Genomic DNA, 112,200 nt, shown 5'->3' with positions numbered 1-112,200 from the left:
GTTAATTATTGTTTATTAATGTCATTACAGTACTTTAAAATTTGGGTTGTGATTTTTCACCTTGTCCAGTAATATCTGTCCAGTAATATCTGTCTACCATTTTGGACATCAATAATGATAATAATTAACCCTAATGATCGAACCAAGTTCTGTTCTAGGTGGCGTCTACTCACTTACCCCTTTTACCCCCTACACCCAGCCCTATGAGGTGTGTGATATTACTAGCCTTGTTTGATGGGTGGGACAAGAAAAGGACAGAGGTTGAATTGCCTTAGGTCCCACACAGCTGCCTGTTGGCGGGATGGGGTTTTGAACCCAGACAAGCCCCTGCCTGCCTGGTTTTTTTAGCTAGCCACTGTCCTGTATTATCTCCCCTGCAGTTGGGAATTTTAATCTTTACTACGGTTCTCATTCAGGAGCCATTACAAATACTAGCACCTTTAATGAAGACAGAATTAATGATTTCCTCCTGATCACAGACAGTTTGTAAGGTGGGAAGAGGTAGGAAGTTGGAGAGCTGTTTGTTGTACTGGGAACTTGGGGGAAGTGACATCAGAGTAGACTTGAAGAGATCAGCGCATGCTCACCGGGATGTTGTTTCCGGTGTATCTGGAGGCAGGTATGGCTGGCTGAATAATGAGCACCTCCCCCCGCCCCACCCCAGAGATAGTCATGACTTTTAGTCCCTGAAACCTGTGAGTGTTCCTTTTCTATTTGCTAAAAAAGCACTTTCGGTGAAGGCTTTTAAAATGGGGGAATTATCCTGGATTACCAGGCCCGGCTCTATATGCACGCTAGGTGTCCTTGTAAGAGGGAGGCAGAGGGAGAGATTTGACTGCAGAAAAAGGAGAAGGTGATGGGACTCTCAGGCAGAGACTGGTGATGTAGCCCCAAGTCAAAGAATGTTGGCAGCCATTGGAAACTGGAGGAGGGAAGGAACTGGTCTCCACTCAAGCTTCCAGAGGGAGAGTGCTACTGCGAACACAGTCACTTGAGCCCAGTGCAACTCATTTCTGACTTTGGGCCTCCCGGCACTGAGAGAATACATTTTTGTTCTAAGCCATCTGGTCTGGTAATTTGTCTTGGCAGCCCTAGGAAATGACCACAGCAGGTATGCTTCTGAGGGGGGGACCACATTGAAAGGTGTGGTTTAACAGTTTATATATGAAGTGTTTTAGGAGAACCATCAAATTCATCTAAATCTCTTTGTTGTAGTATGGTTTTATTTTGGACTCCTTGTGATTGGGGGTGGGGTGGATAGAAGATACATACAGTTCAGTCCTCTGGAATAGCAAGTAGAACTTGAATTCATCTTGTTCTGCTGCATCATTTTCGTAGTTGCTAGAAAGCAGAGCAAAGGTGGAGGTAATTTCTGGGTGTGCTTTTTTTTCTTTCTTTCTTTTTTTTTTTTTTTTAAAGATTTTATTTATTTATTTGACAGAGAGAGAGAGATCACAAGTAGGCAGAGAGGCAGGCAGAGAGGGTTGGGGGAGGGTGGAGGAAGCAGGCTCCCTGCTGAGCAGAGAGCCCAATGTGGGCTTGATCCCAGGACCCTGAGATCATGACCTGAGCCGAAGGCATCCCTGGGTGCTCTTTTTGAGTTTATTTCTTCACTGAGTCCTCAGCTAACGTGATGCTTTCAATGGTCCTAGAGTTAAATTGGCAAGAATTGGAGACAGTGTTGTTATTTGAAGGCTTTAGGCACGTGAATGGCATTCATGTCAAAATCCACCTGACCCATCTGACACCGAAGCCTTCAGAGGTAAGATCATTTATTTTATTCAGGTCAGTCTTCTAAGTGAATTGCCTGAATTGCTCAGACTTTTCTTCCCCCACCATTTACCCTTCTGAACAAGAGAAAAGAAGTTTTTTGTTATTGTTGTTTGTTTGTTAATATATGACTTATCAAAAGAAACAAAATATTTCAAGTGGCTTTTGGGAGTATGTTTAGTTGCTGAAAATAGATGATATATGGCTTTTACTTCTGGATCGCTCTGTATCTTTTGCGCGCGTGTGTGTGTCATGGGGGGTAAAAAGGGGTGGGAGTAGGGATAATTGTCTCAGATTTAGAGTAAGGCTTAATTGCTTTTTTCAAAGACTCATGTCTTTAATTATGAAGCAAGCAAACTGACATACATTTATTACACAATGAAACCTTGCATCTCATCTAGTCTGTCTTGTAGCAATTGCTTCTGAACAGATGTTACCTGAAACACCTTTGTGCAGTTGGTAGAATGCTAAAATTTGTCATGCTTTTATTATTGTTGTCGTGAATTAACTCTACTTTATGGCATAACTTTATTGCTGTGTCCTAGAATCTTTATATATTTTATTGCCTTATAAAATTGGATTTAAAAATTGGCTTTTTATATAGAATGTAAATTAACATGTGTATAACTTGTTTATGCTTGCAGAATAATCCAAGAAAAAACTGCTACGTATTATACTAATGTAATTGTCTTTAACTCAGCACATAGTATCCTCCAAACAGGAATGAAATGACTGCTACAGAATATGCTTACTGTCACACTCTGCTTGTTTCTCCCAGAAACTGATTTGACTTTTAGATCTATAAAATATAGATTAAGCATAACCTTTTACTTCATGGGATATTAAGGATCAAAGCACGAGCTTTCTTTGAACAGGATCTACAAAGGTAACTTTTCTCTCCAGAGCAGCAGGGTGGCATTGAAGTGCCTCATCGCTGGGAGTAATCTTCTCAAATATCAAATCAAATAATCATTATTAACTTAGGGGAGGATTTAAGAGTTTCAATAAGTTAAGTTTTGGTGTTGGAATGTTTCAGTTACTGGCTAATTAATGAGAACTCTTTGGAAATGCTTGCCATAGATGGTATTCTTTAAAAAGACCCACTGCCATCTCTTCTTACAGTTTTTTTTTTTTTATTTGTAGAATTGGGAATAGCATTTATGAGCGGTGACGTGGGCCACTGTTATGGCTTGAATCCTATAGCTATGTTATGCATTCGTTGGGGCTAGTTTCTTCTCTCTGGGCCTCTGTTTCCTCACGTGTAAGATGCGATTGTTGGGAAGTTGAGAAGCTACTGTGTGATAGGCCTGGAATGGTACCTGGCTCATTGTAATCCCGATGTCAGTCTTTGCCATTTATAGGATTGCTGTTGCTGTCATCAGTAGCAATAGTAGTAGTAGTAGCAGTAGTAGTAGTAGTAGTAGTAGTAGTGCACTGTTTTCTAGGTTTTAGGGCCTTGGGGATATTACACTGTGTATTTGAATTACTTTCCTGTACTGGAAACTTTTCACAGGGTCAGCATTTTCCCCCACGTTGTGTGTGGCAGGAGCAGAGTCCTGCCATTCTCAGTTCTTTTCCTGGGGTGCTGGGTAACATTCAGGTTGATGCAGGTTTCTGGTTGTGATGGCTGCATAGTCAGAGCAAGGTTCTTGAACTTTCTAGGCATTATGTTTTTATACGTAAAATGGGGATCATGAAACTATGACACTTGCATGCAGATAAAACTTAGAAAAGAAACCCACGAAGGCAACAACCTCAAACTTAGGAAAGAAATCCTTGTGATGCTCCAATGTGGACTTGAATGATAATAAAAATAATGTTACTTATATATGTATAGATATAAGTTAAAAATATGACTCCTTATGTTTATGGCTCTTTTACAACTATGAAACTCCAACAGATTTTCACATAAAACCCGAAACAAAACTATAAAACCAATAAAATTCAAATGAATAACAACATTAATTTAATGTGATTGATGATGATGTTTTGCTGAAATTAAGTCATCATTGTTGAACTTAATAGTGGGAAGATATGTGTATGGTTTGCTGTTTTCCTTTTTGTCAGCTTGACTTTTGGATGGAAGTGGAATACCAGAGGCTGAGGAAGCAGAGGACAGTGATAAAGCGAAAGACTCAGTCCTACACTATTGGTAGAGATCGGTCATCTACCATTATTGTCTTTTTCACAAGATTTTAACTTGAGGCTTCGGGTGAAATAGTGATTATGATACAGTCACTGGTTATGATTAAAAAAAATGTAGCCATATGTAGATATTTTCTACTCAACTGTATGAAATTGATGAAAAGGAGCAGAAAGAATCGGAGCTGAGACCACCAGCATCTATATTCATTTTTCTCTTGAAATTAACCTTACCATAGCTCTGAGTATTTGGTTCCTTGAATAGGGACATTTTGGAATTATGGACGACATTTTGGAATGGAATTCTTCCTAAGTAGAGGAGATCATGAAAACCTAGGTAGTGTGATTGCTGTTGTTTGTCCTTCTTCTAGTGCCCTGTTGTGGTGTACACAGGCACACACACACACACACACACACACACACCTACATGCCCACACGCACGCACGCAAGTGTGGCCACCAGAAGCCACACTTCTGATGGAAGGACCATGGTGTAGAGTGGTCATTCAGATTGTCCAGATGATGCTTATTTTCCTTCAAATGTTTAAGATAATCTTGGAAAAATGCAATATTTAAAAAATCGTCTGGACCTGGAGAGCCCGAGAAGGGATCAGCAGACTCAGTTTGAGGACTCCAAGAGGTGACTTAAGAAGTTAGTTGAGTACTGGAAACTGGCAAAGGTTTTGTACCTTTAGTTCTTCATCTAGCAATGAGCTCAAAGTGATTAGTAAGTGTTCAGTTGTGAAGGATGTATACAGTGTGCTTCAAAACAGTTTACTTCTTCTTGGGGCGCCTGGGTGGCTCAGTGGGTTAAAGCCTCTGCCTTCAGCTCAAGTTATGATCTCAGGATCCTGGGATCTGTTCAGCAGGAAGCCTGCTTCTCTTCCTCTCTCTCTGCCTACTTGTGATCTGTGTCTGTCAAATGAATAAATAAAATACAAAACAAACAAACAAACCCAGTTTACTTCTTAATAGTTTATTGAGGGAAGACATTTCCCTTGCAATTAAAAAATATATATATATTCCTTTGGTCATACAAAAGAAATGTAGAACACCATGTACTCACAGTGAGTGTCAGAAACGAAATTTTATAAACGCTATTGAAATGTCTGTTTTCTCTATCAGTTTCCTTTTAATCTCTGCTCTTCACTTCTTTGAGGTAGGGGCTATTTACAGGACTTTTTATTTATTTCATGAGGGACCTTCATGGGTTAAATATGGCTGACTACCTGTTCAGCTCTCCAAGGAAATTATCATTAATTCTAGGTTATTCTAGAAGTTAAAAAAGAAAACTACATGCTTCTTTTGGAGTTATGATGTAGAATTTCTTGAAACTCTTAGTGAGATACATGGGTTAGTCTAATTATTAGATCTATAATAGTGCATTTATTTGGCTTATTTTATTATAAAGTATCTTCCCAGGATGTGGGGAGTTTATCCTGTAATTGTTGTATTTTCCTGAGATGGGTTGTTTATTTGGGCATCAGGAAATGTAACTTTGTAACATTCAGCTTTTAAGTAGGATTTACAAATTGGTGACATTAATTACAGACTGTACTATACTATTAAACTGTTGTGTTGATCAAATCCTTGGGTAGAATGCAATTTGTAAGGACAATTACGATTCATTTCTAATGTAAAATCTGACAATCTGAGAAATGAACATGAGAACCAGAATGCACATAGTCTGCAATCAGAAATTCAATGTGACAGTTTGATTTCCTTATAAAAGGTGATGGTCTCCAATTAAAACCATGCTCAAACCCTTATTCAGCCTCTCTTCTGGAGGTGTTATTTTGCTGTTACTGATATGTTATCTTGAACCTGTTTTCAGTTACGTTATGCACATGTCTGTGAGCTTTTGGAAGTCACTTTCTCTCTCTGCAAAGCTTGGCATAGGCTTGAGCTTACTACAGTAGGTCTGTGAACGCTTGGCTAATTGAAAATCTATGCAAAATTACTCCTGTAACCTTACACCACCTGGTTCATTAATCTATTCATGATTAATTTAGATTTAAAACGTTATTGATATACCCTAAATGTCTATTTCTTTTTATAAAAGATTTCAGTGGTGGTGGGGAAGAACATGTAAAGGCTACCAGAAACATATCTGGGTCACTGGAGAACTGAGCCTGCCCATTCAGGCTCTTCTAGGGGCCAGCTATGTGGCTTTCAAGCCCTACTGTGGTAAAGAGGGTGTAGGATGGATTCAAATACGGCAGTGTATCCTTGGGCAAATCAATGAACTTCTGTGCCTCAGTTTTCCTATCTGTAAAATGGAATAGATAACCACAGCACGGCCATTGTAGCTTGTTGGGAGGATAAATGGAGGTAATGGATGCTTCAGTAGCTTGGGTACAGTGCTTAGCAGTTAATACGTGACAGCTATTGTGAGTTTTACTCTTTTAATTCTTTCTCAGATACAAGAGTAGGGGGGAGTCTCACCTGAAATGTTGAATTCTCTAGGGCTGATCATTTGGAAGGAGATGTGATGGGATCTCAGTTACTGGCAGCATTTTGACCATTCTTTTTAGCTTCCCACCTCCCTTTCTCCCTGTGTTCCTGTTAGACCCCTGCATTGTGTCCCTGAACCCGACCTTAACTGGAGTGGGGAACACACCAAGAGGTTTGGCTCCTGGGCGTACACCCCTCCTTTCTGTTTCATCTAGCCTTCCGGCCCCTTGACCTCTCTTTCCCTTTCGGTTTCCTGCTGACTTCTGCTCCACACAATACCCATTCTCCACAAAAGTAACCCTAGCACTTTTGAACTAGGATGGCTTCGCATTCCTCACCTCCTCAAGCCTGCCATAGGGTAGACGGTAAATAACTAGTACAATCTCTGGTTTCCTTGTCCACTTGCGCTGATGGCCAAGACTGCAGCAACTTGACAGGCTCCCTGGGTCTTGAAGTGGGCTGCTGTCTGGAGGTGGAAAACCTCCCAGCTCTGTGAGCTGATTTCCTTACATTCTTTATCTGTGGGTCGGCTGATTGGCTGGGTCCTCAAAGCTGGAGATAATCATCATCATCACAATAGCTACATTTATTCAGCTCTCCCAGTGGGCTGTGCGCTATCTTAATCACTTAATCCTAATTCACTGCTTTCAAGGAAGCACTCTCATCACCCTGGTTTTGGATGGGATGGAACTGAGGTGAGGAGAGAGTTTGGGGCCTTTTCTGAGCCGCCACAGCTGGGGATGGGGGTGATGGGTACCAGCAGTCAGGTCTAACTCCAGAGCCCTGGCTTTGAACCACCTCTCTGGTTACCTTTCTATTTCTATTAACATTTATGCTAAACCATTAGCATTACTCTCTTTACCTTTGCTATGGGCCTGATTGCTTTTTGTTGTGAGTAGTTTTTTAAATTGAAAAAGTAATGTATGTGTAAGGGCCTACTTAGCCGGAGCGAGCCATTTTGTTGTTGATGCAGCAAACTTAGATTGACCCGACACCCCCCCCCCGCCCCCCACCCCGAGAAGCTTACTTGGGAACAAGTCTGGGAAACCAGAAAAATATGACTGACCAGCCCCTGATAACGAAGCCCAGATACAAGGACGTGTCCGGCCAGGTGGAAACGTCCAATCAGTAAAAGCGCACGTATTACCTCCCTACCTGCCAAGGATGAGCGAAGCCAGGTGGAGACATCCAATCAGGAAAGTACCTCTCTAACCACCCAAGAATGTGGGCCCTACCCTTTGGGTGCCAATTCTGACCAGAGTAATAGGCTAGTTCAAATAACTACTCTAGGATGAATTGTAATTCAATTGGCCACCTGTGTGTGGCCAGGCTCAACCACATGGCCTTTACTCTAGAAAAGTTAGTCTGTGAGACTGGGAGGGGTCGCCTCTTTGCAAGAGACGGCCCTGGCTGGTCAGTTTGATTCTCAATTCTTGGCGCGAAATAAAGCTTTGCTTGACCTTCGCTTTGTATCAGTCTCGTCCTTTTGTCTATGGACCCTTTCAGTATGCACCTCTTAAAAAGGCCAGCAGTGGAAGAGTACAGTCTCGCTCGGAGACTTCCTTACGTCCCAGACCACCGAATCAGCTTGTTCCCAAATGGTGGCCGCGGTGACTTCTATTAATTTCTTTTGTTTCCTTTAATGATATTCTGTGTGTATGTGTAAAATACCCACTTGTATATACATGGGAACATTCCACCGCTTTCCTTTAAAAGATCTTAGAGATGGTTACCCCTGACTCTTAGCACTCCCTTGACACCTTCTTCGGATAGAAAATAAAGGCTGTTTTGCGTGAACTTGCTCAATTTCCTGCTGTCTGCACCTGTAATCTTCCCTATCTGCAGCTCTTCCTCCTTTCCCCCTCCAGTATCCACAGAAGAAATGTCTGTTTTTCTGTTCAAGGTTAAGCCCTTCACCCCTGTTCTTGATCCAGTCCCATTCCATTAGGTGTGTTTCACTCTTTATAGGTTGCAATCTCTAAGAATGCTCCGGTGCTTCCCATTATAAAAGAAAAAGCAGAAGCAAAACCAAACAACCTCCCTCTCTGACTTTCTCTTGATCCTTCTCCCTCTCTGAATACTATGCTCTGCTTCCTTCCCTTCTAGTCAGTTAGTTCTTTTTATTTATTCAGTAAATACGTGAATTTATTCAGTAAATATGTAGAGCACAGGTAGATACAATTTGGTCCTTGTCTTCAAGAGGCTCCCATTCAGTCTGGTATGAAGAGAGGTGTGAACCAACAAGTGGTAAGTGTTACCAATGAGTCCATTTTAAGTCATCTTGAAGGACTCAGGTTCTGAAATAACCTGGATTTAAATCCTGGTTCTGTATTTGACAGCTGTGTGACTTTGGAAAATTACTGTGTTTCTTTGTTTGTTTCTTCATCTCCAAGTTGGGAACCTATATGGTACATTGGATATGATGATTCAGCGTGTTAGAATGAGGGTTGACACATAAGTTTTAAATAGGTCTTAGCCTGTTGTTGCTAGTATGAGGGCACTGGTGAAGGGTAGAGTGTTCTTGTTGACGAGGGATTCAGCCAACTCCCATTGGTTCCTCAACCTTCCTTTGCTTCTGTTCATTCCACTGAAATTGCTTGGGCAGAACCATTATTACCAACATGGTGGCTGATTTTCAAACTTCATCTTACTTGACTTACTTCACAGGATTAGCACCAACCTCTAGCTTCTTGAAAGCTTTGCCATGATGTGTACTTTTCTTCTGATCTTTGCTCATCTTTCTTGGCACCATTTTATTTATTTATTTGACAGAGAGAGACCACAAGTAGGCAGAGAGGCAGGCAGAGAGAGAGGAGGAAGCAGGCTCCCCGCAGAGCAGAGAGCCCGATGTGGGGCTCGATCCCAGGACCCCGGGACCATGACATGAGCTGAAGGCAGAGGCTTTAACCCACTGAGCCACCCAGGCGCCCCTCTTTGCATCATTTTAAATTAGTGTTCCCAAGTACTGTCTCCAGTCATATTCTTCCAGTTTATACCTCCTTTCAGCCTGAGCTTATCTATTTCCTTAGCTTTTACTACTGCCTAGATTAGTGTTTTTCAGGAGGACTTTCTGTGATGAGATATTCTGTTCTGCTTGCCCCTTAGCATCTTCTCCGCTAAGTCAGCTTCCCTGATGGTGATGTGATGATTGACCCCTTTTGGAGAACAGGCACATCTTATTCTGGCCAAAATGGTGCACTTTCATAGCCCCTGATGCCACCATCAGCGATAGGTTTATGAGCCAAACAGCATCAGCAATGATAGAACCAGGTGTGGGATCACAGCCGTTAGAAGGGCTGTCATCAAGGCAAGAGAGAACACATGATGATGAGGATGTAAGGGGAACCCTTTGTACTGTTAGTGGCACTGTAAATTGGTTCAGCCACCATGGAAACCTGTGTGGAGGTTCCTCAAAAAATCGTAAATAAAACGACCATATCATTCAGCAGTCCCACAGGATACATATCCAAAGGAAATTAAAACAGGATCTTGAAGAGACATGGCACTCCCATGTCTATTGCAGCATTATTCACAATAACCTAGATATAGAAACAATCTAAATGTCTTTCCACAGACGAATGAACAAAAAAGATGCACTATGTATACACACACAATAGAATATTTTTCAGTCATGAGAAAAGGAAATCCTGTCCTTTGCAACAACACGGATGGACCTGGACATTATGCTTAATGAGATAAGCCAGAGAAAGATAGATATTGTATGATATCACTTATAATGTGGAATCTAAAAAAGCCAAACTTGTACAGACAAGAGAGTAGAATGATGGGTACCAAGGCCCAGGGTGGTGGGAAGGATGGGGGAACTGGAGAGATGTTAAAGGCTACAAACTTCCAACTAAAACCTAAGTTCAAGATCTCCAGTGCATAGCATAGTGATTAAACGATACTGTATCATCTACTCCAAAATTGCTAAGAGACCAGAACTCAAATGTTCTCACTACAAAAAATAAGTGATAATTATGTGATATGATAAAGGTATCAGCTAACGCGATGGTGGTAATCACTGTAATATATAAATGTATGAAATCAACACTTTGGGCACTGTTAGCTTACACAATGTTAAGTGTCATTGATATCTCAAAAAGAAAAGAAATAGGGGAGGATTATCTTCACATCCTTGTGAGATCTGCAGTCCTGAATAATTTGCCCTAGTTTATTAGGATCATTGGGTGCCTTCTCATGGCTGTGGCTGTCAGCTGAGCACTTCCCCATAATCTTTGTTGACCTGTTTTGTTGGTGTCCTTGAATAGTGCAATTATCAACATGGAACCATGGACTTTTAGAAGTACTTTGCAAATATACTTGGGCTAATGTTGTTAGAAAGAGCCGGATTTTGGCATCGCTGGAAGATTGCCAAGGGCAATTAGGCTGAAGTTGCTTGAGCTCGCAGCTTGACTGCAGAAATTGGTGTGTTCAAAACCTAATGTTTTGAACATAGAATGCCATATGTTGGAAATTCACTGTGCCATGATATGTCACGGTGCAGATTTGGTGCAGTATTGGGCTGCTCTGTGTCTGATCCCATTCAAGGATTTATCTTTCTGGATACCTCAGGATGACAAGTGCAAAGAAAAGCATTAAGATGAGGAAACTTTGTATTTCAGTGTGGGTAGCCCTTGCAGGACTGTTACTTTGTGATACTAGTTTTGGAATCACCAGAAAGAGAAAATAAGTGATCCAGGCTCTTTATTTTTTTCTCTAGATCCTTTTGGGTTGTCAACTCCTTCAGGGCAGCTGACATGTATCGTAGGTCTTTTTGGGCCAGGCCTACTGTGGTGTTGGCTTAGCTTAGATGCTAACTGTATAACCAGCTTGGGTAATGTTTCTAGAAGAAATGTAAAATGAACTACATTTTATGCATAATACTAGGACTGGATGTAAGGGTTGGGATTGTGCTCTTTTTTCTGTTTTTCAGATGTTAACCTTGTAATATGCACTCATCATTTGGGCTCATTTGCAGTGAGGAACCATTGTAGACACTAGTAACAAAAAGTAATCAAATTATGCAAGAAAAGTTTTCAGCAATTTAGTTATTGTAGAGTTCAAACTTCATCAAGAATTAAAAATACTGAATTTTCTTTTATTGATGTTGCCCTGTAATTTTTGATTTGGATGTGTGTTTGTGTGTGTGTGTGTGTGTTTTCTTGAATGTGGATATTTTTGTGACTTACATTTTAGTCTGAATCGGGAGGGCATGGTTTTCTAAGGCTTGTGGTATATACTGCAGTTTAAATTCTACAAGTTAGAAATAGAACTACTTACTCCATCTCTATTAAACCCTTAAGAGAGCAACTTTAAGACACAAATGGGGAAAACTCCCTAACAAAACATATTCTTGGGGCACCTGGGTGGCTCAGTGGTTTAAGTATTTGACTTCAGCTCAGGTCATGACCCTGGGAGTTCCTGGGATCGAGCCCCTACTTGGGCTCCCTGCTCAGGAGTGAGTCTGCTTCTCCTTCTTCCTCTTCCCACACTCACACTCTTTCTTCCTCTTCCCCTTCCCGTACGCATGCGCTCTCTCTCCCAAATAAATAAATAAAATCTTAAAAACAAACAAAAAACCAAACATATTCCTATTCGTTTATAGAAATCACAGTCTGCCCCTTCCTCCCCCCCGGCTTGTTATACTCACTCACCAGAACTTTTAAGGTGTAACTTTGTGGTCAGTGTTTTAACACTTAATAATCACCCAGTTGGAATTGTGCTTGTTTTTCTTGTTAACATTTCATTTTCAAATTTCTTTGCCTCAGAAACTGCTTTATTTCCACTGTGAGTCCTCCCTAGATTTGGTAACAGCAGCTGTCCCATTGTAGCAGTGGGGACGGAGGGAAGGGGAATGAGGGTTTTGGAGTCACAGGGACCAAGGGTCCATTTCCAGCCTGATCACTGGCAAATCACTTCTGACACTTCATTTTCTGATGTCTAAGATGGGGATAATGGTTAATTAATAGGATTGTTGGGTGTTGGTAATTATGAAGAGTGCTCAGGAAGTGGTGGTGATTATGATGAGGTGGACTACAGTCTCTGGGTACTGAGGGTCTTCAGTTTTGTCTCAGTCAGAGCCTTTTTTGACTTAAAGAAACAGACCCCTATACAATATCTAGTTTGAAATTGGAAAGGGCAGTTGTAAAGACACAGGGGGGTATATTCTTGGATCAAGCATAGTAAATGTAGCTGATCTTCCCAAGGGTTTGGAACCAAGAACTGATAGCTGGCAACTTCTGTCATTCTCTCTTTTCAGGGGTCACACAGCCTCGTTTTGCTTCTCACTAGGCATTTGTTCCATTGTTGTGTCTCCACAGAGCACAGCTTCTGTGTCTGTGATCTTTACACAGCCAAGCTCAGAGCCTTGCAGTTCCAGACCTACATTCTCTCCACCCATGCGAGAACAGATTGTCATTTTCATCTCCAAATCCCAAATCCAGATTTTTGGTAGAGTGAGGATCTGATTGGTTCTGGTTGGGTGTGGGGGTTGAGCTCTGCTCACATCTGTGGTCAGGCCTGGCTCACAGAGAACAACGAAGCCTGCTGGGTCCACCCCGCTGACATAGAGAAGGGGTTCTGTGCATGAGGCAGAGAAGCCAACGAGTATCTACCATATTGACATGTGGGTCTTTGGAGATTCCTTGATGATAGTCTTGGCACTGGAAGATTGAGCTCAGAAGACTTTGTCCAAGCTAGTTTTTTTTTTTTTTTAAATTAACATATAATGCATTATTTGTTTCATGGGTATAGGTCTGCTGTTCATTAGTCCTACACAGTTCATAACACTCACCATAACACATATCCTCTCCAATGTCCATTCAGACACCCCATCCCTCCCACACCCTCCCCTCCAGCAACACTGTTTGTTTCCCGAGATTAAGAGTCTCTTACCGTCTGTTTCCCTCTCTGGTTTCATCTTGTTTCATTTTCCCCTCTCTTCCCCTGTGATCCTCTGTCTTGTTTCTGGAGTTCCTCATATCAGAGAGATCATATGATAATTGTCTTTCTCTGATTGACTTATTTCACTTAGCTTAATACCTTCTAGTTCCATTCATGTTGTCGCAAATGGCAAGATTTCATTTTCTTGATGGCTGTATAGTATTCCATTGTGTGTGTTATCTATCTATATAAAAGATCGTTATACATTTACCCCTAGTTTCCCATTAGAGTCACAAGTAGTTGTGACAGGCTTTATAAGTACTTGTGACAGGCTCTACCTTCAGATATTCTGATTCAGTTGGTTTGGAATGTTAAGAAAAGAAAACAAAAACTCTTCAGCTGATTCTCAGGTATGGTCAGGTTGAAAACCACTGACCTACAGTGTTCCCTGTACTAGGTCTAGGCATTCAAAGATGAGGAAGAACCAAAGTCCCTGGCATATTAAAAACAAAACAAAAAGAAAGCCAAAGACAAACACAAACTGCAAACAATGATCAGTGACCCAAGGGAATTGTAAAGGAAGAGCTTTGGATGAAGTGTGGTGGACTTATCATTTTTTGCTGATAATGAAGGGTGACACCGCCCACCCCCACCACAGGTTTATTCATGCAGTAGCTACTCAGGTCTGCTTACCTCCATCTCATTCACCCAGCTAGCTGTCCCTGTCCTGAGGCCCAGGCTCTGGGCATGGCCTTGGGAAACTGCCACTGCTTGAGTTCTCAGCCCCAAAGAAAAATGACAACATTGCGAGGCCTCAGCAGCTGTCAAGAGAATGGTCCAATATAACTGACACCCAGCAAATAGAGATGCTGGCAAAATGACCATGACAAAAATCCTGCTCTCGGAGCCTATGCCCACTCTGGGGAGGGGACCTGCACACATTTACAGCAGTAACAGATGGATTTAACTGGATTAGAGGATGATTTCAGCCCCCCAGTGAGGGGAGACTGTTGGATGTGGTTTTAAGGAGAATGATGGTGATCTGAACCAAGGTGATACTGATGGAGTTCTAGAATCTAGGTGAGGTTTGGTGGGGCGAGGTCCAGAGCCGATGACCAAGAAAGAATTCTTGAGACATCTTTGCTGCAAAATGATGGTTTATTAAAGCACGGGGACAGGACCCGTGGGCAGAAAGAGCTGCTGCCCTGGGTTGTGAGGGATGGCAGGTTATGTACCCCGCCGTTGGGGGAAAGTGAGGGAGAGGGAGGTTTCAATGGAGCTTCCATATGCTAAAGAGGGCCTACTAGGTGCCGGGATACTGGAGGTTTTGTGGCTTGATCAATGTTGTCTTTTCCCTTTTCGCAAGCCATTAACATCAAGATAGTTGGGAGATTCCTAAAGAATGTCACATTTGTCCCACCCTGGAGTAATGGAGTGGGGGTAAGGAGGAGATTGCGAGGTGTCAACCTTTTGCTGGGGTGAGGGGGAGATTGCGAGGTATCAGCCTTTTTGCTTTGTCCTCAGCCAGCCTTCTGCTCCCTCATCAATGCTGGTGGGGATGTTAGTGTGGGAAGGAAGGGGACTTGTGGTGATTTTTTTCAACTAAGGCTTCAGACAAGCCTGTGAGGACAGACGCTTCCTACTCAACTGGTACCAGGAGAAACTGATGTTCAGGGAGTTTCAGTGCCTGGGGTCTCACAGCTGATCCCTATCGGAGCTGGATTCCAATCTAGGTGAGTTGGATTCTAGGACCCAGGGTGTTAGCCTTCTGCTGGGGAACGCAGGGCATAAATAAGAGTCACGGAAGAGGTGTGCTTATGGGTGAGTTAGAACCTTCAGGAAGCAGGCGATGTTTGAAAGGGGAGTATGTGAAGGAATAGAGCCCAGACAAGAAATAAAAACGTTGGTGGAACAATTTAACAGGGGAATTGCTTATGAAAGTGTTGGAGGGGAAAGGGCAAAGAGGGGATGCTGCCTGAGAGGGACCGACCCTGTGGCGGGACTCAGTTATCTGTGGGCACCTGGCTCTTTGTTGACCCCTTGGGGGAGGACCCCCTAGGGCTGGGGCTCAACTCCTGTGGGGTCTCAGGAGTTACGTTGTAATTAAACTATTGTAACTAAACATTTTTTCTAACTTTCCTTTCTCCAAACATGCTGGGCTATTCCTTTGACAGCTTCCGCACCTGCCTCCCCATCCTCTAGTCCTGTATTTGAAAAGTTTTGTTAATGCAATAGACCTAGCTGAGTTGGTCCAAAGACTGCCTTGGTGGGCTTTACAGTGTTTTGAGAGTATTTCTAATACTTCTTAGTAAATAACGCCTGGCAACGAGCCCCGTTAAGGAGCCCTGAAGGAAATGGTTGAGAACAGCCACTGTTCCTTCCATTCCCTCTGGGGCTTTCCCTCCGGGGAGTCTTGTATCTCTTGTATTCAACTGTTGTTTATTGGTTAAGTTGATTATTCATAGCATGTTTTTGTACTTTTTGTATTTGTGACTGTTCCGTAAGAGGAAGAGGAATAAAAGAGTCCCTGGCCTTAAAGTGCACTGGTGTCCACCTGCTACGGCTCCCTCCCTTTCTTTTGTCTCGTTTGCTGTAGCTGTGCTGGTCCCTGTTCCTTGAGCGCCCCAGACTTTCTGGGGGCTGCTTTCCCTCTGAGCTGCTTTCCTCCATGTCCACACAGCAACCCCCTTAGTCCGCTTTCAGCTCTGCTCCAGTTCCACACTCCCTGTCAGACCTCTGCTGGCCCAGTTCCCCGCATTCAAAATTGCAAACAGCAAATGCTCCCGCTTGGCTTCCTAGCCTCCCTTGCCTTGCTTGGCTTTTCGTTTTAGCATAACAAGCGTCACCTTCTAACATCCTCTGTAACTTATTTATGGTGTTTATGGTCTCTTTCCCAAGAGAAGGAAAGTTCTTTTAGGACAGGAGTCCTTGTTTTATTTACCAGTGTACTCCTTGTCAAGAATATAGTAATGTTTAATAAACATTTGCTGAGTGCCTGCCTTCAGATTCTGTTATGCTGTTAGAAGAGGAAATTTTCTGTTACAGGTTTTTCCCGAATCATGGCTGAGGATGAATGTGACTTCAGTCTTCCATCATGGTTATGTTTGCCTGATAATAGCATGTATTTAACCAGATATAGTTAGCAAGGAGGGATTGCTTTTCCTTCTGGTCGCCATTGAACAGCTCTGATGTGCGCTGCCCTCACTGTCTCTCACCGAGGTTATTGTCTTGCTGCTCTTTTGGCTTTAAGCTTCTCTGGGCAGGGACTGAGTCCTCTTCATTTTTGACATACTGTCTTGCCCCATGTTAGCAACCTAATCATGCAGTAGGAAGATTAGGAGTAGGAGATTAGGTTTTTGCTTAAAATCCTAAATCCTGTTTTATTTTGGTACCATGTCCTCCTTTTCATGAAAAAGTTACCAGGTGAGTGGTATTTACCTTAACATTCTCAACATAGCATGAGATCGTTTACATTTACAATAAAGAAAAATGATAGATTTCTTTTATCTCTGCCATTCATAAGTGTCATAAAATAGGAAAATAAAGCTAAGTCAATATGTTATTGCCACAGAAATTGAATTTGTGTCAAAAGGATTTGTGCTTGTGATGTAGTGATTCGTATATTTTTCTTGGAATTAAGTCTCCAGCAGGTTGACAACATCAATAATTCACAAAACCAAGGAGCTTTTTGAAATTGGTTAATTTATATATGTGAATTACAAAACCAGTGAATAATGTGCTTAATGTATTCTGACATATTTGCAAATATGCATTTAAAAAACCCTAGTCTGTGTTTACAATATTAGATTTTTTAGATTTTTTTTTTTTAACTTCATACATTATTATTTGAAAAGAAACTTATCTATATTTTCTGCTTGGTATGGAAAGTATTATCCATAGTAATGTAAAAAAGCTTTTCTCATTATAAAAATAAATAAGCTTATTCTAGACAACTGGGAATATAGAGGAAAATGTGGGGGAAAAAATTGCTCCAAATCCCACAATCCGGATATATAAAATTAAAAATAGTTCCTGTCTTTTTTCTCCATAGGAGTGTTTATTAATGGAGTTGGAATTATATTGCATATGCAATTTTAAATGCATCTTTTTTTCATGTAACAATAGTATGCATTTTCCTCTGTAATTATAGGAGGCAGGACTGTAGTTATATAATCATTCCCATATTCTGGGAAGTTTTAGGTTGATGACAATTCTAGGTATTTAAGATAAAATATAGTAACAAATACCTGTGTACACACTTCTGTTTATTTTCTAATTCTAGAAGTAGAATTACTAGGTTAAAGAATGTGAACATAGGATTTATTTCACCAAATCCTTCTCTAAAAAGGTTCAACAAAACTTAATTTCCTTATGGTGATCCTAGAATGTAAAAAAAACAAAATCCTTCTTGAACCAATAAGAAATGATGCATGGTGGTGCTGTGTTAGCTTTGGGAATATTCCGGCTGCATCGGTGTCTGAGTAAGACCTCTAGGAGACGCTCAGAAACAACTTATCTAAACTTAGTTTAGATAAGCTTCAAGGTACTCTAGGACCATTTCTGGCAGTGAATACTTTAAATACTTTTCAGCATTCTCCAGATGACTATAAAGGTCATGGATTCTGGTGACCTAGAACCAAATCGACTTGTAGAGCTGCTCAGAGGTTTGAATTGCCTTTTCTTGGACCCATTGCACAGGAGTTTTTGATGTGATAGTAGACGTGAAAAGAACCGGAATGGCTGAGGAGAGCATCTTAAAATAGGTATTAAAATAAGTTCAAGCTGTTACTAGAATTAGCCAGTCTGTTTTTCCTTTCATTTTTCCTCACCATTGAAGTTTATTGAAGGAAAAAGAACACTGGAGTTGAGTTAGAATTTAAAAAAAAAAAAAAAAAAAAAAAAGAGAGACTTGTTAGGTGCCCAGCTCCTGTGTTGTGTCATCTAGGAGAGAAGTTCAAGTAACAATTTGATAATTGGTTTTTCTAGAGAGATAGTGGTTTTCTAGCAGTTCTGTTGCTGCCTTTTGATCCTTCTGAAAATGTTGAGTTTTCTTAGAAATTAATTTTTTCCCTTCTATGAATGCTTAACTGATGTCTCTTCCTGAAAGCTAGTGTATCTCGAGGACTCTCCTTTCCCAAAGGAGGAATTATGGAGAAGAGAGGTTAGGTTCTCTGGCGGGTGAGAGTAGCGAAGACTAGGGTAATGGCCAGGTGTTTATTTTTCTGAGGTAGGCACGGTTTGGTTTTGAATAAATGAACAGATCAAAAGAAGCTGGAGAGATTTTACTCATTCTCACCTGTCCCTAACATGTCTCACTTTCTCTACCGGGGACTAAAAATATGACCGCATGAAAAGCCAGTCAAAAGCTATTCTTTATGTTATCAAAGAGCCAGCTCTACTCTTATCCTCAGTGCTATGAAAGCTTCAGTATTATTTTTGGACGTTTCTGAGCTGTTAAATATGGAGTCCTTGAATACTTTCACCTAGGTATGGTCTGTCGTTGCCTGGGAAATGAACCTTAGGCTCTGTAGGTGTGGTTAGTGTCTTGATTAGTCCTATACCTTTATAGTCCTGCGGTCTTCACAATTGGCATTGACATTAAACAGGTGTGTGGGCCAGAAATGTTAGGATAAAGCACGAGTTAGCATTTGGTGGAAAGGAATAATCTGGAATTGGAAACAAGTGTGAGCAGTGCATTAACATAGCATCACCCACACCTTTTAAAAGAAGTTTGATCCATTTTTCCTTTTGGATGTAAATTTGTTGTGTCAGTAACCCATTAGGCACTTACTTTGACAGGCAAATAGTGTTATGTCCTGGTTTGATCTAATGAGCAAGCCTTGATCCTTTAGTACTAAACACATGCTTACAGGGTAGAATTATTGTACCTTTAGGGATGAACTAAGCATTTGAATAAATGACGCAATAATTCACCCTACCCCCTAGAGAGTGTTGAATTCTCTTAAAACAGTACTAATTGGTGCCTCTCACTACATGGCAGTAAGACCTGTTCCAATTGTACCAGCTCAGTGTTTCTCACTTTGAAAAACGTCTTCTACTTTCTACCTGTACCCTTCATTTAGCTTGTTTTGGGGACATTGGTTCTTAAGAGAGCCACTTGACGAGAGTTTCGAATGTGTGCTCAAGGGATATTTTGTGGCTGGTGGCGGTGGAGTGCAGAGTGGTGTTTCTCACTGGGTCCTGGGCTGGTGGCTGCATTGCCACCTGGAGCCTGTGGATGCCTAAACCCCACTTTAGACCTACTGATTCAGAATGTTGAGTAGCCGAGACCTTGTTCTCTTCTTTCACAGAGAAATCTTGGTGTGTTCTAGTGCACACTAGCAAGGTGTAAACCAGGTGGCCGAGAGGGTCTCATTGATGAAATTGGGTTTGAGTCAGGCGCCTTCAGAGGTTTTAATCTTACAAGTTTTCCTCGTTAGTAATTCGTCATAATGACTTAGTTAAAGGATATAAATTGATGAAATTAAATTGCAACAGCTAAAAATTATTTTAAAAATAGTACCATGTATTTGACTTTGTCAGTGATCAGAGCTTATTAGCTTGACATTTGGTAGTGGGTGCCATGTAACTAATGACATGAGTGGACAAATCCTTTGCTTCCTGCTGGTTGCAGTGTGCTATCCAATGAAAGAAAATAGAAAATTTGCTAAAAGTCTTGGCTACAGCTTGGATTCTTCTTCTTCTTTGTCGTCGTCTTCTTTTTTTTCAGTGTATGTGGACCTTGGGTTTTTATGTTGCTTAGTATTCTGTAGTTTAACTGGTCTTGTTTATTTCCTTGTAAACTAAGTTGGCTGGGGAGGGACCCCTTGCTATTTACAGCATTTCATACAGTGCTCTGCAAGCTCTAGATCTATTTTTTGACAGCATATATGGTCTTCAGTAAAGGTTTTGATGCCTTGCTTAAATGTGAATGTAGAGACCTATGTTCTGTATTTCTACCTTTTTTATTTCTTCAAAAGAACATAGGATCCAAAAAAAAAAAACAAAAAAAAAAAAACCCCAAAACAAAACAAAAAGCCTATAAAGACTTTTTCTCCTTTAGTTCCAGAGTGATCCTCTTGACCATTCATCCTAGGAATTGTCATTACAGAAGACATTCCTCCCTATCTATATGAGGTGTTCCTTACTTTTTCAGGAGAAAGTAGAATTTAGTAAACTGAGCAACGTAGGAACACAGGAAGAAAGGTGAACTTTTTGGTTTGGGAAAGGATCCCTGACATACTTTAATACGACACCTGAACCATTTACCAACGGTTCTGCATACAGAACTGTTTTTGAAATTATTGCCCATTTGATTTATCCCATTGCCATAAAGCATAAATAACACCTATACAATCATAGACCAGGTAATGTAACTCAAGATCACAAAATCACATTTAGGTATGAATGTTTTAGTAGGTCTAAAACCGTATGCTTTCGATTTCTGTGTATGTGTGTGGAGGAACAAATAGAAAAGTTGCTATTAGGTTATTTTTAAAGTGGTCACATCTGCTTCCATTGAATGTTTCCATTCCCTTCTTGGTATGGGTATCAGCAAATGCTACTTGTGAGCTGGATTGATGGGTGCAGTTGCTACTTCCCCCAAGCAGAAGCCAGAGTAAAAAGCATTGCTGGTAGCTATCAAACAAACAACTGCATTTTTTTAAGTGTCTTGGCTAACCAGACTTAAACAGTACCTTCTAGTAGCAGTAAAAAGTCAGTAACTTTTTATAATAAAGTTCTTGCTTTTTAAAATTAAGAATGTCACCCCTGTAGTTTTAGATCTACTACAAAAAGGCCGAAACCCCACAGAATTACCTGAGGGTTTTATGTCTATCCTTTCCTTTCTCCTGCCCGTTGGACTTTTTAAGAGTCTGTGATCTAAACATCGACATAATGTCCACTTCATAGAAAACTTGAATTAACTTTGCAAATATCTTACAAAAGAGTACCGCTTGATAAAACTGTACATTTTAAAAATAAGCCATGTCTATTTTTCCTTTGGGTCGTGTTTGAAGTCGACTGGGATTGGACATTTCAGTTTTTAGGGAAAATTACTCATGCGTAGATCTATTTAAATTTTTGAATGCTGATGGGTTTTGTAGTAGTCTCTTTCAGATTGCATGCATATAAACAAATAGCTATGCAATTTCTCTTTTTTTGAAAGCTAAATTTTGAAATGACACTTATTCTGGTTTTCTTGTTTTGGAATAGGAACCAAAGTTTTTGTATTGGTTTTCCAAATCTTTACTCTGTTAGTCACTACCTGCGGTCTTGTTGAGTGTCCTTGAGTTTGCCATCATTTCCTGCCCTGCTGGCTTCTCTGGGTCTTGGTATGGATGGTGGAGAGAATTGATAGGCAGGTGCTTTCCAGAGAAGGAATAAGGAACTTGACCTTGGCTTCTTGTTTTTTCTCTCAGACTGTTGTTAGACTTCCTGAACTTGGATCCCTTTGAGTTTTCTTACCCCCGCAATATAATTCTGTCACAATTCATCACATGTTCTTTTTTGTAGAAGACTGTTTGTAATATAGCTAGTAACTGGGCATGCCTATGTGCTTGCATAGTTTTTAAAAAACTAAAGCATTGAACAAATGGAGTCCTTTTAAAAGCTAGATTCTTTAAGTTTTTATTTGAGAGAGAGAGAGCGTGAGCACATGAGCAGGGAGTCCAATGGGGCTCCGTCCAGGACCCTGGGATCATGACCTCAGCTGAAGGCATTCGCTTAACCAACTGAGCCACCCAGGTGCCACTAAAGCTAGATTCTCAGTGAGATGGTTTCACCATCTAAAGAAGTTTTGACCAAAAAATTGATCTTACGCATCTTTCTTCTACATAAGGGTGACTGTTCTATTCTGAGTTGTGAGTTTAACTCTAACTGAAAGGGCTATGTAGCTTTAGACCTTCGGAGTTATAAAAAAATGTTGTTTCTGGGTATTTACATGTTCTGTGTTTTGCATCCTGTAACCTCCACTACCCACTTTTCCTGTGTGGTATTGTACTTTCTGCATCTTTTCTGCAGTCTTTAGATCGTGAATCTTCCTTGGGCTCTACTCTAGTTTTTAAAAATTGTTTCTTTCCATTCCCTCGATGTTGCTTTTATGACATTTTCCTCAGGCAACTCAAACAGGTATTTGGGACTATTTCGCTGAGGAAGGTGTTTTCTTTTTACCATGGTGTACTTCTCTAAACAGGATTCCAGCGGGATCCTTTTTCTGTGGCCTGACTTTTTAAGCATTAAGTCACCTAGAATGCCATTGTCTTGGTAATTGGCTGTAGTCCTCTCCTCTTGTGAGAGGAATGCAGAACGACCCCTTTCAGGTGCCTTGCCCCCTTGGGATTGGGGTGGTATCTCTGGTGGAAGAATAGAGATGTGTTAACCACGGGCAGTGGGCTGGAAATCTCTGTTGGCAGGAAACTGGTGCATACAGCAGGCAGTTGGAGGGAGGGACTCCCCACACAGTCTTTCTACTGCTCCTTTTCCTGTGAACTTGAGAGCCATGTAGACTGGTGTCTAATTGTAATAATGGCCTCTGGGAGGAGACTGTGACCCTAAGTACCTCAGAAATCTTAATAGTTCTTCCTAGGGGTATACCCACTCTTAAGGACTTCTGTGCTTGTTATTTTCAAGGACTGAAGGTAATATTGAAGACAACTTCTAGCCCAGAATTAGAAACCAGTTAATTCAGTACTCTCCTTTCTTCCCAATTGAACAGAGCGTTTAGGTTAGAACCTAGTGGTGGGGCTATTAAGTGTGGTGGGTTAGTTACTCAGCTTTGGTTCTACACAAAGCTTATTCTGTGCCCTTCCAGTTACTGTATTCCTTGCCCTAGAGGAAGGAATGTCTTGGTCAAAGAGCAAGAGAATCTGGGATAGTGATTTGTTCTGTACAATTTTTTAATCTGTATCATCCCTCAGGTAGATTGATGAGAATAAAGATGTATTCTGGTGTACAAATATGAATAACAAATTTCATCCCATCCATGTTGAATTCAGTGCCACGCAGGCTGTTAGATGATGAATGCTAACACATGTTCTTTTATACTTCTAAAATCAGATCTATTTAGGAATGCACTTGACCCTTTCTCTGCCCTTTTAAATGGTCTAATGCTACTGAATAAGACAAGGAAGCATTGGAAATTGATTCTGGCTCCTTGAATACAAAATCTTGCCTGACTCCGGAATTTATAAAACTTAGATTTCTGGTTGTCTTTTTTTCCCCCTAAATACTTTTTCTTTTGAACACCACTTTGTAAGAAACTAATTTATTCACTTTGTAAAGTGGCCTTATGTTTGTCTAGCAGGGAAATCAGCAAAAGGGTTCTCAAAGAAGCTAGCAATGAAATTGAAAAGTGTCTACTGTCACCACTGGTGATAAATCAAACTGATGTTAAAGATGCAAATAGTCATTCCAGTACTCTCTTCGTTACTAGAATTGTTTAAGTTAATTAAGCCAGCAAAGTACTTCATTATCTTCTATGCTGCATGCTAATGGTAGATTTAAAGTTTCACTGTCTTGTAGTTCAGATTTTTTTTCATGTTTTAAATCTCCCTATCCATTGTGTTCAAAGTCCATTTACTTAATGGTAACAAATATTGTTAATCAGGACTATCTATTTGTTGTAGCACAGGTTTCTAGTTTATCAGGTTTGCAAGTCCAAGAAATCTTGAGAAACGTTTGAAATTACACTATTCAGGGTTCCTTTTGTCCATCTTCTTGAGAAGGTGATTAAAGCAATATATAATTCATTTTTATTAGACTGTCAGGAATTTAATTACATTCAACTTAGTATTGTAGAATTTTTAAATGTATTCTATTAGCTAAAATAAAAAAAAGCTGTTATAAATTACTGATATGATTGGTTTCTTTTATTTGCAGCATTTAAATATTAAGACACTGACGGATGATATGGTAAGGTTATGCTCAACATTTCTTCCGTTGTGAATCTTAACTAACCATGTAATGTGGATGCCGTGCTATGCTAACACCTTTGAAACTGCTTGTTTTGGAAATATGCTGTTTTTTATAATGCCAAAGTAAGAGGCAGAACAGATTAAAAAAAAATACATGACATTTTTTGCTTTTAAATAGTAAAAGGCACTAGTTGATATGTTAATTTAAAAAATTTGTTTAATTACAAATTGTTAGTCAACTTTGAATCATTCAAATAAGCTCTCATTCTTTGGGGATGAATTGCGCACTTCAGAAAGAGGTAAAAAAAATAGCTAAAGATATTTAGCGTTTTGAAATATGTAGTTGCTAATTAAAGTAAACCAGACTAAAATCTCATGCACGTATTTAAAAAAAATATTGTTCAAAAATGAGAGAACCTTCCTATTTGTTCTGCCTATTGCTGCTTATCAGTAATGAACACTTTATAGCACTGTTATGGATTTCTTGTATATTCAAGTACATGTTTTTGAGAAATAGATTTTTGAATGTAACTCGTGGCTAATGATAAGGGATAATAAGAACAGCAACAAGGTCCACCCAAATAATAATATTTTAAAAAGTCAGTATGGTGGGACAAAGCACAGTGCCTTGTTGACCTGGTTTTGAATTTGAATTCACCTTTAATATGAAACAGGGAGCCTAGAACATAGTAAGCCCTCAAAAAAGTGTTTGGCACCCTTGTTATCCAAAGGACTCTGTTGGGTACTTGGATAAAGTGGATATGTGGAGTTGAATGAGATCTAGATCTTGACATGCAAGATGGAAGACATTCAATTAGAATATTCTGTTTTATTTCTCTGAGTAAGATCTAAGCAAAGAAGGTTGATGCAAGCTTTTCTGGATAATGTTTTTCATATAACAGCATTTAGAAAGTTGTAGTGATATAGAATGCTTACAGAGAGTATATGTAATTTCTTACCTCGCAAGGTAGATGTTGTCCTCATCTTGGCCCTCAGTTACACGGAGGGTTAAGTAAGCAGTTTGCCCAAGTATGCGCAGCTGGCCAGGGGTGCAGCTATGGCTTGAATCTTGTTCCACAAAGCTCCGAAACCATATGCTTGGGCAAACTGTAATGAACACTTTATAGCACTGTTATGGATTTCTTGTATATTCGAGTACATGTTTTTGAGAAAAACATGCTGACTTAGCCTTCATATGGCTGCTTATGACTGATAATAAAAGCACCTGCAATTTTTGGTATGATAGAATATATAATATACAATGATAGAATTGTAAGAGCCTTCTTAAAATAGTTCATCTAGCATGAACCCATGTAAAGTGTACAACTGAATGGTTTTTGGTTGTATTCAGAGTTGTACAGGCATTGCCACAGTCAAATTTTAGAGCATTTCCACCACCCAAAGAGAAGCTTCCTACTTATAAGCAGTCACTCATCCCCAACTCCGCCAGCCCGAGGGAATGTCCAGGCTACATAAGCTAGAGACTGCCACTTCTGGACATTTCCCATGAATGGAGTCATGATACATGAAAGCATTCAGTCACAAAAGACCGCTTTGCATAATGTTTTCAAGGGTTATCCATGTTGTAGCTTGTATTGCTACTTTGTTCCTTTCTCTTGCCGAATGCAATTCTAGGACTTGTGAGATTTGATCATATTTTATGGGCACTAAGCATTTTTTCCCTCTCTTCATTTAGCTTCTGCTCTTACCCTTTTTAGGACTGACTTTGCACATTGCCAACCCGCAGCCTCTACTCTAAGTTCTAGAAACAATCCTGTTTCTTTTCTACAGTGGCCTCAGCAGGTCATTCTGGAACCCGCCATGCTCTGATCATACGTTAATAAATGGGCTCCTCCTCAGTGAAGACTGTAGTTTTCTCTCTCCCTTTTGCCTCCATCCCTGCTTTCCCCTCATCCTTGTAAAGGGCTTGGGAAGGTCAGAACTTTTGGGAAGTTACCATAGTGTCTTGTGTGGTATTTCTATCAAAGCAGTATATCGCTCTATGATCTTCTCATCAGTTTAAACATCTTCAAGGAAGAAGCAGTATTTTAATTGTAGGTATGCTCTCTGGTACATGGTAAGCATTTTCATTAGTTTTTCATTGAACGAATAAAAGAATGAATCCCTGTTTTTGATTACTTGCCTGGTATTGTGGTTTCCTTGGACATGGGGATAACTTGGTCCTGGTTGGGCTTTCCAGAAATGGACCCTTGCCTTTGCACAGGAAAAAAAAGCTTTAAAAACAAAACAAAAACAAAAAATAGCTTTGGTAAGAGCTTGCTGTCAGAATTTTGACCACCTGCCTGGATCCCTAATGGTTGCCTTTTCCCTGCTTTTATCTTCAGTGTGCCCACAAATGTTTCTTCTAGATTCCTCCTTAACCTTTTCCCCCTTGACCGGCTGACTGGTCTCCCCAGCTCCCACTACTCACTTCTGCTCTTGTACTTTAGCCTGGCTCTTGAATATGCTGGGGCTCAAGTCCAGGGAAGGATCAAGCAGGCAGCTGGATGCTTTGCTGTAGAGCATAGAGAAGAAGCCTGGCTCTGCTGAATAAGAAGCTCTGAAAAGCAAACCTTACTCATTGATTGATGCACTGTGGAAAGGGCATTGGATGAGGAATCCGGAAACTCTTGTGGAAAGAACAAACTTCACCTCTTAGCTCTTTGACCTTGGCAAATCAATTAACTTGAATGTTCACTTATTTGTAAAGCAGGACTAATTATACCTTCTCTACTTTCCTCATAGAGTTCCGAGTTTTGCTTAAGCTGAAATGTGTTGCATGGCTGCATTCATTTCTGTCCCTTTTACACCCCTTTAAAAAATATTTTCCAATGTATAGACAGTGGGATGATGTGATACATCTGTAGTTGAGCCTCAAACACTGTGTCACAGACCAGTGCTCAACTCGGAGGAAAGGAGGTAAGGGTAGCTGGATATCTAAGAGCCTCCGTAAAGTGTTTCTGGGGAGTTAGAGCTTAGGGAAGCATTTGCCGTGGAAGCTTTAGTGTGTGCTGCCAGTGTTTTCTAATTAAAGTGGCCACCCCACATACATGTTGCATGTGTATTCTTAATTTAGAACTTTTTAAGAAAGATTTTATTTGACAGAGAGAGAGAGGGCATAAACAGGGGGAGAGGCAAGCAGAGGGAGAAGGAGAAGCAGATTCCTCGCTGAGCGAGGAGCCTGATGCAGTACTGGATCCCAGGACCCTGAGATCATGACCTGAGCTGAAGGCAGATGCTTAACTGAGCCACCTAGGTGCCCCAATTTAGAACTCTTTAATGTGAGAATAGCGTGTTTTGGGCAGAACATGAGAGAAGGTGCATAAGAATGGTGTCACCTATAGTCACATGTTTGAATGAGTATTTTAGAAACATTAAGTTGAAACATTCTGGGAAGCATTAATGTTAAAAATTCATCTCCTTTTAATTTGTTGTGATGAAGGCCTACAAAAATATTTCACGTTTCAAGTTATTTCTTGAGTTACAGTCAGGATTTCATAGAACACTGTCCGTTTGCGCAAAGTCCTGCTCTGGTGTGGAGATCCCTGGGCAGAGTTTATATACTTGAAACCGTGTTGTTTCTACAAATACTTGAGCAATCACGATGTATAAAGAGCAATGCAAGGTGTAAAGGTTGTTTAGTTTACAACCATCGATTGTCTACATCTGGGTTGAAAAGAGCTCTTTCCATGGAGAGACAAAAGGATTGAGACAAGGGCAGTGAAGGGAGCCCAGTTAGGAAAGGTAAACAAAAAGAAACTGAACGTGGATGACACGATGCTGAATTCTCCATCAGTGTGTCCGCGGAGTGTTTTTGTGGTCTAGAAGTTGTTTTAACTTGCTTACTGTCCCTCACAACCATTTGTTTAAAGTGTGGGGCCCCTGCTGATTGTCTTGTCTTTTATCCCTCCCGCAGCCCGTATTACTATCATAATCTCTGGTGTGGCCTGCAGTAATGATTTACAAACTCTCTTGGCCGGGACCTGCAGTAAGAAGTACCGCCCCGCACACATACACATAAATTCTCATCTCAACTGAAACAATTTTATAAACAATTATTTAATGTTTCTGAGCATTGCAAACTCTGATCTTTTCCACTCCTTTCTATTGTATTTTTACTCCTCTCCATTCCATTAAAAAAAAAAAAATAAGGTTTGGGTGCAGATCAGATCCACTGCATTGATCTCTTGTCCCACACATGGCTCACAACCATAGCTTGACAATGGACATTGGCTTAGACAGCAACCAGAAGAGGTCCTCCAGTCTCTCCAAGTGTCTGCTCTTCACTTCATGACTTGTGGTTGAAAGTGGAAGTCTGGGTTCAGGTGCTAGTTCTGCCGCTTGCTAGCAGTGTGAATGCGGAGGACTCATTAAGCTGTGGAGCCTTGGTATCCCTGGTGATAGAGCTTTTCAAGGGAGAAACACTGCCAACACACTTGGTGAACTATGTATTCACTATACTAGTGGTATAAGTAGGAATATGCTTTTTCTTTTTTTTTTTAAAGAAAGAGGAAGGATTTCTTTATAACACAATGAACCAATTTTCTGGCTGTAACCTGATGAATTTTGACAAATATATGCAATCATGTATACACGATGATTATGATAGAAAAGTTTTCCATCACCCTCAAAAGATTCCCTTTGTGCTCTTTATGGTCAATCCTTCCTGCCCTCCCCCAAACCCCCTGCCCATTTTGGTTCTTGGGAATCATGAATCAGCTTACTGCACTACACAATTCAGTTTCTAGGATTTCATATAAATGGAGTGTCTGGCTTCTTTTACTTAGTGTAACTCTTTTGAGACCCCTCTTGTGCTTTGGTGTATCAGAAATTTGTTCTTTTTACGGGCAGCAACCTCTTCGACCTCTGCCGCAGCAACATCTTCCTAGGAACAACGCAAAAGGCAAGGGAAGCAAGGGAAAAAATGAACTACTGGGATTTCATCAAGATCAAAAGCTTTTGCACAGCAAAGGAAACAGTTAACAAAATCAAAAGACAACTGACAGAATGGGAGAAGATATTTGCAAACGACATATCAGATAAAGGACTAGTGTCCAGAATCTATAAAGAACTTAGCAAACTCAACACCCAAAGAACAAATAATCCAATCAAGAAATGGGCAGAGGACATGAACAGACATTTCTGCAAAGAAGACATCCAGATGGCCAACAGACACATGAAAAAGTGCTCCATATCACTCGGCATCAGGGAAATACAAATCAAAACCACAATGAGATATCACCTCACACCAGTCAGAATGGCTAAAAATCAACAAGTCAGGAAATGACAGATGCTGGCGAGGATGCGGAGAAAGGGGAACCCTCCTACACTGTTGGTGGGAATGCAAGCTGTGCAGCCACTCTGGAAAACAGCATGGAGGTTCCTCAAAATGTTGAAAATAGAACTGCCCTATGACCCAGCAATTGCACTATTGGGTATTTACCCTAAAGATACAAATGTAGTGATCCAAAGGGGCACATGCACCCGAATGTTTATAGCAGCAATGTCCACAATAGCCAAACTATGGAAAGAACCTAGATGTCCATCAACAGATGAATGGATCAAGAAGATGTGGTATATATACACAATGGAATACTATGCAGCCATCAAAAGAAATGAAATCTTGCCATTTGCGACAACATGGATGGAACTAGAGCGTATCATGCTTAGCGAAATAAGTCAAGCAGAGAAAGACAACTATCATATGATCTCCCTGATATGAGGAAGTGGTGATGCAACATGGAGGCTTAATGGGTAGAAGAAGAATAAATGAAACAAGATGGGATTGGGAGGGAGACAAACCATAAGTGACTCTTAATCTCACAAAACAAACGGAGGGTTGCCGGGGGGAGGGGGTTTGGGAGAAGGGGGTGGGATTATGGACATTGGGGAGGGCATGTGATTTGGTGAGTGCTGTGAAGTGTGTAAACCTGGTGATTCACAGACCTGTACCCCTGGGGATAAAAATATATGTTTATAAAAAATAAAAAAATTAAAAAAAAATAAAAAAAAAAAAAAAAAAAGAAATTTGTTCTTTTTATTACTGAATAGTATTCCATTGTTTGGTAATACTACAGTTTCTATATTCAGTAGTTTGGGTCTCTAGTTTTTGGGGACTGAGTAAAGCTGTGAACATTTGGATATAGTTCTTGTGGGCCGGTTTTCATTTTGGAAGGGGAATCAGGTGGTAACTATTACTAACTTTATAAGAAACTGACAAATTGTTTCCCCTAATGAGTAATGAGGTTGAGCATCTTTTACTGTGCTTATTTGCTATTCCTATCTTGTAATGTCTATCACAAGATATAGGGCCATTCAAATCATTCTTGAGTGGGCTTTGGGTTTTCAAGGAATTTTTTCATATCTGTATTTTGAATTAGGTTTTTGTGATATTTCCTTATCCTTTTATATATAGGATCTTTATTCTTATATATAGGATCTTTCCCCCCCTTTCTAATCCTGATTAGTAACTTGTCTTCTGTCCCCCGGCCCTGCTTTCCCCTCGCCCTGCTGTTTAACAGTCTGGGTAGAGATTTGTCAATTTTATTGATCTCAGAAAAACAGTTTTAGGTTTCATTAATTTCTGGATGATAATTTTGCTTTTATCTTTCCTTTTGCCTTTATCTTTTTATGGTTTCTTAAAGTAGTAACTTACATAATTGATTTGAGGCTTTTGCTTCCTAATATAAAAAAATTACACTATAAATTTTCCTCTGAGAGCTACTTTAGCTGTATCATTTTCTGAATATTCAAAATATCTTCTGATTTCCTGTTGATTTCTTTTTTAACCCATTGGTTATTTAGATCTGTGTTTAACTTTTAAATATTTGGCTTTTCCTGATCATTCTATTACTGACTTAAAACTTAATTCTCTTGTGGCCAGGGATCATAGTTTGTGTGACTTCAATCATTTTCATTTTTGAGTCCTCTCTTTCCAGAATGTGGCCTGTCTTTGTGAATGTTATGTGTGCATTCTACTTGTTTTAGAATTAGTCTATAAGTCCTATTGGTTGACAGTGTTGTTCATATATTCTGGATTTTTCTGTTCACTTGTTCTAATAATTGAGAGAGAAGAGGGAAGTTTCCAACTATGATTTTGGATTTTTATTTCTCTTTTCAGTTCTATAAGTTTTGCTCCATATATTTTAAAGCTCTGCAATTAAGTGCATATACACTTAGGATTGCAGTAAATCTTTCATCATTATAAAATGACTACTTATATCCCCAGTAATATTCATTAAATTATAGTCTTTGGAAATTTACTGGATTTATTGGCTATACTTGATATAGTTATTCCCTTCCTCTTTGGACAAATATTTCTTGTTTTTAGGGACAGAAAACCTTATTGATTTTTGTATCCCTATGACCTTTTTTCTATTTTGTGTGGTTTTCCCCTGCCTGTCTTAAAAACTATTATTTATCAGGTTTCTTTCTTTCAGCCACTGCTCCCCTCTGTGTATAGTACTGGACTGGGGTGGATCCCCTTAGTCCATGTCTTTGTCTATGACCTTTAAGTTGAGACCTATTACTGCACTGGCCTACCGAATACCTTTGTATGGATGTCTCATCTGTACTTGAAACTCTACATGCCCCACATGAAACCTTTGACTTTCTTTCCTCTTAAGCTTGTTTCTGTTGCTATATTCTCATAGAAGGTAGCTTCTTGATGATGATTTCTTGAATCTATTTCCTTTTCTCTATTCCTTCTATCAGAACACAAGGCTCCCTATCTCTTGTCAGGATTTTTAAGAAACTCTGTTGCTCCCTAAAAAGTCAGCTTCCTGCACACCAGGCTGACCCATCTAAATTATATATCTGACCATATTTTACCTCATTTGAAACTGCTTAGGTGCTCCTGTTATCTATAAGTCAAGCCTGAACTCTTTAATATGACCTATAAGACCTTTATGGTAGGATCCTGCCTCTCTAACTTGATAGGCATTTCTTAGTCAACATAAAGACCCTCTAATTGTTAGCTTTATGCTAAGTAGTGTTCCAAATATTAGCTTTATAAATACTTAATGCCCCCTTAGAAGCTTGTGAAAATTACTATTCCCATTTTGAAAAATGGCAAACCTGAGCAAGAGAGATTTAATAACTTGTTCAATGTCATGGGGGTGGTGAGAAAAGACTATGACAGACTGATTCTAGAGAACATGGTCTTTACCAAAAGAGTTATATTGCTTTTTAAATACTATTCCTTTCTCCACTGGGAGTGCCAGTATAAAATCTCAAAGTATATTTTCTTGTTTTCTGGTTTTCCCCCTTGAAGCCATTTGTATGAGACTTCTGACCTTTAAATTGATAAGGAAATATTGTATCCTAGTCATTGATCTTAATTCTGAGAATTACAATTGTAAAAATATTCTAAGAAGTTTTCTATAATTAGAAATGAATTATTTTTAGTATTTCCAATAAACAAAACTGAGAGACCTTTATGTGTGCGAATGAGAGATGTCAACGAGTAAAGGATATGAATCTTTTTTTTTCTTTTTTTTTAATTGTAAAAGACATGGGAAAACTCTCTATGGGAAACCAATTCATGGATCTAGTAATGGCCTTCGAGCCATTGGTCTTCGAAGCCATTGAAGGTAACACCTGGTTGTGGGTTCTGATGAGTGTTTTGAGAGGCTTTAATTGTTCTCTGTGGGCCTTGTGACTAACTCAATATAACAGCTACCAGATGACTCCAGCATGTTCCTAAGTGTGTTATGTGAGAGTGATCTGCTCAAAGAAGAGTTGCCCAGATGAATATGTTTAACAGGACTGTGTTTGGCCTTTCTGCAGGCTATTCTTGGATCTACCTAGATGTGACCTCCTTTGTGGGATAAATGCTAAATTAATTGGACGTTGTACTTATGAAAGAAAATAATCATTTTTATCTGATTATGTACCTCACTTGCAACTCACTTAACAGAACATAAATCATCAACTTTAAAAAAAAGAGCTTAACTTAAAAGAATTAATTAAATTTTCTTTATTGGCCTAATGGGACATAAAGCTTTCTGTACTATAATTTAAGTTCATTTTGAATTTTTATGAACTTCTATTTTCCTTGGTAGGTTTAAAAACCATGAATAATAATGCAGAGATTATGGTATTTTCCAGTTTTTCTTTGAAATGATATATTCAAAAGAAACTTTTCTTTGTAAAGTAAATAAACCAGCATGGCCTGGGACAATTGAATGTATGTGGTAAAATACATCAAATAAATTCTATAAGCTTAAATTATTCACTAAGTCAGGTGAGCTGTTCTGAGCCCATTAATATGAGTTAATTAGAGCTTCCTGTACTTAGGTTTTCAGTAGTAACACTTAAGTACTATCTTAGAATCTTTAAATATTTATGGAATAGTTTAGAGAGCTCCTACTCAAATCAGTAGAAACTTAGGAATAAGATCAAGAGCTCTCAGAGTTGAATATACTAAGATGTAGTGGGTGTGCAGACTCGTTTATTCATCCTTTTCTCCCTTCATTCATTAAGCATTTGAGTGGTTAGTACTGTTATAGGAATACAAAGATAAATATGACTGTCTCTGCCTCTGGGAACAGTGGGAAAGGAGATGTGTATACAGTTTACAGTTGTATAGGTGTACAATAATACTGTTCCAGGCCCATTGTACTGTATTTAGTGTTCATTGGAAGTATAAGGTTAGCTTTGATGTTGGGAGAAGACTTGGTAGAGAAGGTGACTTTTCCACTATTTCTGAAGCATAAGTTGGAATCTAAGCTGGCAGAAGTTGTAGTATTTTTTTACTCTGATAATTTTACTTCCTGGATACTAACTGAGTGGATTCCTAATGGAAATGTTGGGTTGGCAAATAGCAATTGTTGATGTTTTCGGGAAATTTTGTTTATCACTATTACTCATCTATGTCTTCTAAAAAGTGTAATATTTATCTACAGAGCTAATTTATATTTCCTTTTATGTATATAGTTTTTGCATGTAGGAAATTAGAATTGTACTTAAAGATGTGAGTAGGTATAACTTAGGGATTGTTTGAATATTCTTTTTAAGTGACTGTTTTTTCCTTTGAGTGGATATTTTTCTTCTCACGTGGTGTTGCATTACAGAAGTCAAGGTTGTGTTCAGTCTAGGGAACTAATACTCAAAGGATCAGTGTCAGGAAGAAGTCTAGGTTATTTTCAATATATAAAACCATAACACTTGGAGTTCTTTCTGATCTTGTTGGGAAAGAATTGGCAAAGCAAGAAGCTATGGCTTGTATCCCAGACATGGAAGATAGAAAGCTATTTATTATTCACTTAACAAAAACGAATAGAACACCCACTATATGCTTGGACGATGTGGAATTCTAGGAGTAGGTCCAGTAGTGAATAAAATAATAATTCTGTTCTTATACCGTGGTAGAGTAAACATATGATAGAGGTAGTTTCAGAATAGTGTTGTTACTAGGTAATGGCAGGCACCAGACTTGTGGGCATCTTGCTCAGTCTTGAGTCGGGAAGGCTCCTACCTAAGATGTAGTTAACTGAGAGCTGAAGATGGAGTTGAAATGAGCCAGATTAAGGGGATGGGATAGGAGTTGTGGTTGTAGATAGGATTTAGGCACAGGGAACAACATGCACTTTTAAGAGACTCTGGCTTTTTCATTACATCTGGGTCCTACAACGTAAGAGGGCTGGAGTGGTGAAGAGATTGTCTGAAGTAAAAGTGCAGTTTAGATCAAGCTGGACCTTCTTGAGCCGTGGTAAAATTGGAATGCCCTTCTCTGAATAATGGGGATGCAAAAGTTGAAAGGTTTTAAGCATAAGAGTGAGGGGCAGGTTTGGATTTGCATTTCAGTAAGATCAAAATGATGTCAATATAGAGAGTAGCTCGGAGTGTTTGGGTGTAGAGGGACAGAGCAGACTTAGAGGTAAGTGAGGAGGCTATGGCTGTTGTCCAGGTGCCCAGAAGCAGGACAGTAGCAGTAGGGACAGAGAGAAGATGATTTAAGAAGAGTCGATCTATATGGTTTCATGATTTGTTTCCTTATTGGTTTTCATTATTACTACAATTCAGATGATTTTCTGTTGATCTAAGTCAAAATCAGAAGTCCTAGCCCGTCCATATCAGCACCCAGATGCCTCTCTGACCATCCAGGTCCATTTATTCTTTTTCTCTGATATCCTCTCCCAACTCCTCTGTTCTTCTCAAGCCCTCCTACTTTACCCGTTGGCAGTCAAAGCCTGTCTTTGAATGTTTGTTTTTCCTTCTTGCTCTAATTGAAACCTAGATGTTCTTTGAAGACTTTTCATTCCTGTTAGCTTCTTCCTTCAAAAGCTTCTAGCTCTTTTTGAGCATTTCTGGTGCAGTTCTCCTGGTTGGTCTCAACTTGAGGTCTTGTAGTTTCTGCCACCAATGCATGAAAGGCATTAGAACTTGAGTTGTTTACTTTTCCACCTTGATTTCTGTTATTCTGTACCTACCAGGGGTTCTTCAGCCGTAGGCCATGGACACCAGGGGTCTGTAGTAAAATGCATGGTGTCCTTGAACTGGAAGAGAAAAAAAAATTAATTTCTTTATCTTCATTAATCTTTAAGTAAAACTTAGGTTTTTTTTTTTTTTTTTAAGTTATGAATGTAGGTGAAAACAAATTCCAAACACATACAGAAGGATTTGACCTGTGAATTTATTATACCACAGAAAACAGATACGTTCAAAGCACATTAGTGATTAAAGATACTTCAAAAGGTGGTTTGTGTTCAACACTATGTTGAAATTAGATTTCCTGTTACCCATGTTCTATGATGAGTTCATGAAGACCTATTTCTATAAAATTTTAAAATATTTTAATAATACTGTTTTTGTTATTATACCTATTTTAGTCATTTAAAAGTATCCTCTGAGGAGCTCTGTATTAGTCTTCTGTTGTTATATAATTATCCTAAAGCTGAGTGGGTTAAAACAAAAATAAATATATAGCATTTCAGTTTCTTGGGTCTAAAATTTGGAAGGAGCTTAGTGGGATAGTGGTGGTTTGAGGTCTTCCATGAGATTATAAGCACAGCACTGGCTCAGGCTGCAGTCATGCTAAGTCTTGCTGGGGCTGGAGAATCCATTTATGGGGTGTTCACTTCTGACTGGGAAGTTGGTGCTGGTAGTTGTTGGGGGCCTCCGTTTTCTCCTGTGTGGGCATCTTCACTGGCAGCTCTGCAACAGTTGGCTGTAGAAGGCATATTGTAATTTATTTTATTTTAAAAGATTTTATTTATTTATTTGACAGAGACACAGTGGGAGAGGGAACACAAGCAAGGAGAGTGGGAGAGGGAGAAGCAGGCTTCCACTGAGCAGGGAGCCTGATATAGGACTTGATCCCAGGACTCTGGGATCATGCCTGAGCCAAAGGCAGATGCTTAATGACTGAGCCACCCAGGTGTCCCTGCAATTCATTTTCAAGGAATTTTAATAACCTAGTGAGTATGCTTCTTATTGAATAAGATAACCTCTGAAATTTAAATGTAAATTACTGTAAGTAGGTACATTTCGGGGGGGGGGTGGGGGGTGATGGTAAACTTTCTTGTCAAAGCCTCTGGCTAAGGAACGTCTTAGAATTTCACTAAAACCTAAATTTAAGGGCAGGGAGGGCCATTTCTCACACTAAGGGCTATTAAAGTTAGAGTGTTATAGTGGGTGGCTTGGTGGGAATTGTTCCTGAGTGCTCGGATGTGGCCTCAGACTGGAATGGTTAGTTCTTCACACCTGCAAGGATGAATGGCCAATTTCCCCTTAAAAGAGTTCTATCTTAGTCCAGGTCTTAGTTCTGGATCTATCTTAGTTCTATCTTAGTGCTGATGGCACCAGCCCTTCAGTTAAGACCATGGAACAGGCAAGCATGTCTTTGGACTGTCAACGCATGTCTTTGGACTGTCAACGTGTACCATCTTCCATAATTCTCCCATCAGCCTCACAGGGTTCCCTGATGTATCCTCTTTTCAAGCCTATTTTGAGGTTCCCTCACACCAGAATTAATCACTTATTCCTTTCCATTGCTAGTTTATTTGGCTTATGATTTTTTTTCTTGGGGTCATCTATATATTTTATCTTTATTTATAGTAGCTTCTCCTGTTTTTTTCTTCAGTTGGTAAGCCTCTTCATGGATGGTACTGTATCTTATATATTTTATCCAGTAATTGCTCATTCACTTACACCATGTGCTAATTGATTGCTAGCTATCTGCTAGGTTCTGCTAGATTCTATCTGCTAGTCACATACAGCAGTGACTATAATAGTTTCCTGTTGCTGTGTTAACAGTTACCCCCAAATTTTAGTGACTTAAAACAGCAATCGTTTAGTTTCTTGCACTTTTTCTGGGGGCAGGAATTTGGTAGTTGCCTTAGTATGTGGTTTTGGCTTTGAGTCCCATGAGACTGTAATGAAGATGTTGGTTCGAGCTATATAACTCTTACTCTCTGAGGACCTAGTAGTCCTCTGTTGCTATATAATAAGTCATCTGAAGGCTCAGCTGGGCTTCTAAGATGGCACACTCGCATGGCTGTTGGCAAGAGGCTTCTCGGCCTCTTTAGTTTCTTTAGCTCATTTCTTTGCCATGTGGACCTCTACCAGGTCTTGAGTGCCTTCCTGGTGTGGTCTTTTATGATCTGGTCTTAGAAACCACACTCCATAATTTCCACAGTATCCTACTGTTTATACAAGTCAGAATTATTTGGGACTATCTTAGAGACTGGCTACCATAGTGACTATGACAGTTGATGGTTTGTCTAGCATGCCCCTTATATTTTAGTGGGGAAGAGACCCATCAACTTTCTCAAAATAAATCAAGGAATTGCATGTTTTCACAAGTCTTGTGAAAGGACACGAAAAGGGAATAAACTGTGTGCGGTGATGATGCGGAGTATGGAATCCATTTGATAAAGTGGTCTCCGAAGGCATTTCAGGCCTTAACCCAAAGCAGAAAGGTGAGAAGGAACTTCATTTCCTATTAACAACTCGCAGGGGATAGGTATTATCATGAAAGATTTAAATAGCTTCCTTAGCTTTGACACAACAAGCAGGTGGCTGGGCAGGATCCAGAATTCAGACTCAGGAGCCCATTTTTTAATCAGCAAGTTGCTTGTATAGTAATAAAGTTAATTAAAAAGCCAAGCGATTTTAGCTGTTAGGTTTTTTTTTTTCCTTCTCCTTCCTCAACTTTCTTTTTTTTTTTTAAGATTTATTTATTTTAGAGAGAGAGCACAAGCCAGGGGGGGCGGGGACAGAGGGAAGGAGGGAGGAGGGGAAGGGGGGGAGGGAGAGAGAGAGAGAGAGAGAGAGAGAGAGAGAAGCAGACTCCTCCGTGAGCACAGAGCCCAGACCTGGATGCGGAAGTCCATCCCACCAACCCCCCTCCCCAGAGATCATGACGTGAGTTGGACACTCAATTGATCTACCCAGGTGTCCCCATCTTCTTAAATATAGTTAGGACAAGATTGCGTGAAAATTGGTAGATAATTTTAAGTAATTTTTTTCTAGATTTCAGGTATGCATTCACATGGAATTAACTTATAATTACAATGAACTTTTATTTGCTTCATTCTCTTGGATTGCATGAAAATAGGTACTTCCTTTAGAGGTTCTAAGGAAGTAGATTTAGGATACTTTTTCAGGCTTTTCAAATTTAAAATGGCTAATAATTACAGTATCTTCCTTTTGTTTTAAATTAAAAAAAATCAATGCTGATAGTATTTAAAACACTGTAAAAGAACTTTGTCACTATTGTAGTGTTATACTATAGCTTAAAATCCAGATAGTTTTTTAAAGCCTGTTTTTGGTTTAATTAATTTTATTTAAACTGTAATTACTGATTATCAGTGTGAGATAATACTCAGTAGGGTGCTCATTTAACTTCCCATGAAGATAAGTGATATTAATTTATAAAACTCTGTACACCCCAGACACAGCTGAAGCCATATTAATTAAGAGTGGTGTACCACCTCCAAACAGTACTAAAATAGAATTCTCTCGGTCTTCTGTGTGTTTAACCAGTTCTTCAGCAAAGGCAAGTCGTTGATATAGTTTACCTCCTTGGATTGGGTTTCTAGCTCAACTTTAAGAGAATTCATGTAAAATGAAAAGTAGCTATGCAAGTGCACAGATTGCGAAACCTCCCAGTGAAATTGCTGAATACAAAATAACCAACTTCTAGTCAGCATAACAGGGATTCCTATTGTGTATTTATGGACAAAGTCATTTAAAACTTTTGCTTTGGGGGTTCCATTGTGCCTTTAAGCAAATTGAGTAATTCTGTGAGAGAAAAATTAGGAATGTTTCTCTCACACCCACCCTCATTTCTGTGCGGAGTCACAGCATCCTTCCTTGAAACAAAAACAAAACCTCCCCCCCCCCCCCACAACTTTAGAACGTTTAAAATGATTTGATAGGTAAAGTTCATTTTGTACCTAGCTTTGTCAGTAGTGCCCAGATGATGGGAATATACCCACAGGGTTCCGTAAGAGCATCACATACCTGGGGATGCTTTTACTCTAAGCCCAAGGTACTCAACAAATTCAATTTACTGTTCCAGCATAGAAGGATTGTATGTATTTTTCTCCTACTCCTATGGCTTTTTGTGCTAATTTTTCCTACCTTGCCTTTAGCTATCCTAGTGGTAATGTGTGAAATTGTTTTCCACTTGAATAAAATCCAACCTTCCCCCAGAGTTTAGGTGCTAAGCCTATGGGGGCGGTGTGCTCATTCGATTTTATTGTTGTTGTTGTACAACTTATGATGCTGTTTATTGAAACAAATGCAGCTCTACTTCTAAAAACATAATGGAATTTTTTTTTCATTTATGGGGTTGTATAAGTTAAATACTATGAAATTGTTATGTATAAAAGTGTTTTGGAGCTTATACTTTATTATTTAGCCAGGCAGTTTCCTTATTTTAAAAATTAAATGCAGGGCGCCTGGGTGGCTGAATTGGTTGAGCGTCTGCCTTCAGCTCAGGTCGTGATCCCAGGTACCCAGGATCGAGTCTCGTATTGGCCTCCTTGCCCAGTGAGGAGCTTGCTTCTCCCTCTGCCTGCCGCTCCTCCTGCTTGTGTTCTCTCTCTAAAATCTTAAAAAAAAAAAAAATTAGCAAATGCATTCATCCTGATGCTGCCTTTCAAGCTCTTAACACAGTGTATAAAATACAGAAGGGACTCAGTGACTGAGAGAATCTTATAAAGTTTTGGTTCGTGGTGAAATTAGAATTTTTTTGGTAACTATCACTGATGGAGCCATTGGGTTATATATTTACAAATTAACTTGTGAATTGCTTACGCTTACTATTCCCATTCATTGACGTGTTTACATTTATAATATTGATGCTACATTAATGCTGTTTTGCTTAATTTCACTTCATTATGAGTTTAACATATTCAGCTACTTTGTGTGTGGTGTGTGGAGTCGGCATGTATTTAACACTCAAGAATTGATCTCTGTGGAGAAGTTACAGCAATGAAGTAGTGATTCAGAGGACAGGGGGAGGAACCAATCCCAATTCTTAAATTTTTGGTCTAATTTTTTAAAACCAGTATCAAGAATTGGGGTACCGAGGCACATTGAGTCACTCACTTTGGGACCTCTAATCACATGGAGACAATTGTGTATTTCTCGGTTATTTCCAAAGTAAAGGAGTATTTATGTGGACGAGTTGGGTGCCCTTTTCTCTGTTGCTGTAACTCATTGTCCATACCTCTTGCTAAATTTTTTTAATATTCATATAGAATTGCTTCTTTATATGCTTGTCGCTGCCACTGGATTGTTACTCAGCTTGAGTTGAATATAGCTTTTCGTTTTTTTTTTTTTTTTTTTAAATTATAGACATCCGATGGAGTAACATTTCTGTTCTTTGTTTTATATATCTGGGATTCTATCTGGTGTCATTTCTTTTTTCATCCTGAAAAACTTCTTTTGACCTGTTTTGGAGTATAGGTCTGATGGAGACCGATTCTCTCAAGTTTTAGCTGTCTGAAAGTGTTACATTCTGCTTCTATTTTCGAAAGGTATTTTTACTGGTTATAGAATCCCATGATGACTGTCGTTTTCTTCCCAGGACTTTTAAAGATGCCCTTCCATTGTCTTTTGTTGTAGTTTCTGGTGAGAAATGAGTTATTTGTGTCATTTTTATCTTGTATATAATGTGTCTTCATATGTCTGGCTGTGCTTTTATGGTTTGCCCTTTACTTGGGATTTTCAGCAGCTTCACTGGGGGTGGCTAGGTGTGGGCTTGTTTGTCTGGGTATTCTTCCTCCGTGGCTGTGCTTCTGGTAGTCATGAACCGATTTTTAGAAAATCAATTATTTCAGTCATTATCTCCTGAAATAGATCTCCAATATCCTTTTCTTTTTCTCGTCCTCAGTTACGCTTATATTACAGTGCTTCACACCGTACCACAGCCCTGGGGTTCTCTGTTCTTTCATTTTTCTTTCCCTTCTGTGGTGTTTGAGTTTGCATGCTTTATGTTGGTCTGGGTTTAGGTTCACTGGTTCATTTCTCAGCAGTGTTCTGGTTATCCTGAAGTTCATTTAATGAATTTTTTGTTGATACATCTTTAATTTCTAACATGTTCTTAAGATTTTATTTATTTATTTGTCAGAGAGAGAGAGAGAGAGCGCGCGCGAACGTGCGCGCATGCACCAGCAGGCAGAGGTGGAGAGAGAAGCAGGCTCCCTGTCGAGCAAGGAGCCCAATGTGAGACTTGATCCCAAGACGCTGGGATCATGACCTGAGCCAAAGGCATCGGCTTAACCAATTGAGCCACCTGGTGTCCCTTTAACATGCTCTTAAAAATGATTTCCATGACTTTATAAATTGCCCATCTCCTACACTGTGTCCGCTTTTCATTATGTCCTTCAGAATTTTTAAAAGATTCATTTATTTATTTGACAGAACCAGAGAGAGAGAGTGAGAGAGGGAGACAGCAGGAGCAGGAATACAAGTAGGGGGAGTGGAAGAGGGAGCAGCAGTCTTTCCCCCGAGCATGGAGCCCCATACTGCCTTTGATCCCAGGACTCTAGGATCATGACCTGAGCCCAAGGCAGACACTTAATGACTGAGCCTCCCAGGTGCCCCCTGTAGCATTTTTACAAATATCTTTTGAGATAGTATGACCCGTGAGTCCATCATCCTGGCCATCTCTAGATCTGCTTCTCTTTGACTCCAGGTGACGCTTTCTTGGTCCTTAACGAATACATCAGTAGTTGATTATATGGTAGACATACATTTTATTTGAATACTGTGGACATAATCCTTCTAAGAAAGGGAGTGCCTTTCTTTAGGCTGCTAAAATGGGGGACTGAGTCCATGGAGTGTCTCGTTGAGCTGGGCTTGGCAAAGCTGCCTTAATTTGAGTGGTCTCCTCTGGGCCTTCAAGGTTGTTCAGAACGAATGAGGCTGTGGCACTCTGCTTTTAGCTTGATGACTGAACTATTCGTTTTCAAGACTGGGATAACTCTTTCTGCTTTACAGTTCAGATGCCCTTTTCAGGGTTAATGTAAAGTTCTTCTTGTTTTCAGCTTCTTCAGGAGATACCTTGCCAACTTGGTGTCTGTTCCTGGCCTTCAGGTGGTAGCTGTCATTTACTCGCTGAACATCCAGAATATGTTATGAGGGCTTCTCTCCCATCTTTTGCTTAGTTCAGAGTGTTTGGGAGGACAGTCTCTTTACCTAGGGAGAGGCCTCCTAGGACACTTCATGTCTGGGGATATCTTGCCCTCCCTCCAGCTTTTGGCAGACTAACTCCTGCAGTTGGTGAAGGCCTGAGGGAAAGCCTTGGTAGGTGGGTGTAGACTTGCTCCAGGACTGGGGCCCCATGGAATTCCAGTTTCTCATGCCAGAACCCATGCTGTCAATAGTTCATTAAAAATTTGGCTTTTTTTTTTTTTTTTTTTTAAATCCTTGTTTAATTCTTAGTCTGTTTGTCAGGGATCAAAGCAGCTTGTCACTTCCTAGTAGTCCTTCCAGGTTTCCTTATGTCCTCAGCCGCCTGATGGGTTGAAAGCAACACTAACTGTAACTTGGGAGGTTTTCTGGCTTGTTTTTGTTATGAGGATGAGAACAGTGGTGGCATTTTGTGACTACTTTCTAAATCCTGCTGGAAGCTGTCATATTCTTCAGACTTTCATGATTAGGTCCTGTTAGATGGACCATGTGTGAATGTAGTACATGGCATTTTTTTCTAGGCTTTGTATTCACAGTGAATTTGAAGATCTGTTTTGAAAGCTAAATATCTTTGCATCTTACTTAAAGAAATCCTATTTCTTTTGTGAACTAATACTGCGACTTTTTGTCCTTTTAAATTCAGTATTTTGTATCACATTTCTCTACTCGGCTATACTAACGCTATCCAATAGAATTTTCTGTTGGAAATGCTCTTTATGTGCTTTGACCAGTATGAGGGCCACCAGCCTCATGTGGCTCTTGAGGGCTTGACATGTGGCTGGTGCAACAAAGAAACTGAACTTATAATTTACATTTAAACAACCATACATGGCTAGTGGCTACCATGAAGAGCGCAAGTCAATAGCTTATATGCATTATGGCAAAAACAGTGTAAGATATAGTTACACTGAACAATTCACGGAACCATTGTGGTTTCTGAACACACTTCTGTTAACTACTTTAAGACCTTCTTTGCCTTTTTGATACCGCTTGAAACTTTGAGTCTGGGTTTTATGTGAGGAACAGAATTTGTGAAATCAAGCAATTTCCAAAGAATAAATAATTAGCTCTATAAAGTAATATCTATATACTTGCAAATATCAGTGAACTATTTGATTTAATATAAGAAATCTCATTGCAGCAAAATCCCCAGCTTTATTTCCTGAGGCTTTAGCCATCCTACTCTATAGCTGCTCGTGAAGTTCAAACACAGGCCAGCCTGAATGAAGAGAAATGTGTTATTTATCAGACCAACAAGCTCTAGAGATATAAGCAGAATTCAACTCTTAGTGCATACTAGCAAATGTGATCGAGGAATTCTGTGAAAAGGGCCCTGGGCAAGGGAGCTGGGAGCTAGGACACTGAATATTGGTTTGATTGCCCACCCCCAAATTAGCCCAGTTACCTTTGTAAAACTGCTTAGTTTGCTAATCTGTAAAGCAAATGTCACCTGCCGTTAGAATCTTAATTCTGTAATTTAAGATTAGAAGGAATCTTTGGAGGTTACCTGATCTCTTTTCTGTTTTTAGACAAGATGGTTATGGAACACTTTTGTGTTTTAAAAATCTTAAAGATTCTAGTGCTGAATGCCTTCTGATGAAATCATAGTGATATGAAATCATGGGATCAACCCTTTGGTGGGGGGTTATTTTGGCAACCAGATACACGTTGTTGGAGGAAATATTAACGCATGTGCTCCTTTGCCTTTGTAGCTGGACAAATTTGCCAGCATAAGAATTCCAGGGAGCAAGAAGGAGAGACCTCCACTTTCCAACCTGAAGACTGCATTTTCAAGCAATGATTGCTCTTCTGAGGTGATGGAAAATATTCCAAAGCCACTGTCACAGAATGAAGTCTTAGAACTTTTTGAAAAGATGATGGTAAGAATTTATTTTTTCCATAAAATGATTGATGAAAAAACCTTACCTTGTTAATGGACCAATGAACATTTAAGGCTTGTGTTCCATATATGATTTCTAATGTCCTTGAAGATAGCAATTTAGGCATACAGAGCTTTAGGATTAACCCCCCCCCCCCCCAAAAGAAAAGAGAGGAAGATTGGCACACTAGGGTGTGTGTGGGTGTGTGTGTGTGTAATATATAGAATACATAAAAACCCTCTCAAGTATCATAATGGTACATTTTGAATCTTAAAGATTATCTAAGGGGTCTATTAGGGGTTGTTTGCATTTTAGAATGATCATCACAGTGCTGTGTATGTGTATGCTGATTTTGTTCATCTTTTTTTCTTGTTTGATTCCTTTCTTAGTTCTCAGGATAACCAGGTTCATAGAGTCCCAGAACATTTCTATCTGAGGAGACTAGAACTTACTTATTTTGGGGTGTGTCTTTTCTGGTGGAGACAGTGCTGTTAGAAGCCGCCTTCGGTTGGTTCCAATAAATGGTGGTCCTGACTCTGCTCATGGGTAAACTAATTTGACCAACAACCCACTGTGTTAAGTACGTTCAAAATCATTTATCACAAAATGAATGCTGATTGCATCTAAATAGTTTTACATATAGCTCTTACCCTCAAGTTGCTTATCTTGGAGGAATCAAAATAAACATTTTGAAGAATTAAATGAGTAAGAAATGCCAGAGGGTTCTAATTAATGGTTAAGTTCCTTGTAAATTCAGAGTAGGAAGAAACTAATTTTTGAGATACCTCATTAGCTTCAGGGGAAGCCAAAATTGAAAGGTTATTATAGTAGCTTAGGGAAATTTCCTGGAGCAGATGGACTTAGAGGCAGGTGTGGCCTTATAGGGTTGGAATAAGCCGAGTGAAAGGACATTCCTTTAAGATGGGGAAATGACAGTGAACCAAGACAGAGCGAGGTACAAATAGCTTAGGGGGGGGATTGTGTGAGAGGTTTGAAAAAATTGGACTGGAGTGATAATTTAGGGCCAATTATGAGAGGATTTTTTTATACCATTTGAAGAGTTATATAATATTTCAACTCAGGATTTATTTTCTCTATTCCTCTATTATTTTTGACAGCCTTATTAGTTTTTAGGGAAATTGACTTATTTAGTGTGTAAAATGTGTTTGAAATTTGAGAAAGTTAATAGCTGGTCTCCTCATTATTTAACGGGAATCAACAAAATATTTACCCTTATACTGCCTTATTTTTCTATTCATCAAATATTTGTGTTCAGGGTTATACATGGAGCTTTAGAAGGCCCCAGAAAGAGAGAATGCCTAGATTGTGTCTCCATAGGATTAATTAGTGTTAGTGGTTCCTAACTTTTCATCACTGAGCATATGTTAGTATTGTTTTGCATGAACCTTAGACTTGGGACATTCTTACCTATTATGTCAGCTCTTGATGAAGGACTAATTTTGTTTTTAATTAATCACACACATTTATAACTCCTTATTAACTCTGTCATCTCCATGAGTTGGTATCATTTTAGCCTTGAGCAAAAAAAAATCTTTTCTTTCCCCCCAATTTTTAGCGTATGTGCCACCGAAGTGAGGACTTCTGTTTGTTTTTGTTTTATATTTTGCTGGCCTTTGCCTCTGTTAATGAGGCTTATATTATGGTAGTTCTCTTCAATACCACATTGGAGGACTCCAGATAATAAAGTGCCCTTAGCTCCCTTCTCATTCCATGTACTATATGTGGAATCACTGACCTAAATTACCTAGGAGATTCTAGAATGGTACTACTTTCATTTCCTGGTGACTACTTTGTTAAGACGTTTTTCTTTTTGATCATGATTGCTAGTGGCATCTGAGTATAAGTGAGTAAGCTATTAATATAAGGTGTTTATGAGGCCACATCTTAACACCACAAGCCATTACAAGTATAGCTACAGGGAGTACTGGATATAGTTCGCGGTATTCTGTACTGACCGTGATTACTTGAGGTATTTTTCAGTTACTGTGAAGAGGGTCAGTTACCCAGAGAAGGGTAAGACTTTAAGTGTTTGTAGTTATGAATAGGGCAGAAGGATATTGACATTTCTGAAGTGTTTACACAATACATATTTAATAGCTGGGCCCGATCGCTTGTTAAATCTAAACAGGTATCCCTGTTGGCAGAAAATCATTTGCAATCAAACTCATTTTACTCAGCAGCAGTAAAATGAAATTTTTGATGGGTCAGGGATGCCCAGTTCGCTAAGTGAGTTTGTGAGAACTAAGGTCTTATTTTTATTTTATTTTTTTTTTAAAAGGTTCTTCTTCCCTTTCTGATTGCTTGACTGACAATACATTATAAGGGAAAATCCACTGATGTTTCTGGAGCTGAGGAAGTTCTCTTCCCTTCCCTAAATGTAGATGAGTGATATCTGTCAGGCTGTACAGGGTACTGCATTTTTGACAAATTTAAAGCTGGTCTATGTCTGTAGAGAATGCTAGATGAAGTGTTGAGTTTAAATTTTTTTATTTTTACTTACATATCTAGTACTTCTTAAACATTTTTAACTTTTATTTGTTTAGTGAGTGGAAGAGGGAGAGAACAGGGGCGGGGTGGACGATTTGGGGAGAGAGAGAGTCTTGAGCAGACTCCCTGCTGAGTGTGGAGTCCCACAATGTGTGACCCTGAGATCAGGACCTCATCGGAAATCCAGAGTTACCACTTAACCAACTGCGCCATCTAGGCACCCCTGTCCGTCGTACCTCTGTCCTTTAGAAGAAGCCGCATCAAGTCTGCAACCTTAACTAAGTCTTGGCGTTTGCCGCTACAGGGATTTTCTGTCATTTAAAATTTACATCTAAATGCCTAGTTTTGACATTGTGCAATTTTTAAAAACTTATTTAACTTTATCAAAAGTATTGAAGTAATTTTTACATAAAATATAAAAACTGTTCTTACAGAAACTGTTTTTTTAATAGTCTTCAGTGTGCTGACTTGATAATGAGAGGTAAGGGTATAATGCTTGAATATTTGTAATCCTTTCTTGTTTATTTTGGAGATGGATTTACTTGGTCTCTGGGCAATAGTTTATAGGGCTTTTCGGTCGAGGTTGGGTTGAGCCTTATTTTTTTAAGCAATGATGAATGTTGAAACTACTTAAGGGCTCTTTTTCCCATTTGTCTTTTGGTTAAAGTGGAATTGTTATCCAAAAGCCCCTATTGGTTTCTGTGTGGATCTAGCTTTGTGAAATAGCTATGTGAACATCTTGTATATACAACTTTGATTTCTGGAAGTCAAGTTTCAGTGCTTACTATTGGACTCACTGTAGGTCTATGTTAACTGGTTTTTGAATGATTTGAGCATGATAGATACAAGCTGAAAGTGACTTGATCATTGTAGCTGTTGCCTCTTTATAGCAGCTCCCTTGGCTTATTCTTGTGCTCCTAGGTGAAATCCCAGGCGGGTCTCAGTCTTTCTCTTGGCTTTGAGATTGAACAGAAAAAAATTATAAAAATAATTTTGATCTAAAAAATAGCTGTCTTTTTCTCCCTTACAGGCTGGCTTTACTTTAGGTCTCCATTCGGGGCAGTGGTTAGGGAATGAGCTTGGCCTCTTTTGTTTCTCTACCTTACTTGGCTATCCTCTCCAGACTGCCAACTATTTCCTCTAGGACTACATGGGAGGTGAGGAGAGGAGGAATAAGAGTTTGCTTCTGGTCTAGGGTGTTTATAATCTGTCCTTGGTGCTCTGGGGTGATGTTGGTTTTTATTGCTGCTGTAACAAATTACCATGGTTTTTGATGGCTTAAATGCCAACATACTGTCTCCTAGTTCTGCAAGTCAAAGTCCAGGTTGACTCACCTGGTTTCTCAGGTTTCACAAGGCTGAAATCTGTGTCCAAATGGCTGGGATCTTACCGGATGCTTTGGGAAGAACCTCTTCCAAGTTCATGGTGGCAGAATCCAGTTCCTCACTGTTGTAGGACTGAGGTCCTGCTTGTCCTCTGGGGGCTGCCTTAGCTCCCAAAGGCCTCTTTCCTATCCTTTGTGTGGGCCCCTACCTCTCTGTTACATGAAATCCATCTCCTGTTTAAAATTTCTATGCCTTCTCCTCCTGTGGCATCTCTTGTCTCCCTCTACAGAAAGTTCTCTGCTTTGAAGGACTCCTGTATTACTGTAATACTGCAACATAGTATTGCAGAGTCCCCTTTTAACAGGTAATGTAACTCATTTATAGGACCAGAGATGAGGGTATGGACGTGGGGGACTGTTCTGCCTTTTACAGGTGTAGGAAATTATAGATGCTGATTCTTTTCTCCTGTGCTTTTTTTGTGCTCCCTGGTGCCCAGTCTCACCCACAGTTCCCTTGTCACTGTCACTGGTGATGTATCCTTTGGTCTTCTGCCCTGGTCTTCCGTGAGCCTATTCCTCTGCAGGAGTCGCCTTCTGGATGCAGGACCTCTCAGAGGCCCAGGACTGCTGCTTCCCTGGGATGTACATCCTGCCCACGGGAAGCTGATGTATCCTTTGGCCCTTGCTCTTATCCTTTATCTCATTCCCTTCAGAAGTTGCCCTCTAGGGAGTATAAACTACTTGATTCTTTCTTGCTATTCTAGATTTACCATCCTAACTATAAGTGGCTTTCTAATCATTAGATCTTATATGTAATACATTCCACTCGCTCTTGTCTGCAGCTCTCTTTCCTTAGTTACCATGACATTCCTTTCCTTCTGATTGTCCTGTTCTCTGGACAGTTTTTACCAAGTTCCATTCTAGGTTTCCTGATTCTGATTTTCATTTCCTCAGGGCGTTACCTCTGGTCCTCTTACCTTTTCTTTGTCCACTTTGGTTCCTTTCACATTTCTCATGGGGGATGGGAGCCCTTTCATGTTAGAGTATCCCCAGCTCTGCTGTCTTCGGAAGAGCAGCTATAATCAAACTCTGTAAAAGATGCTAAACCTCAACAGGCCAGAAACTGATCTCATTCTTTTCTTTTGGTATTTTTCCAACTTTACTGAGATACAATTGACCTATATGACATTGTGTAAGCTTACGGTATACAGTGTGACTTGATTGATGCATATATGTGTGTGTGTGTGTGTGTGTGTGTGTGTGTGTATAAATGCTTTATAATGGCCCAATATTTATTTTATTGAAGTACTGTTGACACACAATGTTAGTTTCAAGTGTACTACATGGTGATTGGAGCATATATATTTCTAAATGATTACCACGATAAGGATAGTTAACATGTCTGTCACCTCATTTAGTTACCATACCTTACCTTCAGTCCCACAGTCAGAACTTAAGAATTAGGGGAGCCTGAATGGCTCAGTCGGTTGAGTGTCCGACTCTTGATTTTGGCTCAGGTCATGATGTCAGGGTCCTGGGATCCAGCCCTGTCTCTTCCTGGGCTCTGCACTCAGCGGGGAATCAGCTTGAGGGTTTCTCGCCCTCTGCCCTTCTCCACCCCTTCAGATAAATAAATTAAAAAAAAAGAACTTTCAAGATTGACTTTGAGCAATTTTCAGGTATACAATACAGCATTAGATTGGCCAAGTTGTACATTAGATCCTCAGAATTTGTTAGTCTTAGAACTGTAAATTGTATTCCTTGACCGCCTTCATCCACTCCCTCCAGCTTCCTTCATCCACTTCATTCACCAGCTCCCAGCAACCACTAATCTGTTTCTGGGAGTTTGTTACTTCTAGATTGCACATGTAAGTAATACCATGTAGTATTTCTCTGACTTATTTCACCTAGTGTAATGCCCTTGGGGTTCATCCATACTGTTGCAAATGGCAGCATTTCCTTTCTTACGGCTGAGTAATATTCTATTATGTATATGTATACACTAGTTTCTTTATTCATTTATCTGAACGGATACTTATTTTTTTTTTTTTTTTGCCATTTTAGTTTCATAAATAGTACTGTAAACATGGAGGTACAGGTATCTCTTCCAGAGAGTGATTTTCATTTCCTCTGGATATGTACCCAGAAGTGGGACTGCTGATATCAGACAGAAGTTCTGGTTTTAAATTTTTTTTTTTTTTTTTTAGATTTTTTTTTTTTTAATTTATTTCTTTGTCAGAGAGAGAGCGAGAGAGAGCGAGCGAGAGCGAGCACAGGCAGACAAAGTGGAAGGCAGAGTCAGAGGGAGAAGCAGGCTCCCCACGGAGCAAGGAGCCTGATGTGGAACTCGATCCCAGGACGCTGGGATCATGACCTGAGCCGAAGGCAACTGCTTAACCAACTGAGCCACCCAGGTGTCCCTAATTTTTTTTTTTTTTATCTGTACTATTTTTCACAGTGCCTGTAACAATGTACATTCTCACAACAGTGCGCCTGGGTTCCCACTTCTTCATTCTCACTAACACTTGATATCCTTTTGATAACTGCCATTTTAACAGGTCTGAAGTAATACCTCTTCTGGTTTGTTTGTTTTTAAAAGATTTATTTATTTATTTATTTGACAGACAGAGATCACAGGTAGGCAGAGAGGCAGGCAGAGAGAGAGGAGGAAACAGGCTCCCTGCTGAGCAGAGAGCCCAACTCGGGGCTCAATCCCAGGACCCTGGGATCATGACCTGAGCTGAAGGCAGAGGCTTTAACCCACTGAGCCGCCCAGGCCTCCCTCTTGTGGATTTTTTTTTTTTTTTTAAGATTTTATTTATTTATTTGACAGACAGAGATCATAAGTAGATGGAGAGGCAGGCAGAGAGAGAGAAAGAGAGAGAGAGAAAGAAGGAAGCAGGCTCCCCGCTGAGCAGAGAGCCCGATGCGGGACTCAATCCCAGGACCCTGGGATCATGACCTGAGCTGAAGGCAGCGGCTTAACCCACTGAGCCACCCAGGTGCCCCCTCTTAAGGTTTTTTATTTGGATTTTTTTGCTGATTAGTGATGAAGAATTTAGCTCTTTATCCTCTTTGGAATAGAGGTTTATTCTGTTCTCACTTTTTTTTTTTTTTTTAAAGATTTTATTTATTTATTTGACAGAGATCACAAGTAGGTAGAGAGGCAGGCAGAGAGAGAGAGAGAGAGAGAGGAGGAAGCAGGCTCCCTGCTGAGCAAAGAGCCTGATATGGGGCTTCATCCCAGGACCCCGGGATCATGACCTGAGTTGAAGGCAGAAGCTTTAACCCAATGAGCCACCCAGGCACTCCTGTTCTCACTTTTTAATAAGATTTTTTTTGTTTGAGTTGTAGGAGTTCCTTATATATTTTGTATATTAACCTTTTGTCAGATGTGTGGCTCGTAAATATATTCTCTTATTCTGAGGCTGCCTTTTCATTTTGTTGATGGCTTTTTTGCTGTGCAAATTTGATGAAAGCCTACTTGCTTATTTTTGTTTTTATTGCTTGTGCTTTTTTTGTCCTATCCAAAAAGCATTGCCCAAAACAATGTCCATAAACTTTCCCCCTGTATTTTCTTCTTGGAGTTCTATAGTTTTAAGTCTTAAATTTATGTATTTGATCCATTTTGAATTAATTTTTGAGTGGTGTAATGTAGGGGTCTAGTTGTATGTTTCTTTTTTGCCTGTGGTTAACCAGTATTCCCAACTGTATTTATTGAAGAGACCATCTTTCCCATTAGGTATTCTTGGCTTTCTTGTCAAATATTAGTTGACCATATATGTATGGTTTCTTTCTGGGCTCTTGATTCATTTGCATTGATCTATGTATCAGTTTTTATGCCAGTATTGTATTTTGGTTACTGTAGTTTTGTAATATAGTTTGAAGTCAGTAAGCATGATCCCTCCAGCTTTATTTTTCAAGACTGCTTTGGTTAATCATGGTATTCTGTGGTTCCATAAAAAACAGTGTAAGACTGTTTTTCTATTTATATAAAAATGTGGTTGGAATCTTGATAGGGATTGCATTTACTTTATAGATAGCTTTAAGTAGGATAGATATCTTAACAATACTAATTGTTACCTAAGAGCATAAAATGTTTTCCCATTTATTTATGTACTCATATTTTTCACCATTGCTTTACATGTACAGATCTTTTACCTGCCTAAATTTATTCTTGTTTTATTGACTTTCATCCTATTGTAAATGAGATTGTTTAATTTTTTTTTTTCAGATAGTTCACTGTTATTGTATAGAAATGCATCTGATTTTTGTGTGTTGATTTTATATCCTGCCACTTTACTGAATTCATCTGTTCTCAGTTTTTGGGTGGAGCCCTCAGGGTTTTCTATACATAATATCCTCTGTAAATAGGTGACAGCATTACTTCTTCCTTTTCAGTTTGGTTGCCTTTTATTTCTTGCCTCTGCTCTGGCTATGACTTAGAGTACTAGGTTGCTTTAGGTGAGAGTAGGCATCCTTGTCTGTTTCATGATCTTGGAGGAAAAGCTTTAATCTCTAACCAGTTGAGTACAGGTGGACTATGGGCCTTTCATACAGCCTTTAATATGTTAAGGTCTGCTTCTATTCCCAGTTCACTGAGTTTCTATCACGAATGGATGTTGAATTTTTTCAGATGAATCCCACTTTTTTAGTGGTGTACAGTCCTTTTCATGTACTGTTTAATTTAGCTTGCTAGTATTTTGTGAGAGTTTCTGCTTCTAGAATGGATAAAGATGTGATATATATATATATATATACACACATACACACAATGGAATATTATGCAGCCATCAGAAGAAATGAAATCTTGCCATTTGCAACAACATGGGTATTAGAAACTTGCCATTTGCAACTAGAGGGTATTATGCTTAGTGAAATAAGTCAATCAGAGAAAGACAATTATCATATGATCTCCCTGATATGAGGAGGTTGAGAGGCAACGTGGGGGGGGTTTGTGGGGTAGGAAGGGAATAAATGAAACAAGATGGGATTGGGAGGGAGAAAACCATAATAGACTCTTAATCTCACAAAACACAACTGAAGGTTGCTGGGGGGAGAGGGCGAGGGAGAGGGGGGTGGGGGTATGGACACTGGGGAAGGTATGTGCTATGGTGAGTGCTGTGAAGTATGTAAACCTGGCGATTCACAGACCTGTACCCCTGGGGCTAATAATACATTATATGTTAATAAAAAAATAAATTAAAAAAAAAGAGTTTCTGCATCCAAACTCACTGGTGATAATGGCTTAGAGTATTCTTGTAGTGTCCTTGTCTGGCTTGGCATTAGGGTAATGATGGCTTGGTAAAGAGTTAGGGAGTATTCCCTCTTTCCCTCTTCTTCAGTCTTTTGGAAGAGTTTGAGGAAAATGGATGTTAATTCTTTAAATGTTTGGTTACCCAGTGAAACCATCCAGTCTTGACTTTGGGCAGTTTTGGTTATTGATTAAATTTCAGTGTTCTATTGGTGTGTTCAGATTTTTTGTTTCTTCATGATTCGATCTTGGTAAGTTGTGTGTTTGTAGGAATTTATCCATTTCTAGGTTTTCCAATTCGTTGGTATGTATATATAGTTTAGAGTAGTCTCTTATGACCCTCTGTGTATTGGTGATAGGATTTGTAATGTGTTCTCTCTGATTTCTGATCTGAGTGTTCTCTCTTTTTTTTTATTTTTTATTTTTTTTAATATGGACCACACCCAATGTTCCATGCAATACGTGCCCTCCTTAATACCTCCTTAATTTCTTAAGGAATCACCAGGTTCACCCAACGCCCCACCCACCTCCCCTCCAAAACCCTCAGTTTGTTTCTCAGTGTTCAGTCTCTCATGGTTTGTCTTCCCCTCTGATTTCCCCCAACTCACTTCTCCTCTCCATCTCCCAATGTCCTCCGTATTATTCCTTATGCTCCACAAGTAAGTGAAACCAGAGAGTAAGTGACTCTCTCTGCTTGACTTATTTCACTCAGCATAATTTCCTCCAGTCCCATCCATGTTGAAACAAAAGTCGGGTATTCATCCTTTCTGCTGGAAGCACAATACTCCATTGTATACATGGACCATTTTATCTACTTGTCTGTTGAAGGACATCTCTGCTCTTTCCATAGTTTGGGGACTGTGATCATTGCTGCCACCCAGCAATGAACACTGGGGTACAGATGGCTCTTTTTCACTACATCTGTATCATTGGTATAAATACCCAGTAGTGCGATTGTAGGGTCATAGGGTAGCTCTATTTTTAATTTCTTAAGGAATCTTCACACCATTTTCCAAGTGGCTGCACCAACTTGCATTCCCACCAACAGTCTAAGATGGTTCCCCTTTCTCCACATCCTCTCCGATACTTGTTGTTTCCCGTCTTGTTGGTTTTGGCCATTCTAGCTGGTATAAGGTGGTATCTCAATGTGGTTTTGGTTTGAATCTCCCTGATGGCTAATGATGATGAACATTTTTTCATGTGTCTTTTAGTCATTTGTATGTCTTCTTTGGAGAAGTGTCTGTTCATGTCTTCTGGCCATTTTTTGACATGATTATCTGTTTTGTGTGTGTTGAATTTGAGGCATTCTTTATAGATCTTGGATATCAGCCCTTTGTCTGTAGTATCATTTGTGAATATCTTCTTCCATTCATTCTATGGGTTACCTCTTTGTTTTGTTGACTTTTCTTTGCTGTGCAGAAGCTTTTGATCTTGATGAAGTATGAAAGTTCGTTTTTGCTTTTGTTTCCTTTGTCTTTGGAGACATGTCTTGAAAGAAGTTGCCATGGCCATTCTTGAAGAGGTTACTATCTATGTTCTCCTCTAGGATTCTGAAGGATGCCTCTCTCATGTTGAGGTCTTTTATCCATTTCGAGTTTATCTTTGTGTATGGTATAAGAGAATGGTTGAATTTCATTCTTCTACATATAGCTGTCCGATTTTCCCAGCACCATTTATTGAAGAGACTGTCTTTTTTCCACTGTATATTTTTTCATGCTTTGTCGAAGATTATTTGACCATAGAGTTGCAGGTCCATATCTGGGCTCTCAACTCTGTTCCACTGGTGTATGTATTTATTTTTGTGCCAGTGCCATGCTGTCTTAGTGATCCCAGCTTTGTAGTAAAGCTTGAAATCAAGCAACGTGATGCCCCAGTTTTGTTTTTCAACATTTCCTTAGTAATTTGAGGTCTTTTTTGGTTCCATACCAATTTTAGGATTGTTTGTTCCAGCACTTCGAAAAATGTCAGTGGAATTTTGATCAGGATGGCATCGAAAGTATAGATTGCTCTGAGCAGTATAGACATTTTAACAATGTTTATTCTTCCGACCCATGAGCATGGAATGCTTTTCCATCTTTTTGTGTCTTATTCTATTTTTTTCATGAGTGTTCTGTAGTTCCTTGAGTACAGATCCTTTGCCTCTTTCATTAGGTTTATTCCAAGGTATCTTATTGTTCTTGGTGCTATAGTAAAGGGAATCGATTTTCTCATTTCCCTTTCTATATTTTCATTGTTAGTGTATAAGAAAGCAACAGATTTCTATGCACTGATTTTGTATCCTGCAACATTACTGAATTGCTGTATGAGTTCTAGTAGTTTGGGGGTGGAGTCTTTTGGGTTTTCCATAGAATGTATCATGTCATCCACAAAGAGAGAGAATTTGATTTTTTCTTTGCCAATTTGAATAAATTTTACTTCTTTTTGTTGTCTGATTGCTGTTGATAGGACTTCTAGTACTATGTTGAACAGCAGTGGCAAGAGTGGGTGTCCTTGTCGTGTATGTGATCTGAAAGGGAAGGCTGTCCACTTTTCCCCACTGAGGATGATATTCGCTGTGGCTATTTCATAGATAGGTTTTATGAAGTTGAGGAATGTTCCCCATATCCCTATACTTTGAATTGTTTTAATCAGGACCGGATGCTGTATTTTGTCAAATGCTTTTTCTGCATCAATTGAGAGGACCATGTGGTTCTTCTCTTTTTCCATATTGATTCGCTCTATCACATTAATTGATTTGGGAATATTGAACCACCCTTGCATCCCATGGATAAATCCCACTTGGTCATGGTGGATAATCTTTTTAATATACTGTTGGATCCGATTAGGATCTTGTTGAGAATCTTAGCACCCATGTTCCTCAGGGATATTGGTCTGAAATTCTCATTTTTGGTGGGGTCTTTGCCTCATTTGGGGATCAGGGTAATGCTTGCTTCATTGAAAGAGTCTGGAAGTTTTCCTTCTTTTTTTTTTTTTTTTTGTTTTTTGAAACAGCTTCAGGAGAATAGGTATTATTTCTTCTTTGAATTTTGGTAGAGTTCCCCAGGGAATCCATCAAGTCTTGGGCTCTTGGGAGGGTTTTGGTCTCTGCTTCATCATTACTAGATATTGGCCTATTCAATTTGTCAATTTCTTCCTGATTCAGTTTTGGAAGTATATAGGTTTCCAGGAATGCATCCATTTCTTCTAGGTTGCTTAACTTATTGGTATATAATTGTCGATAATAATTTCTGATGATTATTTCTGTTTCCTTGGTGTTAGTTGTGATCTCTGCCGTTTCATTCATAATTTTATTAAGTTGGGTCCTCTCTCTCTTTTTGGATTGGTTTGGATTAGATTAGATTTATTGATCTTATTTTTTTTCTTTCAAAGAACCAGCTTCTAGTTTATTTGATGTGTTCTACTGTATCTCTGTTTTCTAACTCATTGATCTCTGCTCTAATCTTGATTATTTCCCTTCTGTGTGTGGGGTTGGCTTAATTTGTTGCTGATTTTCCAGTTCTTTAAGGTGTAAAGAGAGCTAGATTTTTCAATTTATTGAATTCTGGATTTTTCAATTTTTGTATTCTGGGTTTTTCAGTTTTTTTGAGTGAGGCTTAGATGGCTATGTATTTCCTCGTTAGGACCGCCTTTGCTGTATCCCACAGGTTTTGGACCGAAGTGTCTTCATTCTCATTGGTTTCCATGAATTGGTTAAGTTCTTTGATTTCCTGGTTGATCCAAACATTGTTAAGCAAGGTGGAATTTAGCTTCCAAGTGTTTGAATTCCTTCCAGACTTTTTCTTGTGGTTGAGTTCCACTTCCAAAGCATTGTGGTCTGAGCATATTCAGGGAATAATCTCAATCTTTTGGTATTGGTTGAGCCCTGATTCGTGACCCATTATGTGGTCTATTCTGGAGAAAGTTCCATGTACACTTGAGAAGAAAGAGTATTCTTTTGTTTTAGGGTAGAATATTCTGTGTATATCTGTGAGGTCCATCTGGTCCAGTGCATTATTTAGAGCTCTTGTTTCTTTATTGATTTTCTGCTTGGATGATCTATTACTGAGAGTGGCATGTTAAGATCCCCTACAGTTAATGTATTCATATTAATATGACTATTTATTTTTTAAAAGATTTTATTTATTTATTTGACAGAGATCACATGTAGGCAGAGAGGCAGGCAGAGAAGGTTGGGGGAACAGGCTTCCTGCTGAGCAGAGAGCCCGATGTGGGGCTCGATCCCAGGACCCTGAGATCATGACCTGAGCCAAAGGCAGCTGGTACCCAGGCACCTGGGTGACTCCTTATTTTGAGTAGCAGTTGGCTTAAGTAGTTGGCTGCTCCCATATTGGGGGCATAAATATTTACAATTGTTAGATCTTCTTGGTGGATGGACCTTCTAAAAATGTAGTGTCCTTCTGTATCTCTGACTACAGTCTTTAGCTTAAAAATCTAATTTATCTGATATGAGAATCACTACCCCAGCTTTCTTTTGAGGCCTATTGACATGAAAGATGCTTCTCTATCCCTTCACTTTCAGTCTGGATATATCCCTAGGTTCCAAATGTGTCTCTTGTGTCTCTTGTCTGTCTAGCATATGGGCAGGTCTGTCGTTTTATCCATTCTGCAACCCTGTGCCATCTTATGGGAGCATTTAGGCCATTCACGTCAAGAGTGATTATTAAAAGGTAAGTTTTTATTGACCTCGTGATGCCTTGAAGTCCTTGTTTCTATAGATTGTCTCTGTATATTTCTGTTCTGTGTCACTCTTGGGTTCTTCTTTTATAGAACCTCCCCCTCCCCTTAATATTTCTTGTAGTGCTGGCTTGGTGGTCGCATACCCTTTTAAACCTTGCTGGTCTTGGAAGCTTTTTATCTGTCGATCCATTTTGAATGTCAGCCTTGTTGGATGAAGTATTCTTGGCTGCATGTTCTTCTCATTTAGTGCCCTGAATATGTCTTGCCAGCCCTTTCTGGCTTACTAGTTTTCTGTGGACAGGTCTGATGTTATTCTGATGGTCCTTCCTCTGTATGTAAGGAATTTCTTCCCCCTAGCTGCCCTTAAGAACTTCTGTCTGAAATTATGATTTATGAATTTCATAATTAATTGTCTGGATGTCTTTCTAGACTCGTTGATCTTGCCTCTAGGACACGAACACTTGTTCCATTCCCCAGATTAGGGAAATTTTCATCCAGAGTGTGTTCAACTATATTTTCTAGTCTTCTCTCTCTCTCTACCCCCAAGGGATCCCAATAATTCTGACACTGGAACATTTCATGGCATTATTTATTTCCCTAATTCGGTTTTCATGGCTTCTAAGCTGTTGTTCCAAGCCTCCTCCTGATCCTTCTTTTCTATTAGTTTGTCTTCTAGATCACTAATTCTATCTTCTGCCTTGGGTTACTCTCACTGATAGAGTATTTAGATTAGATTGGATCTCATTGATAGCATTTTTTTTTTTTTAAGATTTATTTATTTGACAGAGAGACACAGCGAGAGAGGGAGCACAAGCAGGGGGAGTGGGAGAGGAAGAAGCAGGCTTTCTGTTGAGCAGGGAGCCTGATGCAAGGCTCGATCCCAGAGACCTTGGGATCATGACCCGAGCCAAAGGCAGATGCTTACTAGCTGAGCCACCCGGGCACCCCTCATTGATAGCATTTTTAACTTCTGCCAGATCAGCTCTCACTTCCTCCCTTAGAGATTCTATGTTGTCACTAATGGTCTTCTCGAACCTAGCCATTGCTTGGATAATTGTTACCCTGAATTCCCTTTCCGAATACTGTTTATGTCCATATCCAATAGTTCTGTGGCAGAGGGCACAATCTCTGGATTTTTCCTCTGTTGGGTGTTTCTCCTCCTGGTCATTTTGGTGAAAGGTGGTTGAGGGGATCTATAACTGAATATATCAACCATGATCCAGGCAAGGTGCACCCTTCCATCCACTAATAAGATACCCCAGTGATCACACTCTGGGTGTCACAGTAAGCTGGACTATGTACCTTGATCTGAGAACAGCAGATCTGACAATGCTGACATCCTGATCTTAGACTTCCAGCTTCCAGAACTGAAGCTTGCTTATGAAAGCAGTCCTCAGAAGGGTTGCAGCTCTGAATGTTAGCTGGCAAAAGAAGGGTTATTTCTGAATACTCAGAACATTGAGTGTTTCTCTTTGAGTTGATCATTTCTTTTCTTTTCTTTTTTTTTTAAAGATTTTATTTATTTATTTGACAGAGAAACAGACACAGTGAGAGAGGGAACACAAGCAGGGGAGTGGGAGAGGCAGGCCTCCCGCTGAGCAGGGAGCCTGATGTAGGGTTGGATTCCAGGACCTTGGGATCATGACCTGAGCTGAAGGCAGACACTTAATGACTGAGCCACTCAGGCACTCCTAAAATATTTTCTAATCCGTTCTAATCTTTATTATGTCTTTAACTTTGGGCTGAGTTTATTTCTTCCTTGAGATATGAAGCCACTTTGTTAATTTGGGATATTTCTTTAAGGATTTATTTATTTTAGAGGGAGAGAGAGTATAAACACACACACACCACACACACACACACACACACACTCTGGGGAGGGACTGAGGGGAAAGAGAGAATCCTTAAGCCAGCTCCCCGATGAGCACTGACCTGGATGCTCTGAGATCATGACCTGCCCTGAACCAAGAGTTGGTGGCTCAACGACTGAGCCACCTGGGTGTCCTAATTTGAAATATTTCTTTTTTAATGTAGGTACTTATTGCTGTAAATTTGTGTTATACTACTGTGGCTGTATCCTACTGGTATTGGTATGTTGTGATTTTGTTTTCATTGGTCTTCAGGTAGTTTTATTTTTCTCTTTTCATTTCTTCTTTGTCCCATTGATTGTGCAAGATGGTGTTGTAAAATTTCCACATATTTGAATTTACAGCTTTCCTCTTGTTATACTGTTTTCTAGTGTCTCACCATCATGATCAGAAAAGATACTTGATAATATTTTATCTTGTTGAATTTTGAGGCTTGTTTTATGACCTAACATACGCTAAATCCTGAAAATGTTCAATGTGTGCTTGAGAAGAATTAGTATTTTGCAATTCCTGAATAGTAAACTTTGTATGTATCCATTCTATAGTATTGTTCAAATTTGCTCTTTCCTGACTAATTCTGACTGGATCAGAGTGTGGGGTATTATATTGTTTAACTATTGTATTGCAGTTAATTTCTCTTTAGTTCTGTACTGGATATAATTATGTTCTCATATGTAGGGAGCATAAATAGAATTGTTTTTAGCTTCCTGATGAATTGATCCCTTTGTCATTACATAGTCTTGATCTTTTGTGACCATTTTTAACTGAATTCTGTTTTTTTTGATTGATAAAACTGATTTTTTAAAAAACTAAAGATCTTATTTATTTGAGGAAAGTGAGAGCAAGAGAGATCATACATAAGCATGAGTGTGGGGAGGGAGAGGGAGAAGCAAACTCCCTGCTGAGCAAGGATCTAGATGCAATCTGGGAGTTGATCCCAGTACCCTGGGATATATCACCCCAGCCATGCAGGTGCCCCCAAAATGATTTCTTTTGGTTACCATTTGTTTGGAATACATTTTTTCATTCCTTTACTCTCAGCCTATGTATGCCCTTACAGCTAAAGGGATTCTCTTGTAGGCAGCATATTATTGGATCTTCTTAAAATCCATTCAGCCATTTTGTGTCTTTTGGGAGAATTTTATCCATTTGTGTTTATTGAGAAGGACTTTCTGTTGCCATGGTAATTGTTTCCTTTAGATTTTTCATTCTTTCATTGTGGTGGTCTTTTGTGATTGACTTTTTGTGGCAGCATGTTATGAACACCTTTATAGCCTTGTGCTATATAAAAGATTTTCCTTTATAGTTACCATGAGGCTTATAGTAAATATCTTAGAGTTAAAATATCCTGCTTTATGCTGACAACTTTAATAGCACATGAAAACTTTATACTACTTTAACCTTTTAGGTTGTGAGTGTTACAATTGACATTTCTTTTAGTATTGTGTAAGAATAACACTATGTAGTTATAGTTCACAAGTTTAACTTTTTAAAACTAGCATAAATGACTTGCAAAATCAGAATTTGGCTTTTTCTTACTGATTTCTTATTTCTTTTCCTATATATATATATATATATATATATATATATATATATATTTTTTTTTTTTTTTTAAGGATTTCATTTATTCATTTGACAGAGATCACAAGTAGGCAGAGAGGCAGGTAGAGAGAGAGGAAGGGAAGCAGGCTCCCTGCTGAGTGGAGAGCCCGATGCGGGGCTCGATCCCAGGACCCTGGCATCATGACCTGAGCTGAAGGCAGAGGCTTAACCCACTGAGCCACCCAGGCGCCCCTCCTATATATCTTTTGTAGGGATCAGTGTCCTTTTATTTCAGCTTGAGAATGTCTTTTAGCATTTTTTTTTTAAACACATGAATAAATATGTATTTATTTATTTTTTAGTTTTTAAATTTTTTTATAGACATATAATGTATTATTAGCCCTTTTAGCATTTCTTATAAGACAGGTTACTGGGGATGAACTCAGTCAGCTTTTGTTTTGGGAAAGTCCTATCTCTCTTTTATTTCTGAAGGACACCTTTGCTGGATATACTATTCTTTGTTGACTTTTTTCTTTCAGCACTTGGAATGTTTCATTCATTTGGCTTATGAAGTGTCTAGTGGGTAATCTGCTAATAGTCATATGGGGTCCCCTTATTTGTCACTAGTCCCTTTTACTCCTCATGCTTTCAGAATTCTCTTTGTGTGTGACTTGTGGCTATTTAATTACAATGTGTCTCAGTGTAGCTTTTTGGGTTCAACTTATGTAGAAGTCCTTGGACCTTTTGAATCTAGATATCCATTTCTCTCCCCAAGTTAAGGAGGTTTTTAGCCTTTATCATTGTAGACTTTTTCTTATCCACCCCCCACCCTGCCACCGAGGTTTATACTTGATATTTTGTTTCTCTTGTTGGTGTCCATAGACATTTAAAAAAAAATTATTTATTTATTTTGACAGAGAGAGATCACAAGTAGGCGGAGAGGCAGGCAGAGAGAGAAGGGGAAGCAGGCTCCCTGCTAAACAGAGAGCCCAATGTGAGGCCCAATCCCAAGACCCTGAGACCATGACCTGAGCTGAAGGCAGAGGCTTTAACCCACTGTTAACCCACTGAGCAACCCAGGCGCCCCACATAGACATTTTTAATTTTCATTTTTCTCCTTAGACTAGATAATTTCAAATGATTTATCTTTGAATACCTTGACTTTCTCTTTTTCCCCTTTTGATGGTTTCTTTGAACTTCATTTTGCTCATACTACCTTCTAATTACATTTAGTTGTCTGCATTGTTTTAGAACACTTCAAAGAAGATTATTTGGAATTTTTTGTCAGCTGGTAGACTTCTGTTTTTTTAGGATTGTTACTGGAACTTGTTTGTTTCCTGTTTACTTGATTTTAATACTGTCTTCACCATCTAGCAGGGGCATGCTAAAGCTTTGTTCCTTGTTTCTGGGATTTTCACAGTGCTATCTTGCCTATGGAGAGTTAATGGCCTTTGTGGAGGGTATTATTGACTTTGGCAATGACCTATGTTGCCATCTTGTTGACCTCACCTTCTGTCATATTTTTTAAACAAAATTCCCCCACAAAAGTATTCTCTCTCAGAGGCCTGCTGCGGTGAGACCCTGAGATTGGGGAATTCTTCTTGCCTCCCCCCCCCCCTTGGATATTGGTCACATGCATTCATTTCTGTCCTTAATAGGTCCTGATTTTGTTTCTTCTCTGATGAACCTTTCATTACCTCTTCCCTGGGCAATTGCACTGGACTTCTATGTACCCTTCCATACCTCTTCCATACCTTATTCACACTTTAAATCCTGGCCAAAACATTACTTTTCTTTGATGCTTTCCTATGTTCTGTCTGGCCTAGTACTCATTAAACCTGCTTCTCACAGCTGCTTGTGTGTAATCCCTTGTAGAATTTATCCTTTGTTATTTTAATAGGCCTTTCCTTCTAGATTAAATTAATGCAGAATCATTCAACTGGTTATCTTAATTGCCTGTTAAATGTATATTCCTAACTTTTAAGATTTCTAAGATCCCACGTTATTTTTACCTGCAATTCTATGTTTGGATGGAAATTAGCCTTAATTGCTAGTTTTCTCATTTACACATAAACATTAAAATAATGAATAGGAAGAGAGATTTCATGCATTCATCCCTTCTTGTTTCATTTTTCACTTCTCTCTGAAAGAATGAAAGCTATGCAAGAAAGGTCAGCTATCTAGATGTGATCATTAACAGGGATTAAATGAGTGCCAATGATGATATAATTCTGACAAAGTTTTTAAATTCTGGACTTCCTGTCATCACTTGTAAGTATGGAAGAAAAATGGTCCCTAAATTGCACAGAGTACATAAGTATGAATAGTGATGCCCTAATTTTTTCTTGGGAAGATGTTTGTCAGCCTTTATCTAAAAGTGAGAGAGCACATTTATAAAATGCCATCATTATCTCTTAAGCATGTGCTTTAGGTGTCTACTAGTATTAAGAGCTTAGATGATCTGTTTAATACATATATCAGCTTTTAGTGTGGGGAAACATAGATAATAGTAAAGGCATTCACAATTTGATTTTTTGAAACTATTTTCATTGTATAATGTTGAATCTACTTGTTTAAAGATGCTTTTTAAAAATGTGATATTTCAAATATATAAAAAATAAAACATAACCAACACCACCACAGATATCACTGAAGTGACTTATATATCCATAATTCCATTCTTCTTCCTTAATTTCCAAAGGTGAATAAAACCCAGAATCTGATGGTTTCATTCTTGTTAAGCTTTTTCTCTGTAGTAATGACCAATGTACAGAAACTCTTTTTTTTTAACCATTTGTTGGTAGGTCGCTGACGCCATGTTCCATAATCTCCTAATTCCATAAACCTCCTATATAACCACACCACAACCACCCAAATCAGAAAGTTAATAGTGATCAATTTCTATCAACTAATTCTCAGACCCTGTTCATGTTTTCTCTGTAGTACCAAAATGGTCTCTTGTAGGAAAAGAGTATAGTTTAAATCATGTGTTTCATTCAGCTGTCAAGTTGTTGTTGTTGCTGTTTTTAAAATCTCCTTCATTTTGGAATAGTCCTCAGTTCTGTCTTGTATTTTATGAAGTTGACATTTTTGAAGATTCCTCTTGGTTAATTTGTAGAATGTCCCCGAGTTTGCATTGGTACTATAAAGCTTTTTAATTATAAGTCTGTTCATTGTAAACAGGTTACCTCCTACTTTAAATAATTCATTTTTTAATGATCATGAGAATTTTGACCATCTCCCACATTTACCCCTTTGGTTTATTCCTTCATAAATTTCTTGTTCATATCTTTTGCCTGTTACTGGGGTTTTTGTCTTTTTTTTTCCCCTTTTTTTCATATTGGTTTGTAGAATTTGTCACTATTTGGACTAATGATTATGTGTGTTTATCAGCTGTAAAGCATCCTTGTCCCAGTCTGGGTCTTGTCTTTTTACTTTCTTTAGGAGTAGATGGATTAAAGTACAGAACTATAAAATTCCGTGGGGTCTGATTTATCCATCTCCTTATGGTATTGACTTTTTGTATATTTAAGTAATCCTTCTCAATACTGACATCATAAATCTGTTCTGTATTTCAGGATTCTGTATGTTTATTTCTGTGGGATATGGATGCAGTTTTTTTTCTACATGGATTAACTGTTTCTTTCTGTCAGCACTGATTTATTTTATTTTATTTTATTTTTTTAAAGATTTTATTTATTTGACAGAGAGAGATCACAAGTAGATGGAGAGGCAGGCAGAGAGAGAGAGAGAGAGGGAAGCAGGCCCCCTGCTGAGCAGAGAGCCCGATGCGGGACTCGATCCCAGGACCCTGAGATCATGACCTGAGCCGAAGGCAGCGGCTTAACCCACTGAGCCACCCAGGTGCCCCTGTCAGCACTGATTTAATAGTCCTTCTTATCCTTTCATTTATCATACTTCACTAGTAAACATCAAGTTCCCGCACGTATGTGGATTTGTTGTGGAGGTTAGATTTGGCCCATTAGTCTATTTGTCTAGCTCTCATTTACATTCATTGTCTTAATTACTATAGCTGTATAATAAGCCTTATTATCTAAGATCCCTTCCTCTATTCCAAATCATCTTGACTATTCTTGAGCCTTGTTTTTGTATTAATTTTAGTATCAATTAAGTTCTATTATAAACCCTGTTGGGATTCTGGCTGGAATCATAGTGAATTTATTGATTTAGGAAAAATGGATATTTAGTGATGTTAAGTTTCCCATCTGTGATTATTATATGTGTTATCTCTAGATTTTTTGGTTCCTAACAGAGTAAATGTTTATTTTTCTCCCTAGGGACATTGCACATCTATTAGGTTTATTCTTTACTTCTAATATGTAATCATCTTTAAATTTTTTTTTTAACTAAGAATATTGTCACTTTTTATTTATGAATTTTGGTATCTGGTAATGTTACGGAATTCTCATTTTTATTTGTAGATTCTTTTTTTGTGTGTGTCCTCTCAGAGTATCTGTGAAAGCATTATGTTTCTTACTTCCTTTCTTTTTCATTGTACTGAGTAGAATCATACAGTAAAAGTTAAAACTGTTTTCTTGAAAGTGGTGAATATTTTTCAAAACTGAGATTTCCCTCCAGACATAATAATCTCTGAATTAGGGGAACCGAGAAACTCCTCTTATTTCTTTTTACTCCAGCTTCTTAAAGTCCTCTTTTGCCTCCAAATATGTGCTCTGCCTTCTTAAAAGTCCTCTTCTGCCTCCAAAATGAAGATGAAATGCAATCTATTCCATAAAACTCTTTCTAAAAACCCTAGAAAAGAGTCAATATGTTCTTATTTTTCTCTCCCTAAAGTATTTAGTGAAGGTCTTTTCTCATTTTACATTTCAGTTACTTGAGTTATGGCTAGTTCCCGAGTTGATTGGCCTTCCATTAGAGTAGATTCTTGATCCTGCTAACTTTTTTTTAACTGCATATATCCTCTATTACTGTTTAAATGAGTGACTCTGATATTTGTTTTACTGTTGATTCATTAGAACTATAAGAACTTCTTTAATGAGAACTTTGATATAATAATTTTTTTAAGAGTATCGTAGTGGACTATGGATAGTCAACTTTACTCACCTTGTCTCCTTAGTGCCTTCACAGTGCTTATTGGATGTATTGTCAAGTGAACTGATCTGTCCCCCCCCCCCCCCGCTCCTTGTTAAATGTTAAGTTTAAGCAATCAAATGATAAAAACTAGAACAAATACAGTTAAATGCTGAGATGTCTTTTTATAATCAGTTCAGATGTATTTGAAGCATAAGGTCCAGAGGAAGACAAAAGAGCTCAGGTGAACTTATAAAATCGAATATGACCATGTACATATGTTTTGATACTTACCGTAGATGGTGGGAGGAGGGCTCATCTTGCTAACTTTTTACATTTTTAAAGACTATTTGAGTGAGGGAGTGCAGGCCCAGGGGGAAGTGGCAGCAGTGAGAGAAAGAGAGCGCACCTATGTGGGGGTGGCGGGGAGAGGCAGAGGGAGACAGAGAATCTCATGCCAACTGTGTGGTGAGCAGGAATCCCACGTGGGGTTGGATTTCACGACCCTGAGATCGTGACCTGAACTGACACCAAGAAGTCAGTTGGTTAACTGACTGAGTCACCCAGGTGCCTCGTCGTCTCGCTAACTTTATCCCATGTTCCCACTGTTTGGGTACCTGTGAAGGACAGTTCCTCCTTTTTCTTTCCCTATCCTATTTTCCCCTTAATCCTTGGTTGTAAGGATATGCCTAGCTATTTCTTTAGTTGGCTAAATGCATAGCTGTTGTGTTGAATGTGTAGGTGATATCTTAACCAGGAGTGGGAATGAAAAGAGAAACCAACAAAGACTTTTGTGTTAATTATGTTTATTGACTGCTATAGATTCCTACTAGCATTTAGTTTATTTCAAGTATTAGTGTTCTTTACAAATCTGCTTTTCTATATCATGAGTATTTTTTTATTTCTTAAAAACTTAAACAGTATATTTAGGGTTAGCCAGATAAAATGAGAGTGGTTGTGTGGGAATGGTTTGTTTTGATCTATTAGTTGTCACCTTTTCCCTTTCCTTTAGGTAGAAATTGAAAAATTTAGGGAAAGGTGGTTTAAAAGCAATCTGAATAATAATCCAAATAAGAGGAGGAGGAGAAAAAGCGTATAGAAGTATAAGGCAATTGTCAAGTTGATTCATGGGTTGTGTTTGTCAGGGGGGAATAATGTCAATGCCTAGTTGTTTCTCTTTAGATCCAGATAAATGAGAAAATAAATGATTTAGGAGCAATGGATTTTGCCTGATGGGAGTTCGTTGAACCAATAAAATGGTTAGAGGAATTTTAAGAAGAATAGGTGTTACGATAAAGTTTAGGCATGCTCTTTCACCAATTAGGAAGTGTGCAAGTCAGTTCTTTCCCAACAGTGAGGGCTTTTTCTCTGTCTTCTTTCATCTCTAGAAAAGTTGGCTTTTGTCCATTCATTCTATGACTATTTATTTATCCTTCAGGTAATTGGTGAAGATATCGCTATTTGTTTAGAAAATTTTGAAAAGCAGATCAAAAGTTTTTATCACTAGCTGTGTTCTTACCTAAAAGATCACATAACAATTGGTGATTATAGGTGCTTATGTATGCTTGAACAGTTCCAGTAAGATATTTCAAAATAAATTATGCAGTTCCCTGCCTATTAATTTTATTTCTTATCTATTTAGCTAAAACTTATATGGAAGAAGAGTGATGCTTGAGATCCCCCCCCCTTTGTTGGTTTAGGACAAAGTGAATTTTAGTTTCAAACTGAGCTATTTTACACTTTCTATAAGCTCTAGTTAGAATATTTGGTCAACATTTTACGTGAGTTCTTGGTCAGTCTCTGGATAAAGGCTGTTTTTTGGCTGCTGTCCTGTTAATGAGCTAGCTTGTCTGGTTTCTGATTAATTTTAATGGGGATTGAGTAAAGATACTATGGATAGAACAGTGAATATTGAACCTCATTATTGGCAGAACCAAATTTTATATGTATGTATGTATATATACACACACACACACATATATATAAAACTTCTCTATAATCAAACTGATAAGTAAAAAAGTTGCTATAAAGGCATATATAAGAATATAGTAAAAGATCAAGAGAAAGATCAGCTATTCTGTAGCATTAACATACTTATGGACGTGTTGAATATAAAGTAGTAATAAAGTTAATTCTGAGTTCTTTTTTCCAAGGTTTTTCTAATTTTTCTAATTCTAAAGCTTTTCCAATTTTCTGATTTTTTCTAATTTTATGTAAACCTGACTAATAAAACAAATTGCAGAACTAGATAGATTCAGTTAATGGACACTATTTGAATGTATATAATGATCTGGAATGAGATCATGAAATCTTTCACTTTATTTGGCACTGAACTGTTCATGGTGGTAAACAGTACCTTAATGTAGGGATAAACATTAGCAAGACCTTTTTGGCACATGGTGTGGAAGATGAATTCCAATATGGTTGAGAACAGAAGAACATCTTTAGAGGAAATACAGGTAAAATTGTGCTTATAGGTTGGTGAGCTCATAAGTCTCAGGAGAAGTAATTAGGGGATCTTGTGGACCTCTTAAAATGCTTAACCAATTTGTTGCTGTGGTGATAAAAATGTGAGCACAAGAGAGACTGTTTCCAACAACAATTCTCTTGGTTTTAACCCATAAAACAGAAGCCTTAATACACTTTAAATGAGAGGATTACTTTGGATTCAACACTTCATGTTTGGGGGCGCCTGGGTGGCTCAGTGGGTTAAAGCCTCTGCTTTCGGCTCAGGTCATGATCCCAGGGTCCTGGGATCGAACCCCACATCAGGCTCTCTGCTCAGCAAGGAGCCTGCTTCCTCCTCTCTCTGCCTGCCTCTCTGCCTGCTTGTGATCTCTGTCTGTCAAATTAAAAAAAAAAAATCTTTAAAGACTTCATGTTTGGTTTTGATATTGTTGTGCTTCCAGTTTTACCTTCTGATATGATGCTTTTTGATGCAGGGGAATGTTTGGATCTAGGACTCTACTATCTTCCACATATATTTTCTAAACAGTATGCCTCTGTGCGTCTGTAGAGATTTTCCTCTCTGGGTGAATTTCCTCAGACCTGACCATCTTCAGCTTGCTCCCTGTGTGCTTGCTTAATTCTCCAAATAGTCAATCATTTTAAATTTAATCTGACTCTCCATGGTGTTAACTATCCCACTCAACTTGATGTATGTAAATTTAATGAGCATGCTGTCTTGTAAAATCCACATCCGTGAATGAAAATAGTGAGACTAATGTTTGTAACTTGGTTGAAAGTATGTCCATTCTGTTTGCCATTCTTTGCTTGATTGCTCCTTAGTGTTCTAACTAGTTGCATGTATGAGCGGTAGCATTAAGAGTGCATCTTTTTTCCTCCCTTCAGTTTTGCCAAGAAAATGTGGAAAATATTTATTTTTACCAGTATTTTGTCAGTCTAAGATGGGGTCAAGGTGTGTAAAATACAGTAGCAAGCTTGCAACTTTCTTGTTGGTGGGAACTAATGACCCCATCCAGCACACAGACAGAAGGAATCCTTTGCAGTAGCTTAACAGCTGCTGACTTGACTATATTCCTTTGACCTGGTTTCTAGGTCAGGGCTGCTTTTGACACCTAGGGTGTCCATGTGCAATTTAGAAAAAGATGTATCCTCATTCCTCTGGCTGGACACAGTGCATCATAGAAATGGACACAGTTTGAGGGAAGTCTGGAGGATCTCTACTCTGTTCACTCCTCCCCCAGATGCCACCGTTGTTCCAGGTCACCAAGGTTCTGTGCAGTTCTGCTAGTGCTTCCTGAAAATGTCCTGGATTTCAGCTTGGCCATTTTTACCTGTGTCTGAAGAATCTGTCTCTGGGGCTGGACCTTATTTCTGTCATTTTTCTCAGCTAGGGAGGTGAGTGTTATCTCTAGCTCCAGCTTCATCCTTCAGAAAATTATCTTCATCTCATGGTTTGTCCTGAAAGAGGATTAGCAAATTCTGTTTGCAAACTTGTGTTACTTCTTACTTAACAAATACCTGAAAGGAAATCCACTGTGGTCTTTGCATTGTGAAAGTGGCAGCGAGTGTACAAAAAAAGTTCTTTAAAAGGTTACCTGTGAAGGAGAATGAAGGAAGCCATATATAAAGGAGAGCTAGGGTTGAGGGAAGGCTCCTTTTCTTTTTAATTTTGATCCATTAAGGATTAACGTGTTTATGTATTGAGACCCAACCAACTGAGAACAATTTAGTGAGACAGGATTAAAAAAGGATAATTGATATGCAGTGCCCTTTCAGGAGGTGAGAGGAAGGAGGATCCAGAGCATAAATGAATGGAATTATCTTTGGGTGGATGCAAGAATTGATAAACTTTAGTGTGCAAATCAATTGGTAATATAGGAAATGGGAAATTGAAAGCTTTCTTTTCACAGAGGAAATTGAAATTTGCTTACTGAAAATGATAGGTGGAAGTAATAGTTTCATAGTTCTCTGGGAAGGGAATTTGAAGTAAGGACCTTAGGGAATGTGAGAAGGAAAATCTAGTTGGCTTTTCCATAAATGTAGGAAGTGATGGATCATGGAATTAACCTGCTTTGGGAGAAAATAGAAGGGATCAAGGAAAAAGGTTTTATTGAGGTCAAGACCATGGTGGTTTGGGAGTAGGACAAGTGAAAAGAGAGAAGATGGAGGTCAGAGAATAGAGTTGTGGAGATTATGATGATACTTGAGGTGCAACAGTTTTTACATAATGAAAAGGTCTAGGTGTGGGGTTGAGAAAAGGGGAAGTAAAGACCGCTGGTCAGGGGAGGCTGAAGACTGGATGGCAAGGCATGGGACGGAAGAGGAGTCAACACCAGGTGCTGGCCCACATAAGTGTTAAGTCTGATAGTATTAGCCCCAAAGGAAATTCGATTTTAGACCATGATGGAGACAAATACTATGGGAATAAAAATGGAGAGTTAAGATAGACCAGATTTCAAATTTCAGCCATAGGACTATGGTCAGCTGAAGGAATTTCCTAAGCTTCCATTCTCTCTTCAATGAAAAAGAGGCTATTACATAATTATAAATGTTGAGTGCCATGCCTGGCCAAAGAACTTCTTTAAGATGACAGGAATACTAAGTCTTTGTCAAAAGTTGTAGAAAGAATTTTGGGAAGAATGATGGTTTACAGGGCAGGTTTGGAATGAAAATGGGAAGAAATGTGAGCAACTTGAATTTGGTCTGGGAAAATTCCAAAGGGTGCCTGACCTTTAGATTTGGAATGGAATTCTGATACCTGTGTCTTACCTCTACCTTTTAGTAACCTCAGATTTGTTTTGATAGTGGTTTCTGTACTTCCTTCCCCTCTGTCAAATCTGTATTTATTATAGCCAAATACACTGCAAGTGTACATTATTTACTAGACTTAAAAAAAAATTTTAAGAATGAGGGATGTTCCATTTCCTCATTTTGAACTTATTTTAATGGCAGAAATTCTATAAATATTTCAATTTTATCTTGCAATAAGATTTTGAAACAATCTTAGATTTATAGAAAGGTTGTGAAGAGAGCACTGACAATTCTTAGATACCCTTCACCTAACTTCCTCAAAAGTCAACGTCTTATATAACTTGAATGCAGTTATTAAAACTGAGACATTAATGTTGGTACAGTACTAAATTACATTATTGAGGTTTTGCCAGTTTTTCTACTTGCATTTTTTTCTGTTCTAGGATCCAATCCAGGATCATGTCTCAAGTTCAGATTACCATGTATCCTTGGTCTCCTCCAATCAATGACATTTCCTTATCTTCCATGACCTTTATACTTGAGAAGAATCCTTATTTTGTAGAGTGCTCCTTCATTTGGGCTTCTTTTCTGCAGCATTTTTTCTGTTTCTAAAATCTATCCTTAGTTCCAGTCAGACTCACATAGTAAAATAGCACAGTGGTTCAATTAAGGTATAGTTTTTAATTAGAAAGTAATTAACTAAAGGAAAATTAGTTTTTGATGTTGCAACTCCCAGTTTCCCCAGGCAAAACCGTGCCTCAACATGTGTATGAAGGTAGCACTATAAGTTAGTTACTTTCTAATGTATGTTAAGATATTTATAGAACATTACCAACAATACTCTTCAGACAGTTTTGAGTTGATAACTGCTAAGATATTTTTGAGATCTAGTCACCTAAATAGCCAACTGATAACTAGAAGTGGGAAAACTTTATCTTTTATCCACTAAATATTAGCTTCATTCAAATTACTCATCTGTTCTTTTACAATTATGTGTTCTCTGTATTTCCTGTTCAGTATTTGATTTATAATATTTAATGAATTACATATGTCTGAGTACATTGATACAGTGAAGTAAACCACATTTCAGGAATCTCTTAAAATCTGTTCCTGCACTTTCTTTTTGTCTCTATGCAGTGTAGTAGATGTACCAACCTATGTTTGAATGGAAGAATTGGTTCATACCATGGTTTGTATAGCTTGTTGAGGCCCTGTATGTGTTTCTGTATTATCTGGTTCTGTTTAAAAATAAGCCTTATTATACAGTTGTTTTCAAAAGGTGTTGTGTGTGCTGTTATGCCCCTAAAGGACACCCTTTACCAGGCTGGTGCATGCAAACCTCAGTCGATTCATATTGGTTCCCAGTGACTCACAGCTGCCCTCTCCAGAGATCTGGCCTCCGGGAACTATGATCCTGTAGCTAACTGACTGATTTGGAGGTGTACAACTGCCCTCTTACTCTAGGTAGTATTGATAGCAGTGCAATTTGGGCTGAAGCAAGACTAGCTGAGGCAACATTTTCACATGTGTCTTTCCCCAGCTCTGTCTTGCTTTTTTTTTTATTCACTACCATGAAGGCATCCCCTCCATTAGTCCTGTGCACCAGAATCCCTGTCTCATACTCTACCTCTAAGGAACCTGACCTAAGGTAGGAGAGATGCTATGTGATCATTTTGGACAGGTGTAAACTGAGTAACATAAAAATTGATGACTTGCTTTCAAGGGACCTATTAGAACTACCTGGAAGCTGCACTAGACTGGGAGTCGGGGCTCTGGGTCTCGAGTTTCAAATAACCAGCTATCCCTGAAAAGTCGTCTGATTTCTGTGAGCCTGGATTTTCTATTCTGTAATTCAGGGAGTGTAGACGATGTGATACTCAAAATCTCACAATGAAGATTTTCCCCTAAGACTGGGGGTTATTACATGAAGATGCTAGGCTCCTGAACCCCACTTCCCCACTCCAGTTTCTGGAATAGCCTTCAGAAATGCTCAGCTTAGCTCCTCTGGAATTAAACACAAAAATACTGAAGTGGTTCAGAGCAAGGTTCCCCAAAATGTGTCACTTTAACATGTGTGCTATTTGAGTGGAAGGCATTTGAGACCCTACAGGCTGGAGAGAGATTTTTTTCCCCTCTCTGAACCACCTAGAAGAATCTAAATTGGGAGCCTTTCCCAGAGAGGAGTTAGGAGAGAGAAGTTTTATCTGAGTGACCTGTGTAGGAGGACAACTATCTGATTACCAAACTTTTCTTACCACCTGTGAATTGCCCTCCTTCCCTTGAAACCCAGGGCTCCTGTTCCATTCCTTACCTCAGGATGGCATATAAACCTCATTTTACCTTTCTGTCTTGAAATCTTTCATGTATGTGGTTTTCTCCCATTAATCTGGCTCATGACAACTTATTTCTTAAATTAACTAGAAAAACCTATAAAGGGTAGAAGGAAATTTTGTTTTTCTACTATAACATAGATGTGCATTTGTTTTGGAAAAAGCTTCTACTACATTTCCCAAGGACTTTGTGGCCCCTGACCCCCCAAATCCAGTGTCCATGCCCAAAAGGGCTCTCTTCTTTCAGACTTTTTCTCTGTAGAGCTAAATTTTGCACTCTTTATGCACAAAAACATATTTTTCCTTTTCAGTGCTCCTCTATTTCCGTTTGTAAATGGCAGAATTTCTTTTTCCAGGACCATTTTTTTCTGATCAAATAGAGAGTTACCTGCCAAACGAGAAGGGTCCGTGGTACTGCGTAGCTGATTCCAGACTTCTTAGTGTCCTTTCTTGTTTCCTTTTGCTTTTAAACTGGTACTGTCATGAAGCGAGTCCTGTATTTAGACAAGAGAGTTGGGGTATGGCAGAGGAAACGGGTTGGGAAAACTCTGGGTTTCTTCCTTAATTCCAAATATACCACTTTTGCATATGAGCTGCTGTCATCTTGAATATATCTTTCCAAAAAGAAAGCATTAGACTTTGTAGTTTTTCCCATATTCTGTATTTACTAACTATTTTAATTTGCTGGTAAAGAGCTGAGTCATGTTTGCCCATTGGACAGAAAATAAAAAATACAGTGAATAATTAAATACAGAGGTTCTCAGTACTCTCATGTCCTTTGCCTTTTTAGAACAACTACTCCCGTTACTTCCCTGTGACTTCCCCATTACTTTCTTCTAGTGAAAGTCGTTATAGATAGTAGAAGCTATCTATAATCATAATTTTAAAAATCCATTTAATGTCTTACTGTACTGCATAATACAACCACATACATTGCAATGTAAGCAATTGGCCATGACTAGGCAGGAAGGTTCAAAAAAGTCATTCTTGAATCTTTGCTTCACGTGAGTATAATAGCTATTATGCATGTCAACATAGCTTTGCTGTTCCAGTGATTCAAATACAACAACCAGTGTCGTCCTGGGATACCCAAATTAAAAAAATTGAGCACAATTGATGGCAAAGCTTATTTGAAACAAAAACAAAAAGCCAGTATACTATAACTTGCAGAGTAGTTGGATTCTTGGAAAAAATCAATGTCTATTAAAACCATATACTGCAAAGTATTTAGTCAGTAATAATTTACATATTAATTTCATTTTATATTCTATTGAATTAGTCAAAGCTTAGGAAGTTTTTGTGTTTTGTTTTGTTTTTTTCTTTCTTCTTTCTTCTTCTTCTTCTTCTTCTTTTTTGTTTGTGCATCTCTCTGTGGGACACAGAATAGTTTCTTATCATGCAGGATTAACCCAGGTGTTGAAAAATGTCTAGCACACCTAAATAAATGCTGATAGCATCATCTCAGTCATTGACAACCAAAATATTTCAAGATATTTTTAAAATCCTAAGTGGTATTAAGGTCTCTTGAGAGTCCCTGGCATAAAGTAAAAAAGAAAAAAAAAAAAAAAAGAGGGAGAACAAAACAAACCATTATTCACATAATAAGATATTTCCAACCTGAATGGGCAGGAGTGACATTATTAATTACTACCTTTTATTAGGGTCAAGTGGAACAACTTCTAAAATCTTAAATATTTATATCAAAGTGAAATGAAGGAAATTTTGACTTTTAAGTGCTTGAAGGGATTAGTAGCCAAAAACTGAGTCAGCTAAAGGCATAAATAACAGTGTTTGATGAGTTGTAGCACTTTTATAAAACATTTATAAAAACTTAACCTGCTGGACTCCACAGGTGCTCCAAAGTTCTGATTTTTATACACCTGTTTCTGAGTGGATATAGGGTTGGTATACATTCAGGTGTGTTATATTGCATATCACACATGACAAAGGGCTAGTATCTGGAGGAAATCCATTTGAGCTGCCCTTTTAATTTAGTCATTTTTGTCTCCCTGTAAGCTTCTTTTTCTTTGCCAGAGCAGCCTCTAAATAAGATAGCTTGTAGAAATTCCCACATTTAAGTGGGCATTCTTGACTTGTATTTTTAAAAAGTTAAAATGAGACCTGTAGCACTATCTAGGTTACTTAAATCTTTATTTTGAAGGGTGCTGTTGAGAAATGTTAGATTTTTGGGTGGTACCTCTTTTTATGAGTACAACTCTTAGATGATTTAGAACACAGAGTAGACTAAGTAGTTAATGGATATTTTTTGATAGGGGTAGACAAGAGACCACTATAGAATGCCTTTTGCCAGGATCTATACCAGGTATTTGATCAGATGAGCTTGTAGCTACACAATCTGGAAAGTGGTTGGCTTATTTACCTTTTAATTTTTGATGCATGGAGCAGCTCTTTCAGAAATAGTGCAAGATAGCGTCAGGTACAGCTATTAAAAAAAACAACAACAAACTATAGTTGTGTGTGTTGTGTTTGTGTGTGTGTGTGTGTGTGTGTGTGTATTTAAATTGTGACTCTAGATGACCTTATGAAAGGTAGAAATCTAATCTAAGTGTCTAATTATCTGTAGTGATGAGAATGTAATTTTACTAGCTTGCTGTGAATTTTAAAAAGATTTTCTGGTAATTGTTTTACCTGTTAAAATGATCTAGAACATGTTTTTGTCTGTATTTCCTGCTCTTTCTTTTCTCCAGGCAGAACTATGTGTAAATCATTCCAAAACAATTAATGCTGCTTTAGTCACAAATTATTGATTTTTCCGTTCCTAGGGTATGTAGAATTGCTACTTTACTTAGATTCTAAAATGAGGCTTTTTAATTGTGTTTTCCAGGAAGATATGAATTTAAATGAAGATAAGAAGGCACCATTGCGGGAAAAAAAGACTTTAGCATCAAAAAAGAGATGGTGATGCAGTACATTAATACTGCTTCCAAGACAGTAAGTAAAACTGTCAAGTTGAAAAATACTGCTGAACCGTGTTATAGTGTGGAAAACAACACACATTTGTCTAACGAAGTGCTTAAATTTTTGAGCAACTGGAATCACAGGGCTTTTGAATGTATAAAGACCACGAGTAGGATGTTTTATTTAATTTAAAAATATTTCTCATACCTTCTAAGACTGCTTTTGCTTTTTTTGCCCCTGACATTCATGAGGAACATGGACTGGGTTGGTTTCCTCCAAACTTCTTTCCTTGTTAAGGAAAGTGGATTAAGATGGCTATTGATCTCTGATGTCACTTTTAAATTGGGATACTATTTGTATTATAGAAAAGTAGGGCCGATTTTACTATAACTACCTAAATCACTTCACATAATAGTGTGACTGAGAGGCGGCATATCTTTAATGTGAGGTTCCCTATGGATAAAATTATCTCATAACAAATTATAAACGTAGACGTTGAAAAGAGCATTAAGCCTCCACGTGGCTGCCAGTTTTCCCAAGGAAACATGAAATATGTGGGTGGAAGTAATGAGTAAATGTCTAAGAAACCATGACTGGCATGCAGAATCAATTACATTTATTTCATGGGACAACAAATGAGCTTGGCCAGTCATATAGAAATCGAACTGATGGATGGGATGAAGTCTACAAAACGGGAACTAATGAAGAAGCAATCAGAAAGACAGTAGAAAATGATTTTGGCTGAATTTAAAACAGAATTGGTTGGAGAAGAATAACTTAATACGCTGCAGTTTTCACTGGATACTTTAACTAAAGGCCAACTTAACGAGAATTTAAGTTACTTATACGTAAGCTCTATGTATCTACTAGAACATTCAGTGACTTGGAGGATTTTCTTTTAGAAAGCAGACTCAAGTGATGTTTAATTTTTAAGCATGCCTCCTGTTCTGCAGTTTGATGTTGAGTTGTAGAAATCAGATTACTGTACTTTTTCTGGCTCCTTATGTAGATGGGTGTTGTTTCCTGCTATTGTGATGAAAATTGCTTTTGCCCCTTAATGGTCCCTGGATATCACAAATGAACGTTAGGGACTTAAGAGAGCACTTGTGTTGTGGATTGACTTATCATCCCTTTGATACTGGGCATCTTATTTTACCCGATTCTCAACATCCTCCTCCACAAGATGGGACTTAGAGCTACATCATAGGCTTGTTGTTAGAATTTAATTGTTTATGGGGGTCCTGGCTCACTCAGCCTGTTAAGCATCTGCCTTCAGCTCAGGTCATGATCCTGGGTCCTGGGATCTAGTCACACGGGCTCCCTGCTCAGTGGGGAGCTTGCTTCTCCCTCTCCCCACCCATCGGCCCCCACCCCTACCCCCTTCCCGGCTCATGCTCTCTCTTTCTGTCAAGTAAATAAAATACTAAAAAAAAATAGTTTATTTCATTAGTGGAACATAGCAGGTTTTATACCTGTGGCTGCCTCTTTTGATAGCAGTGGTTGTTAGCAATTGTTTCTTATTTTTTCTTTGTGATTTGTTCTTGCTGTTGAAATCATTACACTGTAGTTATTGATGGAAATGGACTTATATTTTTGAAAAATACAAATTGACCATTAGTGAGTCTGCATCACATTTATTAAGTGTCTGTATATCAGGCAGTGTTCCAGGCATTGGAGTTGGAGTACCAAGATGGTCAATCATGGTGACTTACGGAGCAACATAAGACATGTAACAAAACACATAAACATACGTGATAAATGAAATGCAATGTGGAAAAAAACACAGGGGACGTGTGGAGATGGTGTTATTTTCCTTTTTTATTGAAGTGTAGTTAACATGCAGTGTTACATTAGTTTCAGATGTACAAGAGGTTTCACTAATTCTAACATTACTCAGTGTTCATCTCTGGTAAGGGTACTCTTAATCCCCTTTATCTATTGTTACCTGTCTCTCCAACCCTCCTTGTGCTGTCTCATGGAGTGATCAGGGATGACTCCCCTATTAGACAATTTTAAATCCAAAGAACATAAATTCACTTAATAAAATTATAAGAGATACTATATTAGTTAGAACTGTTTTAGAAAACATTGGTATAATAATGCATTTTAATTCTTGAATTTTAGATAATAAACAGACCTTTTAGAACAAACTGCTTTGAACTTCATTAGAGTGGATCTATTTCAGTTTGCATACACTGATTGTAAACTTTAATCCTCTAATCGTTTTGGACTGAGGTTGGAATTTATTTACTAGAATTAGATAATTAGATTATCAGGATTGAAATAGATTAGTTATCTAAAGTATGATTAAAGCATTCACTCATTTAATTAGTGTGTGGAGGATCATGGCTTTTCCTAGGAGGATGCTGAATAATTTGGCGGTTGGTTAACATTCTAGAAAGTTCAAGCTGACCAGTCATCTATTTTTGCTCTGGAAGTAGAAACACATTAACTCTTAGATACAGACTCTGTCATACCAGTGTATTGAGGTTAATGAGGACAAAAAAATCTTCTCTGAGGAAAAACCGTCAAAATTTATAGATGAGTTATTCTAGAGAGCATGGGGGTGTTTGTGTCAGATAAACTTTTGTTATAAATTTAGCTTTAGACTTTGCTTTGAGATTGTTTTGTGGAGAAGCATTAATATTTTTCAAAATAGCACTGATGCCTGCAGTTGATAATCTGAAAATTCTTTAGAAATATTAATGCTCAAACCAGCCCTAAAGTAGCTAAGCTGGATTTTTGGAATGGGGGAAAAATAACAAATCCTCAATTAAGCTAGGTTGTTTCTAAGACCTTAAGTTTGTTTCAGTAGCCCAATGGTAATGCTGATTTTTTTCAGTTAGAAAAGATTATTAACTATTTTTTTTTTTTTTTTTTTTTAAGCAAAGAGCCTGCTTTAGAGGCCGAAAAATGCCAAAGCCACATTTTCCCAGTTTCCTGCAGCATGGGTATGTGAGCCAGGTTTGGCCAGTACTGTCTGCTGGGGGCTTCTGAGAAAGGTTTTAATCCCTCACAAAGAGATCCAGGGCAGAAAACCACTTTTTTCCCCGTTATTTGACATGGTTGTGAGAGGGCATGGGATAGTTGGCACATGACTTCTTGGAGTTGCTGATCTGGTCTTATACAGCCCTGCCTCCAGATTTTTCTGTCACGTGAGGTGATGCCCGTTCTTATTTAAACTACTTTAGGTGGGGATTTTGCTATGCTATTGTGCGCATCTGGCTGGACCGTCCCTATAGCCTTCTGCCTATGCAGGGTTTCCATCTCTAATTCATTCTGAAAATTACTCCCCTCATCAAGTAGACTGTGCATACATGAGAGCCGGTAGTAGTACAGCGCCAAGTGGCCATTCCTTGGTAGATGACTTGCCTCAGATGTTCCGTAGCAAGTTTATTGAAGAAAATTTGTTTCAGAAAGAATGAATACAGTCTTGACTTTTGTTTGATTACTAGGGGGCTGGTAAGTATTCTGCAGTAAGGGGTAAGGACCTTGAAATGAGGCTCTAACATGATAGTCCAAATGGAAGAGACTCCATAGTTTCCAAAAAAAATGTAAGAAGAAAATTTTGAAACCAACACCAAGGAGCTCTTGAGCCACAAATTGTGTAAAAATTTCCCCTATTTTCTATAGGGAACTGTAATTTAATAAACATCTACCCTGTAAATGTATTGAGTCCTGCTTACCCTGGCTTTGAGTGTTGTTCTCGTTCTTTATTGTGGTCTAGTTATTTTCCCCCTTCAAATTCTGAAAGCACCTCTGCAGATAACGTTAAATGATGGTTTTGTTGTCAGGAATCCTGTACCTTGAGGAGACAAACCAGGCTTTGGAGATAAATCCTAATAGACGAGCTGCCCTCACCAAGTTTTTCTTTTCTTGGTGTTGGTATCTCCTCCCTGTGTCTGTGATACCCGTTTTGATGTTGGTGTTTATACTCCTGCTGGTGCTTGAGTTGTATTCAGGGTGAACTGGCTCCTGGGTAGGTGATGTCTGGGTAATGTGAAAGTCACAGGAAGCCATGGGTTACTTTAAAAACCACTGGAAAAAGGTGTTAAAAAGGATACCTTACAGAGGGGAGGATTTAGAGCAATAAGATACTTCCCTTCCCCACCCCTCCATCACAAAGGAATCTAAAAAATAAAAAAAAATCATTCTACTTCTTCCATCTGTTGAGAAGAAAGAATCTTCTTTGTGCTGTTTCAGGTGGCTGCTTTTTCAGGGTAATCTGTGGCAATGCAAACCGGAGGAGTCCTGAGAAGTCAACATCTACAGCCCTGGAAGGGAAAGCAAATCCCTGGAAGAAGAAGGCAGCTCAGAGGGTGTGAGATGGAGGGAGAGAGGGAGGGAGGGGGTGGAATATAACACCTTTGCCTCCAGGAACTAAGTAGTGGGCTTGAGTATTTGCTTATCAGTGCTTTTGGAGTTGACTTTTTTCTCCACCCCCCCCATATATTTATTTATTTTATTTATTTGACAAAGAGACAGAGTGAGCATAAGCAAGGGAGCTGCAGGCAGAGGGAGAGGGAAAAGCAGGCTCCCCAAAGAGCAGGAAGCCCCATGTGGGGCTCGATCCCAGGACCCTGAGATCATGACCTGAGTGGAAGGCAGATGCTTAACTGACTGAGCCACCCAGGTGCCCCTCCGGAACTTATTTTTAAACACAAGATATGAGACCGCCCTGACAGTTTACCTCTATACAGATGACAACCGGACTGCTACCTGTCAGCATGTGGTCTTATCTTTTGGGTTGTACCATTTGGTGTGGATAAAAGGCTCAAATAATTTCTCTTCCAAATACGTACTTCTAGTTCCTTCTGAATGCATTAGCTTGGAATAAAAAATTCCTCTAAGCTCCTGCTCCTGGACCTCCCTCCCTCCATCTGTATGCCCTAGGAAGCTGTATCACACCTGCAAGTAAAGAGCTGATTTTTAGGGGGGGGCTGATGACTGGTAGGGCCTAATTTCACATTTCTTACCTTCTTCATTAGAACGTCCATCCTTTATTTCCTGTTTATATTTAGTTTTTTCCTTTTTGGTCCGCCATCCGTCTCTCCCCACCTCTTCCCCAAAGAAGCAGAATTAATCTTTCTGCTCCTGGAAGTCCGCTAGCTTCTTTTTGTTTTGTTTTCAGCTTTTCTCTTTCCTAGTCATTCGTGACCACAGACAACTGACTGCAAGGCTCCTCTGAGGCGTGTATTGGAGAAGTTTGCTTCATGTTGAGCTCTCCTCCTTCAGCCCCTAAGTATTTCTGTAGTTCTGGGTTAGACTTCCTTAGTAAGAAATAAACACCAAATATTAGAACATAACTTTAAAAGGCACATAGAAAGGGTAACAAGTTTTTTAAACAATGTGATAAAATGTGCCTACATGGAGTTCATAAATGTAGGATTGTAGGTTCTTGTATGTATGTGTACCTGTGTGTATATATAGTGTATTTTGAAAGGTGTTACCAGGTACCTCTTGTCCTAGCCCAGTAGGCCATGATGTTCAAGTATGAATGACGTGGTTTTGTCCAGTGTCGTCCTTCTAGGCGTGTCCTGATCAGGAAAGAATTGTTTTGGGAAAATACTAGTGATGGTCAAATTTGTGTATTTTTTCCTAGGTAGAAAACCTGGAGTTCATCTCGTTTAGCCCTGATTTGTTAATATTGTATTATATTGGTGGGGGCATTTTCATACCTTTCAGAGTCTTTTTTTTTTTTTTTTCTGGAGGGGGTTTATTTTCATGTTAATTTTGGAAAACATTGTCAGATGCAGATACATCAAGTGTTGTTTTCTCTCACTTTTAATCGTTGTTATTACTTAAAAGGGTTATATTTCAAGCACTGGGAACTTAGATGAACCAGACAGTTCTACACATTTTTGCTACTTAAAGGTAACGTGGATTATTTTTTGGCTTCCATTTCAGGTTAGGGATTTGATCCAAGTGCACTTGTAACAAAAGCTGAGTAAAAATTTGTGGCTGGTACTTGGTATTAGACACTTACCTATTTATCGGCAGGGCAGTGCCCTTGCTTCCGTTATTTTGTCTGTTTGTCTCCAGGTCTTTCTTGCTGACTAGGAGGAAATATCAGAGCCCCAGGGCAATGAACCAATTTCTTGTTAGGAGTATTTCTTAATAATCTAACTGGCACTTTAATTTCCATTTCTGCCTACATAGGACAGGTTTTATTTATGTACAATTAAAATGATCTTCTAACAGTTCAAATCCATCCAGCTTCATTATGAGTTGTTTCTGGGCAGCACCAGGGGCGAATAATGTGCTCCTGCTATTACTGCCCTGTGTTCTTGCTTAGGCAGGAGATGATAATGAAGAACCCAGTCATCTTTTCCTCATCTTTTTTTTTTTTCCTTATAAGAAATTATATTAGGTTCAAATTAGAATTGTGTATTTTTGGTCTTTTAAAAATTTTAAGGGTGCCTGGGTGGTTTGGTTGATTCAGCATCTGTCTTCTGCTCAGGTCATGCTATCAAGGTCCTGAGATCTAGCCCCTCATCTGGCTTCCTGCTCAGCAGGGAGGGAACCTGCTTTTCCCTCTGCTTCCCCCACCCCCCACCCTGCTGGCACACACACACTCTCATTCTCTCTCAAATAAGATCTTACCAAAACAAACCCACCTTAAAGATACCTTTTCTTAAAGCAATTTTTAAAAAGACTCACCTGATATAGAAATAATGTTATTTACTGGTAAAACCTAGAATTTTAGAACCTGATGTGGTCCCCGATGCTTATACCAGTTGTGGCATTGGAGATCATCTGAGGTGGTTTTTATCTTTTTCACTGAATTGTTTCTTGTCAGAGATAATTTGCTCTGTTCTTGCTTTTTAGATTTTGCAAATGTAATTACACTTATGACCGATTACAGCAAAAGTAGTAAAAACTTGGAGAGTGTCAGAAAAAAGAGGCACGTGATTTGAGGGAGATAAAAGTGATGAGCAATAGCCCTATGGAATGAACCGTTTGAAAGAAGAAATAGTTCTGAAGGAATATGTGAAAATGAAAAAAATGTTATGTATCTGTGGTTGCCTTTCATGAATGAAGGGGATAGGTAATTCATGAAATGAGCCGGAAATGAGAGTGGACAGGAACGTTGGTTCTCAACCTTGATATCCATTAGAATCTTCTGGAGAACTTAAAAAAAAAAAAAATACAAAACACCCAAAAACTGTGTCTGAGCCCTAGCATTTAGCAAGTTAATTCCTGCAGGTAGGATCCAGGCACCTGCACTTTGTGAAGATCTCTTGGTGATTCTAGTATAAAAGCAAGGATGAAAAACTCTCCTGGGCTGTACAAGATGAGCCTCATCGCTAGAGGTCTATGTAGTGTAACATTAATTCAACAAGAGACTAGGAGTTGATAGAATTTAAAGGCAAAGCATAGAGCATATTTACAAATAAAGCCACTGAGGGTTTAAGGCTAGTTTGCCTGGGCATCAGATCAGAATGGCATACTGTAGCTATGAAGAAATCCTAACCTTTGTCCACTTTAACCTTCCCCTCTTCTGATTCTGTCTACTATGACAGATGGAAGGACCTGGTCTATTTTGGGAGATGTCCAGTGGAGTATTAATAAGGAGGAAAAGAGTTTGCCTGGTGTAAAAGCTTCAGTGGACTGATTGATATTCCTAGTTGGTGGCCGTAATCTTAAAACCCTCCTTAATTTAGTTTGGGCTTAAGAGACAGCCTTTCAGTTCTTAATTATTCCTAAATAGAATACATTCTGTACATACTTAAATCCTTCATATGTTAATCATCTTGATGTACAAAAAGCATTAATTCTTAATTTCATGTTTCCCTGACTTAATACCATTTCCTAAATGGTGCAGTATCATGGTTCCCCTCCACTTTGAAGAAAATAGGGTTGGTATATCTTCTTACGTTCAATGTAATACAGAACTATTTGAAATCCTTTCAATATCAGAAAGCCTTCCAAGGATAGACCAGGTAAACTGGGAACTCTATCCTTGGGATCACCAAAATCTGAAAAAATAGTCCAAGAGTAAATTTAGATGTTATCATTGTTAAGCTAATTTTTGGGGGGGGAGGGTGGATCCCCCCCCCCTCTTTGGGAAGGCTGTTATCACTCTCCATGGCTTAAGTCATTTTCTGGCATGATTTTTGTAAAGAATGGCATTATACTCATTTAGTAGACATTTTTATAGTTTATTTATTGTAGGTCTAGAATATATCTTAGTGTACCTTTACATTTTGAGCATGAGTAAAGGCCTAGCAAGTGACATCCCCATGTTCTGCAGTTAGAACTAGAAATCAGACCTTTAAAAAACAAAAAACAAAAAACTTTTTTATTGTAAATTAAAACAGTTCTAGAAAAAAAAACAAATATGTAGCTTAGTAAATTATCATAAGGGAAACACCACCCAGGTTAATTAATGGAACCTTGCCATCTACCCTTCAGCTATCCTGTCCATTTCAAATCCCCCCGTCCCTGCTTTTTTTGAACTATTCCTAATCACTACCTTGACTTTTATAGGAGTCACTTCCTTGAGTTTCTTTATAGTTTTATTACCCAAAAGTACATCACCAGACACCATAATTTATTCATGATTTTTTAAAAGTTTGGAATGTCTTTAAGGCCCCCCCTCCCCCAATCTTCAGGAGTCCCATCTATTTATTTTTATCTAGGACAGTCTGGCTTTTGCTGATTGCATAATCCTGTTTCTTATATTTCATTTCCTGCAAAATGGCAGCTAGATCAAGAAGCTTGATCAGACTCAGATTTGATCCCTTTGGCAAGACCATAGGAAGTATTATGTTTTATTGTCAGGAGTTTCTTTATGTCTGGTTTATAATTAAAATTCTGTAATTTCATTTCCATTTATTAGTTGGAATACTTGTTCAGTCTTAGGCTTATTTTTTTTTTTAAATTTTTCATTTTAAGATTATTTATTTATTTATTTATTTGATAGAGAGAGAGATCACAAGTAGGCAGAGAGGCAGGCAGAGAGAGAGGGGGAAGCAGGCTCCCCCCTGAGCAGAGAGCCTGATGTGGGGCTCAATCCTAGGACCCTGAGATCATGACCTGAGCCGAAGGCAGAGGCTTAACCCAGGTGCCCCAGTCTTAGGCTTATTTTAATTCCAGTATAGTTAATATGTAGTGTTGCATTAATTTCAGGTGTAAAATACAGTGATCAGCACTTCTGTAGGACACTTGCTGCCCATCACAGGTGCACTCCTTAATCCTCATCACCTATTTCACCCATCCCCCCACCAGTCTCTCCTCTGGTAACCATCAGTTTTGTCCTCTCTAGTTAAGGGTCTGTTCCTTGGTTTGTCTTTTTCTTTGCGCACTTGTTTTTTTTTTTTTTTTTAAATTCTACATATGAGTGAAATTATATGGTATTTGTCTTTTTCTGACTTGTTTCACTTAGTATTATACTCTCTAGCTCTATCCATGTTGTTGCAAATAGCAAGATGTAATTCTTTTCTATGGTTGATTAATATTGCATCATATATATAATATATATAACACACATATATATTATATATATATTTACCAGCTCTTTATCCATTCATCTATTGATGAACACTTGGTCTGCTTCCGTAATTTGGTTGTCATAAATAATGCTGCTGCAAATGTAGGGGTACGTGTATCCCTCTGAATTGGTGTTTGTGTATTTTTGGGATAATTACTCAGTAGTGCAATTACTGGATGGTAGGGTGGTTCATTCCATTTTTAACTTTTTGAGGAACCTTCATACTGTTTTCCATAGTGGCTGCACCAGTTTTCATTCCCACCAGCAGTGCATGTGGGTTCCTGTTTCTCTACATCCTTGCCTCTTGTTTCTTGTGTTTCTTGTGTTGCTGATTTTAGTCATTCTGATGACAGCTGTGAAGTGATATCCCATTATAGTTTTGATCCGTATTTCCCTGATGATGAGTGATATTGAGCATCTTCTCATGTGTCTGTTGACCATCTGTATATCTTCTTTGGAGAAATGTCTATTCATGTCTCCTGCCCATTTTTTATTGGGATTATTTGTTTTAGGGGTGTTGTATAAGTTCTCTTTTGGATACTAAACCTTTATCAGATAAGGTTTGCCTTTTAGTTTTGAATTGTTTCCTTTGTTGTGCAGAAGCTTTGTATTTTGATGTAGTTCCACTAGTTTATTTTTGTTTTTTGTTTGCCTTGTTCCAGAAGATGGATCTAGAAAAAAACTTTGTGTCTAATGGCAGAGAAATTACTGTCTGTGCTCTGTTCTTGGATTTTTATAGTTCCAGGTTTCACATTTAGGTCCTCAATCCATTTTATTTTATTTTATTTTTAAAGATTTTATTTATTTATTTGACAGAGAGAGGCACAGCGAGAGAAAAAACCCAAGCAGGGGGAGTGGGAGAGGGAGAAGCAGGCTTCCTGCTGAGCAGGGAGCCTGATGCGGGGCTCAATCCCAGGACCCTCGGATCATGACCTGAGTGGAAGGCAGATGCTTAACGACTGAGCCACACAGGCACCCCCCCCTTAATCCATTTTGAATTTATCTTTGGAGATGGTATAAGCCAGTTTTCCCAACACCATTTGCTGAAGAGACTGTCTTCTTCTCACTGCATATTCTTACTTGGAATATGCTTATAAAGAGACATTTCCTCTCAACTACTGACTACTTCATGATATAGGAAGTTTAGGATAAATACTTGATTCTTTTCCATTGCCAATTTTCACTATAGTGGATTGGTTTCCTAACAACCTCTGAAGGTAACCAGTTATTTTTAATATTAAGATATGATAATTATGATAATTTATGCATTATAATTACTATCCTTAGTGAAGCTCAAATTGCCCCATCTTTGACTAGTTGGCTCCTGGTCATTTTGTTATGACCCTAGGAATTTCGGATTATATATTCCTGCCTAGTGAGTATGTTGATTCTCCCACACTGTGTCTGGGATCCATCTTTTCCTTCAGTGGGAAATGGTATTTCAAGAACAGTCTGGGCATAAGGATGCTTATTGCTGGTGGATTAATCACTGTTTCTGGGCCTCTTCAGCAGAGAAATAGCAAAGGAAAAACATGGTGTGGATATGTTCAAAGAAGTGTTCTTTGACATATGCGGTCTCCACCTGCTGCTTTTGTTAGACTCTGTCTACATTGAACATAGAGCTGTTACATTTTCTAGTTCTTTCTAGTCCTGCGGTAGCTTTCCCGTCTATGAGTAACTGAATTTAGCGCCGCCGCTCTTATTTCTGAGTAACTATATTTTATGTCTCCCCACCAGTCCTTAAGTTCTTATTTCCCTAGACGTTTGTCTGAAGTTTGCTCTGCAGTGGATTCCTCTGTAGGGCTCCTGGGAAGAGCATTTCCTGGTTATTGCATACGGATAACCGTATACGCCTTCTATCATTTAGTCAGTTTTATTGGATATAAAATCTTCGGCTCATGTGGTTTTGTTTTTGTTTTTGGATCTTAAATATATTCTTTCCTCTGGCATAAAAACATGACAGAAGTTGTGCTGGTAACTAATTATTATTCCTTACGGATTACTGGTTTTTTTTTTTTTTTTTTTTCTCTGTAGGATGTAGATTTTTTTTTTTTAATTTTTTTTTTTTATTTTTTATAAACATATATTTTTTTATAAACATATATTTTTATCCCCAGGTCTGTGAATCACCAGGTTTACACACTTCACAGCACTCACCAAATCACATACCCTCTCCAATGTCCATAATCCCACCCCCTTCTCCCCAACCCCCTCCCCCCGGCAACCCTCAGTTTGTTTTGTGAGATTAAGAGTCACTTATGGTTTGTCTCCCTCCCAATCCCATCTTGTTTCATTTATTCTTCTACCCACTTAAGCCTCCATGTTGCATCACCACTTCCTCATATCAGGGAGATCATATGATAGTTGTCTTTCTCTGCTTGACTTATTTCGCTAAGCATGATATGCTCTAGTTCCATCCACGTTGTTGCAAATGGCAAGATTTCATTTCTTTTGATGGCTGCATAGTATTCCATTGTGTATATATACCACTTCTTCTTGATCCATTCATCTGTTGATGGACATCTAGGTTCTTTCCATAGTTTGGCTATTGTGGACATTGCTGCTATAAACATTCGGGTGCATGTGTCCCTTTGGATCACTACATTTGTATCTTTAGGGTAAATACCCAATAGTGCAATTGCTGGGTCATAGGGCAGTTCTATTTTCAACATTTTGAGGAACCTCCATGCTGTTTTCCAGAGTGGCTGCACCAGCTTGCATTCCCACCAACAGTGTAGGAGGGTTCCCCTTTCTCCGCATCCTCGCCAGCATCTGTCATTTCCTGACTTGTTGATTTTAGCCATTCTGACTGGTGTGAGGTGATATCTCATTGTGGTTTTGATTTGTATTTCCCTGATGCCGAGTGATATGGAGCACTTTTTCATGTGTCTGTTGGCCATCTGGATGTCTTCTTTGCAGAAATGTCTGTTCATGTCCTCTGCCCATTTCTTGATTGGATTATTTGTTCTTTGGGTGTTGAGTTTGCTAAGTTCTTTATAGATTCTGGACACTAGTCCTTTATCTGATATGTCGTTTGCAAATATCTTCTCCCATTCTGTCAGTTGTCTTTTGATTTTGTTAACTGTTTCCTTTGCTGTGCAAAAGCTTTTGATCTTGATGAAATCCCAGTAGTTCATTTTTTCCCTTGCTTCCCTTGCCTTTTGCGTTGTTCCTAGGAAGATGTTGCTGCGGCAGAGGTCGAAGAGGTTGCTGCCCGTGTTCTCCTCAAGGATTTTGATGGATTCCTTTCGTACATTGAGGTCCTTCATCCATTTTGAGTCTATTTTTGTGTGTGGTGTAAGGAAATGGTCCAATTTCATTTTTCTGCATGTGGCTGTCCAATTTTCCCAGCACTTCAACACTCCCCTCACTGAAATGGACAGGTCATCCAAGCAAAAGATCAGCAAGGAAATAAAGGCCTTAAATGACACACTGGACCAGATGGACATCACAGATATATTCAGAATATTTCATCCCAAAGCAACAGAATACACATTCTTCTCTAGTGCACATGGAACATTCTCCAGAATAGATCACATCCTCGGTCCTAAATCAGGACTCAACCGGTATCAAAAGATTGGGATCATTCCCTGCATATTTTCAGACCACAATGCTCTAAAGCTAGAACTCAACCACAAAAGGAAGTTTGGAAAGAACCCAAATACATGGAGACTAAACAGTATCCTTCTAAAGAATGAATGGGTCAACCGGGAAATTAAAGAAGAATTGAAAAAAATCATGGAAAACAAATGATAATGAAAATACAACGGTTCAAAATCTGTGGGACACAACAAAGGCAGTCCTGAGAGGAAAATATATAGCGGTACAAGCCTTTTCTCAAGAAACAAGAAAGGTCTCAGGTACACAACCTAACCCTACACCTAAAGGAGCTGGAGAAAGAACAAGAAAGAAAAACCCTAAGCCCAGCAGGAGAAGAGAAATCATAAAGATCAGAGCAGAAATCAATGAAATAGAAACCAAAAAAACAATAGAACAAATCAACGAAACTAGGAGCTGGTTCTTTGAAAGAATTAATAAAATTGATAAACCCCTGGCCCGACTTATCAAAAAGAAAAGAGAAAGGACCCAAATAAATAAAATCATGAATGAAAGAGGAGAGATCACAACTAACACCAAAGAAATACAAACTATTATAAGAACATACTATGAGCAACTCTACGGCAATAAATTTGACAATCTGGAAGAAATGGATGCATTCCTAGAAACATATAAACTACCACAACTGAACCATGAAGAAATAGAAAGCATGAACAGACCCATAACCAGTAAGGAGATTGAAACAGTCATTAAAAATCTCCAAACAAACAAAAGCCCAGGGCCAGACGGCTTCCCGGGGGAATTCTACCAAACATTTAAAGAAGAACTAATTCCTATTCTCCTGAAACTGTTCCAAAAAATAGAAATGGAAGGAAAACTTCCAAACTCATTTTATGAGGCCAGCATCACCTTGATCCCAAAACCAGACAAGGATCCCACCAAAAAAGAGAGCTATAAACCGATATCCTTGATGAACACAGATGCGAAAATACTCAACAAAATACTAGCCAATAGGATTCAACAGTACATTAAAAAGATTATTCACCACGACCAAGTGGGATTTATTCCAGGGCTGCAAGGTTGGTTCAACATCCGCAAATCAGTCAATGTGATACAACACATCAATAAAAGTAAGAACAAGAACCATATGATACTCTCAATAGATGCTGAAAAAGCATTTGACAAAGTACAACATCCCTTCCTGATCAAAACTCTTCAAAGTGTAGGGATAGAGGGCACATACCTCAATATCATCAAAGCCATCTATGAAAAACCCACCGCAAATATCATTCTCAATGGAGAAAAACTGAAAGCTTTTCCGCTAAGGTCAGGAACACGGCAGGGATGTCCATTATCACCACTGCTATTCAACATCGTACTAGAGGTCCTAGCCTCAGCAATCAGACAACAAAAGGAAATTAAAGGCATCCAAATCGGCAAAGAAGAAGTCAAATTATCACTCTTCGCAGATGATATGATACTATATGTGGAAAACCCAAAAGACTCCACTCCAAAACTGCTAGAACTTATACAGGAATTCAGTAAAGTGTCAGGATATAAAATCAATGCACAGAAATCAGTTGCATTTCTCTACACCAACAGCAAGACAGAAGAAAGAGATATTAAGGAGTCAATCCCATTTACAATTGCATCCAAAACCATAAGATACCTAGGAATAAACCTAACCAAAGAGACACAGAATCTATACTCAGAAAACTATAAAGTACTCATGAAAGAAATTGAGGAAGACACAAAGAAATGGAAAAAATGTTCCATGCTCCTGGATTGGAAGAATAAATATTGTGAAAATGTCTATGCTACCTAAAGCAATCTACACATTTAATGCAATTCCTATCAAAGTACCATCCATCTTTTTCAAAGAAATGGAACAAATAATTCTAAAATTTATATGGAACCAGAAAAGACCTCGAATAGCCAAAGGGATATTGAAAAAGAAAGCCAACGTTGGTGGCATCACAATTCCGGACTTCAAGCTCTATTACAAAGCTGTCATCATCAAGACAGCATGGTACTGGCACAAAAACAGACACATAGATCAATGGAACAGAATAGAGAGCCCAGAAATAGACCCTCAACTCTATGGTCAACTAATCTTCGACAAAACAGGAAAGAATGTCCAATGGAAAAAAGACAGCCTTTTCAATAAATGGTGCTGGGAAAATTGGTTCTTTTTATCTAGTTGTTTGAGTTGGGATTATCTGATAAACAGTATACTTTTATGTATTTCTTAAATCTTTAAAATCTTTTTTTTCTTAATTTTCATGGAAGTGTTCTGTTGACCTGCATTGGGCTCTTCTTCTTCAGAGATCTTATTATCTGTATGTAAGATTTTTGTGTATCCCCTATATGCGCTCTGTCCCAAATCTTTCTTCTGTATTTTTGTTGTTGTTCTTCTTCTTTCTAGTTTAGTTTTTACTTCTTTTTTTTTTTTTTTTTTTTTTTTTTTTTAAAGATTTATTTATTTATTTATTTGACACAGAGAGATTACAAGTAGGCAGAGAGGCAGGCAGAGAGAGAGAGGAGGAAGCAGGCTCCCTGCCGAGCAGAGAGCCCGATGCGGGACTCGATCCCAGGACCCTGAGATCATGACCTGAGCCGAAGGCAGCGGCTTAACCCACTGAGCCACCCAGGCGCCCTAGTTTTTACTTCTGAAGTGATTTTCTTAGTTATTCCCCAACCCCCCACTCCAAATTCTCTCCCTCATTGCTGAGGATTTTGAAATTTGTTTTTTTTTTCCACTATGTCTTGTATGTTGTCTCAATGTCTCTTTGCACAGTTTGAAATTGTAAGTTACTTTGCCATGTTTTATGGCTTTGTTTTTGTGGCAACTGTTCATCTTCTGCAGGAATGTTCTGCTTACCTTCAATTTCGCCGTCAGCACTTTCTCTCATCGTGCTGTACTCTCCTGCAAGGGACCCCAGGCAGCTCAGTGCCCGGAGTTCATGGGACACATCCGCCCCAGTCTCCTTCGTTGTTTTTTGCCACTTGAGCTCATCCACAATTAGTAAAGGCCAAACTCCACCTAGTTTGAGCTGCTGTCCTCAAATTAGCCTTCTGAGACTTCTAATGAGGACCTCTGGGCTATTTTGGCCTTCTGGTGCTTTCATGTTCATCTGGCATCTTCTTGCCTCCTCTGTTTCTTCCCACACAGACGTTGATATTGTGTAGATTTTGTGGTCATTAGTGGTTTGTCTCCTACTGCTTGTATTTTGAGGATCACAGAGATAAGTTGTTGCTTGCATTGTTAGGGGTCTGTGGTTTTGCCCTTTAGTTGTTTTTTTCTGTAGGAATCCAGTGAGTTTCAAAAAACTGTACTGCTGCTGCCATCTGCCCAAAGCCTCTAGTTTTCTTATTGTGAGTTTCATATTCTTAACGTGATGCCAATGTATGTCTTTGGTTAAAAAAAAATTCTGGATTTTCAGGATTTCTTCTTCTTGCCTGCCCCCACCCTCCTTGACTCAGGATAGACTATCATGATCGATTAAGGAATGACATTTCTCGATGTGACCTGAACTGATAGTTCTGGCTTTTGCTGTTTTTTCTACCCGTAAACCTTCATCAAACCTCGTAATGGTCTGTGACCTACAAATAGATTTAAATAAAACACCAGTTTTAGTTTTAATTTCTATATTATGTTTATGCAGTGCTATCATCTTCTCAGATGATTTCGATAAGTTGTGCAGAATGCTTCCTTTTTTCATATCGCAGTGATAGTTGGAAAACTCAGACTGCCCTTCTGTACTTACTTTACCCCACCCCTGGAAAAATAGGTCTCATCTGCTTGTGTGTGTCTATAAATTAGTGAGTGTGTTAAATCTATCACAGCATGAAATCACTTCAAGCACTGTGAAAGACCATCTTAAAGAATTTAAATTGATTGCAGATGTTGGTGCAATTAAGCAGGCCTGATGAGCTCAGAATCCTGTTTCTCAGATTTGAATATGAATGCATTTTTAAAAATTACAGCAATGTACTCCATGTAAATGGAGTTCATAGGCACTGGAGAGTTTATTTCACCTTGGATTTTAAAATGGTTCTGTAATGTGAAAAGTACTGTGTGACCCCTTTTGCAGATACCTGTATTACTTCGAAAATGCATTACTAATGAAAATGTATCACTCCTCTTAACTATATAGTTCCACGCCATCCTTAACCAACCAGAAGTGACTTTGAATGATTATTTCCTTTGTTATTTCATTTGTCTACCAATTTGTTGATCTACTTTCTGTGTCTGTAATTCATTTAAAAATTATTCTATAGACAGAGAAGTAGAATAACTCCTCCCCATTTTTAAGGGAAAAAAAAAGGAAAAAAAAAAAAAACGTATAACAAGCCAAGGGACTTGGCTTAGAGCATGAAAGCCTGGGACCTTTCTTCCCCTTGAGGTCAGACTTCGTGACTGCTAGACTCTACCTTCCTGTAGTTGCTTTGGCTTTAAACTGCTGAAACGTAAAAGAAATCTTCTATCTTAAAATATAGCCTACTGGGTTGCAAATTAGAAAGTGAATTCTGAAACAAGACTAACAAGATTAAGTAGAGTGTACGGTATGTTCATTTTCAATTTCTTTCAAATTGATCCGTGCACATTAAGTAATTAAACTCATCAATTTTGGTAACACATTGTAAAATATTATGGACATTAGGACTTTATTATATATATAGTAGTAAAATAGATTACAAAAATGGTAACTGTATTTAGATACTGCTTTTAAATACTAAGAAAATTGCTGAAATATTATTTGAAGTATAGTAATATTAATGACTGGAACTAGGAACAAAGACTACATTCTATCTTTTCTGGAAGGTATGAATTATTAAATTTATGTTCTACAATGTTTTATAAAAAGCTTGTTTTTTTTACTCATCATGGCAGACTATGTCTTTTTGAGTTCAGAATCCCGCTTTGTTAATTTTAGCTGTGATCTGAGAATTCATTATCCCTAAGACATGACTTACTAAATAATAAAATTTTAGGGGCGTTTGTGTTGGAACATATAGGATGGGAAGTAGGGCAGTGATTACATACGTTCAAGTCATCAAAGTTTGAAGTGTCAAATGGCACTGGGCAGCTGTGTGCTACTGCTGAAGCATTCTTACACTGGCTTCATAATGGAATAAAGTTGAATAAATTACTAAAAGCAGGCATCATAAAAATTATTTTTGTTCCTACTTAAAAAATGAACATATATATTCTCATGTCAATCTTTGGATATAGCACCACGTCCTTTCTCTGAGTAGGAGTGGGTTCTACTTTGTTTTTTCCTGCATAAGGGATGCCCATGAAGCATTGTCTGTGACCCACTGTGTGTTTTAATTTGACCAAGAATGTATATTTACTATTTTTTAGCTTAAATTAACTTAGCTAACATATAGTACATCATTAATAAAGCAGTCTAAATTCAAAAATAGATTTGTCTGATTTTTTATAGTATGATCTTGTCAGTTATCTTGTCCCTACTTAATTTGAAAACAAGTTTTTTTTTTTTTTTTTTTTTTTTTTTTTTTTTTTTTAAAAGCACTCATCCTAATCTTATCTTTTCCAGGCATTAAAGTAATTTATCACAGAAACAATTTATCTTTCATTCTCCTATGTGATTATATTAACTCGAACAGATATCACAGCTCATTAGCAATTTGGGGCAACAAAAATCAACTCTGGGTAGTCACAAAATTCAATTCATAGGAGTAAGTTTGTGTAGTTACTATGTGGGGCTACAGCCTGTGTTGGGCACCTGTCACTGTAAGATATAGAATACTAGAAAGCTTGATACTGGACATCTATATCCAGTACCTTAAGAAGTCACACTTGAGTGGATTTTCTTCTTCCCTTTCTCTCTCTAGTGGAGTCAACAGGAACATATTGGCTCGTGCATCTGAGAAGGTATTGGCTTCACATGGGCCTACATCTAGGTTCTCAAATGATCTAAGGACTTAGTCTTTCTACTTCTGTTAGCTCTGTTTGACTGTGTCTTGGCTTCATTCATGCAGGTTTTTCCCCCATGATATATCTAGATGGATAGCAGAAGTTTCTGGGTTAATTCCTATATTTTAGATTAACAATCTCTATAAAAATTCTTGATCACTTACCCCATTAACTTAAAAAAAAAGTTGATTATATATGCCAATAAATATTGGTTTACTATAAGCATGTCTACTGTACTAGTACTTCATATTTGTTCTATTCATTTTATGTATAAACTAATGTATTAATATTTTATCTCAAGTGTGTGACATGAATTGAAAATATTAAGATGGAAATGATTTCATTTGAGAATATTGCCTCCTTCACAAATGTTTGGTTTTTCTTTTGTTATGAACACATTTTAGCTATGCCAGATTGATGATATAAGCTGATAAATATGCCCTTAATCTTCTCAAATATTTTTACACAATCTACAAAATTATTTAGTGACTTACTGTTTTTAAGAACTATAAGATTTTCTGGGCTTGGTACCCTTTTTAAGATAAAAGAAAAGTTAAATTTTTTATCTGTTTTCTTCTAAATATTATACTCCTACCCACCCTAGATTTAAATGTCTTAATTTTTAATTACCCATCCTATTTTTTCTAACTGAATCAATCCTGTCCATTCAGGAATGTTCTGGGAGCATGCACCCGCCTGCAGTACCCATTGCAGTTCTCTGAAGTTTACGTTGACTTCCTTCTTACCCACATCAACCTTTTCTTATTGTCTCTACCGGTTTCTTTGTGGTACCACAAACCAGGTCTCATCCTCCGTTTAGCCACATTGGAAGACGTGCTTGAATTTGCTCTCATGCTGTTCGCTTTGCCACCTTTTATGTGTGCTGGGTTAGTGCGTCAGGACTAAGCTATGATGTGCCCTAACTCTGCCTTTATATGTTATACTTGGAGAAGAATGTCATTAAGGTTCTGTGTCACCTGGATAAGACCGATCCCTTGAGGACAATCTTATCTCTGTGAATTTGTGATTGCCCACGTGTGATTGAACTTGAAGGCTCACAAACTTGATCTATCAACATTGTAAGGCTTAGCATACATTTTGTGAACAGGTATACATTCTAAGCTAATAGAGACTGTGTAAGAATGCAAATGCTATTTTAATGACTTAGAAATAGCATTAGGGAGGAAATTGTTTTCTCATCTCTTTGTAGGCTAGTCTATATAAGAAGCCAAATGATAATTATTTACTTGGTTTGTTGGATGATGTGCTGTGAAGATAATGGGCTGTGTACCCCTGGCACTGTGTGCTTTTTCTACCTTAACTGTCCTCCCACTTCATATAGTCATCCACTGAATTAATCCGATAGACTAGAAGCTCCATGAAGACAGGGAATAAGCGATGCAGCGTAAAGTAGGTATCTGTGTTAGTGTGCCTGGTACTCCCTTTCCTGGAAAGTCTCAGTGGAACTCTGCTGAATTCTGGACATGTCATCAGGTTGCCAAGCAGACTGCTTCCTCCTACGTTAGAGTACCCTGAAATGGCTAAGGTCATATTTTTTAATGGTTAAAAAAATGCATTTTATCTTGAGGTCATACTTGATCTTGGTGCACATGTATAATCTCTTGAGACATTTTAATAGGCTTGTATTTGATAAATTTGGTTTTTCTGAATTTCATTATCTGAATTTAATTGTAACTTAAGTTTTGTGGCTGTCTCAGAGTTGGCAAAATGCATCTCCCCTGAGGTTCATTTCTATTATAATGTGACCAGAACTGATGTTTTCATTTTATTTTTCTCAATACATATTTAAGTTTAATAGCTCATGATTTTTATATTTCCCCCTGTAATTTTAAGAGTTTTCTTAGGACCTAGAGTGTTTCAATGACTAAAGTGATTAAAATTCTAAGATCAACTTGTTTAGTAATCAAGTAACATTGCAAGTGTCATTCATTTATTCATATGTTCAAATTTAAAATTATTAAAATCAAAGATACAACTTAAGTTAAAATAGCACTTAATGTGATGGTCTACGACCAATGTGGAAGAATTTCTGTTTATGGCTTTGTTCTCTGGTAAAAAAAAAGACGATTTCTAAGTGCTCTTTACATTAAAAGTTCAGGAGAAGGAATACTTTTCTTGTAAGTTATGATCAGAATTCAAATGCCATCTTAAGGCATAATAAATAAAAAATGAATAAATGAATTGAATGCTTTAAGTAATTACTTTTGTATAATGCTTATTTAAAATTAATAACAAAATCTAAGTGAAGAATGTGACTAATGGGAATGCACTAAAGAAAGGTAATTTAAAACAGTAATTTTAAGTGTTTCTTACTTCAAAAAAGATGCATTGCTATAGAAAACTTAGAAGGTACAAGACATAAAGAAGGAAAAAAAAAATCCTACCAATCCATGGAACCAGCTTCCAAGGAAGTATTAAGGTGGTTTTGATTTCAAAACAGCCTAGGGGGTGCCTGGGTGGCTCAGTGGGTTAAAGCCTCTGCCTTTGGCTCAGGTCACGATCCCAGGGTCCTGGGATCGAGCCCTACATCAGGCTCTCTGCCTGCCTCCCTGCCTACTTGTGATCTCTGTTTGTCAAATAAATTAAAAAAAAAAAAAAGCCTAAAAAAGTATTAAGAGAGTAAAACTAAAGTTTCTATAGCAGAAATGTTAACTGTGGCTTTTTCTGTTGTGTCAGTTTTGTGGAAGTCTAGAAACTAAAGATAGCAGGTGTCAGACTACTGTGGTCATGGGAAGAGAAAGCCATATGGGTGGCCCTTTGAGAGAACTTCTCAGAAGTTGACTGCATCCCTTTCAATATGGGGACATGATGATTGGAAAATTACTCTATTTGCAAATGGTGGACTCTAAAGACAAGAGGCTGTGTTAGCTGCTCTGGTGGCAAAGCAAGTATAAAAAAGTAGACCTGCTTTTGGAACAAGTTAGACTTGTACCAAAACATCAATTGGATATGGACCTCTCAAAAAGTAGTCGGGTTTGAGAGATCTTAAGGGCTTCATCTAAGGGGACGACCTGTGATGACCCCAACCCAATCTATCAAGAGTAGACTTAGAAAACCCAGCAAATGACTCTCTGAGTTACCCACATACGCAAATGCTGCTTCTTGGGATGATTATCAGCCCCAACTGGAGGACAATGGTGCCTGAGTATAACTGCGATACCCAAGGACAACAGTTTCCTGTATCTTACCTCTTCCCTCCCCACTGTTCTCAGCTCTGAAGGATTGGAGAAACCTGATGAGTTGGGATAATGGATTTGAAGAATTAGTTGGGAAAATAATGAAGACCCACAGCTCCGTTCAATACTATTTTCTGGTCTGAGTGATGGTCACACTGAGGAAGGGGAGGAACTTTAAGATTGAATTTTGTGATACTCTACTTGTTTTTTGAGATAAAAGAACTCCCTCGAACTCCCTCTTCCTTACTATGTTGGATAAGTGATGTGAAATGTAGAGTTTTCTGAAGCAAAATAATCGTGAGGTGAATATTGTCAAGTACGTTAAATTCCAGAGATTGTGAGGAAAAAAAGATGGGTATGTTGGTTAATATAACAACTAAAAATTTCCATATGGGTGGTGATGGGGAGAGAAAGGGAGTAAATATATAAAAGTTTAGAAGAAATAAAAAAAATGGAGTAAAATATTTGCTCTGTATCACTGCTGGGTAAAGAATACCTACAAATCATTAGGAAAAAAAACGACGAATAACCCAATAGGAAAATTTTCACTTAATATGAATAGGCAATTTACCTAAGAAGAAACATAAATGGTGAATGGCTATTTGAAAAGACATTCAATCTCAATACGTAAATTAAAATCGGTATGGAAAGCATTTTTCAACTGTCAAAATAGAAAAGCTAAACAGTATTGCTGACAGTAGTGTTTGGTGAAGGAGTAAAAATATATAGCAATGCAACCTTATTGTAGTATAATTTGGTAGTATTTAAATAAAAAACCGCTATACCCTAATGATCTAACAAACCCCACTATTTTGAATCTATTTGTATAACAATAAATTGAAAGTATAAAGCTGTACAAAGTGAGTCCTTGCAGCACTGTGTAAAATGTCAAGAAACTTACCCCAAATTCCCATCACTGGAAAAGTGATGAATTTATAGCATATTCCTATAGCAGTGGATAATACAGCCATTCAAATGAGCGCATTAGATATGACTTGGAAAGTTAGCTGATTAGGAAAAAAAAAATAGAAGCAGGTAGATGGTGCAAGTTTGTGTTTAAAGAAATTTTATATGTGTATATGTGAGTGAGTAGGTGGTCTGTGTGTTCTCTACCCATTGAAAAGGAAATGCCTGATGGCTTCTCCTCAAACTTGCAAAAGCACTCACAGTGTCCTCTTAGGCTGTGGTTGGAGAAACAGAGGCAAGGACATCAATTTCCTTGTATACTTCAAAAGGTCTAGTGGGATTGTGGATGACTTGTAGTTTTTGATGTTTTTGTGTATTTCTTAGGATAAACAGATTTGGGTTTTTTTGGACCGAATATGGAGAGGATGATATGGGGGAAAGAGGGAGGGCAACCATCAACCATATTACATCCTACTTCTGGATGTAGTGAGACATGACCAATGAACTTCTGTGCTTGCCCCTCGACTTTTTTTTTTTTTTTTGGCTATAGCAATCCATTCTATGCATAGGAAATTTGGGGAAGCTAATGTGTACAAGACAAGGTCTTTAGCACTTTTCGCTTTAACAGTGAAAAGAATACAATGGGATATGTGGGCTGTATGTGTATAGTCAGGTGCTGGATTCTTGCCCACTGCACCGGGTGGAGAATGCATTCTACTCTGTCTTGGGGAGTTGGTGGGGGAGACCCTGGACTTGCATCAGTCCCCAGCTGGCATCTAAGCAACACCACAGACTACTGCTGCTGTGGCTTCCTTCTGCCAAGTCTTCTGCCTTGGTCCCAGAAATTGTCTTTTTAGAGGAATATTTCTTAGCAGAAACAAAATCTGATGTTGTTCCTGACAGAACACCATTTTTGTCTTGTTTACTAAGTCATTTTGCCACGGTGCAGATGGCCTGATAACATGGACCACATTTCAATTACAAAAATAAAAACAAATCGGCAGAGCTAATAGTGTGCTGTTTGCAAAGCTTTTAAATGTAACTTGGAATAGCGCACAGCTTCATTTTATACTCTTGGAGTAAATTGGCACTCATTTTATAATCACTTTTATTTGCAGACCTTAAGTTTTGGAAACATCTGGATAAATCGCTAAATAAATTAAATGTTCAGTTTGTGATCATTGCCAAATAGCGTTTATTAAGCCTTTACCTGTGTGTGACAATGCCGACCGCTGTAAATACCACACTAATTGAGATAGAACCTGGAGGCTCGATTCATGAGAGAGGTACATTATTACATTGAAGTATATGAAAATTCTTATTTATATTTGAAGTATTTCATGTGATTTTCCTGTGCCTTTAGGAGTTATTACTTAAACTGATTTTTTTTTTTCCAACCTTAAAAATTAGGGGAGTTGATCTGATAACCTCCAAGTTACTTTCCATTTCTGACAGTTCTTTGGTTCCTGCTTTTACCAGGAAATGTCCCTCCAGTACAAACCCTGCTTTCAAAGCTATTTGGTTGAAAACTTGATGTCTTTATCTTAGTGTTTTCACTCAGTAATGTTTTCATTAAGTAACGTATAATCCTTACAGAAAAAATGTACAAACCAAAAAGAAGAAAATGAAAACCATAATTTCTTTGCCAGAGAGAAGGGTTGTTAGCATTTTGGGTTACTTTTCTTCGAATCCTGCGAAAGGAAGTTGAGAATATCAACCTCAAGATGCTTGTGAAGAGTAAATGAAATTCTGCGTGTTCCTGGGTGTGTGGTATGTGGCATATATGTTAAGCATTCAGCAGTACATACTGATGATAGATGTGTTTTCTAGTAATTTTTAAAGTTTCGGTCTTATTTCTGATATTTCTTATTCTAATACTATCCTGATAATTTTCCATCTGCTTTTATTCTGAGGCTTATGAGAGACCCTTAATAACTGTGACTTGTAGGAGGTAGTGTTAGTCACTCTTCGAGAAAAATGCATTTGTCATCTAGTATTTTCTGGTCTTCTCCATTTCAAGGGAACTTTTAGTGTTGGTATATATAAAAGGGATGTGTGACAGAACCCTTGCTGTAGAGAACACCAGGGTGTATAGATTTTTCTCTGAAATTGGTCATGGCATGCAGAAGATTAGTTCTCACATTATTGGTGTAAAGACATGGTTGAAAACTTACCAGTAAAGTTAGGTTAGTAAGGAGAGAAGAGTAGTAGAGACACGGTGAAAGCCTCTGTGAAGTGGGGAGAAGAGGAGAAACAAAGAGGATTTCGTGAAGCTGCTCTAGCTAGATCTGCAGTTTTAGGTAGGATATAGGGCAGTCAAGAAGAATAAGACGGGATAGTGTTAGGGAGAGAAGTGCTCAGGTGGGAAAATAGAACCGAGTCGTGCTTTAGGGAGATTGCTGGCTGGGCTCTGAGGTGAGGCCCAGAGATGAGGTATTCCTTGATGATCATTGGTAAGAGAAACTCTAGGAGAGACTTGATGGGGCAGGTAACCAAATCTGGGAGGGCTTAGGAGCAGTGGATGTAGTGAAGAAGTGGGATAGTGAGATTACACCATGCTTGTCGGTTTTGTTGGTGGTGATAAAGAAGAAAAATAGTAGCCTGACAGGAAGCAGAACTGAGGGAGGTGAGCGTGGATATGGTTGAAGGGGCGGATAAGAGGTGCTTGGACTAGACTGATGGTTTAGTGTTCTGTCTTAAAAATAAGGAAGCACACAGTTTTTGCTGTGTGGGCGATTGAGTAAAGCAAGAAGAATACTGATTTTCTTGGTAGAGGAAAATGGACTCAATACTGCCTAGTGTTGCTGTTTTCACAGAGGGAGGGGCAAAGTCATGTGTCAAGAGTAGGGCAGAGACAGATAGTTTCAAAAAAGTTCAAAAAGAGCCAATGGCTTTTGAACAGGTATTAAAGGGATGGAAAAGGAGTAAAAATATCTGAAAGCTATCTTGAGGGCCATTTGAGGCTAGGAAATAGAAACAAATACTATTGAAGAATACTGACTTCTAAATTTTGTTTCGTGAAAGAACCCTTTTTATAAAAATGTAGTCTTCCATGACACTCTCATCAAATCGCAGATAGAAGCATTAGTTTATCTTAGAGGCCATAGTTAATCCTCATATGGTCAAGCTTGAGGCTCAGCTCCTGGAACCTAGAGCTCCAAGGGACCCTGTCCTGGGAGGAGACAAGTAGAATGCACAGAAAAGATGATCTAGATAAATTAGAACCTTGATAATCCCCTTCCTTTTGATTATGAATAAGCCAGAACAATCCCTATTGGGCAAGTAATGCCAATTCAATGATCCTGAGGTCAAGGCTAGGCTGAGGAGCAGATGCCGGAAGATCAAGTCAGAAGCTGGAACACAAGCCTAGCAAACCACCACGGGAAGAAAACGTGTGGATCTGAAGGGTTTGCGTTAAGGAAATGGTTTCCCAAGTCTGGGGAGCAAAAGCTCTGGAGCATAGGAGGTTAATATTGCCTGGTTGATTTTCAGCTTGTTTTCATACATCAATTGAGCCATTGCAGACAGATAACAAGAGTGTGGAGTGATGAGTGTGTGTGTGTGTGTGTGTGTGTGTGTGTGTGTGTGTATGTATGTTCTCAGGGTACGCGAGGTCTGGTGGCTAAAGGGAAATGCTTCTTCTGGAATCGTGGGTGGCTTTTTTGGGAGGAGGGCACTGGAAAGCTTTCTCAAGATCCCACTTCACAGGTGCTGCTCGCAGCACCTGTGATTCAGTGACTCTCTCGTTGGCTTTGAGGTTGGCTTCTAAAGCTCAGGGAATGAGTTGCAAGTAGCTTCATTGACTATTGGGTAAATAGGTAAATCGAGTGTGAGCATTATTGTAACTTCCTAGAGCTCTCGAGAGGGGTTCATGGATTGATTTTTGCCTCAGATTCACAGTCTTTCATGAATCCTTCTTTTGCTGACCTGTTCGGTGAGCCTGCATGTCTGATTGTTTCTTTCCTCCAAGCGTGAGATGATGTCAGCACAGACTATTTGGGTCAGCAAAAGGTTGATAAAAATTTTCTCTTATGTAGTTGTTACCCAATGGTTATTATGTAGTCCATTTTCTTTTCTCTTTAAATTTTAAGAAGGTAGAAGGGCATCTGGGTGGGCAGTTAGTGAAGCATCTACCTCTTGGTTTCAGCTCAGGTCGTGATCTCAGGGTTGTGAGCCCCCTGAATGGGGGCTCCTTGCTTAGCAGGGAGTCTACTTGAGATTCTTCTCCTCTCCTTCTGCACCATCCCCTGCCTCCTCCTCATGCTTTCTCTCTTTATCTAAAATGAAGTAAATCTGAAAAAACAAAAAACAAAAAGAACAAAACAAAAAAACAAAAATGAAAGAAACATAGAATTATGTAGGAATAAAGCTATTAGGAATCTGGGTTTTAAAATGAGAACAAATGTAAAATTATAAGTACTTTCTAAAATTAAGTATTAGCCATCATATCCATAGTTTGTGAAACCGGGTATCTGGAAGTAAAGCTTCTCTCACTTCTGGTATAAAAATATAGAACATTTTAAAGGATAAAAATTGTGTGAAATTGTGTGTTAAGAAAACGACACATTTGTCAAACGGAAACTTTAAGTGTATTATTACCATAGTTCTTAAGAGTAATTTAAATAATACTGTCAATTATACGTAAGTCTCAAAAGCATTAGCTATTGTGCATTAAGAAATAATTAGATTTCATTTTTCTTAAACCATGTAGTGATATTTTCTTGTATAAACATGTGGAGACTTAGGAACACTGACATGGGTGGCGAGAATGGGGAATAATTTATATAGTGCTGATCTTTTTTTTTTTTTTTTCTGGTACATGCATAAAACCTACAGGGTATCAAATGTAGCAATTCATTTGGGAGAGTACATCACAGTGTTAATCAGACCCTGTGCTGGCTCAGTTATGGAAGCCCAGTGTTTGAACTACCTTGAGCAAAAGAGGCAATTTGTTGACTTCTACCTGGAAGAGAAGGGATAAGTAGACCGAGGGTCCAAAGCCAGGAGTTTTTCCCTTCTTCCCTCAGCCTCTGGATGTTGGTGTCTTCACCCTGACTACAGCAACGGCTTTCTCCAAGAAATGGGAACCTTGCAGCTATAAGAGAAAACAAAGGCCTAATTAATTGTTAAAGCTAAAACCACTTGTTTAACAAACCTCATAGGCAAGAGACAAATAATCCTGTAAAAAATAGATTTCTAATGGTTTTGACAAGAGATTAATACCTGTATCCTAGAGTTGAGCTTTTATGAATTGCTAGAAAAAAAAAATCAATAGAAAAATGGGCTAAGGGTCTGAAAAGACTATTCAAGAAAGAAGAAATCTAAATAAATACAAATATCTGTAGTTGTGGATATTCAAACTAACACTTTAATACCCATTTTATACCCATTGCATATTTAAAATTTTTTTATTTACTTGAGAGAGAGATAGAGAGATAAAGTGTGTGTGTGTGTGTGCTGTGCTGTGGTGGGCTCTATCCCAAGACTTTGGGATCATGACTTGAGCCAAAGGCCCCCCCCCCCCCCCCCCCCCAGACATTTAACAGACGGAAACCACCCAGGTGCACCCTCTCCCCCCACCCCACCACTGCCATTGCATTATTTTACTATTCTAGTGGCAATGTGGGGGAAAAGTACCTTCATACATGGCTGGTGGAACTGTACTATGATATAGCATTTTGAAAAGCTATCTGAAATGTCTATGAAAAAGAAGAAATGTACATGCTTTTTGACCCAGGGTTTCCATTTCTGGGATTCTATGAAATAGAAATAAAAGCACCAATAGATGAGGACATTGCACAAAGGTGTGTTTTCTTCAGTAGTAGTTACTATGTTAAAAACTTGGAAATACAGGTAAAAAATAAATTACCTGTATCATTGAATATTCTGCCAATATTAAAAAGAATGAATTAGAATAATACTAGATAATTTGAGAAACTTCCATGTGTTATAAACCAGAAAAGATGCAGAGAATTATATAAGATGATGCCATCAAAAAATAAACTCTCTGGCTGTATAATTGTTTATGTGTATGAATATATAGGATTATGTGTGCCTGGGTTAAAATATGGAAAGGTACATACCAGACTTTTTACATGAATTGCCTTACAATGAGAAGGGGGATATAGTAGCTAGGTCAAAGAAAAAAAATCATTTTTATGGGTTTATGAAACATTATATTTTTTATATAAATATAAATTGTGTATATTACATTTATTTAAATTATATATTAAATATATATACACATACACATAAATGAATAAAGAAGTTAAACGAGTTTCCAGAATGAAGAAAACCATATTAAAAGGGCAATACAATTTTTTGGTACACTAAAAAAAAAAAAAACTATTAAGAGATTATAGAATGCCACATTTTAATTCTGCTCAAACTGAAGTAATTGAGAAACATTGAAGAACCCTAACCTGTGGGCATAAATTGAAGATGGCAGATAGATTTACTGTGAAGGAAATAAACTTGAGGTAATTCCTTATTCAATCTGATATTTCCTTTTCCTAACAAGAGATCTGCTATTCATATATCTGGCATGTAATGATTGTTGGTTGAAGAGAGCTGTATATAAGGCTTATTAAACAGTGTATGTGTATATAAAATCAGGCTGTATATATATATTGCATTTAACAAATACTGGTTGAGTAAATGTATTGAAGGCTGTAAACTGAAAGAGAAATGGACCTTCAGGAAGAAAAAATTTTAAAATGCAGTCTAGAATACCAGTTACATATATATAATCATATAACTCTTCAGGAAGGAGCTTAAATTCATTGACATTTGATACATTTTGGTTAACTTGGTACTTCATGTGGTGATGGGGGTAAGTTGGGATTGGTGGTTGAGCAACTGAAAATGAGTATAAGCCATTGCCAACTGAAGATGAGATTTGTCTTAGCTTTTTAAGTGATTTCAGTACAGACGGCTTTGTGCCATTCCAATTTACACAAAAACCATGACACACCCAAACGCAAGGGTTGTGTCATTGCCCTCATTTCTCTATCCCAACCTGCAAGGTGGTACAGGCACAACCTGGAAGGTGGTACAGGCACAACCTGGAAGGTGGTACAGGCACATGACATTATCGGAGGATTGATTTCTGACTACAGCATGTGATGTACACAGATCAGTCTAGCACGATGTACTGTGCATTAGGTGTTCTAGAGCTGGTTTGCCTCACAGTGATTGAAACTGGCCGCCAGGGAGTATTTACATAGATAGAGATTGGCAAACACTACCAAAAAGTTCTTTTTCCTGAGAGGCGGCTATGAAACACTTTCCAGCAATATCATTTAATTTAATTATGAATCAAGACCTGTGTCATGGTGACTAAAAATTGGAAAAACAAATTCTACATTTCAGAGTTTAGTTGTGATTTTTATCAAGAATTAGTAAGTAGGACATACCAAATAGGGGTATTTGCTTTTTAAAAAGTATTCAATTTTTATTTTCATATTTAATAATTAGGGAATATGTAAATTTCTGCAGGCGATCATCAGAATTATCATTCCGAAAATACATCATTTAAACGATGATTAGGCAGTGCCTCCAGGATCATGTAATTCCTCTTTGGTTTTTTTTTTTTGAAAGATACTTAATTCCACAGCCCTCCCTACCCCCCAGCCTTATACCTGAATTTGGCTGCTAAAAGAGCTAGAAATAACTAACGCACAATAAGAGAAATAAACCTTAAAGTGGGAATTGGGAGGTTAAGATCATCTCCTGCTGAGGTGAGAGAAGAAGTTTCCATGCGGAGTGGCATCCAGCAGGATTGGATAGGTAGGGATGGAACTGTTTGGAGGTAGGGATGTGGAAGGCTGCTGGAATCACATCAGCAAAGATGTATTTTATGTGTGGGGAAACCATGATGTGCATCTGTGCATTGGAAGTTGTTTATTTTGTCCAGAGCGAGGTTCCTTTCAAAGAGACAGTAGGATATGAGGCTGAAAAAAAGCAGGTTTGGAAAATATTTTTTTTTCCTCCCTACTGGAGCACTGAATATTTTTGAGGAGAGTGGGATGGTTAGAGATAGGCTCCTTTGTGTCTGTTAACAGGAGAAACCGTTCTCCCTCTTTTGTCTTTTAAGCGCCTTGGAGATAGAACATGTTAGGTCTCCTTATGTGAGACGAACACACTTTTGTGCCCAACTCTAGTAACACTTTCCAGCTGATTCTTTCTTCTTTTTTTCGATTTGTTATTTGTTTTTTTTTTTTTTTTTTAAAGGTTATAATAAAACTGAGAAGATGAAATCTTTCTTACAGGTTCACTTGAACTGGCCTTGTGTCTCTAACCTTATCGGCTCATGACTCTGTCTTCCTCACTGTTGCCCTAGCATCTTTCTGACACACAGCTTTTTGGTATTTGATTTCCAATTAGGCAGTGGCTTCCTGTTAGCTGTGAGCTAAAGTTGGCTTCCTTTGGGGTGAGGGTAGCCCCCGCGTGTAGGCACCGTCCACCAGTCTGGTACCCACATGTTTTGTGCCTTCATCGTCTTCACTCCCTGCACCATCTGTAATGTAGCCATCTAGTTCTAAAGTGCCCCATCTCTTTCACCTTATTTTGCCCGTGTTCTGTGTGGAATCCTTTCCACTCCCCATCTCTAACACCCAGTTCTTGAATTACTTTTACTGGAGCACCACCTTCTCTGATTTCCTGGGTGACACTTGGGACTTGCCCCCCTTGCTGCCCACGAAGAATGGATTCCCGTCCAGGTTCCCCAACCTTGTAACTGTTCAGGTGCTCTTTCTGAAGACGATGACTGCCTCAGGGACAGAATTTTCTCTTACTGGTTTCTGAGTCCCGCTATTGACCACAGTGCTTGGTCCACAATAGATCCTTCTCAGCATGTTTATTGACGGACTTGTTAGATGGGTAGGTAGGTTTTACCAGACACCTTAGAAACTATGAACTTGTAAAATTGTTACCATGAGGCTGTAAAAGTTTTTAGCATTTTTGAATGCTCTTGGCAGGAGCATAGTAGTTGAATAAATTTAGAGCCATTAACTTTTTTGTCCTCTCATTCTGGGAGATAGAAATATGAGACAGTTTTAGCTTTTGTGTGTATGTACTTTGTTATAAGGTAGAACACAGATGAACAATTAACTCCTTTTTGTTGGACTTCAGTTGCTTCTCCTCATTTTGATCAATTTGTTAATTCATGTTGCTTCCTCACTAAACAACTCTCCAGACTGTGGGTCCCTCCTTTGCTCTATAAAGTTGGACAGCTTTAAAAATAGTTAAGTAAAGAGGAATATATGATTTTCTGTGACAAAAAGCACATAATACACGTAAATTGCAAGTGTATTTCAATTTCACAGCTTCGTCCACTCTGTAAGAACTGGGAACATTTGACATTGAGGGAAACGGAAGCCAAAGTGCCACAGCTGATCATAGTGGGACGTGATTCCAACCCCAAGATCTTATGTTTTCCTCTCTACTATTATTTTTGTCCCATATTTAGCTGTTATATATATATATATATATATATATATATATATATATATATATATTTTTTTTTTTTAAAGATTATTTGAGAGAGAAAGAGAGAAAAAGAAAGAGCAAGGGCGCCCACTAGTTTTGGGGGTGGGGAGGGACAGAGGCAGAGGGAGAAGCAGGCTCCCCGCTGAACAGGGAGCTTGATGTCTGGCTTGATCCCAGGACCCTGGGATCATGACTTGAGCCGAAGGCCAATGCTTAACTGACTGAGCCACCCAGGCACCCCTATATAATATATTTTAAATATTTTACTTATTTGACAGAAAGAGAGAGTATAAGCAGTGGGAAGAGGCAGAGGGAGAAGCAGACTTCTTGCTGAGCAAGGAGCCTGATGCGGGATACAATTCCAGGACCCTGGGATTGTTAGGTCCATTATTAAACAAAATGAGACTGAGAAAAAGTGAAAGTTATTTAAAGCTTTATTCTGTGCCAAGCATTAGAAGTCAGTCAGGGCCGCCTCCGAAGAGAGCGACCCCTCCCAGCCTCACAGACTAACTTTTATAGAGCAAAAGCCTGGCCACATATAGGTGGCCAATGAGACTGTAACATTGTATAGTCATGTTAGGCCACATGCACAAGGCCAGTTGAATTACAATTTACCCTTTAGTAGCTGTTTGAATTAACCTACTCCTCTGGTCAGAATTGGTGCTGCTCAAGTTTGGCACCTAAAAGGCGGGGTTTATATTCTTTGGAGGTCAGGGAGATAGTATGTACGCTTTACTGATTGGATGTTTTCACCTGTCCTGAATGGTCCTTGTATTCTGGGCTTTGTTATCAGGAACTGGCCCACCTGGCCTTGTATTCTGGGCTCTGTTATTAGGAATTGGCCTACCATATTTTATTGGTTTCCCAGACTTGCTTCTAAGTAAGTTTCTCAAGGGGGGCGGGGGGCGGGGTCAGTTTAGGTTTATCCTGCACAAACAACAAAATGGCTTTTTAAACCAAGATGGAGTCACTCTGGCTAAATAAGTCCTTACAGAATCATGAACTGAGGCCAAAGGCAGATGTTTACACTGACTGAGCCACCCAGGGATCCCTCATGTTAACTACATTAAGAACAATCCTGAAGAAGTTACATTTTGTGCTGTTGTATATTGATTTTTTTTTTTTTTAGGTTAGATTTGTAGGTTGGTATGTGTATATGAAGAAGTGGTTTTCTTTTATAAATCAAGAAAAAAGGGGGAAAAAGGCTTATACTGTAAATATAACAATGACATTTGAAAGTGCTCAAAATTGTGGAGGCAAATAATTGCATTACCTGGAGGGGACTGAAAAACAAATTGCTGAATTTTAAAGACTGGAACAGCTGGTGTTTTCGTTACCATTCCTCCCCCCTTCTTTTTTTGGTAAATGCCCCAATGAAGTTTTTGTTGTTTTTCTTCTTATAATAAACATAATCACACCATAAAGAAGATAATGAACCAATGACTAACGAGCATCAGCACATTTTTTTTTACTCTGTTCAGATGTGCCAATAGATCTTTATCCTTCAATGAACCATCAAATAGAGGCTGGCAAATTAGAACATCCAGGTTTATTTAATCAGCTCCTCCCCACCCAACTTTTTTCCTTTTTTTTTTTTAGTTTTAAAGTGCAATTTGTTGTTTAGGTTGAACTAAACATTTTCTAGTTTTTAAAGGTTTTGTGAAGATGCTTAATAAATATAACCAGTGGCCTCATTTGACAACCTGGTATCTTAATTTCCATTTACATTTTATTTTCGGCAAGAAAATATCACATTCACTGTAAGACCTTTCAAATGGCATGCGTTTGAAACCCAAAGATTTGACACAAAGGACCTTCACTCGAATGTAACTGTGTAATGCGTAGCAATTGAATGAAGTAAAAAAATTAATAAAAACTTAGTCCACTGTAATAGGTTTTTAAGTACTTTAAATGAAATTTATATTATCAGTTGACAATCTTAGTATACTGCTGGTAAAACACAGAATAACAACATGCGTGTAACCAGTACCCAGCTGGGGCAGTGACCTGTTGGCCTACGTGCAGCTCTAGCCCTTCGGCTTCCTTCTCTCAAGATAACTGCCCGACTTCTAAGACGACATTTTTCTGTTTATAAAAAATGGCTTATAAATTTTTTTTTTGGTGGAAAAATCTACATCATACAAAATTCACCATTTTTAAGCATACAATCCATTACATTTAGTTTCTTAACCATTTTAAGTGTACAATCCATTACATTTAGTTTCTTCACA

General features: G+C 38.5%; 1 long non-coding RNA gene across 1 annotated transcript; it reads left to right on the top strand.

Annotated features, from left to right (window-relative positions):
- The first annotated feature begins 24,128 nt into the window (after nt 1-24,128).
- LOC123392241 lies at nt 24,129-77,355 on the top strand. Its single transcript, XR_006606954.1, has 3 exons — nt 24,129-24,161; nt 44,524-44,691; nt 77,309-77,355. It is a non-coding gene; the product is annotated as an uncharacterized LOC123392241 (long non-coding RNA).
- The last annotated feature ends 34,845 nt before the right edge of the window (nt 77,356-112,200 follow it).

This window comes from Mustela putorius, unplaced genomic scaffold, assembly GCF_011764305.1.
Source record: "Mustela putorius furo isolate JIRA1106 unplaced genomic scaffold, ASM1176430v1.1 tig00000466_pilon_pilon_pilon, whole genome shotgun sequence".
NCBI classification, from domain to species: domain Eukaryota; kingdom Metazoa; phylum Chordata; class Mammalia; order Carnivora; family Mustelidae; genus Mustela; species Mustela putorius.
The sequence above is the reverse complement of the archived record's forward strand: the minus strand, read 5'-3'. Positions and strand labels throughout refer to the sequence as shown.